A 137,597-nucleotide genomic window follows, 5' to 3' on the forward strand; every position below is an offset into this window, starting at 1 on the left:
TCATGATCTAACAAAATTTGCTCTTTAGTTTTTCTTAGATACTTTTCTCAGTCAAGCTTTATCAGAAGGATCTTATCACCAATATAAATCAAAATAAAACTCTAGACCAAAATAATCCTCAAAACATGTGTGTGTGTATTTATGTACATTTGTATATATGTATGTACATGTGTATGCATTTTGTTATATTTATATATATACAGGGAGAGAGAGAGAGAGAGAGAGAGAGAGAGAGAGTGGAGACAGAAACTTATAGCCAGACTCAGTCTAAGATCTCATGTTAACCTGTCCTGCATCACACCTTAAGGTTGACAAACTATTTTTCTGAGGATGCTGTTGTAGGATCTTGGACTTAGTGTCTACCCTTTATATGTATGAAGACGTTTCTGCAACAATGTTAATGTCGAAAAGAACCTGAAGTTTCATTCTTTGAGTTAAAGAACACATTCCTGTTCATTTGCATGTATGCATTTCTAAGAAGATTCTTGAGTATTTGAGAACTTCATTTTATGCTGTTAAGCTGAACATGTTTTTATGAACCTAGCAATGTGATGAAGTGGGGTGCTCTGCTTCAAAAATAAAGGTTGCCGACCCTCGGCATAATATCCATCTTCAAAATGCTGATCTTCAGAAGCAAGCAAATTCTTTCTTAGAGAAAATAGTTAGATGTTTGAGACAATATAAGTTTTCGCTGTATTTGACATGGACCCGAGGTGGATAGCAGGGAATAGGTTTAGCGAACCCAGTAAATAAGGCCCAATAGGTTTTGGCAGGCCAGCAAATCTGGTCAGATTTGGCTTGAGTCACTTGGTTTGATCAGATCTTTTAATGATTTGACCGAATCTAGGCTTGAGCTACTTTGGTTTGATCAAACCAAATAAAACAGTAAATCCTTGAGATGTCCCTGCATGTGCAACACCTTCACAGAAGACCTAATCTTCCTCTCTTGTTTCGTTGAAAGCGGTCGATGATCGACTCTTGTGCACAAGGTCAACCCCAATGCAATGGCGCCTGCACTCTCGTGAATGGCAGCAACAACAGGCTGTCACGACCTTAGCTGGAATTGCCTAAGGCGTGCGGCACCCTTGCGGCCAAAGACGCGAACTTAGCTTGCGTTACCTAAGTCGCGAGTCACCCTTGTGGCAAAGACGCGAACTTAGCTTGCGTTGCCTAAGTCGCGCTTCGCCCTTGCGATCTTGCTCCGCAAGGATCAGCCCACTTTGTAACCGCTCGCAGGTCCCGAAGGACCTGTAAAAGAGAAAGAAGTTAGTTCGAAAGAACGAGCAACGGACAAGTCCCGAAGTCTCGCGAAAAGGGAAGCTTTACAAGCAATTCGACGAACACCTTGTGTGCACAAGAGAAAAGAGGGAGAGGGAGAAAAACAAGGCTTTCAAGGATGAACGAACAGCTGCAAGCCCACAAACAGCCGCTCACCTGGTCCCGGGCGCAAAACCAAGTTCCCGTAAAGGTCACGTGCGAACTTGCGAAAGAGTGTTCAACGCCCGGTATATAACCGAAGCCCCATCCAGCCATGTGCCACCCGGGGGGTTCCTGGGGTCTGAGATGGCTGACATTTTGGTGAGCGGAGGCAGCTCTCCGCTCACCTCCCGCGGCACGCGAAAACGGAGCTGTTTTGGGCTGTTTTGGGGTTGTTTTGCTCGGTTCGGTGAGCGGTCGCTTTGCAACGCTGCAGCTTGTTCGAACTTACATATTTACAAGCAAAATGACCCAAAACCATGAGAAAACATGCTGTCAAGCAGCTGTACATGCGGGTGTGAGCGACGAACGGTTCGTTGAACGAAGTTGTTGCGGGTGCGCGACGACCGTTCGTGACAAGGCGGCAGTGCCTCGCCCCTTCCCTGGGCGCTACCTTCCTCTCTTTCCCCTTGACCCTCTTGTGTCTCTTTCCTAGCGGCTCTCGACAAGAGACTATCGACAATATAGTCCCCTGAACCTTAGACTGTCAATCGACAATATAGCCCCCTGAACCTTGGTGCCTTTTAGAGCCTGGCACCTTTGACAACGCTGCTATTAAATTATGCATTCATTTCAATAAAATGTAATTATTATTTAAGAATATATGAGAGTTACTAAATCTAATGTTATATATAAATACTATAAGTATATGTTATCTTAATTTTTTTTTATAAACTGTAGGATTTTAATATCTTAGGATCCGATCCTACCATCCAGGGTTGTGACCCACTTTATGACCTAGATAGGAAAGCGAGTATGACAATACTCTGCATGAATTTGTGTGATTTCATGGGTTTTATTCAAGGTTATTTTGCTCGGCATCTTTGCTTAAGCTTCTCGTTTCTTTTTCTGTTCTCTGAAAGCTTCATAAAGATTTCGGACTTGCTTTCTCTCCTTCAATCATCCTCTTTTGCAGCTCGTTGTAATCAGTTTCTGTATGTTCTTTTCTCACTGTCAGCATAGTTTTAAGCTTATTCATGTTTTGAATTCAAAGACTGCACTGATCTATGTTTCTTTTGGTATCAAGTTAGCTTGGTCTCGTGTTACTGCCATCCTTGAAATTTTTGTTGTCTTTCCCTGGTTCAGGAGCTAGATATGAAATTCATTAGCAAGTTCAGATTTAAATAATGGATGTTGATTTTACTTGTATGGAAAGGATATTAAAATAATGGATTTTGGTTTCATTTGGGGTCTCTTTCAGGAGCACAAACAATGTCTCTATCAACCTTATTCAGAAGAGTTGGTCTCAAAGATCTCGTTCAAATGTTACCGTCTATAGTGGTGCTAGTGGTAATATTATCACCTTTATTTGTCAAAGGTGCCAACCTGCTTTTAGATATATCTAATAGTATATGGATTTGATTCAGATGTATCTGGAGGACTGAGTTTGATCTTTCGACGTTGGGCCACAAAAAAGACTGCAGGGTCCACAAAGAATGGACGTGACTCACGGCCCAAGAACCTAGGTGTCAAGAAATTTGGTGGAGAGGTTACAAAGTTGAACTATACATGTTCAATCAATGAAACCTTTGTTTCTCATTCCCTTTACAATCTCGGTTGTCTCCTGATGCTATGTTTTTCGTTGGATGTTATTGCAGAAGGTGATTCCTGGCAACATCATAGTTCGTCAACGAGGTACACGGTTCCATCCCGGGGACTATGTCGGAATGGGAAAGGATCACACGCTATTTGCGCTAAAAGAAGGTCATGTTCGCTTTGAACGCCACAAGCTTAGTGGTCGGAAATGGGTGCATGTTGATCCAATTGATGGTCATGTTCTTCATCCCATCTATACAAATGCTGGCCTTAACGTTGATGCCGGAAGCCAGATGTGCTAGCGAAGCATTTAACCCGAGAGTAGGTAGTTGTTCGCTCTGGTCTTTAAGAGATTGCTGAAAGGGCAAAGTTAGAGAACTTTCTTTTAATCTGCCCCCTATTTGCTTTCAATACATTGACAGTGACTCGGAACGATCTAAGAAGGCAAATAAACAAACCCTATTGGACATACAGATTAATCAATACCTGTGTGTATGAAGAGTTTTGGACTCAATTCTCCATTCCTTTTTGGTTGGCAGAAGTCTCTCCTTGTTGGGATGTATAAAGTTTTCGGCCCATTTTTCCCCCTCCCCCCCTAACTGTTGGAGTTGGTTGGTGTGCTCAATTCATCTTCTTCGATTCAGCATTTTATTTCGTAGTCTAAAATGTTTCGGTTCCTCGGGTACTTTTAGATGATGTCCTCTTTTCTCGGAGTGTGCTTAGTTTACAGACTTTTAGTCGCGTTCGCTTGAAGCTTAGGTAAAACAACAGTTACCCGTATCAAATCTGAAATTAGTTTCTCAATTGTGGAAATGATATATGTGTACTGAGATCTTATTGCGCCAAAGCAGCAACAGTTCCAGAAACATGAAAGATGGCGGACAATGAGATGATGTTGGTCTCACTATCCATAGAGTGGAAAATTCAACATTAATCGTTCGAATGATTTTAAACGAATAAAAATTGTACAATAAAAGAGAAAAAAAAATCTTTTTTATTCGAATGATTTTAAAAAGAATAAAAATAACGGTTAATAAAAAACAATAAATATTTTTTTCACCTCGCGCCAGGTAGGGGTCGAACCTACGACTTTCTGCTTAGGAAACAGACGCTCTATCCACTGAGCTACAGGCGCTTTGTTGGCTACATCTTTATAAGATAAATAAAATGTACTCTAAATAGTACAGACTTTAGAATTTGGATCTCAAGTACGGTGCCGTCAATGACGGAACGCTTCCACACCTCTAATCCCTCTCACTTCCAGACTCTCTCTCTCCCCTTTCATACAGATATGTGGCTGGCAGGGTCGAAGACAGGCTTTAGAGCCACGGCATTTGAATTCCTATATATATATATATATATATAGAGAGAGAGAGAGAGAGAGATATGTACTTTGTTGTAATGCAAATTGGACTGATGTGTTGAACGTATCAACAGTGACTGTTTAGTTCTGCACCGAACATTACACTCGTGTGCTCATCTCACGTTCTTGTCCTCAAAACAGACAAAGCGAACGATGCATTATTAGCCTCGATAGGTGATGGTAGAAGAAGCAGAGTCCAGCAACCAAAGCAGAAGAAGCATCATCTCCACCCTGGAAAAACCATTCGCCAGTCACCCGATCCACTTGATACCAATCTGGGGCTGCCCCCTCCCACTTTACCTACTACCATCAATCCACAAAGCTAAGGTTGAATCATAATATACATGGCAAGCAACTTGGTAGAATGTAAAGGACGATCGCTTACCTCTGATGACGGACACCAGCGATTCACTCTCGTTTCATCGCATCTTCTTCATGTCATTGATGACGACCGAGGCAGCATTACGACCGGGCGCAGCCATCACACCACCTCCGGGGTGTGTTCCGCTCCCGCACAGGTACAGCCCTTTCACTGGTGTTCTGTAATCCGACCTGTGCGATGAAGATCGTGAGTTGACCCGAAACCAGTAGTAAGAAAAAGATTGCTTCCTGGTGATATAAATTCAAGTCTACTATCTTTGGCACAAAACTAGCATGTTAAAAGAGAGATTGAGCATACCATCCCTTGACAGGTCGCATCAGGAATATCGAGTCCAAACCCATGGCACCATGGAAAATGTTTCCACCTGTTAAACATGTCTCCATGTAAAAAATATCAAATATTGGTGATATATGGGAAGAGTACCGGCTTATCCAATCTTGGTACGTCTCCATGTAAAACAAATATAGATATTTCACTCCACCTGATTCACTCGCCAAAACATGCCAATTAATATGATCAACTGTAACTTACCGGTGAGTCCGAACTCCCTTTCAAGATCTGGAGGTGTCAACATGTCATAGCCGATAATGGATGAGCTGAACCCGGGTGCATATTCATCAATCAAGGAGAAACAACTTTGAGCAAATGCCTCCTGAAATTGGCAAAGAGTAATCACAATTCAAGTAAAAGCTGAGCACCGATATCAACATTCATGAAAGATGCAAAAGAAGCATGCATGAGAAATACTTTTGTTTTGCAATATAGTTAGGAGACAGATACAACTCACTCTGACATTAGGATCTTGCCAGCTTCCTTTGGTAAGTTCATATGGCGTATATTGGATGAATAGATTAATCACATGTTGACCTAAAACATAAAATGTGTCCTGTAGTCATCAAGCTCCCAAGGGAGTGGATAGATTATGCCAAAGAGACATTAAAAAATAATACAAATTCCAAATGCTTGATTCCTCAAAATCTGCTATATGATCCAAGAACAATTTCCTTTGACCAAACAGGATTTGTGGTATAATGGGACTGGTGCATATGTCTCCAATTACTCCATATATGGGATAATGGGACTGCTATATGATTCCTCAAAATGGAATTTCTATTCTTTTAAACTTTATCCAACTAAATCACCTATATAGAACCAAATCAGCAGAGATGTAGTGCTGAGAGTATAAAGCAAGATCAAGTCTTTTTTTTTTTTTCAATCAAATCTAATACCATTGCTAACATAGATGCTTCTTGAGCAATTCTGAAGCCAGTACCTAGAATAATCAGATAACACAACATATTAAACAAATTATAGCCACAATTTTGTCATACCAGGTGGCGAAATGGTCCGGTCTAAGGCAGAGGGGATCGTCATTTCAATTATTGGTCTTCTTGATGGTATACCATTCAAAGCATCCTTGCAAGCTATATCAATACTCTCCATGCTTGAAAAAAATGCAGAAAATAAAGATTAATACTTGAATCATGACACACTGCCTGATAATTAAATGAAAAAGCTGTTTGGGCAATCAGAGGAACCTCCTTAATATGTGTGTGCAATAATATAATGAAGCATATCAACCACATCAGAGCAGATTAATCAGTTCAAACATCACCTAAACAAACAGCCTGGTATGACCTCTTTGGGACACATACAAATGTTTGTCTTCCTTATCCTAAAAGATGACAAATGAGATATTTTTCCAAGGAAATAGTTCTCTGTTAAGGTTTTAATTCTTGGAAATGGACCACAATGTACCCAAATAAGCAACATGATACAGGTGGTGAAAAAATAATTGATTGTGTTCTTTGTTTGTAAGTTGATTGCTTACCTTCTTTGTGTGCTGACGCAGAACATGAAGTCATTATGCATTATATAGTCCTTAAGTTGCAGAGTAATCAATTATACTTATCAGTACTTTATGCAGTTCCTACAATCAACAATATCATCAATTAATCACAAATGTGAAACAAACACTAATAAAGTATAATTGATGATTTTAATGGTTGGTAACTTGCTGTAAAATAAACACATGGTTCTAGACATTAGACCTAAAGGACCAGATTTTGACCATCTTCAGTAACAAGATCAGATTCAATTTTCCAAAGGACATTAAATGTTTCTAGTGTAACAAGTCAAACTCCAGTTACTTGAATTCCTTTCATCCAATTCTTATCGAGAGTTCACCATCACAAATGCTGACCATATTACAATTTGGAAAGCCTTCGCCAAACATGCTCGTCTTACAAGATGTGGTTTAGCTCGATATTTCAGAAGAGAAATTTCCCTTTAAGTACAAGCTATAAGGTGCTTGACATAAATGATTCAATTCAAATGGAGATGTCCATCTTGATATGTTAAGAAAAAGCTAACTTAGTATGAGGCTAATGTGCGTGTTCTATCAATGTAGGAGACAAAAATAGGTCATCAACCAATTTGAATGGAAAAACAATTTTCTATTGTTAGCAACTCAGTGTACCTTTCACATCCAATGTGTATGGTACCCACATGTTGAGGACCTGGCTCAAGTACATGAGCATTGCAACACCCAAACTGTGGCAACCTAGAAACGGCAAGGTTTATTTTTGTTGTTCCCTGTCCATCAAAATAGAATATAAATGGAACTAAAATTTCAAGCAAGCTCAAGAGTTTTCCTAGATTTACCAAGTAATATTATTTAAAATCCAACAACATATTGGTTAACTAAACAACAGGCCAAGCAAAAATAGTAAAAGGTTTAGGAATCCCAATAGAAATTACTGAAATAAAAGAATAGAATATTACAATATGACTGCATTGAACACATCAAGTAAACCATAAGATAAAATTTTACTTTATCGTAACTCAACAGTAGAGACCAATAAACTTTTTGGTTCAAAATAAATCAAAAGCAAGGTTAATCATAGACTGATCACTGATGTGTACTGTGCTTTATTGCATGCAAACTGTTATTTGGCAATGCTGTAGTTTGAAAATATATAGTAGATGTGATTGTTGTATGCAAGCAACTGCATCATAAGCGAAGTTGATCTTAACTTTAGAAGACAGAATAAAATGGCATACCAATGCAGAATTTGGGAGGATCAATGTACACAACCTTACATTACATCTAAATATAAAGAGAGATGTTTCTGTAAAATCTCGAATTTTGATGATGAGATCAATTGATGAATTTTAAAAAGCTAATGTCAAATAAGTGATACAGAAAATACTTTGACTAACAATTCGAACCGCCATAAGGTCAAACATCAAGTTGGAGAATCAATCGATGTACTAGAAGATCAATGAACATCAAGCCGGAGGATTGATTAATGTGCCAAAAATAAAACATTATACCGGAATATCGACCATCATACCGGAGGATAAGATGTCGTGCTAATATATCAAAGGATAGGGCGATGCAACAAAAGATTATATGAAATGCCAGGAGATTCGACGACATGCCAAAAGTTTCAAGGATGTGCCAAAAGTCTTGGTTGAAGTCATCTTAGGCCGAATTTGGCTATCTTTGGGAGAGAATAAAGTCTACTTATTATGACAACTTGTGGCAACAAATGGGCTTGAATTTGGGTCAAACTTGGGCCTTTACTGGGCTAAACACATGGCCTAGCACTACTTAGGGGCAATGGTCCCACCAGCTTAGGCAATGGTACGACTTGAGTCAGCCAACAACATCGTTGGTACATTGTCAAAGTTGTTGACGGTTGTACTACCTTGGTTAATTTTTCTAACCCTAGGAAAAAATTATGATGGTGGCATCATCCAAAGTCATCATTAGTAACGCCAATACCTGAAATTACAGTAACTTAATCATTTTGGCCCCACTTTTGAGGCCTTTTGTGCTATAAGTATTTTATTCGAGCTTGGCTGGTGGAGAATCCATCCTTGAGTTTGCAAAGTATACTAACTCTCTCTTTGAGCCTTTTGAGTTTCCTTCACCTTTTTTAATTATCTAAGTGGTAGGAGGTAAGACTAATTTGTAAAAGATTGTACAAGGTTCTCTTGAGTCTCGAAAAGGAATATGCTGTAAAAGCATAGCGAATGCCTCAAGGATAGAGGAATCAAAAGTGAACATAGAGCGGAAATACCAAACCAATATAAATCGTGTCTCTCTATCTCTGGATTGTATTTCTCACTTGTGTTTACCTACTGTCTTAAGTATGTTTCTGATACTTGCTTTTCTCGATTGAAATTCCAAGTTTGCTAAGACTTGCACAATGCCTTGATTCCCTAAACCCCTCTTAGTGTCATTAAGATCCTAATAGTTTCCATGACTCAAACACACATCTCCCAGGTTGCAAAGGACACAAATGAGCAACACTAGCATTGTACCAAGGTCGTCCTCTTTAGAAGACAAAATCTAAAAAAATAGGTGAACTTGTCGACAAGATTTATGTAACAAATCTTGTTACATTTATGTAGAAGTTAGATTTCTAGAAGCATGTCACAAAATTTATGTAACCTGAAATGAAGCAACAGAAATTAGTACAACTGCATGTTCAATGAGCTATTGCTAATTGCTAATTTTTACAAAATTATTTGGCATTAAAGCTAGTAGAAACTTACCATAAACTTGAGTTCTAGGCTCGTGCTAAAGGTTTACTTCAATTGATAGTAGTACAGCAAGCAGAAACTCAGTCTTAAACTAATAATTACAAGCTATATCCTCTGAGCCTTCAAGAATAAAATTAAATTCTCAAGTATGAAAGTTTGGTGAATCAAATTTGAGTACAACAAAAATTGAAGCAAATCAATATTTCAAAGTCCATTGATCTTAGTTTGATTGATAGATAGGGCCTGGCGAATATATTGCATAGAACTGGCTGATCCAACAGTCTAGACAGGTAGAAATTTGGGCAAAAATATATGCTCTATTATAATTTATTTTTCTTTTTGTAATTTTCATTTATTTTCTCCTCATCCCCTGATACCCTGATTTAGGAATCCCAACTCTGATTCCTTTTTTTTTTTCCTTAATGACTAATATCAATGTTGCTCTTGATCTTTTCTAAACAAAATTGACCTGAAATGATGAATTACTTAGTTTATGATTTTCATTGAACAATGTAACGATCATTATGACTAATCATGTATGAGATAACATAACACTGACAGGAGAATCTTACCGAGCTGTAGTCAATATTCTTGATAAGACGGAGAAAGTCTTCGGTTAGTATATTTGGAGGCACTAGTTCCTGGGTAAGGAAAAACATGAAAATAATATCCGATATTCCAGCAATGTAATTGCATGACAGTTGATATAGAGAATCACAAGTCATACCATAAAAGTCTTATATGGAGTTGCATTTGATAGAACAGATGATGAGTGCACCTTTGTTCCATCAAGAAGTGCAACCTGCGTGATTGCTTCAAAAGTTCATTGATACTCAAGGTTCTAATCAGATTAAAAGCAATCAAATTAGACAGGACTTACCCCTGTGGCCACTCCAGTATTCTCATCAATTATAATTTGATCAACCTATTTAACGGAACTAAAGGCTTTAAAACCAGAAATTATAAGGTTGCCCAATGAACCAGGTAATCATAATTGAACTCAAAGCTAGCTAAATAACAAGGAAAAATCAACCGTTATGTCTATGGTACAGAGCACAAGTTACTTCAAACAAATAAATTAAAGGAGTTGATGGAATACTAACAAACCTGCATGAGTCACTAGTTATAGTGCTTAAACAAAGTAACACAATGATGATTGAACAAAGTATTTTCAGAATGCAATCGAAATGGCAAAGAACTGAAGGGGATTAATAAGAGTTACAAAAGTGGTTCAGGAGGAGTTACCTCTGCATTAGTCACAACATGCACACCTGCTTCACGAGCAGCATTACTTATAGCCAATGATACTGACCCCATTCCTCCTTCGACATACCTGAAACATTAACATTTATCTTAGAGAATAATACTTTTGGGAGACTGCAAGGTGCTTTAACTATATGGATTTGTTTGGTGAAGAAACAAAATGGAAGATGTTAATTTTCATACAAGTCCTGTGTTCCATTTGTTTGTAAGATATCAAGGTATAGCACTGTATCAATACACTTACATCAAAACTCAGATTGAAGGATTATACACAGTGAGACTTGCAAAATCAATTAAGCTTGACATGCCACAAATTAGTTTATGCATCTAAGAAAAACAAATCATAGAAAGGAGGAGGTAGATACATACGACCAAACACCACGTTCTCCATCAGTCTCGCCCATTACATGATGTAGTAAAACATATCCTGAGCCTGGTGTATGAACACTTGCCTGCAGCAAAATTTTCATAGGCTAACATACTCCATGAGCTTCAAGAGAAACAGACATGCAGTGAGAAAGTATTTGAAGACTAACAATTGCATCAAGCAGATTTAGTCAAAGAAAGACAACTCTGTCCTGTAACAAATAGTAGGATAGAAGCATCAATACTAATTAATACTGACAGTAATTAATCAAGTAAATTCCCAAATCTAACTATTGCATATCAACTAACATGTTGATTGTAGACCAAATCCTGCTATCAGCTGACAGAAGAAACAATATAATGGATAACACTTCATTCCTGTCCTATTCAAAGTGTGAATGTTATAGGTCAAATCGTTGAACCACTCAACCACATATCTTCTAATAGTTTAATTTGCAGCAATACATTATTGGCAGCTATCAGCCTAAATTTCTCTCAGCAATCCCACTAACCGTATTGTATTCCTTCCACAATGCACACACCCTCAATTTGTATTTATGGCCATAAAGCATCTAATACTGCATCAAGCCTTACATAAACAATACATAAAAATAGAAGGCAACAACTACATTCATAAAATTTAGAACTCCAAAACACTTCTTTCCTACAATTTAATGTATCCATCACAAACTAGAAAAACAATTTTAATTCCATCATATTATTTACTACAGATGAAACTAATGGTCCCTGATCTGAATTGGATTATGTACTTATGTTCTGCTTCTCCTTGACACATTATCTTTTAATTTCTTCATAACTGCGTACTAGCCTTAGAACAACAACACCAATATTTTCTTCTGCTGCACTGTCTTGAGCCTCAGATACCTAGTTTTATTTATTACCACTACAAGAGTTATCCCACTTGCAACTCTAGCACATGGAATTGTATTCTTCAGGAAAAAAGACAGTAATCTTTCTTGTCTCAAATTCCAAAGAATCATTTTGTGAAACAGAAAGAAAATTGTCAACATTAATCAACAAACATACTAAAAGATGTTCTTACCATAGATCCAATGACAGCATCCGTAGCCAGTGTTGCCTTCAATACCTCTGTCTGCAAGAAAGTTAAATGATAAGATCATCATTGTTACCTCAAAATACTCACTTGTAAACATGTGACAGCAATTTGTATAAGAAACAAACAAGTTGTATTACAATAAGTGATATTAGTTAAATTTTTTCTGAATTTTGTGTCCTGATAGAATTAATGAAAGCATAATTTTACATTAAAAAAACGTCAAGTCAACCTAAAATCATTCTTTCTTTAAGTAAATGCCTAGCAGCAGTAGAAGAGTTGATCATTCATTCTTACTTCCTGAAATCCAATGGTTGTTCTAAAACTCCTCTGGCAAAGTAATTTTAGAGAAATTACGATAGATAAGATCTCAAACCAGGGAATCTTCTTTGCTCATGCATTCCTGTCATTTGGTTAATTTAAGTAAATGCCTAGCAGCAGCAGAAGAGTTGATCTGTCATTCTTATTTCTCAAAATTCAATGGTTGTTCTAAAACTCCTCTGGAAAAATGACTTTGAAAAAATTATGCTATCTCAAACCAGGGAATCTTATATCTATTGTCAAGTAACTCTATTTTCAGATTTTATAACCCTCGGTGAGCCACAAGCTAAGAAACGTATTATGAAATGACTATATACTTATGTTCGTTTATAAAAGCTCAAAAAATGTCCGTAGGAATTCCACAAGTGAGCATTTTCAAGTAACTGTCTCAACCAAGGCTGACTTTCTTTGATTGCTTTGACTAAGTTCCAAATATGGCTGGTGGCCTAGTGCAATTTGTATCTGGCATTCCAGTTAATTTGCAGTAATATGAGTGCATCATAGCCAGATGCCAGTATGACTTCCTCACACTGGCACATGAACACAGAAAACTTTGGTAGTCTTGGGTTTCAAAGACCATCTAGCTCAGTGTATCAAAATCTGGTTATCAAAATGTTATAAAGATTCTTGGACATACTGAGTTGTGATCAAATTCTTGCAACCAATAGAAAGGGTTCCATAAAAAAACAAAAACCGAATTTCTAGACCAAAATCTACATGTTAAAATTCTCAAAAGGCATGTGGACAAATATTATGAAAAACACTGATTTGCTTGAAAAAGTTGTAAATACAAAAAAGCACACTATCTAATGCAGAAGCTTTTAAAAGTTGTTCATATTTCTAGTCATATGTAATTATACATAAGAAACACATGGGAACAGCTAATAAAATTCAACTTTTTTCTATTGATTCATTACCAAAGTATTGGTCCAGAGCTACCAATTTTGCAGAATAAAATATTACTCAAAATATCCTCACTTAAACTTATATATTAAGAGTGATGTATTTATAGCTTGACTCATGAGTTTAGACCTTGTAAGAGGGACAAATAATATTAATTGTTGAACTACATAACTGGTACAAAAGATGGGTAAAGAGAACAACCTCAAACCAATTATTCAAAACCTTTGATGCTGGAGAAAGCAAAAGATCCACGAAATCCCTATCACAAGCAATAAACAGCAGTTAACATCAGTACAGCACAACTACAGTAGCAAAAACAAACAGTATATCTGAAGTTATGTCTAAATTACATTCAGAAAATAGATCGATAATGCAAAGTAAAGACAAAAACTTACAACATGTCCTTCTGTCCTAATGTGACAGTTTGTTGGAGAATATGACCCCAGAATGTGGATTTTCGTAATTTATCCTTCACCTGAAATAGTAGGGATGCAACATCGTGCCTAACTTCTGGAGTTGATGATTCCAGAAGATAATCCATAAATTCACAGAATTTCTTTAGTTGCTCTTCATATCTGCAAAATAGGGCATCTTTATTGCTAAACTATTAGGTACTAACAGACATATTGTGATTAAATCCTAATCAAGTAAATAGTCCCACTACCAACAAGAAACTTCTGTGTTTTTTGTATTTTAACGAAGAGACTGATAATGCCTTGGCCATATGCAAGTAGTGGGAGCCTCACTTGAACTAAAAATTTATGACTCCAACACTTCACGATTGTTATATGGAATACAAAACTATGAAATTGAACAGATGGATCATAGGAAATATATGTCTTACATAGTGTTCACACTCAAAATCATGCACAACTAGTAAATGTTTTTGTTAATGACCACTCCAATTTGCTTCCACAGTGCATATGCTACACAGGATTCTTGGTCCATAAGGTTCTTAAATATTTGCATCATACTACTGTCGAATTCAAAATTTCAGGCAATCTATGTTTGCTTGAATATGTGAATTTACCATCACATCAGTTCACTGTATTTCAGGTTCTTGCTGCCATATGTGAGTTTATCATTGCATCAATTCACTGTATTTCCACTTGAATTATGTATTCCTACAAAGTACATGAGTGAACAGCATATAAAACCTTCAATGAAAAGTATACTCCCAGTGTATTAGGATGGAGAAAATAACAAAGAAAAATAGGTTAAAGTTCATATAATTTTCTATGTAAGTGTAGGTATAGTGATGTAATTTTCCATGTATGCATTGCTATAGTTTATGTAGGTTCATATGTCCTGATGTAAAATGTTGAGAGCTACAGGATACAAGATCTTTGTCGATACACAACATGTGATATTAGCACGGTCAACATATATTCTAACAGTTTCATCTCTTGTACACCTCTCATGAGTATCCCTTGGATTCCAACTTTTACTAAACGTTCTCTCCAGAGTCCGGACCTTTCGGTAGCTAAAAATGCACCAGTTATGCTGCTAATATTTGGGGTTCATGAGGTAGTTGTGTTTCAAAAGTGAAGAAAGAAACATATGTCGAGGGAATTTGATTGAGTATATGTTTTGCCGCCTCAAGCTACGTTCTTGAGACATTATATGGTAAAAGCCATTGCTGCCGTTTGGTTATAGATCTGCAAAAGGTTTTAACGGAGAGACGAAAGGAAGTCACCACCTTGGAAAAGCCAATGCGTCCTTCTTGGAGAACTTAGCAATCTCCGAATGGTTCAAACCGGCATCGGGGCCCAAAAGAAGGTACCGCCCATCGAGACAGGGGGTGAAGGACGAAGGGCTCCTCCGAAGAAGCTTCAGACCGTGCCTCGCCAACTCCAATTCCCTTCAGCGACATCAAGAAAGAGATCAAGAAATGAACGAGGGACTAGGAGTTGGGGGGATGCGTGGAGGATACCGGATGACGGAAGGGCGGAGAAGGCTCTGGAGGTAGCTACAGCGGGAGAAGCGGAATCCGGGGACGATCTCCTCGGTGACGGCTGCGCCACCGAGTACGTGGCGCCTCTCGAGGACGGCGACAGAGAGGCCGGCGCGAGCGAGGTAGGCGGCGGCGGTGAGGCCGTTGTGCCCGCCGCCGACCACGACGGCGTCCCACTTCTTGTTCAAAGAGGCGGCGGAGGAGGAGAACGTCCTGCCCTTACCCCATGAAGCGACCGCCCCTCTCATCGGCCCCATTTCTCCCCTTCTGATCTCGGCTCCCACTGGAAAGAGGCGAAAGCGACGGCACGGAGAACCATCATTTAAAGACTAAAATATATATCTGACATGCGAGCAAGGCATTTATAGTGCCGCCTCATTGTGTATTGTTTAGTGGATTGTACGATGAATCTAACAACCCGAGTTCGAATGTTGGTGGGACCTAATTTTTTTTATTTAAAGACTTTTTTATATTTGACTATGCAATCTCTCTTTCCTTGGTCGTTTAAATACTTTCTCTGCATTTAATGAGAGGTTCAGAAGTGGATCATTTATTTTATTTTATTTTATTTCCTTTTGGAGAAGGGTTTGTTTGTAATCTTTTATTGTTCCTAAAATCAAATAAAGAGTATCTTTTTTAAGAAAATAAATATATATTTTTTTTTTCAATTTATTCTTTTTATTAATAATGTTTCATATACTATATTATTTGGTTCTCCATTTGACTTTCATCATAATTTTTCTTTTAAAAAAGATACTTATAATTTAAATAATTCAGAACAATTGGTTACATAAAAAAAAAGGATTACCTATTAAAATTCAATCCATCAAAAAGAGTCATTTATTTCTATAATAAAATTAAATTTGGATTACCTAATAAGATTCAATGTTTGAGAATACATTTGAAATGTGTATTGAAGGCTCACATTTCATATGACAAATGTTCAATTAATCCACCTCCTTTGGATCTTCACCCGAGACTAAATTGTACAATATCCAAATTGAAACAGCAAACTTTTAGTGATTTGTATTATATTTTTATCTTAAGTGTTTTTAGAAATTATTAACCCATCTAGAGTTGATCTTAACTTAACACACATATCTAGCATGGCCCATCAGTGTGATCCAAATCCAATATTTATTAAGTCTGAGTTAATAAAGCTACAACTCTTAATAATTAATTTTTTACATTCAATATATTTATTTTCAAAATAATATTTCATTAAATTGTGTGATATATTATACCTGCTAATAAAAAGTCAACATACATTAAATTATGCACATAATGTTGTAGATATTCAGACAGTAGATTTGAAGATGTCAAGTTACACAAGAAATTATGCAATTCAGTCTATACATGATGCAATTTGAACAATATATAGACAAGCTTTACAAATATATACTCATTTCCATGTCAATATCTATTAACAATAGAACCAACAACAACCTGCTGTCAACCTGGTCATATGAAACATAGGCCAGTAAAATACAGCAACTATCCAGATACATTAATTTTTAGCCATTAACAGCTGTTTGAGAACCAGCAATGTGCTACTCTTACAGCCTATTTGTGGTGTGGGTAGTCCACTTGCAGGAGGCCTTACTCATGCCCATGATTCATTTATCTTCATTTGACTGCGCGCATTTCCCAGTGATAGAATCAGCAAAGTACTCAACTGAAACATTAGTGCCAAACATAGCATGTTAGTGCTTTCTTGAGCTTGAACGCAAATTTGCGATAATACATATTTTCATCCTAATTTATAGTCCTAAGATATCGTAATGACATGCAGCTTCCTCTTGTCTCATAAATCGGATCCTTTGTGATGTTAGATATAAATATTTAAGTGATCAAGTTCAAAAAGAATGAGACTGTTTGTTTACCTAAATCATCCTGGTCCGGGGAGTCGAGCAATATGTCTGAGTCAGATGGCAGGAATGGAGAGCCAGAGTAGCCACCCAAAGCTCCAAAATCTTCCATGAATCAAACAACACTAACATGTTAATATAAGGAGGAAAGGTAGCAGTGGTATGGGGTGAGCCTCAGTAATCAGTTAAAAAAGTCTAGTAAAAGTAGATTTAGGTTTTTTGGTTGTAAGTCTAGAGATGAATGTTTATTCTATAATTTAATTATATCAATGTCTCAGGATGTACCTTACACAATTTTTCTTGTCATTTCAGAATTTACAAAATACTTCAGTTTTAAAAATCTCACAGTTTTGGTGGTTTCAGTCATTCTGACCATTTTGGATAAGTTTCAATAGTTATAGCCAATCCAAATCTGGATTAACAGTTTAAATAACAAAGGACTCAGCAAAAAGTATATTTTAATGAAATTTTGATGAATCAAGATAGGTTTGGTGCTTTCGAGTTAGCAGCAGTTTCAGTCAATCCAGAAAACTCAAATTAATCTGAAATAGTTGATGTAAATTACAACAGCATAAGATGAGTTTACCATAAAAGAAAACACAAACATAGAGGTGCAGGTATGGATGTCTGAACACAAATGCATTACCAATAACGATCATCCAAAATATGAATGGATGCCAACCTAAAAGCCACATCAATCAGTTCTAATGCTTTTTCAACATCTACTATCTTAAATGAATACATCTGCTGTTAACCCCTGTGATAATGGCACAAATTTAAATGGCACATCATCGGACACGAGCTATGTTATAACTTTTTTGGATCGATAGCGGTTTAATTTATTTATGTGGCCAAAGGATTTTGAAGAAAAAGGAAAAAAATAGTAAGAGATCATACTTTGTACAACCAATAAGTATTTAGAAGTTAATCCAGTGCTAAACATGACTTTGAGGAAGGGAAAGGTGGAGATCATACTTTGTACAACCAATATGTGTTTAGAAGTTCATCCAGTGCAAAACATGACTTCGAGGAAGAGAAAGTGGAGAGAAAATTACATGTAGAATCATTTAATTCTGTATGCTAGCATTTAGTAACAAAGCACCCAATGAAAAATCAAATTCTAGTTCAGATCCTCTGTTTCAGTTTCAAGTACCTCTTGAACCAAGATCTTTCATTTCAATTTTCCCATATGAAAACCCATAGAACATTGACCAGAACTGCCATTGATTAAATACTTGATAACCTATATCAATGATAAATTCAAGTTCTTTAATCTAAATAATATGTAGATACGAAATAATTTAGCCATTTAATTTTTATCAATTAGGTTTTTCCTATGTGCTCTTTGTTCCTCCTCAATAGTCAGCAATACCTCATGCTTAGCAGTGTTTTTATATTGCATTTGAGTCTCGAAATATTATTATCAAAATACAAATTCTCCTGTAAGGACAGAAATTATAGCATTTTACACTCAAGGAACAAAAATGTTACCTCCTAAATTTGTCATGTCTGCCGTTAGATCTGAAAGACTGAAGTTCCAAAGCTGTCCTAAAGACCTGATGGAGTCTCTTGAGGACGTAACACCATCTGCACCTAGTTGCAATCCTCCGGTATTGAAAACATCAGGTGTGAAGGTTGTATCGATGGCTGATGCATCCATTCCCATAGTTATCTCAGACGGAGTGAATGAAAATTGATTGCTTTCTACTGATGCAGAAGTCACAGCCATCTCTGACATGGGTGACATTGTACTGCATTGAGGTGCTAAAGGAGCTGCTTCAGATGTGTCACTGTCCATCACAATGATTCAGAAGTGGAGAGATTTAAAATGGCTGTGATTTATTTTGACATGATCAAATTTGAAAGTGGCCTTATGTTGAAGGATCATGTGTTGGATATCAGTAACAGAGATGATAACAAGTCCTTGATGCTAAGAAAGGATGGCCATAAAGTCTGTAGACATTTTCTAGAATTATATATTAAACTTGTGATGCTACTTATGATTAAGCCAACTTTCAGATCAAATACCAATGTAATAGGTTTATGTTTAAGTCAGTGGTCAGCAACATGGATAGATGCATTTCTTGGCATCAATTTCTATTATAAATAACACACACTAGCATTGAAAAAGTATTTATTGTTTAATAAAATTTTCTTCTTTTTTATATAAAAGAGTGAGGGCAGACATACCATCATTTTATTATAAATGAATGGAAGAAAAGCATGACTTCACTGCTAGTGAAATCATAGAAGAATTAAAAAATTGTCTCCTTAAAATTTACCTCTTCATTAAAATATTACAATATTTCATCCATAAAAGTCCATGAGTTGAAGGGTAGATTTTATTGCATCCCAAGAGACAGAATCAAAAGCTTTCTCAATGTCAAACTTAATTAGAATAATTTGATGTTTGCTTTGGAAGTAGTCATAGTATGGACGAGTTCATTAGCAATCTTTCACTAGCTAAGATGAAAACATCCTGTAAGTAAAAATAATTCAATAAGCTCGATCAGTCTGAATCTTTCTTAAAGGTGCTAAAACTCATCACTTCTACTTTTCTCTTATGAGCACCATATACATGAACAAATTAACTTCAAATCTCATGCTATATCCATGGAAGGAAAGACAACTAAAGTTTTTCTTTTCTTTTCTTTTCTTCTTTTTCTTGTTCATGAGACTTAATTAAGTTTTAGGTTTAAATGCTTAATGCTGGACAAATTGGAATTTTCCTTGCCTACTCCCTGTTTCTTTAAAACCATAAGAATTATATAAAGTACTGATAAATCCTATAAAGCTAAAAAAAAGCCCTTGCTTACTCATTTCCAGTATTCATGCGGATGGGATGGGAACTGCCTGGAGCAGGAATTCCATTGACTACATGATAGTCGGACAATCCACAAGCCATAGGATCAACATGAAGCTGACCTGTAGTTAGAATCTGAGGCTGAAGAACTGGGTACCCCATAGGTAAATTGTTAACTGCACTGAGGAGAGGTGACATTGAATAAGATTGATAAGAGTGAGAAGAGACTCTGTGCTTATTTTTATTTTGGATTATTGCATAAAGACAAGATGGTTTCTCAAGAACAAGCATATCTGTATAATTTTGTCAACAAAAACATGAAGCTATGAAATTACAGAACTGTCCCATAAAAAGGTAGTTTGTTATAGTAAGAGCACATATCATCATAAACGAGTCAGATTGTTAGTGGACTTTACCAGACAATTGATTTCTTAACAAAAATTTGGACATGGAATTTTACAAATAGAAACATAAATTTTCATTGAGCTGATATGGAAGTAATTACGTTTTCATAAATTTTCATTGAGCTGATATGGAAGTAATTACGTTTTCACTGATAGAACAAGATTCAGCTTTAAACAAAGTAGTTGTCAAATATGTATATATCACTATTCACTAATTTATATACAAGATTATAGTGTGGTTTCACTAGTAGTTATACTTTCTTACTTCAATTGAAGATGGTCCTGCCCTAAAATTTTTAGCTTCTGATTTTATTCTACAGCTCCAGTTTGTCAATTATCCCTAGTCCGTTTATTTCACCAATTTATGATTGTCAGGAGTTATGGTTAGCATCTATAACATTTTGAACAGCTAGTAGCATTGAAAGTTCCAAGTTTTTTTATGCCCGATACTGTCAGCAAGATGAATAATAAGCCACTAAATTCATAGCTTCAAAAACCTAATTTATTTATTTTTTAATTGCTAATAACTTTTCAGGGTCTGTAGTGAAAGAAATCACCATGCACTGGATGAATTCCATTTTGCATCGGGACCAGTGGAACTTTAAAAGGGATAGGATACTTCATCAGATGGTATTGGTGCTCCAACAACTGATTAAACAAAATAATTTGTTTCTTCAGCTTTAGCCTTATGTAGTAAGCTCTAAAGAATTCAGGGTTCTCTTCTTCTAGTTTCTGCCACACTGCAAAAATTAAAATAGTACGTCAGACCAAATATATTTCCGATGAAAGCTAGGATGCATACCGATATAATTAGCTTTAATTGACAGAAGCATACATTGAGATGCAAGGGTTCACTAGAAATAATTGAGCAAGAGATATGTACATCTACAAAAATTAGGAACAGCCTTTATTGTGGATAAAATGAGGAATAAGTTGGTATGAACATTTCCAAAGGTGTATTACAGAAGCACTTATTGGACATAATTTATGAATAATAGTGCAATGAAAGGTATAAGAAGGTCTAAGAAAACTTTATTAGGAACAAAAATAGAGATATGATAGTATTGCTATCAACAGGGCTTTGTGACAGGAAAAAAAAAAGATTCACTAATTTCAACCTTTATATTTGAGGCTTGATGTTTTACAATTATGACTATCACATTTAATTGCAAACATAAGCTTGCAGAACAAGTCTGACCATTTTCAAATTCAACTAAAGTTATACAACCCATTGAATATATCATCAAGAACAAAATTGAAGGAAAAACACCTTCAATGAATGTTTTTTTTTGTAATCACTCTAAACACAAATGTATTTGTTCATATTTTGTCACTAGATAAAGAAATGTACAGAAAGGAAAAACAACATAGCAAGGTTCACCATACTACAGCGTACCACTCGATATAGGCAGTATGTACCGGTCCAACAGGAGACCTGTACAAGTGGCACATTGGCGCGCCTCCCATGTATCGTATGTTGATATGCTTGATATGACTCGATACAGCTCAGTACGTACCGTACCAATAGCTAGTCAGTACATCGGTATGGACCAATAAGACGAACCATGCAACATAGTATTGGAACATGATAATGCATACGATAAGTAGCAAATTTCCAAAATCAAAACTCACCAAGTGCAGTAAAACCAGGTTCTATCCTAGCTCGGTTAGACAAGGTCCTAACCACCTCCCCTTTGTTCATATACAGTTGCAGACAGCGTTCTATCAGATTTTGGACCTGCAAGTGAATGAATAGTTATAAGGAATGAGTAGGTAAAATAACATATTGAAAAAGACTTTGGCTTACTGTTTCAACTATCTGCATATATATATATATATATTGGCGAAAGTAATAGCCAGATGTCTTACAAGTTCAATGTCTGCATGAGAAACCTTTTTGCTTTTACTATCTGCAAAGGTTGATGAACCTGGATCTTGTCCTGACGCCGCCTCAGTAACTAAAGTATTTTGATGGTTATTTCGTATGTCATGTGAATCCTGTGACGATGGTTGCATTTCTGCTACCATCTGCGGGTCCTGCAGAATTTTAACTCCTTTTACATAGGTAAAAATTGTTTAGTGACTAGAGAAAGAACAAGTGATATGTTTGTCTATACTTAGATAATTCAGCCCAGATGCACAACAAAGAGATATTTCTCATGGTTTACATGAATTTTAACAACTGTAATTAGGAACAGTTTAACAAAAAAGTATACATGTTTAATTAATCACAGTAGCCACTTCTCAGTTGGTGGAGCAGCTAGATATAAAGGCTAGAAACATGACCACATGGTATACAAGGATAATAATAGACTCAACCATTGAGAAGCATGGCTACAGAGTGTACATGGATAAATAAGAAAGTTACACATGATAAATAATCAAGGTTGTGTCATACTGCGTGTATCACAAGTGACAAGATTCTCACCTGTGAGGTTGCCATCTCAGTTCATTGCATTCGTTCTACTCAGTCCATCTGATTCACTGGTACAGACATGATAAATATGTATGCCACTCTAACAAATTCTCCATAACTTGACATGTTCCAAATAGGTAATGCATTTCTCCTGAAAGGGCATTATGTCAGTACAGCTATGGTATTTTCACAAGCCAAAAGGCAAACAGTAAGCTTGGACCAAAATAAATCATACACATCATGTAAGCACACAAATTGTTTAGATATTGCAGTGGAATGGGACAGCAGATAACCATCTTTAGTTAGAGAATAATAACAAGGGGACTAACGAAGGCCATAACCGTAAAGCAAGACCAAATCACCAGAATAGCAATACACGGTGCCGAGAATTGGTATCTCAATTAAATTAATTTCACCCCTTACCAGAACATATTCCCACTTCTTGAGTAAATCCAATGCTAAAATTAATTTTTTTCTCAAATTTGACAGTGTTTTCAAGTGACCAACTGAGGTCTTCTCACGAGCAGTCTTTCTCTTGAAAGCTACAAATGTATGAGCTTGGTGACTCTTAGATTAAAGACTACAATTTCTTTGATAAGGAATCATACTAAACAGGTTGTAATTGATGACCAATGACCCACGAATGAGCTTGATGAAAATGATTACCGTACTATCGATGGGCGGAGTAGTGAAAATTTACCAGGCATTAGAGAAAGCAACTTCTCAACATCAAACCCAAGCTTGAAACGAGGAGGTTCCAATCAAAATTTCAACCACAATATACTGGATCTTTTTTTTTAGGATGGAAGACTGAAAGGGAAGTAAATCTCAGGCATGAGTAAAAGCTTATACTCCACAAGAAACAATGACCTGCTTATTCCACCGCACCGATGAAATCTTGCCAGACCAAAACCATTAAAGCTGAGCTGCAAAGAATTAAAAAGAGGGGGGAAAAGAAACTCCAGGGTGAAAAAATCTAAGCTTTGGAAGGGGGAACACTTCATGAATATCTCATCTACCGAAAACAACATTATTATTGATCAATTAAACGCAGAACAAAATATGATCAGACCACGGGCCAGCATAAGAACGGTACTGCAATTCGTTTCTTCGCCCAAAAAGCACGGCATAAAGACGCAAGATTTGAAAGAACACCACCAAATTCAAACGCATATTTCAAATGATTCCCACGAAACCAAGCTTACCATGGTTCGAGGACAGACGACCGATAGAAGAGACCGAAGGAGAAGCAGCAGCAGCAGAAAGGGAGAGAAGAAGAGGATAGAAGAGACCGAAGGAGAAGAAGCAGCGGCAGCAGAAAGGGAGAGGTGAAAACGAATCGACACCAAAACCGTCGACGCCGCTCTTTCTTCCCGTAAATATATAGCCATCGTCTAATGATTTTTACATATTAACCCTTACTAATATTAGTTTTCCACAACGTATCCCAAACGTCAATAACAAGCCGTTGTTTCAAACCCATATAAAGGGGGTCGAACAAAATTATAGTCTCAACAAGGGCGTAAGTGAAAGATGGCCAAGACGACGACCGATCAGAGGTCACGGGGATTTGGTGAGATGGGGGCATTGATGATAACGGCGGTCTCGGCGTGAGAAGTCGCCGCTTTTGTTCATGCGATCGGAAGTCCATTTATTGGATTTGGGGCTCCTACTTCGTCTTCCTTCTTATCGTTAATTAGTCAAACCTTACGTTGGCCTGAGAAGGACTAATTAATGCTCCCTCTATCCAGCAAGGATGGGGGAGGAGGAACGCAATCCGTCTCTCACAATCCTGATCACTATTCTTATCCGATTGAATGATCGATCCTTACAAGTTTAAGTTCCAAATTCTAGTTTTGTTTCTGTTTATATTGATCAGATATAGACCTTCTTTCTCGTCGAGAAGACAACCTTTGTTGGTCGTCAGAATCCAAACACGGATTTGTTGTGTGTCAGCTGTCACGTCCAACGGTGGGAGGAAAACTTCACCTCCCACATGAAAGTTACTTCTCCAAATTGAGGTGGACTAAGCATGTCGTCTCTCGTGGTCGACACAAGATCCGCGGTAGATCCTGGTTCTCCCATAAATATCTTTCCAGGATTCGATGTCTCCTTGTGAGCGCAGCGTGATTGATATGAAGCTTTGACGTTAAGTTCTGTTCCAAGACAAACTTAGGTGTGAGAACGACGTTGACCAAAAGAAGAAGAAGCTCACAGAAGAAAAGATCCCATTCGAGACAGGCCAAAAGAATTAGGCCAGCAATCTGCATCGAGACTAATCGATTTCACCACCTTAAAGTCCGGTGGATTTAGTCCAAATCCAGGCACAGAATCGGAGATGCTAACATAATCGACTGACTTCGTGTATGCTCCGTAGGATATCTCTGCTTGATCGGAAACTGGGGACTTTAGAACGAAGGAAGGCTTGTGGTGGTGCAAAGAGCGGTCTCATAGATGGAATCCGTGCCCACGTTGTACAATACACATTACACCGCAGCATCGACAAGCCCATCAATCACCACCTCGAAAGGTCTCCATCAGTTGTTGTTGTTGTTGTTGCTGTGCAGAGGCAATGATGGAGCTCTCCACATGATGCACAGGGAGAGGTCTCGCAGCGAACACCACAAGAGATGGGGGCTACAGTCCGTCCAGGATGTAGTGTGCAGTCGCAGGGAACTTTCCAAGGGGTGAGCTTTTAACACTTGCATGAACTGTGAGAGGAGACAGATGTGAATGCAGCGTAGCAGTCTGAAGTTGATGTTTGTGGAATGAACTCAGAGGTGTCAACTCTTTTGGCAATGGAAAGGGGAGCAGTGGGGTGAGGTGGCCAAGCAATTGTTGGAGACAGGAGAGGGGGACAGAGCGAGCATGTCCACAAACACATGGCCTTCACAGTGTGGTTTCATGGAGAACAGCCATGGCCACAAGGTTGTATGTATGTATGTATGTTTGTATGTATGTATGTTTGTAGGTGAATTGATCTGTTCAAGTGGTACATTGCCATTCCTATGGTTAAATTGCGAGAAGAGTAAGCTTTCATGGATTGACAGTTGCCATGAGAAAGAGTAGTAATAAACAATGTATCAAATCTTTTTCAATAGCCAAAGTTGAGGATCCATATAATAATATTATTATGGCTTGTTATTGTTATTATTAGTATTATTGATATTATTATTTTTACTTCTTGTTTAATTTTTATGACAAACACCGATAAAATTATAATAATGTATAGTTCAAAAGACCCATATACAAAGATAAAGACTCACACAGCTTAGCTTGACTCATTAAGAAATTTAGTTTTGATAGTCAAAATCTTAACTTGAATCTAATCTTAATTTGATCTTAAATATGAATTTATTATATTTATTTTAGTTCTTTAGATATAGATGCTAAATTTGTATCTGACAAATTGTTTATATGATGCAAAGAGTAAAAAGTGAAGACAATATTTGATTCGAAGAACTTATTATCAAGTAATCAAAATTTTTACTAACATATCCAACAAAGTATATATAATGATAAAACATGATAGAAGATCATGATAGAGACACACATGTAATATCTTTATTTTTTTTATATTCAAAATGATTTGGAGATTAATCACAAATTTGAAGAGCTAATTTGATTACGTTATTTTAGTGATTGATTAAGAAAATTTTCTCCCTAAGTATAAATACTCATCTCCTTAATGAATAGGTTTATTTCACAACCTATTTCTCAATTCTATGTATACATATATTAGATACTAAACTAAACTCCTATTCAGCTTGAATTAGGAAGCCTAATATCCACAAGAAGAATTTACAGAGCTAAAAGAATATAAGCTATAATCAATTAAACCCATATAGCTGGAATTATTTCTCTCTCTCTGTAATATATATATATATATATATATATATATATATATATATATATATATATATATATATATATATATATATATATATATATATTGAAGGCCTTTTTTTTTTTTTTGCATGCTCATCTCAATCCAGCTTAAATTATGTCTATCTATGATAGATAATGTTATCATTTAATATGTGCATGTGATTCCTGCACATATTCTATATCTCCTCACACATCATGCAGTCAGCCTTGCAGTCTTACCAACCATTTCCACCACTTTAAGAGCTTTGAACTGGTCATGGAAACTGCATCTCCCTTATTGTCTGCAGTACAAGGCTTGAAGTCAACTTTGATCCCTGTTGCTTCTTCTTCTTCTTCTTCTTCCTCCTCACCTCATGTTCAACGAAGAGAGTTATTGACTGCAACCTCCTTTTGTAGTGTTGAAGGTTGAAACTTGGAACAAAGACTTCATGGCACCAAACTCCCACTGTGTAAAAGGAATCAGACAGTCTCTGCTTAGTGACTGTTCAGTATCAGATATGATAAGAAACATGAGTTGTGTATCTGTGTACTTCTATTGACTGCCTCTGCAGTAGAATTTGATGGACAACTGTTCTATGTTTTGAAAATTGCTCGAGTTGGATTATTGTGCTGTAGTTGCTTAAATTGGTCTGTCAGAAACATTAAAATGAATCCCATCAAAAAGTCAAATCAATATTTAAGTTGTTGACTGGTCATGCAAGATATGTGGTGCAGATGCTTATCTGTTTTCTTTAAAGAAGTACTATACAGTGTGTGTGGAAGAGAGAAGCTTTTGATTCAGTGAAGACTACTAGAGGAGCTTAAGATACAATTTTCTCTGCACATGACAGAGAAGGAGCTTATTTGAATGACCATGATATTGGAGTCAAACCATGATTTAGGTCCAAAAATTCATCACAATTCTGAAGAACTGTGTTAAATGCTACCTGCTTCTTTGATGCAGATTCCAAGCCTACATAGCCTACTGATATGTGTTGCATGAATTCCTACCAAGAATTTTGGGAAAAGGTCTACAGCTGATCATGGAAAATATGATGAACATGGCAGAAGCAGCTTTTGTTGAAAGCAGAAGGGTATAAGTGTTGATGTTCTTCCAACCCAATAATTTCTAGTGGAAACTATCACAGAGACAAAATTTCTCCTAAAATGACTCCATGCATTTGGAGGTTTGTGAAGGAAATCCTCAATTCTGTGGAGTTTCCTGAGAACAATCATCACTGGTCCAATGTTTTCAGTGTTTCTCAAAGGAAAAAATAGTGGCTTTCTTCAGCTGTATCCATATAGACAACAAATTATGATTCCATCTTTTTTTTTTAATCCACCTTACAGTTGAAAAAGATGTTTTATGGGATCATGAGAACATGATTGATGGATGCACATGAGAATATAATTTTTATTTTTTTTAAAAAAATAAAAAATAATAATATTGGGATCGGTCAGTATAGTCAATTCGAATTACTTGAGAGTTTGGAATCATAAATTGAAGTAGAAAATTTTATGATCTAAGATTCATTTCTTTTATAAATACCTTATGCATGTTCAGATTTTAATCGAGATAATTCTATTTTTATTAAATAAAAATACAAAATTTAATAGAAAATCTAAGGATTATGAAATAATTATTTGATTTATTTCATAATTATTAATCTCTAAGATTTTTTTTTTAATATCTATATAATGGCTCAAATGATTATATCAAATAACAACAAATTATGGAAGCAAAAGACAATTTGTGTGGGTTGATTTTCCTGTGATTGCAGGAATATATACATACATACATACATACATATATATATATATATATACATATATATATATATATATACATGTATATATATATATGTATATATATATATATATAGGAAAAGCTGAGTTGTGTTTCGCGTGTGAAGCGAAGGGTTTGCTCCTTTCGTCACCGCAACGTAAGCTAAAATGCCACACTTGACGTCACTTTGCTACCACTTCTCTCTCTCTCTCTCTCTCTTCCAACTCTGTCCCGAACGCGGTAACGAAGATAGATTGAAGATTCTTAGCCATTTCTTCCCTTCTTCCCCATTTGACTCGTCTCTCTCTCTCTCGCTCTCTCTCTCTCTCTAAGATTTGAGCGTTGAATCGGTCAGCACAAAGCCTTCTCTCAGAATCCCTATTCTCCTTTGACCAACGACCGGTCTCTGGTTGACCAGCAAATGAAAGGAACGAAGAAGAATAAAAGAAAAAAGCACTTCCTGCTCTTAGTCAAAGTTCCATCTCCCGTCATCGGCACAAACCCTACCCTTCTCGTTATAATCCTTTCCCCCTCATCAGGTTTAGATCCCACTCACATCCTTTCTTTATCTGCGTCATCCTTCTTCTCCTTCCTTGGAATGGAGCGAGACGGAGAGCGGCACTACCTGTGAATCCATGTGGCCGTTGCTCTCGTGGAAGCATCAGACACAGCATTGGCTTCTTGTTCTAGCTGAGCTGGTTTAGGACGTGGGCGATGGACCTCAGCTCGCTCGTCGAGGTGCTAATGCACGGGGAGGAGCAATTGAGGCAGCTCGAAGCGTGCCTCGATGTGCATTCGCCTGTGGAGCACAAGAAGCAGCTCGTGCTGCAGGCGCAGTCTCACTTCAAGCGGGCTATTTCCATGGCCAAATCCATCGACCACGAGCGGTTCCGGCAGGGGCCCGGCGCCAGCGCCGCAGCGTTGGACTCGCCGCGTTCCAACAGCGGCGGGAGCGACAACTCCGACAAGGCCCTGAAGGAACAGGAGCGCAGGGAGATGTGCAAGAAGAGGTAGGTGGAGGGATCGATTCGTGGCGGGGAGCTTCTTCTACTTCAAAGCAGAGGAGGTTTCTTACTGGATCATGGATGTGCAGGAAGACTCTGCCGAAATGGACCAGCCAGATTCGAATCTCGTCGAGCGAAGGGGTGGATGGGCTCGACGACGGCCATAGCTGGAGAAAGTACGGGCAGAAGGAGATCCTTGGAGCCAAGTACCCAAGGTTACCATTCAAAGCTTCTTCTTCTTCTTCTTCTTCGACTCTTTCTTCCCTCGGTGCTCACAGTAGGCCACTATTTGCAGAGGCTACTTCAGATGCACTCACCGCAACACCGTCGGATGTTTCGCCATGAAGCAAGTGCAGAGATCCGACGACGACCCCTCCGTCTTCGACATCACGTACCGAGGAGAGCACACTTGCCCCCAGAAGCCGCGAACCGTCGCGACCTCGGCCCTGCACCGACCAGACATCCACCAAAGCCAGCAGCGTCCTCGTCAAGATCAGCAGCTGCTTTTGAGCTTCCAAACCAGCCTGAAGGTGAAGACAGAAGGCTCGAGCTTCGAAGACCCAGACCAGAATTCTCCCTTCTCCTTCTCTTCGACCCCGATGAGCACTTTGTGTACGCCCCCAACCCCAGAGAACAAGTTCATGGGCAGCTTCTCGCCATCACCATGCCGGGCGAGCAGCTTCGGAGAGGCTCCACCTCTGCATATAACAGAGTCCGACCTCAGTGACTTCATCTCTGCCACGACCTCAGCAGCCACCTCCTCCGCCATGGACATCGCCTTCATGCTTGACTCAGTGGGGTTCGACCCAGCTTTCCATTTCGATGCTTCGAGCTTCCTCCATAACCTGTGACCGACAGAGAAGCAGAGCAGTACGTGAAGCCCCTTCTCAATCATTTTGAGGAATTCTTCCCTTATAACATAAGTAGAATTTGCAATGGCATCTGCTGCTGCCTTTTTGCTATAGATTTTAACTTGAATTTGGTGTTTCAATTAGCAGTGTGTAGATGAGAGATGATGTACTCTGTAGTAGAACATAGTCGTAGTGTGACGCTTGTGATTGGAACTCCAGCATCTCAAGATAAATCTATTTCCTTGGAATGTCATCAGTATGTATGCTTGTCGTCGGGTCAAACGAATCAAGAACATGTATGAGCTCCATTGCAGTAGATGCAAAAACTGAGCCATGTACTTAGGAAAGAAACAAAGGTGCATGAGAAATCTAACATAGAAGAAAAGGATGATGATTTAGTGCAACAGGTCCCATCCATGTGGAATCTATTAAGGATCAATGTAGATAGAGAAGGATTCATGTACACAGAACAAGATTAGTGCAATAGGTCCCATCAATATGTAATTTAGGAAAGATCAACATCATCATAAACATTTCATTCTACTGCTCCAAAGAAGAAGAGACTGCACTGATGACAAAAATATTATGACCACAACAAAATAAAATTAGCCATCACATCATCTTCCAATCACCTTTTCTTTAATCTTTACTGTGTACATTTAATAGACATCACCTTTGTTTCGTCTACCTCAAGAAGAAGACAACCCACGAGAACACTGCACACATAACGTGACCTCTATCTATCGCCCACAGGTCAAATTCCCCATGTCCAAACTACCCCCCGGCTTCTTCCCTCTCACTGGAACAATAGTAGCTGCTCGGGATCATTAGTAGAAACCAGAAGCAGGCCCAAGGAACGAAATCTTCGTCATGAGATGGGTGCCAGTGGCTTCACAGTCGAGGCAGTGAACCGCTCCGACACGGTCTTCCTCACCGCTCTATCGGTCTCCGGCGAGGCCGTCTCCTTCTCACAGACCTCCGGGATGGACTCGAGTGGGCCAGACCGCAAGTATGCGGCGTGCAGCGCCTGCTCCTGGTGCCCGTGCGACTGCAGTTGCACCCCGAACATGGACTTCATGCGGAGCACGGAGCGGAGGAGCTTCTGCACCGATCTGGAGAACCTGGATCGCTTCTTTCTGGGGGGCGCCAGTGCCGGTGGAGGCGTCTCGGAGAGGTGCGGCATGGACATGCACCGGGCGGCGATGGCCGAGTCGAGTTGCCGCATGAAGGACTTGAGCTCGAACGAGTCGTAAAGGGAGCTGCCGCAGTCCCATGCGAGGCTTCTATCCGTACCCATCAGACAGGATGAGGTCGAGGAGGGAGAGAGAGAGAGAGGGTCTTATGAGAGGAGGAGAGATGGGAGAGAGGCTTTACAGGTGGACGAACGCGGGCCTAACGCGTCTCCGACGTAAAGGAAGAGTCACGACGGCTCCACTCCTGCCATTAAATTACTGGGCGCTTGGGGGTGGTGGTGGTCTTGAATGAGATGAGGTCCACGCAGACACAGTTATACTGAGTTGTACTCTCTCAAAGCTACATAACGATGATGATGCCAATTGAGTCCGAATGGAGTGGGATTAAATGGAGATATTACCATCTTTTTATATTTGATATGCCTAACATAGTCAACAATGAAATCTTATTATGGTACATATGGGTCAACTATGATGTGATCTCTCACCTATGATCATCATCATACTCTTTGATTCTATTCACGAATAATTTTATTTATTTATTTATTTTTATCATATATCAACTACAAAACCAATAATCATAATCCGATATGATGAGATAATTACTCGTCTCTCATATATTCATATAGCCTTCTTTTGTGAGAGTAAACTATGGTGTTACAGTATTAGCCTAAACTATGGGTAATACTTTACATTGAAGAGTTGCAACCAATGGTAGATAAAGAGGACCAGAAATATAAGAGATTGAACCTTCTTTTTAGCATTACCATCTAATTCTCTGTTTAAGTTGTTCTTCACTTCTCATCTGTTATAAAGTTTATCAGCCATGTATAAAAATTAGGCTTTAATTTAATTTCCCAGTGACTACTAATACTAATCAAACTCCTAATTTGAGATACTATTGGAACCCAAAACTTAATCTTCATTCCTTACAAAATTTCTTTTTTTTTTTTTTTGTTCTCAGACCAATTTCCCATTCAAAAACCTGAAAAAGACAATCATGCATAGCTTTTGTGCAAAGTGCAATGCAAGAAAATAAATACCAGAGCATAAAAAAAAGGGGGAATTAAACGAGTGAAAAAAAAAACAATGCAAAACAAAAGAAATTTGACATATACATGTTTCTGGTTAGCTCCAGACATGATCACTTGCTTTCAGATTGCTTAATATCTTTTGGAACCTAAACACCTTTGAGACAAACTAAAGCAATCAGTATAAACATATGATGTGTTACAAGAATTGGCATGGACATATTGAGACTGAAAAGGCTAAAGAACAGTAAAGAACGCAACGCGAAACCAACCATAACTAAGGCTGACAAGATTTTATAGGAGAGCAGCCATTTTTACACTAGTAGAAAGTGACCATTTAACAGGGATAACACAAGAGTCTAGGCCAGAAGAAATTGAGGTGCATAGGCCCAAACTGTAATTTCACATGCAAATATTCGAGCCTCGAGTGCATGATCTGCTTCATAAATATAACAAACGAGTGATAACAGACATAAACCATGTCAGATATATATATATATATATATATATATATATATATATATATATATATATATATATATATATATATATATATATATAGTTAAAGCACCACCTGATATAGAGCACAGGGAGAGAGGAAACAACCTCCACCTCCAGCCACCACGTCTAACCCATGGCATACTTCTGGGTCCAGCTCCGTGCAGTGGTCTCATACTTGTTACTATCAGTCTTGTAAATGTGTGCAATCTCTGGAACCAATGGATCATCAGGGTTTGGGTCCGTCAGAAGTGAACAGATTGAAAGCAATACCTGAAAAATAGCCAAAAGCAAACATCAAGGGCTTCATTACTTATCTTTAACATTATGTGGCCGACGGTGGTATATTGTAGTTTCATAGGTCTGAATAGGGAAAAACAGTCTTTCTGCATGAGGAAGTAACCTGCAGGCATCTAAACACTGTCGCTATCCCACAAGGGTGGAAGTCTCATGCAATGGGCTGCCCTTATTAAAAGCATTAATGGAGTGATGTAACTTATCTTAAATTGTTGCTCCACAAGTGAACCAACATATCTATCCAAAAGAATTCTCATCAGATACAAAAGTAGTCACAAACGTATAATAAGCTGCTTATTACAAAACCCGAAAACAACTCACTTATTTATCAACCAAGCAGAGGTTAAGCCTTGCCAATTGGCCTACCTCCCCTTTTATTGGATATTTAATACTAGATATAGTAACCACAACAAATACCTTGCACCAGCCTCAGACAAGATCAAACAGATTAGAGGTGGAACAGACCACTCCAGTCCATGTGCTTGGACGTCCAAAATGAGGATTCAATCAGACGAAAAAAGATTTGAACCCTCCCAGGTCCTTCTATTTAAGATCATATGAATTGAAGAACTCCCATTGTTTGGTCACAAAAATATAGAGTACTCTTCATTTTTTATACCAACTGACGTAGTCTGCCTGCAGGACTCGAAGACATACCTATGAGATTTGGCTTTCAATAATGGATGAGGAATATCAGATCTTAGCCTCATGTTAACTGATATACCATTGTCATTAAACCTTCAATGATTTATGTTGGACTAACTTATTGGTACCAGGAGTTTTCAAATGTTCTTTTTTTTTTCTGGAAAAGACGTAAAATAGATCCTTCAGAACAATGCATCCAATGTGGTAAAGATAGTAGTCTGCTCAATCAATTTTATTAGGTTATTAATTAAAACTGCAAACACATCCTCCAAAAAGGAATAGATTTTGACAAATCAGTTGTGACTAGTAACACTACATCTGTAGAATATACATTTGTGAAGGACTTTGATGAATTAATATTGCGATTGATGCTTTGATCATTTATCATGTGCATTACTTTATATAAGCATAGCTCATTTCATCTATAAAACCTACTAAACTGGAATGTCTCCATGAAGAAAATCAAAACAATTCTTTACCTGCTACACCATCCACAAACTGCCAACTTATGAAAATTAGCTTAATTATCTACCATAAAAACTGCATCAGCTGACAATCAAGTTACTGATTAAGAATAAGAGACCATCATTGATAAAGGAACAAAAAGTTAGCTGTGTGGTGTCATAAACCAATCCATTAAACTAAAACGGATGAACTTTAATAAATAGTTGTCAAGCATAAATGGCAGTTGATAGTTCAAATGTAAGCAAATACATTTACCATGACATCCTATGAAAATTTAATGGGTCAAAATTCCAGGAAAAATATTAAGTCTATAGCTTGGTTCTTCTATGAGGGAATGATGGCAATGAATAGTTAGATCTTAGATGTGTAACTAGTGAATGTTTATGGCTCAAGAAACCCAGGAAAAAACTGCTTAAAATTTCACTCGACCATTGTAGAATATAAATCAGTAACCTTGGAAATGGTTAATGCAGGGCTCCATTGCTCTTTTAAGATGTCAAGGCAAATGCTTCCATTGCTGTTGATATTTGGATGGTAGACTTTTGTCCTGAATGCTACCTGCAAGAATCAATCATCTATTAACTTAGCAAACACTTCACATCATGTGACAGTGTCAGTTAGACCATATTAATCCTATTTTTGATAGCAGCCAGGACCCAAATTATCTCTGTGGTGGGCCCAAATTACTTCACTTCATCTGTAAACTATCAAGTAAAATCAGTTAATGACATAGCTGTTCTGTATACAACCAGGAAAATTACTTGAATGACATCTTTAATCAAGAACCCACATGCAGCAATGGCAGAGATTTCAAGATAGCAATATCAATTTACAGAATAAATAAAAACCTGCCGAAGACCTGAATTACAAGAATGTAAAAGTCAAACAATTAGTTCAATGTCACCAAAGGGACAAAAAGAAACCAAACATCTAGCTTTGAGTTCCTGCTCTATGAAGGTTTTGTTTCAAAGAAGTTGAGACTTTTCTTAATTTTGTATCTCTAGAACCTTGCCCTGTAGTGAGACTGTGAGAGTGAATATGATACTTTTCTCATAAATAATCTTTTTTAAGGAAATTTTAAGAAGACAAAGACTCCTCATCAACATGTCTTTTCAACACTAAATTGTGTTTTTTCGCTCCTTTTCTTTTTTCCAGAAATTTTAGGTTTGCAATCCAAATTTCATTGTGAATAACCACCTTTTATTTTGGCATAGTAATGAAAAACACATCTTTCCAAATAGGTATTTAGTAAAAGTTCCGTTACGATCACTAAGACATTTCTCTAATCACCAAGAAAGGACCAAGACTAAGATCATCGAAAACCTTACTAAAATCTATTCTCGATGCTAATCTTCCGTGAACAAATTATATCATAATTAACTTGTAATTTTATCAAGATAGATTCGAACATGCAGCAAACTCCTTCACAAACAGAAGCCTATGCAGCAATCGAGCTGCATAGCCACTAATTTGGTCATCACTTAATTCTTGAAGCTGTCATAATCTTAATCTTAGGAAGGTTATTAGGGTAAGCAGTAGCATATCAAATTTATGCTTGATATGTCTGAACAGCTTTTGCATTTGTCTAGATCAATTATTGATGCATCATGCTGCACTTATAGCCACAGTGATAACTAGAACTGAGCTTATTCCTAAATTATGCATTACTAAAAGATAAAGGTAAATGAAAGCTAAGCAATCCAGATAAAAGAACAGTTTCTAAGTAACATCTTGAAGCAACACAAGGAAGTTCAAGCCAACAGGAAGCCTAACAAAAAATTTAAACATTCACTGGAGTTTATGGTACCTTGGGTGGTTTGAATGGATAGTCTGGAGGAAAGTGGATGGTTACTAGAAAGACGCCCCCAGCATAAGGACTATCAGGGGGACCCATTAGAGTAGCTTGCCAATGAAACATGTCTTCTGCCACAGGGCCTATTAAGGTGCAAAACCAGTCGAACTTACAAGGTAAATATAAAGTTTATGATCCTAGAAAGTCTTCAAATATCATAAAGTTACTGAAGAATTGATTACGGGAGAAACAAATTCAAGCTTTAAGCTCAAAAATACAAGTAAACTAGTAAGTGTTTTCTTGCATGACACTTTATGCTGGAAGTGTGTGGGAGTCACCTGAACAATATATAGCATATGAACACAAAACACGTGATTGCAAAGTCCATTTATTACAGAACATACAAATATTCAATCTTTAAATGATCGACACAATGCAATGACAAAAGTGAACATATGATTGAATTGAGTTATGAATGCTTCACCGGTTCAGTGTTTTCATATTTTTCATGTTTCTAAGAAACAAGAGACTTTTCGTTTCCATCTGCTGAAGTTGGCTTGCCTAATATGTAATTGAACGATTCACCTTGTATGTCTGACAATATCCTGATACAAGGATTGTTTTTTTGCAGCACTCTAGCAAATGCGTAGCAACAATAGCTGGCAGATTTTGTGTATTTAGTTTAGAGCACCAACATAAGAAATAAAAGCATATTTATACAACTAAAAAGATATGTTACTCGCCTTTTAAATGATGGATGAAACATTCAAACATTAGAGACTGTACCATATCATTTATACATGAACATGATTGCAAAATCCACAGTGCAAATACTAGAAACAATAGAATAAATTTTCCTGCTAAAACAAGTGACAATCAAAGGCTCGCTGTTACAAGCTTGGAATGCCCCTTTTAACTGGAAGATGAAATACAAAGTTCATCTCAAGAAAATTCTGGTTACAATAAAGATCTATGTCTGCAGAAAACTGTGAATCTGGAAATGACCTAACAGCAGCAATTGATTCTGTCCTTTCACCAGAGGAGAGAACTCATGTTTGTCCACCATTTTGATTCAACGACAGACTGGCACAAAAGTTAAGCCTCAAAAGCAAAAAGTTTATTTAAAAAAGGATCTGTGACAAGATCCTTCAGCTCCTTCATGATTCGCTTTAAAGACATTGCTGAAGACCTTATTTGGTTAAAATGGCAGATTGATCCAAACAGAATAGCAAAATAAAGAGGCAATGTAATGCTGAGATATGAGAAAGGAATGGCACCGGAAATTCTTCTGTCCTACACAATGTCGGTTACGAACAAAAGGAATAGTACCTAAGAAGCGTGAACCAATCTTTTTTTTCTCTCTTTTCTTGAGATGATAAAATATACTGAGTCAAATATATATATTCATATGTATATATTGAGTCAGAGCTTCACTGTTATTATTGCAATGGCACACAAAAATTTGTGTAAGTAGCATTGACAATTTGCATTGTCACAATCAAGGTCTTCAATTTCGAATAATACCGCCCGTACCGGGCAGTACGTACCGATCCGCCAACAAACTGATACACGAACCGTCCGCTATCGGGCGATATATATATATATATATATATATATATATATATATACCGAGCGGTATACCGCTCGATATACAATATCGTACCATACCGAGCGAACGTCGAAACTCTAGTACGGTACGAAATTACGAACCTTGATATATATATATATATATATATATATATATATATATAGGCGACGTCGCCCCGCGTGGGGAGAAGAGAGGCGACGTCGCATATTTTTATTTTTATTTTACTTATATATATATATATATATATATATATATATATATATATATACAATATCGTACCATACCGAGCGAACGTCGAAACTCCAATACGGTACGAAATTACGAACTTTAATATATATATATATATATATATATATAGGCGACATCGCATATTTTTATTTTTATTTTACTTATATATATATATATATATATATATATATATATATATATATATATATATATATATATATATATATATATATATATATACCGAACTATACCGGTCGGTATACAGCATCGAGCCGTGCCGAGCGAATCTGGTATGGTACGACATTTCAATATGTGTCTAGATTCCTGACTGTTAAACACTTTCTTACTGCATATTGGATATAAATGCATTAGACGATCTAAACCATCAGCAATTGAACCCAGCAGCCAATAAGACCTAGCGCAAGAGAGACGTTTAGGATGAGCATGATATCAAGAACAGATGATGTTAAGGAGTATGACACATTTATTTCAGAATACTTGATGTCTAGGATAAGTTTATGTACAGCTACTTCAAAAAAAGAATGGAGCATTAATAGGCTCTACTTATCTCTATCCTAAATGTAGCATCTGCAATAACATCACTCGTGAATGAACAACCGAACACCCTCAAAGAATCAAATAATCAGTTCTCGTGGCCATCAGCTAATATGTGCACACCAGTAGCATCATCCAAGAACCTAAACAGAATTCAACCTCTAAATTCAATATGAGCCCCTATAATAAAATACCATGAGGAGGTTCCAAGTTGCGGCACTAAAACTAGCTTTAAAGAGGGAAAAGGGAGGAAAAAGAAAGAACTCTTCGAGACGACTGGGGTCGCAGCTCCCGTCGTACAAGAAACTTAAGAGAAGAACAAAAGCATACATCTTTACCGCGAAAATCTCAGATCTTAACCATTCCACAACGATCTCAAGGGGGAACCCTTCTATGCCGCAAGCATGCGGACCTTAAAACCCAAGCAGCTCATCGTAATCAGAAGAAAAAGAAAGCAAACGAACCAAATTTGACGAAATCACAAATCTAATCTAGCTTTATTTAGATCGGCGGTACCTGCACTGCAAGAAGTAGGGGGGTCCTTCTGAAGATCCTTGAGCTCCTTCAAAATCCGCTTGGAGGCCATGGCAAGAACGCCCGACTGTTCCAACCAACCCCAGAATCGATCGGATCGCGAAGAGAATGACAATAATTCGAAAAAAAAAACACACACCAGGATCGAACCAAACACGTACCTATTCGAATCTTCGAACCCTCTCCTCTTCTCCCAAATACGAGTCGAGCGGAAGAGGAAGAGAGCAAGGAGAAAGGCGTTTGTTAGGCGGAGCCGAGACTTATTCCCCGACACGCTTATAATAATAATAATAATAATAATAATAATAATAACAACAACAACAATAACAATAATAGTAATAATAATAATGATGATGATGGCACAGTCTACTACTACTATTATTATTATTATTATTATTATTATATGAAAATGATAGGTGGAAAGCGTGCCATTTGTGAGGATTATATATTAATAAAAATAAGTACTTTATGTTCCTATTTTATTGCTTTTCATTCTTTGTGTTTATTTGAGTGGCTGTTGTTCGATGCTGAGACTATAGTGGAGGCCACCATTCAAGAATTCAAGAATATATATATATATATATATATATATATATATATATATATATATATATATATATATATATATATCTCACAATAATAGCCCATTATGTACAATCCTTACAACAAAGGGAATGGCTTTGTCAGGAGCATATTGGAGCTCCAATTTAGATTTAACGGGTTTGGCATAATGGGCCATAAAGTTTCCCTTGCTAAGCCCATAGACATTTCAAGATATAAAAGCCCAGTTGACCTACATCGGAGAGGAGACTCAATTGGCCCATGATATATATATATATATATATATAATTCATCTTGAACTGTAATTCTCAATGCATTCATCGATCGGCATCAAAGAACAGGAAAATTTGCTGAATTAGGGAGATCCCAGTGATGGGCTATGGAGTTGGATCTGTGTTGCATGCACCAAAAGCTCATATACTGTTCATAAAGGGAGGACAACATGTTGCATCGTTACAGTATAGATTTTTCTAGAAACGTACGAGGTTGATTGCATGCGGTAAGACTCTAATTTCGATCATTGGTTGATGAGGCAAATTAAGGTTTGAGTTATGGCAAAAGAGTTGATTCATCAGGTATCGTCGTCTAGGGTTTACATGGGCAATATCATCCGATGACAGCATCAACGAGGAAGAAGACAACAGGGTTAAAAGACAGTGTTCTCGTGTTAACGCAATCGTCGATGGCCACCGCAGGGAACAAAGACTTGACCCATCGGAGTCTTTTCACCGTTCCATCGGATGTGTCATCCCCTACAGCGAGCTTAGGGGAGGGAGGGGAGGGGGGGTGTATGTGATCCAAACGAGTGGTGTTTTCGTGGGGAGAGCGAAGGACAGCGAAGTCTACAGCCCGAGGAGGCGTGATCCATGAGTTGTGTTTTCCTGGGGAGAGCAAAGGACAGCAAACCCTACAGGTTCGAGGGCGTGGAACAGCGGCTAGTTTTCCTAGGGAAAAGGACGAGTTAGCGGTGTTGATGCGATCGATTCCGAACACTGATGCCAGGATGGTTAAACCCTGGAGAGAAAAGAGCAGTTCCTTGTTGCTTTTGTTCTCAGATTCTCCCTCTGCCGTCCTGCCAAGGGGTCATTTCAACCAAAAAGCCTGAGAGGAGAGAGACGCAGCACGTCCAATCGGAAACTGTTTAGTAGTAGTGATGATGATGTATGTAGCTACGAGCTCTGCGTCATCTCCTTCTTCGTTAGAGACAGGTTTTTCACCTCTACATAAATGACGACGACGATTACGCATCTTATTTCATGCATCACGGATGAGCATGCATGCCTAGCCAGCAAGAATCCTCGCACAGAAGATTCGAGGGTTCTAAATCACTGTTCTTGATCCATGTTGTGCGAGTCCATCTAGGTGATGGCAAGCTACACTGAGCTAGAGAATGAGCTACACAACGTTGCAATCTCGATGAACAAAGGCGAAGCACAGTGACAGACCTAGTTTTCTGCAACTCAATGTGGAGGCACATCTAGTTATCTGCACTCTATGTGAAGGGCGCACGCAGTCGCATTCATCTTTCGGAAACGCTGTCTCGTTCTTCAGTTCCAACCTCGTCCTTTTTGGATGGATGTCACATGCACAAGGCCACAACTGATGTGCTAAGTCGAGCATCGAGTCTTGTTGAGACACAGCAAACACTTGTAGTTTGTTGTGCAGTGTTCAAAGAATTCAACATAAAACGGAGTACACCCAATCGAAAATGCAAGGAACATCATTCATGCAAATGTCTGATGAGTGGTACTTGTCCGGTGCAAGCTTTGGGATCATGTGGTGTGATCACATCAGTTTGTAATATAGTAGTTTAATTGGGGTTTCTGACATCCAAACGTGGAAGAGAACATAAACAACTGATAAAACTGGGATAACAAGCACGGAGAGAATGGAGTTGTAAGCAACTGTGGCAGACAACCGGAATCAAATCGGGCTGCAAAGCTTTCGAGACGACTGATCCTTTCATGGTTATCCATGTTTAGACTTTTCAGTAAGACTGCGTTGCACCAAACAGCACCCTCAACGTGGAACAGTGTTGCCACTTCGCTCGATTCGTCTGTTCATGAGTCCTTTGGTCGACCTTCACAGTGCAGGCGAGATAAAAAATGAGACAGCGAGAGAGAGAGAGAGAGGGAGAGAGGGGTTTTGCTCCTGAAGTACGCACGCTAGATTCGAAGGACCAATACGTGGAAAAGCTTACAAGGGTGGCACTGGTTGTACACAGTCGTTCAGTCGATACGACGGTGGTGGAACAGCTTCTACCCTCACACAATGCTCCTGCAGCGATCACTGTACATGAGCTGCATTACACATGAGAGTAAAGTTGAGATATCACGTAAAGGCAAAAGGTCTATAGTGATAACAAGAAGAGAACATGAACGAGTATTATTTTATTGCTTGATGTGATGTCAAAGCAGGATTTTTAGCTATTTAAAGGAGATGTGGATGGAGTGAAACCATGGTCACCAGTTAGATCTCATCTTCCCCTGTCTCCCTCTTTAGATCCTTGGCTTCTCTTATTTTCTTCTTCCTTTGCTGTTGGTTCTGTGTGTTCCTCTGAACGGTCGTATTGACATGGGATCTGCAAAGAGAGCTTCCTCCAGTCCACTCATGGGTGACCATGGGATTTGATTAGCTGCCGACTCATTCATCCACATGCCTAGCAGCAGGTGAGCGATTTGCTTGGCAGATGAGTGAATGATGCGGGAGGTAAGTCGGATCCCATGCCATCGTTGCTTGGACTGAAGGGAGCTCCCTTATCTTCCGACCCCATTCAAATGGTTCTCCTGTTTGGTCTCCTTGCATGCTGTACTTAAACCACTGATGCTTCATGACCATACTAATTTGTCTGAGAGAAACTCTGAACTTGAAATGCATTCTTTGTCAGGCCATACTCCTCCTTACCAGACAATACAAGTTTCTGCAGAGAGAAACTCTTTGTTTCCACTTTGGTTGGGTGTACAAGTTTCTGCAATCTCTACAGTGAGCTCAACAAAATCTACATCTCAGACTAAATCATTTGAGCTAGAAAGAGCAGCTTGTGACATCAGATATGGATGTTTATGCTCATCTTGTGTCTGTACTGATCATGTTGTTTGGTGCTGAACATTATGTCAGTGTCATCACCTTTTTTTGTGCAGGATGTCAGCTTTTTCTCCTACTTTGGCCACCGACTTCGTAGGATCAAGTGGCCGAGAAAAGAGTTGCCGTTTCTCGGATCTCTCATTGACTCATCCACTTTATCATGCTCAGTCCAGTTCTTGTAAACCCTAATGAGGCTGGCATGAGGCAGTGATCAACATTAATTATCTGTGGCCATGCATGCTTTCGTGCTTAGGGTTTGTTTACATTCATGAAGCCTTTGTTCTTCGTTGCAGCCGGAGCCCATGATCTCACTTGGTATACCTGAATCTAATTGACCTCTTTGATCTTGATTCTAAGTTTAACTTCTGCTTTCTTGATGATCATGCTATGTTTCTTTGTAGAATTTCTTCCCCCTTGGAACAAGATAGATAGTCTTATTGTCATCCATGATTTTTGGTTGTCTAGTAGCAAATTTTAGACATAGATCCTTTGAAGTTCTATTGGTATCTTTGACTATCTGCAGCAGGGTCCTTGTATTTCTGCAAGAATAAATGGCTAAATCTTTCAATTATTTTCCTTTATCATCACCATAAAAATGAAGTGAGCATTGCAAGTAGTCACTGTATCTGTTTGATCAACTTTTTTCTTATGATATGGTTCCAAATGATTAAGAACACATTATACTTCTGCTATTTGATGAAATCTAACTATAAGCTTTATGATATGAATGTACTTGTTATGTTTGATTTGGTGACTGGAAATGCCATATAAATTGGATGTTTGGAGTTCCCTTCTTTGATTATTTTTTGGAGTTCTATGTTTAAATGAAGCCTAGCAAAATACATTTTTCTCTTCTTTACGTTTCCAGTAACTTTTTTGATCCTTTGTTTTTTTTGGTTAGATTACATCGACATGTTATTTACATTTCTTGTTCTCAATCTGAACTGTTTTGACTTCTTGATCTACTCTTTAAACTTTGTATTTTTGTTATTCCAAGACATTTTTTCCTTGTTAATGTGTAGTTATCTGTGCAGGTATAAACTGGTTATATTTTGTGCATTACATTTTGGCTTTTTTGGCTACAAGATCACATCTCTCTCAAATGAGAATGTGCTCTTTGCTTTTTCTGTGTTGCTAGCTTTAGATGAACTCTGTGCATCTTTAACTTGATTTCTTGGAGTCCTATTGACCCATTGGATGTATTATACATAGATCTCTTGTTAAGAGTAAGTGCACTTGCGATTGTGAAGGCTACAAAATTAGCCACATCCAGTACTGTACTTGAAACCACGAAGTAAATGTACAAAAGAGCAATTGTGGTGTTTCTGCAGCCATTCATCAATAGTGCATTATTTTGTCACAGCAAACACTTGTGCATGATCTCAGTGTGTCGTACAGATGGATACTATTCTACGAGCTTAGAGCCAAGCAGTGTACTGATCAACAGAAGAGACAGCACCAGGTGAAAACCCAGACCCTAAATGTGTGTGTTGGCACTGTCTTCCCAACACCTGCAAGAGTTCTTGATATTCAAATGAACTTGCAGCAGAAACTGAGCTTTAGCTTGCAAAGACTTTCTTTTCCTATGCAATCAGGGAAGCCACACTGCTGCATGTTCTATGCAAGAGAGCTCTGTTTCCAGATCTTCCCAATCTGGTCCTCAGTGGTGCACTCACAGGTCTAAGCAACATGGGGAGCATATATTAAAAGCCTTCTTGAAATCTAGCACTTAATGTAGGGTAAAAACTAGATTGACAGATCGTGAAATCCACAGTGCCATTGGCTCCTGTGTCATATACTTAAACAAGTGGCAATAGTACAACATGACAGAAAACCACAGGGTTCCTATTGGGTCTCACTGATACAAGATACAGGTCCCTAATGGGAAAAGTATGAAACGAGGCTTGAAGTCCCTTTTGGTTACGCATTGACGAAAAGAGGCCACAGTGATTAGGGTTCTGACGCATGAAAACTATTTTTTTGTCTGATCTCAAGTCCAACGCATTGGCAATGGTTGTACACATAAGCACATACCCTCAAAAGATGATATTGCCAAATCCCGTCTGAAGGAGGTTGATGATGATGATGATGACGATGTTTCACGTGTTCTTGATGACTCCATGGCCATCCCTGCCCTATATGAAGATATTAACTTTGGTTTTAGATGATCGCAAGAAGACAAGTCTTCTCAGCATGAACGTTGGCACACACTCTTTAGTTTACTAAGCAGACAGCATATGGTTACCTCATCAGCGATGGCACTGTGAAATCATCCATTTTGCCCTGCTCTTCATAAGAGAGCTGTTGATGCATTCTGAGGATGCAAATATTGCAACAGATATTTATTGCTTAATGCCATACCTTCAATGGGTCAGGAAATCTCGACCGAAGGCTTTGGGAGAAATGTAGGAGCCACTCACCTGAAAGATGCATTGCATGTAAGATACTGATCTGGTTTTGTAGTAAATGAGTAAAAAAGGAATCCATGGTATTAGTTGCTTACCGAGGCTGACATGGTGCGTCACCAAGGAGAATAGATGCAACATTTCTATTGGACACAGCTATAATTTCATGACATGTTTCTGCATCATGTAAGTGTGGTAGGGCAAACAACTAATTAAAGCATGAATTATACCATGTTGGTGCATCAAGCTACAAGTGCATGTTTCCACGTAACCTTGTCTGCTACTTCATGAAGGTTCAAGATGATAACTCTTATCTGAAAGACAAGCATCAGCACTTCCAACTCTAGGCTGCAGAGAAATTCTCGCATTTCTGAATCGTTTGATTGGCTAAAATGACAGGTTTGGACGTCACACTCTCTGCACTGCTTTGATTGATCTGGATAAGGGAACAATCCTTATCTTGCAATGCTACCCAAACGAGGAAGATTCCTGAGTGCTTCCAATATATTGAGAGAAAAGAACTTGATGCGGCGTACTGAATCAAGCATCTTGGTGCTGCTGAGAAGCTCTCCTCTTCAAACCTTCAACTAGCTTACATTGTGGTTGCAAACAAGAACCGGTACAAGTTCTCTTGCAGATTCAAAGAGACGCAACATATGCTCATCAAGGTATTGCAAGGCAGCTACCTGTAAAATCAAGTGACCAGATTAATGGTTGGAAGACATACCTCGCCAAGGACCATAATGGGATCACCAAGCTCAACTCCTCGTGTCATTAGTTTTATTACCGTGCTGTTTGTGTCAGCCACTTGTAAACGAGAAGTAATTAGTAATATATCAGCTGCTGATTAGCAAAATATATCAAAGGAAAAAAACTAATCCCTCTCTCTCTCTCTCTCTCTCTCTCTCTCTATTTTCCATCTTTATAAACTCATCCAATATGCAGTGCTACATAACATTTTGCTTGTTACCTTCTCAAAATGCAGTTACAATGTAGCAAATTGCACGTCAAAATGCATTTCTATTACCTTCTCAAAGTTAACATGCTAGAAACATCAGAAACAAGCTTGCTTCAATCAAACTGCACAATTGCCCATCTCAAGCTTTTAAGAAGACTACACACCCTTCTCACACGAGGCAAGATGAGGCATATAGTGCTTGTAAATACATTACTTGGGTTGGATGAGGTCTGATGCCCAGACTTCATCTCCAGGCGGTGATGGCTGCACTCAGTGTCTCAGTCACCCGGCTGCATCCAGAGGTAGCCACAGGAAGAAACTGGAATTCAAAACTTCCAAAACAATAAACATGCTGCAAGGTCGTTTTACTCGATTCACCCACATGAGATGATGAGATTAGAAACACCACCGAAGTCATGCTAATAAAGCATAAAACCAGTCAGTGCCATAACAAACACAAAATCGGCTGGCAATCAATGCAAGCCAATCTTGTCCTTCCAAGTTCTGACAAAATCAAACAGCAAAAGAACAATAATAACAAAATATTGAAATTCGTCATCTTCAGGAGATGGCAATAAGATGAAGACATTGCTTAACGTCTGCAACCTCTTGACTTCCTAATCAAAGGAGAATACTCCAGTGTTCCCCAATCAAATAATTATACAAAACATAGGAAGATAAATAAAATCCATGACCTTGTAAATCAAACACTATTAATTATTTAACGTTTTGCAAAAGCTTCAAAGTCCAACAAGGGAGAAACTCAGGTCATCAGGTGTCCGACAACTAAAATAATACTTCAGTTTAATTTAGCAAAAAAAAGTCAGAATGATGTGACACAGACAAGTATGATATTAATATTTCATAGGCCTTCCTCCAAGCCTATTATAAGCATCTCATGTTCTTCTAACCTGAGAAAAAGAAATGGAATTGGGTAACCCTAAAGCTACATATTGATAACAATTCAAATCACATCATAAAAGCACTAGAAAAAATTGCTAGGAGAATCATTGAAAGATCATGCAAAAAAGAGACAGTGAACTCTTGAAATAATAACTCCCTGGCTTGCTATGTCCTTCACAATCTCCCTGGCTTTCCATTCATCGGTATCCTGGCCAGCTCTATCATAATCTTCATGCAACTTCAGAAGATAATATCAGCCCAAGAATTAGATAACATGAACATGAAGCAGCTCTACAACTTGTTTAATATTGGCACCACAACGAATTAAATAACTTCAGGCTTATCAAGAAGCCCGCAGAACAGATAGAAATTATACTACTCTCACAAAATAGTTTTGAACAACCTTGGTACTAGTCCAGCAACATGTTTTCTCTTTCTTTTCTTCCACAGCTAGATGCCCTTGGACTAGCTTATTAGTAAATCTAATCTTGCCCCTTGGTATAGCTTGACTTGTGATGACATTAAGAGGGCCAAATTGACATTTTAGAGTCGAAAGTACTGACTTTGCTGCCTCCATCGAGAGACAATCTTGAGCAACCAGGTTAATTCTCTATGCTTCGATCAACCGAAAAGTTTGAATAACCAAGTTAGTCTCAAACAACAGTAGAAACGGAGACAATAGAAGATGGCAACAGTTCTCTTGCTGATAGGCAATCCAAAAATAAGGAAACTCCTTCAGAATCATGCTCCCTTGATCTTCTCACACTAGCTCTCTCTGCCAGCAAGAGGGAATTTACGCAATTGCATCGACTTGGAGAAGGAATCAAAGCCAAAAATTCCAATGAACTTTGAAGGTGAGAGAACGCATAACGCATTTGCAAGATCGATAGTTTTTCTCACCTTCCTCAGATGGTAACGCGGCATCTTCCGACTGCCAGAAGAATGCGGGAGCAGATCGAACAAGATTCCATGCCGGAATCTGAGGAGGCGCACCGGATAAGTATCGCGCCGTGGTCATAGACAATAGAAGGGGAACAAAAAGCAACTGAAAGGGAAGAGAACAACTGCATTGTGCCAGAAACAGAGCTAATACGGATCTGCTTTAGCAATTGCAACATACATGTCAGCCGATCTCAAAAGAAAGAGCAGACGTCATGCGAATGCTCGTCGTAAGCCATGAATCGATGAAATCCCAAGGTTCCCTAAACCCCTCCTCCCCGATGTCAATCAAGGTTACAATGACAAGCATCAAAACCACAGGAGACAAGGAACGTCTTCGACGAACCCATTATCATCACACAATCAGCAATGACCTGACATCTCACCTTGCGATCTCACGACCGCACCGCGGTATCTTGAGACTCAGAGGATGTTGGCGAGGATGACAATGAGTACTCTACCCGACTTCTCCTTCCTCTTCCAAGGGCCGATATAGATGTTCGTCTCTAGGGCTTTGCAGGAGAGAGAGGGGGCCGCTTCGGCGATGCGTCGACAATGCTCTTCGGCACCGACCCTGCGTTTCCAGTGGCAACGACCGCGGGCTCCAAAGAGGGGGTCACTGTGCGCGTCCAACCGGGGCATTGGGTCGGCCAGAGTGGGAATTAAGATAAAAGAAAATTATCAACGGGTTAATTATGTGATTAGATATTTTTAACGGATACCTATAATTTTTAAAGTTATATTAACATCCTATAATTAGGAAATTAAAATATATTGATTATTTACTCTAACAACATCAATTTTTATAGATAGAAACATGAAAAATCAAAGATACAAAGATAATTTTAGTGTTACTCCGTGGTGGCGAATGGTGACACTGCCCCCAACTCACATGCTCTAAATCCTTGATGCCAACCCCGTCTATCCACTATCGTAGCTGTCATCACAACTAGAGGAGTTTGTGCTAGCGCCCTTCAACTGATCGCCAAAACTCCTGCCATAGCTAGCAACTCCCTTGGGCATGCCATCGTGCTTGACCTCATAGCCAATGGTGAGGGCCTCATTGTCATGAAAGCCCTCGACCACGACGGGGGGGGGGGGGGGGGGGGTGGCGGGGCGGGGTGGGGTGGGGTGGGGGTGGGGGTGGGTTAAGCACGAAGAGCAACCGACGTTGAGGATTTAGAGCATGTGAGTTGGGTGCGACATCACTGTATGCCACCGAATGTTACGACGAAGTTGGTGGCTACCTTCGCCACTAATTTGTTGGGCAAATCCCAATCTTGACCCCTCCCCCTTTGCATATGTGTTAGTGTTGACACAGTTGCAAGCAGCGAAATGGCAACTTGACATCTGCATTAGCGTCGACGCAGATGCATAGCGATGCCACTAAGCATTTGCATCGATGTAAATGCAGATGTAGAACGACGAAAGAGTCATTTGACAAGAGGGGTAGCGATAGCAACTCCAGCACCCTAGCTTCAGGTCGAAGTTGGAATATGCCCAACGAGCTCACTAGCCTCCACGAGAGAGCATGCCATCGACCTCATCGTCACATGTTTCGTGTCACTCGACATATGCGACGACACTAATGCAGATATTGAGCGATCTTTTTGTCGCTCAACAATTGCATCGATGCCAATGCAAATGTAAAAGGGGAGAGGTCGAGATTGGGATCCGCATAATGGGTCATCGATAAGGCAGCCACCATCTTCTTTATAACGTTCAATGGTAGACTTGGTGATAACGGATGGCAGCACCGCCCCCAGCTCACGTGCCCCAAATCCGTGACGTCGATCGCTCTCCATATGACACTATAGCTGTCATCACAACTGGTGGAGTCCACGTCGGTGCCCATCAGTTGTCGACGCCTAGTACCCACGGATGTAGCCAATTTTGATAAGTTGGCCCTGCCGTGGTTGGTGGCTTTCACGACAATGAGATCCTCATCGTCGGCTATGAGGCTGAGTATGGTGACATACTCGAGAGTCGTCGGTCACAATAGGAGATTTGATGACTAGTTGACGAGCATTAGCACAAACTCTATCAACTATGATGACGACTGTGGTAGCGGATGAAGGGGACCGAGATGAGATATTTGGAAGGACGTTGTCTTCATTCGCCATCATCGAGTCCATCACCGAATATTAAAATTATTATTTTTTATTTTTTATTTTTTATTTTTATCGATAAAATTGATATCGTTAGGATAAATGAATTTAGATATTTTACTTTTCTAACATAATATTAATATTTTTTTAAAAAATAAAATATTTAAATATTAAATGACCCAGCGATTGCCGCTGGGTTCGAAGAGTCCCTTTCCATGCGTGATCAAAAAGTTGCGCCCGCCATCTGTTTGATCCATTCCCTCCACCCTCCACCCTCCACCCCCAACCCCACCCTTCCCCTTCATTAAATGCACTTTTTGCGCCCGCCATCTATTTGATCCATTCCTCCCTCCCTTCCCCACCCCCCTTCTTCTCATTAAATGCACACCCTGAGCGACTCCACCCGCCCCTAAAGGGACCGACGCCCTCCGCCGTTTCGACCTCCTCGCCACAATGTGGCCACCATTCTGGCCCCACTCCCTTCCCTCCGCAGGAATGTCCACTTACGCTTCCTCGGACGGCGCCGCCCCTTCCACCACCCCCTCCTCCTCCATCTTCACCTCTCTCGCCCTTCCCTTCGCCGTCGCCGTCGCCCTCGGCTTGCTCGTCCTCCTCTCCGCCTTCCTCCTCGCCTCCTACGTCTGCTGCCGCGGCCAACCCCAGAGCACTGCCCTCGACCCTAGCGCCGTTCCCGCCGATGGAATCGTGGCCCCCCCTCGTATAATCTTCGTCCCCGAGGATGACGATGGGGACGGCAGCGAGGGCGGGGGCGGCGGTCAAGCCTCGGGACTCGACCAGACTGCCATCAGCTCGTACCCTAAGTTTCCGTTCTCGGCAGCCAAGGGCGGGGATACCGTCTGCTCGATCTGCCTTTGCGAGTACCGGAAAGGGGAGATGCTCCGAATGATGCCAGATTGCCGCCACCACTTTCACCTCCTCTGTATCGATGTCTGGCTCCGGCTCAATGCATCCTGCCCGGTCTGCCGGACTTCGCCGTTGCCTACACCGGTGTCTACTCCAACCTCGACCCCACTGTCGGAGGTCGTCCCGCTTTCCCAGTTTGCAGCGGATCGCAGGCGGAGGGCATGAGCCTTGCAAATTAATCAGGTCCATTGATCTTTGCTTGCTCCCACCATCTATTATTTCCAGAGATGTAGGGCTACAAAATCACCTCTGATGAGATCCATATCATATAGACTGGACTTCAAAATCTTCAATATTTATCGGCTTATTAGCTATTAACTCTTTTTTTTTGGAGGTTAATGGCTATTTGATGTTTACATATTTGTCGTCTTATTAGCTATTTCCTTTTTCAATAGTTCATACAGATATTTCTTTGTAACAGTTTGATGTTTACATAATCGTTATATATTTTAGTAAGCTGATGTCGGTTCGTATTTAAAAAATGTAAAATATTTAAAATATGATGATGAGAAGTTTTAACAGAGTATTAATGTTCTTAAAGCTTTAATATATATTTTCTCTTGACAGCCAAACAACAGATCTGTTTTGTTCTCCATATAATATTCCCTTCTATCAGCATCATTCTGTGCTCTCCTTCTCTCACCACCACCAGTAACAATTCCCTCTCTCTCTCTCTCTCTCTCCCACACACACCTATTCCGCCGCCGCCACCACCATTGCTATGGCTGAACAACATTCATCACCTCCGCCACCATCACCACCACCACCACCACCACAAGAGATGAAGACGAAGACATATGAACTAGCCGCGCACTCCATATTCTATGCTAAGCCCACCGCCGTCCACCCCTTGAAGCTGCTCCTGCACCCGTGCCGGCCCTCCCCGCCGCCGCATTACATCCTCCGCGACGTGTCCCTCACCGCCCGCCCCGGTGAGATCCTTGCCATCGTTGGCCCCAGCGGTGCCGGCAAGTCCACTCTCCTCGACGTCCTCGCCGCCCGCACCGCCCCCACCGCCGGCTACGTCCGCCTCAACTCCTCTCCCCTACACCCCGCCTCCTTCCGCCGCCTGTCAGCCCACGTCCCCCAGCACGACGCCTCTCTCCCTCTCCTCACCGTCGCCGAGACCTTCGCCTTCGCCGCCCGCCTCCTCCTCCACCGTTGCCACGCCTCCGCCATCGTCGCCTCCCTACTCGCCGACCTCCGCCTCTCCCGCGTCGCCCACACCCGCCTCTCCGGCAACCTCTCTGGCGGCGAGCGTCGGCGGGTCTCCATCGGCCTCAGCCTCCTGCGCGACCCCTCCGTGCTCCTCCTCGACGAGCCCACCTCCGGTCTCGACAGCTTGTCGGCGCACCTCGTTCTGCAGTCCCTGCGCAGCGTCGCCGCGTCCCGCTGCACCACCGTGGTCCTCTCGATCCACCAGCCCAGCTCCCGCCTCCTCTCCTCCATCGACTCCCTCCTCCTCCTCTCCAACGGTTCCGTCATCCACCACGGGTCTCTCTCCTCCCTCGACCGCTTCCTCCTCTCCTCAGGCTTCTCTGCACCTTCCCAGATCAACCCCCTCGAGTTCGCCATGGAAGTGCTCCACCAACTCCCCCACCCAACCACCGCTACCGTTAAAGCACAACGAGCTTCCGCCGCTAAGCTAAAAGAATCAAAGATCGAAGGAGAAGAAGAACTCTCCGTCCACTATTCCAGCTCTCGAGTTCGAGAGATTGTTACGCTCTACGGTCGCTGCTGGAAGCTGGTGTACCGCACCAAGCAGCTCCTCCTCGCCAACACTCTCGAGGCCCTCATCGTCGGCTTCCTCCTCGGCACCATCTACATCAACGTGAGCTTCGACGACGAGGGCATGGCGAAGCGACTCGGCCTCTTCGCCTTCACCCTGACCTTCCTGCTCTCCACCACCACCGAGACGCTCCCAATCTTCGTCGGGGAGCGCCCCATCCTGCTCCGCGAGACCTCCTCCGGCCTCTACCGTCTCTCTTCCCACCTCATCGCCGGGACTCTCGTCTTCGTACCCTACCTCCTCGCCATATCCCTCCTCTACTCCGTCTCCGTCTACTTTCTCACCGGGCTGTGCGCCTCCTGGTCCGCGTTGGCCAACTTCGTCCTCATCGTGTGGGCGCTAGTCCTCACCGCCAACTCCTTCGTCCTGTTCATTAGCTCCCTCGCGCCGGACTACATCGCCGGGACGTCGCTGGTGACGGTCTCCCTGGCGGGGTTCTTCCTCTTCTCTGGCTACTTCATAGCCAAGGAGAACATGCCGGAGTACTGGGCCTTCGCGCACTACCTCTCCCCATTCAAGTACGGGTTGGACGCACTGCTCGCGAACGAGTACGGCTGCCATGCGAACCGGTGCTTCGCGTGGGCGGGGCAGGAGATGGGAGGGGCGTGTCTGGTGACAGGAAGAGACGTGTTAGAGCGGCGGGGCCTGAAGGAAGGAGAAGGGTGGGCGAACTTGCAGGTGCTGTGGGGGTTCTTCGTCTTCTACCGCCTGCTCTATTGGATTGTTCTTCGCAGGAGAGCCTCGGCCTCCAAGAAATGAAGGATACAGCTATGGAAAGCTCGGATTAGCACCAGTAGACGAGGTATATGTTGCATGAGAGAAGAGGAGCTCAAATACGCGCATGTGTCCAACGGATTACACTTCGTAACTTTCTTTCTCTTCTTTCAACTCAACTCATTTGTGTCACTGTTAACTGCATGCTGATAACTTGCATTCAAGAACAAGTTCTTCTCCTCATCATTCACCAAATGGTGGTGTTGGGTCCATTGGATTATACTACTAAAACTATGGTGGGGGTTGGTGTCTGTCCTTGGGGTGGTAGGATGTGCCCGGCCAGTGTTCACGGGTTTTGGGTGTATCCTTCTCCTCATGTGAACTCTGGCAGCGCCTTCACCATCGTTTATATATATATATATATATATATATATATATATATATATATATATATATATATATATATATATATATATATGGGCTAAGATTTGGGCCAATAGCCCACTACTTTGGTGTTCTAAGGATGATAGAAATGTAAGGGACCAATATGTAAATATAACATCTCTATTTATAAGCCTAACCTATCCACCGTCTCCCTCTTCGGTCGCGGCCACGGTTTTGCGGAGGGCGACTCCAATGGTAAGCGTTTCCCGCCGCCTCTTTTCGTGCTCCTTCCCTTTGTTGTCTTCGACTCATCTCAAACCCTTGCTGATCCGTAGGGTAATTGTTCCTCTTTTTGATTGCAGGGGAAGGGAACCGGGAGCTTCGGGAAACGGAGGAACAAGACCCACACCCTCTGCGTCCGCTGCGGTCGCCGCAGCTTCCACCTCCAGAAGAGCCGCTGCGGTGCCTGCGGCTACCCTTCTAGCCGGATCCGCAAATGTGTGCCCCGTACACTCACTCCTCGATCGACCGTTTTGGTTTAATTTTGTGGAGTTCGATCTCTTACAATGAGTTCTTGGTGCTCTTGGATTAGATAACTGGAGCGTCAAGGCGATCCGGAGGAAGACGACGGGAACCGGTAGGATGCGCGAAGGTCGTCATCTGGATCCTTTCGAAATCCCTAGCTTTTGTCGCGATAAATCTGTTGATTGCTTGAATTATTTTCTTCTTTCTTTGTTCTTGGTTGTGTTTAGGTACTCAAGCGGCTCCTAGGAAGAAGGCCGTGGCTGACGCTTAATTTTAATGTGCGGGGAAGAGTGAGCTTTTCGTTTATGATATTGTGCTTCTACTGCAATATCTAGATATCTGTTTTGGATGCTGGAAATGGGTTCTTTAGATCTCTTTTTATGAGAACTTCATTGGAAATATTGTGTTGTGAAATCAAAGTATTGTCTTTGGAATTTTATTTTCTTGATCTGGATGAGCGTTTGTATGCTGTTATTTGCTGTACATTTTTCATGTAGTTTAAAGCTCCAGTAGCTTACTCTCACTATACAATGTTATTTGCTGAATTCTTTACTTAGAAAAAGCTTCAGTAGCTTACTGGCACTATACAATGTTTGCTTAGACCTTTTGGTTCCAAAATCTTATGGGAACACTGGACTTTGCAATAAAATATTGTTATATATAACATAATCGGTTAAGTTGGTGACTGAGGATAAGTATTAGTTTATTCTTATGAGTAGGAAAGAGGGAGAAAGGGACGTTGTATCTCTAACCTTTTAGTTTATGGATATTGTTTCGCCAAGATGGCTATAGTGATTCAATTAGATCATTATACATTTGATATCTCCCCTGTTTCGCAAATGATCATTTCCTCACTTTCCCTTTTGCATTAGAATCAATCGGATCGATTTTGGCCTCCCCTGTTTTGCAAATGATCATTTCCCTCTTTGCTATCATTTCTCCTGTTTTGCAAATGAACTCCTTTTCCCTTTTTTTTATTTCTTTTTTTCAGGTCAACCTTCAGTGAGTCGCTTCGGACTTGGAGCTCAGGAGTTTTTTTCCAAGTAGAAACTGATGCAAATTGATCTCTCTTCTTAGTTGTTGGATCGAACTTTCAATCTCAGATTATTATTGAACTTTGAGTTGAAATATAAAAGATTACTATTTTCTGGGAAAAAAGTTGTGTATTCCGTTTTAGTTGGGTTTCTTCTATATATCTGAATGCATATATATTTGACGAATCCACAAATGTTTACATGGAATGGTTTTAGTTGGGCTTCTTCTATATATCTGAATGCATATATATTTGACGAATCAACAAATGTTGACATGGAATGGTTTTAGTCGGGCTTCTTTTATATATCTGAATGCATATATATTTGATGAATCCACAAATGTTGACATGGAATGGTTTTAGTTGGGCTTCTTGTATATATCCGAATGCATATATATTTGACAAATCAACAAATGTTGACATGGAATTGTTTTAGTTGGGCTTCTTCTATATATCTGAATGCATATATATTTGACGAATCCACAAATGTTGACGTGGAATGGTTTTAGTTGGGCTTCTTCTATATATCTGAATGCATATATATTTGACGAATCAACAAATGTTGACATGGAATGGTTTTAGTTGGGCTTCTTCTATATATCTGAATGCATATATATTTGACAAATCCACAAATGTTGACATGGAATGGTTTTAGTTGGGCTTCTTCTATATATCTGAATGCATATATATTAATTAGATGGAACCAAGTGAACAGTGATTTTTGTTGGGTAATGAATTGATTTCACTGCGTGTTGTATTGCGTGTTGTGTTGCCTTATGCAAGTGAACAATCTTGTAGGTAGTAGTAGAAATTCCTCTATATATGAGCTTAAAAGTGTTGTCTTTGGAATTTGATGTCATGATGTTGATCTGGATGAGCATCTGTATCATCTTATGTTTCTATCATTTGCTATGCAGTTTTTATGTAGTTTAATTTGTCTGTCACTATGAATTCTTTACTTAAGCTAGCACTATACAATGTTTTGGTGAAGGCTTTCAAATTCAACCTTCTATATATTTTCTCCTGCATGCTTTGGGATGATATGAACCAATTAATAGCATATGTTTCTGTCCAACAGGCAGATTACAGCTCTCTCAAGTCCCACCAAGTTTCTTACAATTATATATCCAGGATGTCTACATGCAACAAAAATGAATCCCAAGTCAAAAGTGTCATTTTCAAACTCCACAAAATATTATGTTCGAATTATAAAATAGGATTTATTGTTATTATTTTTAACTTGCATTGTGCTGATAATATATGGTAAAATTTTAATATAATGGAGGTTCTGCATGCGAATCTAATATATCTGCTTGCCCATGTTTAATATGTTATGTTCAAATGACCTTTTCCTCCTAAAGGCTAATTAATTAGACCTTTTAGCATTTCAATTTTTATATTTAAAAATTTTACATTGAAATTCTTAAAGTGAAACATATAATTTCATTTATCTTGATGTTATCGATTTTATCGATGGAAACACAACGATGATGAGCAAAAACATAATTTCAACGTCTTAGTTATGTTTTTTTTTTATGATGACGAACGATGATATTGCTACGGGATACGAGTGATTGTTGTGGATGAGGGAAAGTGATGGCAAGGAGAAAGAGGATGATGTAGATATTGACACAAATGGAGATGTTGAGTGGTGTCACTCTATGCATTTGCGTTAGCGCCAATGGAGATATTGAGCGGTGTCACCCTACTATGCATCATTGTTGTCGGTGTTGATGTAGATGCAGATGTAATATATCATCCTCTTCTTTTGTCTCATCTCTCATCATACAATGACGCTATCCATTATCGCAAAAACATAATTAAAATATTAAAAATATCTTTTTATTTATTATTTTTATGTTTTAATCAATAAAACCGATGATGATATAATAAACAAAATTAGATGTTACTTACATAACTATAATGATTTTAATGTAAATTTTTTAAATCTATGAATCAAAATAATAAACAAAAATAATTATTAAGAATAATATATAATTAACCTTCCATAGTCGTCATTTTCTAAATCAAGAAAGCAAAAACATGTTTCTAGAAAGAAAAAAAAAACAACATTGGCTCAAACTAATTTAATAATTCTCCACTGTAGGAAATATTTCAAGGCAATGGGGATAAAACAGAAATTTGAAGAAAGAAGTCTGAAAAAGATCTATTCATTATAGACCAAAAATTATATGGGAAAAATGTAACAAAAGACAAAATAAAAATAAATTATGATATAAGTTACAGCACATATTTGTAATAAGAAAAATAAATAATTGATGATGATACAACACCACGTACTTCCGCATCTTCTCTCTCTCTCTCTCTCTCTCTCTCTCTCTCTCTCTCTCTTTTCAGGGTTAAAGGCAGAGCATCAGTTTCATGTACAACCTCACAAAAAAGAACTACTCAACCTGTCAAGAATGTCTGACCCCGTAAGCTATACCTGAAGTCTCCTACTGCATTCATTCGTTTTTGGATAGCGTCTCTGTGTATGCGCAACCAGTAAAACAGAGATCCTCCAACACTACTAAACCGTGGCTACTACACCATGTTCATCAGCCGACCCGATGCTGACCCCTTCCTTCGTCTTCGTCGCTTCTGTCGCATTCGCCAGCTTAAGAATGATAGAAGGCCTGAGAAGGAAGTCATCAATCAGAGACCAAGAACTAGAATCGTTTCATGTTGAAGAATGGTATGTGTACTTACAAGCCAAAGCAACCAATAACGGAATAATCCATTGACCTGCCATCAGCATAGGTATGTCAACCTGAGAACTTTAAAAGGTCAGTTGCCCATTGATACATTCAGTAATGCGGCATAGGAGAGGAGACGACAAAACAGTATTCATCATGGTGCATCAACATAGTTGCTCAAGAATCTTAAATTGGCTTATTTAATGAATAGGGACTTGTAGAAAAATATGGTGCATCAACATTGCTAATACATACTCTCTGAGTTCTTAAGCAAGTTTAATCATGCTGAAGTATAAACACAGTTCCATATACTTGTGGTTCCTCACTAGTTAACACAGCTTTCCTGCCATCGCTAGTTAGATACATTAGCGAAGAACTATATTAGAATATGAATCTACATTAACAAGCCTAAACATGAACAAATATTGTAAGACAGATCTGGAATTTAAGAAAATATCAATTTATTATTTAGGAGGACATCTCTGATGTTTAAGTAGAAACTCAAAGAAGGAAATTCTTCATACCTCATCATGGTTGAGCAGCCCTAAGAAATCAATGCTGTTCCTGGATTTGTTTCGATCAACTAATCCAGAATAATTTCCTGAGCCCTTATGTGTTCTTGCTTCATCAACCTCCACATTGAATTCTATCACCGTATTGTTCGAATCATTAACCATATCAATAGTTGAATACCGTTTTCTATTCCTACCAGTGAGTTGGTGAATACCATATCCTTTTGTCCCCCAAACCTCAAACCTAGAGTCATGATGACAGATCAAATCTTTGCCCACTACTGAGGAATATGAAGAAAAATTTACATCTGTTCTGCGTAATGGTAGCCGGCTCTCTTCTTCATGCAATGGCTTGCTAGTTTTAGCAGAGTCTGAGAAAAGCACAGGATCTTTGACATTCCTGTTAGTGAAATCTAGTATCTTCCTCAGAAGCCAATAGCAGTTTGTTACCATATGACTGCCATCAAGACAATTTGAATCTCCATACACTGCAACCCTCCCCTTCCCGACTTCTGCAAGACCAAGAATTGGGGAAACCTGCAATATCAAAAATTACGTGAAACAAAAAAGAAAAAAAATACAGAATGCAAAAGTTAGAAATCGCGAAACATCTTTCTTCAGATTAATTCCAAATATCAACTAGATAGGCAAATTCAACCACAAACAATTACGTAAATGGCAAAAAGTTCAACAAATATTGACATGTCGATTGGTATCATAAAGACCCCTACGCAAAGCATCCATTGACATTTCAGACATTAATCATTGAAAAATGAAAAAGGTAAGGAGCCTAGGTATCCAACCTTAGTCATCCCAGAATTCAACCACAAACAATTATTTAAACAGCAAAAACTTAAACAAATATTGATATGTACATCGGTAACATAGAGAACCTTGCGCAAATCATCCATTGACATTTCAGACATTAATCATTGATAAGTGAAAAAGGTAAGGAATCTAGGTTTCTAACCTTAGTCATCCCAGAAGCCGAAAGAATGTTCTGTGTTGCACCACTTTCTGAATTGTCCTGGAATTCAAAACTATGCAAATAACCACCTTGTGGAAATTTTACAATATCAGTACCAGAGGCATAGTGGCTCTGTTCTCCATTGATGGAGAAATCACCATTCAAGATTTTGTCCCCAAAAGCAATACCAAGTGGAGCCAAAAGTTCATTAAGCGCTGGAATATTTGCACCACCAGTAACAGGTGTCCACCAACTCCGCGTGTTGTCATCAAAAAATCTCATTCTAACCATTGAATCTACATTATACCATTCAGCAAAGACAGCAATACCGAGCCCTCCATTTATAACATCATCCCTAAGTTTCTGAATTTCTTCTTTGAAGTATTCATCTTCAAGATCCACCATAAGCAGTGCTCCATAATGACTAGCATCAAAACATGTCAGAGGTGACCCAAGTGTTTCAACATAGTATCCTGCATCCCTTAGCATATTGTACATGATATGAAAATTTGTATGCAGGTGGTCACCATGCCAGTCAAGGATGTCATTTCGGACATCTAAGGAGTCTCTCGGAATGTATCCAGGTGGATACTTTATATTGTGATACTGGTCCCACAAAATTCTTTTTGACCTAGGTGGTGTTGGAACAACTTTTAGTTTCAGATATAGCACACACATACTACTTCGTGGCCCTTTTTCTCTGGGAGGTGATGGGCTGTACACATTAAGTGTCACATTACCTTCAATTAGCCCAGAGAACTGAGCACCTTCATCCTTAATCTGCATGTGAAGTGCAAGGTATCCGGTCCAAGGCCAGATTACATCAGAATAGGTGAAATGAATGCTAAGCAGGTTGCCCACTTCATCATAAGGATGCCATGTTGGTGGCGTCTCAACATAACCAATCACACCCATGCCGTTAAGTATAGTTGCATTGAAAATAACAGGCATAGCCCCAGCATAAAGAGGCTGCCGACAGAAAGGCCAGGAGTAAGGACAATCTGTGTAGTCAAGGACACTGGGAAAAATGCTAGCTCGTGGTTGGTAATTTTCCAGGATCTGATATGACTCCCAACTAAAACAAGGATAATGGCACAACATTATTATAATCTGCAGTGCAAGTAAATAGAAAAACTACTGAAATATAAAACTTACAGGTTAATTCTGCCTGCGCCTTGCTCATACATGTTAGGACCAGAAAGTTTGGTTGCACCCTCAACTAGTGCTTGCTTCATGCTTGCAGGATTCAAATAATCTTTTCGCATGCTCTCGGGTATGACACTCACAAGCAAGCAGACAATACCTGCAACAACTGGACTTGCAACACTAGTACCTGACAGGCTTTTGCAACCAGTGCTGATCTTAGATCCCATAATTTCACGACCATAGGCAACAACATCTGGTTTGACGCGACCATAACTGTTCAAACATCCAACAGATTGGTAAAAGCCATTGCTAATTAAAATCCATAAACACAGGACCATGCATAAGTTTGCTTGTCCAAACTTTCTGCTTTTGGCAAGTAAGATGACTTTGGTGGTATAGATTTCTTGTAATGGATAAAAACAAAAGGTGGTATAGATATTAAATAAAAAGGATTAACCAGGGTCAGAAAAGCAACAGGATGCCACTTCAATGTAGGATGTCCATTTAAACCTAGACAAGAAACTAGCAAACATCCAAGACAATGGAAGATATACTTTTGTTCCTACAGGTTCATAAAATGCAGAGGATGCCAAAAGACACCTTTCCAAGATGAAAACACTGGAAGGTAAATGAATCACCTACCCATGAGGAATCTCCCAAGTACTCATGCCACGTGAGGAGAAAGAAGCAATATGATCATTGTAATCAATACCACCGACTCCAATAACATCACTTTGATCAGCAGGATTATTAAGGGTTCCATACAGAGGTCCATCATTTCCAATAGCTGACACCATGATAATATTATTTGCTGTGAGCTCCCACACCTGAATAACCATTTCAATTAAATATACAACTACAGTCTTAGTTTAGTACTTGAAGAATAGAAGTGCCAAGATATAACTCATACTGGTTGCTTCACTCATTCTGGAACTAAATTATTGGGATCAGTTTTCTTGGAATATACAAGCACTAGAAGTGATTGTCCAGTTGGTGATGACAAGTGAAATGCTAACAATAATTTAAGAAGTTATTTGTTGTCTTAAAATCAATTAAATGAATTATTGCACAATCTATGAAAAGTAGGCAAACTGTGTCCACTCGTAAAACATAAACCCTTACTAAGTTACAGATATCATAGATAACCTTCAAAAGTTAACTAACTTCTATGAATATCCTTCCAACAAAGAGATGTTTATAAGTGCGGTATTTGCAACATTAAAATGACATACACAACATTATACACATCTGGGACGAACATATAAAATTACCCTTTCTTTCTGGTTAATGGAAGTACCAACCACAGAACAACAAAAAAAATTCTACTGTTCAAGAGTTGCAGATGAGTTGCAGATTTGATTTAGATGTATCTTGTGGTCAACTAATGCGTTACTGCATTTATCAGTCAACTTTCTGGATGAGATCTATTTCATTATCAACAACGTGAAGGGGTTAAAAGCAATGAATGTATACACTTAAGAGAAAGAATATGAACTCTTGAAACCATATTTGTTATTGACTTCAAATATATAAAAAAGAAATTCTGGCATTTCCATATTATTCTTGGAAAGAAAAAGGATACAAAATGCTCAAAGCTGCATTGAGTAAAATTCCACATAAGTCACATATCATAATAATTAAACAATAAGTAGAAAATACCTTCTCTACAAATGGGAGATCAAGATAATCAGGTCCACCAATACTCAGATTTAGCACATCCATGTTGGTGGCTATAGCATAATTAAATGCATCAAGAAACCAAGATGTATAAGAAACCTGCAATGAGGCTGAATGAAAAATTATCATGATCTTGCCAACACTTGTTGGGAGCAGATGGAGTGTTGAAGCAACAGTAGTTATTCAACAATGTTTTGAAAAAAAATGTATTCAACAATGAAAAAATAGAAAAGAAGTATGTTACCTAAAATCAAGTAAAGTTGCCATCAAAGTTATTCTTAAACTTTCATTAATAAAATGGTGATTTTTTATATGATGAATATATCCTGTGGCAAATCTTAATTTCCCGTCTTTGGTTACTTTCCCAGCTTTTAGGACTATGGAAGGTTTCTATATTAATGCCTCACTTTAAATGGCATGACCAACTGCAGAAGTCTTAAAACATATCTAAATCTCTAAGTCTACCAGTAAACCCTTCATTTACTTGGGCAGAAATTTGCTACTATATCAGCAAGAGAGACAGGGATTTTCTATTAGTTAGGAGGGGCAGGTATTGGGGGAACATAATACTCAATTTTGGTGACAGGATGCAGTAGCTAATGTATTAGTACAAAAACAACAAATATTAACATGCTCTAAAAGAGAACCAAATTCATATTGCAGTTATATTTGTGTCAATATATCTAAACTAGAAACTTATGGTGCAGAAAGTACAAAGATAAATTGAGCAAAATAAAAGTCATCATGTTGTAAGAAAAAACATGACATTTGAGTATGCAAAGATGAAATAGTTGGAAGAGTGGGTTCGGTTCCTTTATTTTGGGAACCAAAACCGAACCATATAGGGGTCGATACCAGTTCGAACCGTCAGTTTTTAATTTTTAAATTTAAATTAAAAAAATCATATTTTAAAATAAAAAAAAACATATATTTTTTAAATTGTGAACCACTGATTCGAGCCAGAACCGGAACCGCCGGTTCCGGTTCCCAAAAACCAAGAACCGCAATCGAACTGCCCAGGTCCGATTCCGGTTCAGTTTGGAACAGGCAAACTGTCAGGTCGATTCGGTTCCAGTTCGAACCGAACTGTGGTCAGGGCTAGTATTAATCATTACGCATTAATAATTTAACAACTTGTGCACAAGACTTGCATCAGATAATGCATATATGTTCTGGTGAGAAGCATATAATGCAGGACACAAGGTTTCTAGTTTAGCTTTGTTTCAGCCCCTGGATGAATTGGCTGAATCAGCACTTCTAACAGTCTGTTAGCAATTATGGGTACAGTTTCAACCATTTCAGCAATTACAGCAGTAAAAAATGTCTCAAGAAGAATTTTCTGATTCCCCGTATCTGTTCTCAATCAACTGACATCAACAAGATCATCCAATCCCCAACGAAAAGTGTCTTCTTGAACCAATATTCTACATGGCCATTACAACCAAGGAACATAATCGTTAGTTTGTCTTCAGGAGAGCATAATGTGAAAGTTCACAACCACAAAGCTACAGGTAAACAAAGAAAATCATGCTTATTAAATTGGCAGCACTTTCAAATTTCTATATTTATTTACTAGAACAGCCATAATAATATTATATTAATAACTTGGTGATTTTCATGTCAAATGGGAAATGGGCCATGAAAGGCAATCTGCTAGAACTGATAATCACTTTCATCCAGAATATTATGCATCACCTGAGCATCTGTAAATACACGAAAAGCATATATCTCAGTGTCTGGAGCAAAACCCAAGCACTCTGCATCTTCACCAGCAACAACTCCGGCTACGAAGGTGCCATGCCCAAGGTTGTCGTTTAGTGTATCTTCATTTGTCCAATTTGTGCGTTCCTAGAAAGTCAAAATGAAAATTTTTCTAACCACTGAAAGTTTAAAATAATATATCTTCAAAGGAGGAGAAAAATATTTTTAGCAGAAGATGATCCATGACTGTTACAGTTCACAATATTTAAGCTAAAGGAATATGTCATTTCAGTTTTTTTTTCTTTGTGACTGCCGGAAGGACTGCAAATTTACAACAATATCATAGGCAATAAAGGAGGGTGATTGAAAAAGGCCACAGATCTTACGATTCTTATCTGGCTTTTTAGAAGAAAAATTTTCCTAAGAATGTAAAATAATGGACACATTGGTCAATTTAAAAAAACAGGGCTGTCGGACGCAAGAAGATCCCACCAATACAGATCTATGGAGGGTCAATGGACAAAGTTTTACCTTTTTTTCCAGTAAAGAGACTATTTTCGTGACTTAAACTTTAGCCACCCGGTTAAAAATGGAACCTTACATGGTAGCAAGGCTCGCCCTCTGGGTCAATCTAAAGAAAGAATCATGTGATGCATTTAATTTTTCAGTAAAGTCATATAAACCAAAGCCCATAAAATAACCTGATCCAATGAACACATAAAACATAGTCCCAAATTTCTATTCAAAAAATGCCGTCTTTAACTTTGACATTAAAGAACTCCTACCTTTAGTACTCATGGAACATGAAAGTACAAGGAGTTTGCTCCAACATATTATAGGCTAGAAAAGGACAAATTTATCATCTTAAAATAAATAAGTTCAGGTAACATGATACTTAATCAGTCACTAGTATATAACAAAGTTAAGTTGGATCTATCACATAAGGTACTATATCAACATCCAGGAACTTGACAAGCGATATTCAGAACCTGATCCAACAGACCACAATCATCTTCAAGTCATTTGATTTCAGTTTTATCACTTAGATGTGAGCCTTAAGATCATGTTGATATTGTTTTTTGATGCATCAAAATATTACCCACGACAACAATTTATAAAAATGCTTACTGCAATTGATTACTTGACCTTAGCAAAGGAAGAAAAATATACCTTAATATTACGAAAATGTGGGTGATCTGCTCGAATACCAGTATCAAAAATTGCCATTTTGACCCTTCTCCCAGTGAAACCCTTAGTCCAAAGTCTGTCAGCTCCAAAAAGAGAAGTAACTTGAGATCTCTGCCACAAGATAACTAATGTCACATAAGCCTAGCAAATAATTAATGTAAAACTCAATGCAGTCTAAGAGATATGTATTTAAGCCTCCCGAGCCACTAAAAGATTTAAACATAAATAATTAAAGGGAAAAGTAGCACTCAAGGAATGCTCATTCCTTCAGCATACGGAATATTTCAGTCACCTTCGTATTAAGTGGAAGAAAATTCACTAAGACTGCCACTTCAATGACCCTTTATTAATTGGAAAATTATGGTTTTTTGACCGTCTTAAAAATGGATTGTCATAGAATTATTTATTCTAGTAAACTAAGCAAATGTAGTTACTATTTCCTGTAAAATATTAATTGATAAATCAACATACAGAAAAAATAAATATTGTTTCATTGGATATTCACAATAAGAGAATAAAAGATCGATTATTCTATCAAAAAAACAGTCACCATTATCTAGTTGCTTCAAACACTAATTTTGAGGGAAAAAAAAGAAAAAGGTAGAAAGTTTATCTGCTTTGTCCTCTCATAGCTGTCTAGGCAAGAAGAATATGACACACAGACATGCATGTAATCGTGTGTGTGTGTGTGTGTGCGTGCGTGCGTGCGCACGTGCAATACTGAAAGAAACAAGATTTGCCATGTGCCTTACCATGGTGTGCTGTTCACATGCCTAGGCACATGATATAACCAGGCAAGACCTTCACGAAAACCTTCACGAAAATCATTGACAAGAAAACTAGCACAGCCGTCATGCATATTTTGCTGCATTTAATTTCCCATGTACCAAAAACTATTTGTTGGGATACAATTGCAGTAGAAGAATTGCTATATTCCATGAAGCCATATATCCATTTTGGTACAGCACCTCCATGAAAAAAGGACAATTTGTTCATAGAAACTAAAATAGCTAGAATTAGAACTAGATTTTGTTGTCTTATATTTTCATGCATATATTATAGGATGTACAAGATAGTGGTTGCTTATATGCAATTATTAAGCTATCAAAGGATATTTATAGCTGCTTTTTGTCTGGAAGATGATACTGTTCAAAAGAATACTTGTTTAATGCATAAAAAGGACTCAGATCAGCATTTCATAATTTGTCTATCTATAAGATTATGGACTTGCTAGGAGTTTAACACCTGCATAGGATTTCTCGTTAGAAAGCCAAGGTTGCTTTTATAATTAAATAAATAGTTGATGTACCTATGATTTCTCAAACATAGTTTAGTATTGATCTTCGTATTATGCTCTCATTTGGTGACACAGGTGATCAGATTCTAATAGCAGTGTCCACTGGGGTCCACTGAAAGAAATTTCAAATTATGGGGCCAGACTATCATCAAGCTAAATCTAACAGGTTTGTTTCCATAAAGGTTAATGTTTCTAAGTAGCTAGACACTTAAAACACCAGAGATTCACACTGTTAGAATGTAGATCAGCTAGTTTATTTGATTGTTGAAAATATAAATTGGGGAACTTGCAACTTCTCTTTTCATCCATCATAGAATTAGAGGGATAATCTTACTGATCATGTTCTTTATGGGTGAACGACTCAATGGTTCATGATTATGGCTTCTAGCTCACAAGTATCTCCCGCCACTTAACAGTAGGACCAGTGAATATCTGAACAAGCTTACTAAAGCATGAGGACGTAGAATCTAATACTTAGTCTAAAAGAGGACAACCTGAGGTTAAACAAATAAATAATTAATCATATCTGGACAGTAAAAGTGTGTGGTCTGAGATTCATGGCAGAGAATATTAAGACACTGCTCTCTGCAATTGTACAATAGTTACCAAGCACAGATGCCAAAGAAAAAGTAGAGCGGACGATTAGAAAAATGGAAAAAGGGAGTGAGAGGAATGAAAAACAGGTTTGTTAGCAGTGAAGAATCAGTTCCTTTTAATCAAAATTTATTTAACTTTCTCCTATTGACTTACATGCTCCCCTTTAGAAACGTAGCAGGCCCATATCACCAATCATAAATAATTTTTCTAGATACGGTCAAACCCTGCATCTGTTTCTTCAGTTTCCGACCAACTTGAGCTCCTATTTGATGAAAATCTCGGTTCTTATAGAATTCAAAGAAATTTACACCTAAAAAATTGTGGCTGCGTACAAATTAGAGGGAAAAGTTCATCTAAATGATTAAATTCTTCAAAAATATCAAACAAATTATGACACAAGTAGACAGATCGATTTCTAGGTTAGGCCCCAGCTCAAACATATAAACATATTCAAATTAGCTAGACCCTGGATACAGCAAATTAATCTGAATTAAGCTCGTTGTGTTGACTTAAACTACTCATTTAATTGACTGAAAATATAAAAAAAATCTACAGCTGACTGAAACAGTAAGTTAGCAATACTCTCAGACATCTTTATTTCCTTTTTTCACTCATTGTTATAATTAACAAAAATTACTGTACAGCTTTACGTATGATTTTCTTCTTTATGACTGTATTAACACATTCCAAGTTCCAGCATGTGTCTGATTAAATAACTTTCATCATCCCCTAATATCGTGCATCAGCCTGCAAGCTATAAAGCTCAACAGAGTTTTCTAAGCTCAATTTACAAGCCGTAAAAGAAAATTGAGAAGTTACAAGGCTAAAGATCATAGACAGACCAGTTGGGCGACAGTTAGACTATGAATTTTCTGGTAATTCATACAATAACCCCTATCCATGATTTTAATTTCACTTTTTTTCCTGGCCTTTGTCAGCAATATGAAAAAATATATCCAATTAAAGAATGATCAAAATAATATTAGAGTTTCAGGCTCCTCCATGGAAATATCATCATAATGTTGCATTTTCAACTGATGCGTTCAACAAACCAACAGCACCATTTAATAAGACAGTTACCTGCATCATGAGCTTTCTTCTCCAGCTAATGGAATCATTGCTAACCGGACTATAAACCACCTCCTCTCCTTCTTCAAAAGACATCGATGTGAAAATCTTCCCAGGCCGCTTCTCCAAATCATAGAAGTTACCGCCTTTGGGACTCTCCTCCACGAACAAACTCCTCGAATAACTCGTATCGACGTATACATCCTTCACCCGCCCCAACCTTCGGAGCTCTTCGATCAGCGAAGCCCGATACAGATCCCCAATCTCCAAAACTCCGAAATCCGTAGGAAACGAAGCCGCCGGGTTCCTTCGCTCGACCCACCTCCACCCGTTCCGGGATCCAAGATTCTCAGCAAGGTAGGCCCGGTGATCCTCTGCCATCCGGTACTCCAGAAACCTGACGACGTGGTTCCGGGCGGGAGCGAGGGCTCCGTTATTCGATCCGGTGACGATCGCCGACGGATCGGAAGCAGGGCGAACCAGGGAGAAGGGGATCAAGGCGAGGAACAGCGGCGCGAGGAGGGCGGAGGAGCCGTGGGAGGCGCGGCTTCGATCGGCCATCGCGGCCAGCGAGGGGGGCGGCTCAGGGAGCGGTTTCCCGGAGGAGTCGTGTGGGTTTCGCCGGCGGCCGCCCCATTAACGCTACTACCGCGATCGCCTCCTAGTGATGCAACAGAGAGGACCAACAGATCGAACGGCCGACATAAAAAGTAGGACGAATTTGCTTGTCCGTGGTTGCCTCTTATGTTGTGCGAAAGAGCAACGCGACGAACAAGGAGCGGACACGACCGCTGATGGATCCGACGGTCAGAACAATGTGGTTTTGATGGATCGACGGCTGTAAATGGATCTACTGTGACTGCACTTTTGTTGGGTAAGTTTTGGGTAACTTGTAGGAAGTGACAGATGACAATTCAAAATTAGGTGTGGCTTATTATAAATTTCGACAATTTTGGTTGATTGCATAAGAAATTTTTGCTATTTGGACAGCAACATATAGTGGAAATTCAAAGTTAATTCCTTAACCTAAAATTAAGTAGTTCAAATTTTCAAAAATATAATAATTTGTTATTTTTTTATGTAGTAAGTGCTAAAAGAAAGCAAGAAAATTAATTTATTTCCAAAATAAATAAATATGATAAAAAAAAGTAAGCATGAAAGAGAGACATCATGAAATATTATGAAAGTTATAATTATTTTTTTTTATTTTTGATTTTTTAAGAATCATCTAAATCAATGAAGTCATCATCTAACTTCATTCGATCACCTAAGAAAAATCTGTATTTATGTGATTGGATTGTCTGAACTTTGCTACCAGAGTTGAAATCTATTAGACTAAGATTGATGCAAATTATATGGTTTGGCTGCCCAATAGTTGTGTATTGCTCTTGATTGAGTGTAGCTAAGGAAGCCCAATGTTGTGGCAGAAGCATGGTGAGATCAGTTCAAATGAGAATTATATTGGAAGGTGATCAAGATCATGTTTACTTGAAAACAAGTGCAGAACAACAGAAAGATGAAACACACCAATCTCACTCAGTTGTCAGCACAAAGAGCTTTGCCTGTTTAGCACCATATATTTACTACTTTGTATCAAAGAAATTAAGTTCATGAACATATCATTTCTAAGCCATATCAGATATATTAGCAGCATGTAATCCTTCATATTCTTTCAGACTCTCTCTCTCTCCCCCCCAAAGCATTTGCTTCAGACTGTCTTGCCTAACAATTTATATGCTTGAGAACTGATGACATCCTTTGTTGGAGGCCAAAGATGGTCAGCTACATCTGTTTAATGTATGTTTGGAATAGAGTGGAAATGCTATGTGACAAGATGCAGAGGAAGCTTTTAGTGGACTTCAATCACATGGTCCAAAGTTCCAAACACACTAGCCATTATTATCCTTTTCAATTCAAATGGACAAAGAGAACAGTTGGGCCTTTAGATGATGGTTAATGCATGCAAAAAAATGGAAAGATGATCACATCTAAAGACAATTTCCTGGACACAAAAACATATGTTTTCTTAATCTGGTGATGCCTCTCAAAGTGACAAAAGGCCACCAAAAATTGTTTAGATGATTAATAGCCACAGATAAATCCTTTTTGTTTTTTTTCTCTGATGATATGGAGAAATGACCTGGCACTGTGACACACACAAACAGTAAAGAGAAAAAGGACATGCAGAGACATGTGCTGCCAATGAGAACTTATGTTGAATAAGTTTCCTTGATGAATCCTGGAGGAGAAGGAACTGCTTGAGACTTGAAGGAAAAAGCTGAGGACTTGGCAAGGAAGTCTATAGATATTGATTAGGATGTCATGAGGTTTCCTGATAACTGCAGTGAGCTGTTGCTGTGCTTATCTGTGGATTGAAGACCTGGTAACATCTGAATGAGGAACTGTGAAGATCTCCAGAGCTGTTAGAGCAGAGCAATATACTCTGGAAGTGAAGATCAAGAAAAAGAGATAAAAATTAAAATAAAATAAAGAAAAAAAATCTCCTCCATCCTTTGTTTCTTATCAAAATAATTAAATTGAAGCTTTTGTAGTAAGAAATGATTAACTCAGATCAACAGATTATTCAGAGATAGTGACAAGAACTAAAAATAGAGCATTATATTAAACAACCATCAATTCAAATATATAATAGAGATGATTAAGCTAATGCACACCATATAATCATTAATATGAATGAAAATTCAAAGCCAACACCATGCTAATGCAAATTAAACCAAAGAGCTGCAAGTGCTTATTGTGGAATTCTGATAATATATCCACTGAAGCCTATTTTACAATACCAGAAGTTCTAAACAACTCATACTGACTCTCATGGAATCAGAAGTATCAGTAACAGTGAGACTTCAGAAGTAGGGAGGGAAAAAACAGGTGGTGAAAACATGGAAACAGAAGCAGTATTGGATCTTAGGCACTCAGAAAACATGGTTTCACATAAAGCTAAACAAACTTAAAGAACAAAGCAGGTATTTAACACTGCATTCAATAATTTGCAATGATGGTTTCATCTTTCTTTATCTAACACAATCATCTGTTAAATCTCCTCTGCAAATATGAGTTCTGCTGATAGTACCATAAAAATAGTCCTGGTAGAACTTCAAACGGAAACTGAAAGTTTAAAATATGTTCTGAATTTTTCTCTCTTTTTTTCAAGTTATTTTCTGTATTGGAGCACAATAATAGATGTATATAGTCTCTTGTCTTTGGCAATTATTTGAGGGACACCATCTTAACAAAGTGGTATTCATTTTGTTGGTTTATGTAAGGCTTCAATCAAAGTTTGTCCCCACTAAATGGAATTGTCTTTAGGTCTCATCTTTATCTACAGCCTCATTGATGGGATTGCTCATGCCAATTTGGATTTATACTCAAACTACATATAAAGAGGAGTAGCAGCTTTCACAAGGTTATCTTAGATTATGTAACAGAATTTAATGTGTTGGATGATGAACTTCCATGATTTAAACCTGTCCTAGTAGTATTATTTCAACATATTCATATTTTTTCTCTCATTGTCCTTCTTTCCAATTCAAGGCAGCACCTTTCATCAAATATAGCATCTCTGCTAATTATAATTTTCTTGCTTGTTATTTAAACTATAAAACTGTAGCCTTTAGACTGTGATGCATAATAAAAAAAGATACACTTCTCACTTGCTTCATCTAACTTTTGTCTTGTCTCTTTTAGATCTTGAGCATTTAACAAGCTCTGATACTAGATGATAAATAATATTGGATTTGTGAGACTAATATATTAGGTTTGATTTCTAAGAGGAGAGGAGAAAAGAGACACATAATATGTAATTATTCTCATTGAATCTAAAATTACAACAACCTTCTGAATGTTTTCTTCCATAATCCTACTACTTTAAAACCCTAACTAATACTTAGTTTATGTGACTGATTGAACTGATCAATGATAAGCGACCAGATACATTTCCATGTGAACAAAAGAATACAGCTGCTCAATCCAATTAATTTTCACTCACATCACTTAATTAGAATCATCAAGGGGGTTTTATCAGGAGCATAAGATGGTTGACAGTGGCATGGTCCTCCCCTTTTAGTTAATGCTAATGAGTGTTGACTGTTGAACCTTTATGTCCTTCCAATTGTCATTGTCATGTACTCTTATATACCTTACTGATTGCAGTGCTCCAATAAAGTATGTTTTGAGAAGTTTAAGTGAATGACAATAATTGTGGACACAATCAAGTGCAAGTTATCAATTAGTTTCTTCTATTACATGTATCCTTCTATAGGATAAACAAAAGAATTATGTCAAAGACAGAATCTTTAACCCAATTAATCATTTCCAAGTATTGACTTGATTTCCTGTTTCTCTCTTTTCTGAAAGAAGGATTTTGCTATGCTAAATATTGCACATGAAGTAAAGACTAAACATTATTTCTATCCAAATTTTGGAATAGATAAAGAGGCAGCAAAAAGTTTTCCCATCAGGTAAATGCTGCAGAACTAATATGATAGGCTCCCTGCTCAAAGAGATCCACCATGGTCCAATCTTTTGATGGCATTACCATCTGAGCCACATATAGTGTGGTCTTGTTCTTTTCACCCCCAATCACTTGGCTCTTATATCATGATCAGTGTTGTCACAATCAGATCACCATACCATCACATCAGATGCAACAATAATGTTGCAGTTTCCTATTAAGTGCAAACTGATCTGTCTTAGATTCATATTGTTACTTAATTACTGGGATATATGGGATTAACTCTGTGATGGAAATGGTCATTAAGCCTCAGAGTTGTGGTTTGGTGGTCCCTTTAGACAACTGAGGATTCTGAAGGATTCTGTTGTCTGAAGATTGTAGGGCACTGCCACACTTGTTGTTGTGCAAGTTGCAGGATAAGCTCCATTGTTGATAAGCTATCTGAGGTCAGATTCATCTCTTGTTGGTACTCATCTGATGGATCTCATTGTCTGAGGAATCCATGGCCTCCCACACTTGCTGTTGGAGAGGCTGTGGAAGTGGCTCCTATCTGAGTTGTGCTCAAAAGTTCTTGGATCTGAAGACCACAAGTTCTTCAATTAAATGATCAAACTTGATGTTTGATACATAAGAGTCTCACTACCTTTAGCTTTTCTCCACACATAAAATAAAATAAAGCCAATATTTTTCTCACAAATAAAGGGGGATTTTCTAGTTATTTCATATATTATTATTATTTCTCACATATTATTATTTCTTGGATGTTCAATGGAGAAGATTGCAGCAGCAATAATAACAAAAAGCCAAACATAAAAAATGATACGAATCAAAGCAAGGTTGAAGCGGGTCCCATTTCCTCTTGTGACTCAATGATAACATATCAACAGGACTACCCGCTTTTAATTTCTCTCACGTGGCATGGGCTCCACCCACAACAAGATATCTCAAACTATTTCAATAACTTGATTGAGGATCTATATTTTCTAAATAAAAAGAAGTGTGCCAATTATTTTGCTTATGTACTCTTTTTCTTTTTCCTAAAATGTGATTTTTCATGACAATACCATATTTGCACTCCCAATAGTAATATTATTTTTATATTCTCTTTATAAAAGAATTTTGACTTATATACCTCTCAACGTATTGATCAATGTATTAATATAATGTATGATTACGTCAACTCGACACTTTGATTGACCTTTAATAAAAAAATCATGATAATATTTTTTATTAACTTAATATCAAAAATGATTTTATTGGATAATCAAAATATGTTTTAACATAATCGTAATGAAGATCCTGTAGCATTGTCCCAAACTCGATCCAAAAACCTTTTGTTCAGCCATCTTGCATTACTTCGACATTGAAACTTCTTTAATAACTACGGGTCAAATAACTTATGATAAGCTTCTCTTCATCACCTTACCAACAAAAGTCATTACTATTATTGAGAGAAGAAATTATTGATGTCTTAGTCAACCCGATATAGTTTAGACCTATATGCGTAGAGTTGTTCAAGGTGTCTTTGAGGTAGAAACATTGAGCTCCTAAGATATCATATACACGAAGACTGAGGTTGAGAGAGATTTCTCGATCTGATCCCTCTAACACTCAAGTTAGTAATATAAAGTATGTAGGCATGGATGTGAGTAGTCAAAAAGGTAATCCCCCTCTTTTATTGTGTTGAAGATGAGCCTTTATATATAGTCGTAAAGGGATAAAATATTTCATAAAATATACAATCGAGAGACAACCTCTAACTCTCCAATAACCTCCCCTTGGCCTCTTATCCACACAGATAATAAGAGGGGGATAGCCCATAACTACCTACCTTAGAGCCTTATGTGGACAGATGGATGAAGAATGACTTCCACCTTCTCCTTCCACTATAGACACCTAAGTGATGGTCATGTATCAGATGACGATTGACTAACAGTGTACTCTATATCATTTGCCCCTCTTTCATGGCGTGATTTAAGATTCTCACGAGAGGGATTCAAAGTGCAACATTTGATTCATTTGATATATTAAGCTTATGTCTTTTCGACTAATGCTCTAACTTCATGCATTAGGCGAAGGCCGATAGGGTCGAGGGGTACCTATATCTTGAATTGATGACCTTTGTCCATCGACAAGAGGTCACTCCTTGTCAACAAGCCCTCCTCGATAGAGGAAAGATCCTTGTCGATGTGAGCCTAACCCTCCTTTAAGTGTGGAGGGTCGTGAGTGTTACTAGTGATGTTCAATCATTGATCTACGTCTCGTATTGTTGAGGGATGCATCTTGATTGAATGGGGTTAGGTTTTCCAACCTCCACGTCTCTTTCTGACATGGTCGGGTTTATCAACTACCATAACTCAAGTAGTGAAGGGGCCAGGTTTTTGGACCTCTACTCCTCAACAATAACCATAGGCAAGGAGAGGATCAGATTTCCCAACCTCCATGCCTCAGGGTCGTCCTTGGGTTCTTTAATGCCCTCTTTCTAGTAAAAAAAAATATTAAGGAAAGAAGTCCGAGACCGGTAAAGGTTTCCCTTCAAACTAAAGTGGTTTGAACCTATATGCATAGGATTGTTCGAGGTGCCACTTACATAAAGATCGAGGTCGATAAAGGTTTCCCGACTCGATCCATTCTATACCCGAGTTAGTAACCCAAAGTATATGGGTATGAACGTGAGTAGTAAAAAAGGTGATCCCCCCTCTTTTATTATGTTGAAGATGAGCTTTTATATATAGTCCTAAGAGGTAGAATATTTTATATAATATTCTATGGGAAGGTAGCCTCTAATCGCCTCCCCTTTGCATCTTTTCAACATAAGCGACAATATGTGGATAACCTATAATCACCTATCTTTGAGCTTTGCTCATATGAGTAAATAGGTAGAGGGTAGCCTCTTTCTTCTCCTTCCATCTTGGACATCATATAATGATCATATTGAATGATGATTGGCTGATAGTATACTCCCTGTCAACTATCATAACCTAATAGGTCCAAATATTGGCTAGATTAGTATTCCTCTCCTACCCGGTTCACTTAACTCAATTAATAGAGAGAAATTATCCCTTATGTCATTGGCTAGTATTGCTAGGAAACCACCAATTATCTATCTAAAACTACTATAAAATGTCAATGAATATATTATAATTAAATTTTGATAGTAAAAAAAAATAATAATAAGGTAGATAAAATATTCCAATTAAGAAGGTCCAACGTTCACCAATTGATTGATTAAAGAGTGAAGGTTCCTATTGAGAGGCTCGATCACCTATATAGAAATATTTCATACTCTATAATATCTAATACACTAATATATTACTTGAGATTATAGAAAAAAGAGTTCTTTAGACTCTCAAACGATAAGGTAATCGAGAATACATAGAAGATAAAACGAAGTAATATTGATTCCATTATACCAATTTAAAAATATAAATTAAATAACTTATCAATGATCTAATAATAATTAATTGATCAAGATAACTATCTTTATAACCCCAATGTCCAATTGAATAATAAATTAATATGATAATAAATAGACTTATTTCATAATGAGGATAATATTACCACTCAAAAGTCCTACTTTAAAAATAATTTAGCCAAAAAGATATATAAAAATTTAAAAATAATGTTCTAATAAAAAGAGATCGAATATCTAAACCTTCATTGTGATAATGTTTTAGTGATCTTGATTTGGATTCTCAATATCTTAATTATCATACATTTGAAAATATCGATGAATATCGTTCATGCTTATTAGTTGAATATATAAAATATATATTTAAATTTAATAATTATATAATAAATCTGAAATTAAAATTTGAGTACATAATATTTACTTTTTAACAATTAAGTGACCCTCTTATTTATTAATATCAAAGAGGTATTAATTTTATTTTTAATTTCACTTATGAAATAATATATCGATGGTAGGAATATATATATATATATATATATATATATAACTTAAAGAGGTATATATATATATATATAACTTAAATTTAAAGAGGCAAATGCAAAATTCACTGAATTGGAGGATTATACAAGATATGAAACGACGCATCCAACCCACCGAACCCAACTTGCAGGTGGCCTTCATGGACCCTGAACATTCCGGATCCAATGTTTATCCCAATTACGATTCAGGTTCTTCTACATGCCAAGCCGCTGGTCTAAATGCGGGTAACGCGCGTCCATCTACGTCGTCAGTAGAGAATCTTGGATCCTGTCTGGTCCCGGACAAGAAATCTCCCATCCAATGAGGGGAAAGCCTTACAGAGTCCTTTATCGCCTCACGACCTGCATGGAAGTCATTTATTAGACTCAGACTCACGTGCATGTCAGGTGCGAGCAATCATCCCGAGCTAGCCCCCACCACCTTTCTCCATCCCGCCAATAACAAGTTTGCCTTAGAATCCGAAGCTACCCTTACGTTCATGCCATAATTACGGCCACGCCGCACCAGGGTAAGGGATCCTCTGCAATTATGACTGTTTCCGTCCTCTTCCAATTCCGACAGCGTCCTTACCATTAACGCCATTGACCGATGATTGATACTTGGACGTACCGATGAGATGAATTGTAGAGGATCCCAAGACTCTTGCCGCACACGATCCGTGCGCCATAAGTTTTTGTCATGGCTGTCAACCCAAAATATGATCGCTAAGCTAATTCCAGCTAACCCTTTCTTGATAGCCAATGAGAATTCCCACTGGATTGTTTGAGCTAAATTACTAAATCAAAGTGACTTAAATTATTTCCACATAAACTTAGTCAAAGTTCCATTGACCTGATTTAGTTGCATTCCCCAGTATATTTTATTTTACTGATATGTCATGTGTGGAAGGCAAATATGGCATTTAATTATTTCCTGAAATTACTATATGAAACAATGCTCTAAAATAAAAATGCCAATTAATAATATACCAAAAAATAATTATCACAGAGAACTCCATGAAGCTTCGTGGGGTGAACGTACACCGTAGATCACAATAACATGATCACAATCTTCACATGTAGGGTTGTTGATGAAGATCCGAGGCTTAATTATATACACTGGTGAATAGTATCCAAAGGTTCATGGACAGTATGGCCTTGGTCGTAAATATCGGCAACGAGAGGGGCATTTTGTTATTGAGAAATATTAAAAGCCGCGCTGCCGCCTCAACGATGGCTGCCGTTATCGTGTTCGGATCCGTGAGTCTCCGCACGATCCGATATCGGCCGCGTCGCTCTTCCTCCGGCTCCGGTCGAGGGAACGGGGGATTGGAACTCCGGAGCGCTGACCTCGTAGTGGTCCTTGGTTTTGGTTGCTACTGGGGATTTGAACCCCGGAGTTTTGATTTCTCCGGCGGAGGTCCGAGGAAGTGAGCGAAGGTTGGACTTTTTGGGGGGGAGGAAGACGGGGATATGGGGCTCCAGTGGCGCACCGGACGGTTGTGGACGGCGGTTCTGGTCGCGTTGGTGGCGGCCGCAGTGGTGGTGGCGGACCGCGGACTGAAGCCCGAGGAGGCGGCTGCTGACGTCGTCGCCGTGGAAGAGGTTGGGCTGTCGGATTACGTGCTGAAGGTGGTGGACTTCTTGTGGCAGCCGGATAAATCTTCCTACCAACACGTTTGGCCGGTAAAGATGACATTTTAAGCCTTGAACTTTCCATTCTTTCCGATCTCTTTGGGTCACCTTTCTGTCTATTGCCAATGCATTTACTTAAAATTTCCCCCTTTTTTGTGAAGCCCATGAAATTAGGGTGGCAAATCGTCGTCGGAACAATCATCGGGTTCTTGGGATCCGCGTTTGGTAGCGTCGGAGGTGTCGGTGGGGGTGGGATTTACGTCCCCATGCTCACGCTTATCATTGGATTCGATGCGAAGTCTTCGACTGCTATGTCAAAATGTGAGACCCTGTACAATGCATATACTGGTAGATTCTGCTAATTTTGTGCAAACATCCACGTCAATGAAGCTAAGGGAGATGCAGAAAACAAAAGAGGGCCTTTTTGGTACTTGGTGTATATAGTCTGTTCTGCAGTAGATCACACATTTCTATTAGTATCGTTTATTGCTGTTTCTTTCTAGTTATTTTAATCTGTAGCACATCTATCTTGTGTTTCTCACAGTTTGGATCCAGTTCTTGTTCTTTAGATTTTTCTTCGTAACTTTTATATATGTTCATATGCTGAAGTCGAAGTGTAAACCTCGGACAGGTATGATCATGGGCGCAGCTGGATCAACTGTTTGGTACAATCTGAAGCTCAGGCATCCGACTCTGGATATGCCCATCATTGACTATGATCTGGCTTTGCTTTTCCAACCAATGCTAATGCTGGGGATTAGCATTGGGGTCGCATTCAATGTCATCTTTGCTGATTGGATGGTCACTGTCCTTCTGATTATTCTCTTCATTGGTAATTAAGTCATTTTTTTTAATGTGACTCTTCTTTTTCTCACAAGTGGTGTAAGGTTTGGATGCTTATTGTATGTGGCTGCTGTTGTTAGGTACATCAAGTAAAGCATTTTTGAAGGGTGTAGAGACATGGAAGAAAGAGACAATAATGAAGAAGGTGCTGATTGTTTCTAGCTCATCTTAAAGCTAAATTGATGATCCTAATTCAGTTGTATACTAAATTGCCTGATCTATGTTTTTGAATTTTAGGAGGCAGCGATGCTTAAAGAGTCCAATGGTAAGTAAGCTGATCAATTTGTTTTACAGTCCATGAAAGTGTTGAAAAAAAGATATAAGATCCAATTGCTCATCTATTTCAAGCAGGAAGAGAAGAAATAGAATACAACGCTCTACCTTCTGGTCCTGGAAATTCAAGTACAAAGGCTCGACGCAAAGAGGTATATATGCAGCAGGCAGCACTCTTTTTGGTTGTACCATGACCTACGGAGAACTAAGATAATTAGACAAACATTGCAGGTCCCTGTCATGGAGAATGTCTGCTGGAAGGAGCTTGGTCTTCTTTCCTTTGTATGGATAACTTTCCTTATCCTGCAGGTTTTAAAGGTGATAAATCTGATCCTAGGCATGTAAAATCAATGCTGTTACGACATATATGAGATTGATGAGTGGCACGCCTTGTTTTCATCTCTCTTCAGCAAAATTACACATCGACCTGTTCTCTGTGGTACTGGATTCTGAACTTGCTTCAGGTTAGTCTCATGCTTTTGCTTACAACGAATGAGTAAAGTTTAGTGGTGATCTAAAAACGACTTCTGTTGTTACACCTATATTGCTAAAATGCTTTGCAGGTTCCTGTATCTTTGGGAGTATCAGGCTATGAAGCTGTTAGCTTATATAAAGGAAAGAGAATAATTTCATCAAAGGGGGAGGAAGGAACAAGCTTTACAGTTCTTCATCTTGTTTTTTACTGCTGCATTGGTATCCTTGCTGGTGTAGTTGGAGGGCTGCTTGGCCTCGGAGGAGGGTTTATTTTGGGCCCTGTTTTCTTGGAGCTTGGTGTTCCTCCACAGGTGCTTGCATCTTTATTCCTTTTATGACTGCTATCCAATTTCTGAAATTTCTTGTAGTTGTTTATTGCACTTGTGATTATAAAGAGAGCACACTATTCTGAAAGTCTTGCTTATGAAGTGTGATGCTATGTCTATGTTAGATCAACATAATTTTGGATCATCAAGAATCATGTGACAACGGTTCTAACATGAGTCATAGAATATTGTTCTTGTTCTCTTTTGATCTTGTGGCTTAACTCAAAATGATATAGCAATTGATAATCGGTTCCACTGGATTCATTGTCCTCACAACCATGGTCACCTCAATGATTTAAGTATGATTTAGTGATTTAATGGATAGTTCGGTTAGTTTTTAAACATCTTATGGTTTAAAATGTTATGCCTATGTTGAATTGGACGTGCAACATATGCATGGCTCATTGATATTGATATGATAACATTTGTTAAATAGGTTGGTGTTTGGAGGTCTGTTGGATTAGAAGGTTCATACATTTTTCAGATTGGGCATGTACAAACAGGCTCATGATTTATTGATATCGATATGATTTTGTGAAACTACTGTTTCTGGATAAACAGGCTCATGAACTCATTGAAAGTTAGGTTAGCATCTGGAGGTCTCTGGTCTTAAAAAGGTTATACATGTTGAATTGGGCATGCAAAAAATGTATGTCTCGCCGATATAAATTTGACAATGCTTGTTGATTTGTGAAGTGGGCAGTGAACAACTCATGGTTCATCAATATTGATATAATAACGTGAATCTACGTTTTCTGGATTGACATGCTCTCATCTCATTCAACATCAACTCAGCTTCAAAGTGTTTCTCCAGGTCTCAAGTGCCACAGCAACTTTTGCAATGACATTTTCTTCATCCATGTCTGTTGTGGAGTATTATCTTTTGAAGCGTTTCCCCATCCCTTATGGTAATCTTGTTCGCCTGTCATTTGCTTCCCCCATTTGCACTGAAGTGTACTTGACTAATATTCTTTTGTATCTGGGCAGCATTGTATTTTGTGGCAGTGGCATTAGTTGCTGCCCTTGTGGGGCAGCATATTGTCAAGAGGCTGATTGAAATACTTGGGAGAGCTTCGCTCATCATCTTCATCCTTGCTTTCACCATTTTTGTTAGTGCGATCTCGTTGGGTAAGCAGACATCTGCACTGCTTCATCTAATTCATTTCCGATATGAAAAAGATGAAACAAAAAAATGCCTGGTGGTCACCGAATTGTGTTGTTCTAAACTCTGCACTCTCTTCTTATCATCAATCACTAAAAGCATGTCTTCTAATATTCTCAAACAGGTGGAGTTGGCATTTCAAACATGGTTCAGAAGATCCAGCATCACGAGTACATGGGGTTTGATAATCTCTGCAAGTATGAAGCATAGCTTCAAAACCGAGCATGGAGATGTTTCACAGGCAATCAGGGAAACTTTCCCTAGCTTCTTTAAGGTGTTAAATCCTCGACGACCACAGACTGCCTTGTCTTGCTCTTGCACCGATTAATATCAGAATTTGCATTCAATAAAGCTCTTGAGAATAAGTCTTGTAGTATATTTTCAAGAATCCTCTTGATCTGCTTCAAAAAAGAGTTCTAAATCAGACTCTCTTTACAGTAATCTCAGTAAGAACTTAAGCCACAAGTCTTTTACTCTCAAATTGTCTTTCATGCTGTAATCTGAATGCTATAGGGTTATAATCTGTAAAATTACATTTGTAATGGTGTTGCATGTTGTTGGAGTCTTCATTGTCTCTTGTTGTGGCTTTATTTGAACTCTGATCATGAATTATGATTCACATTTTTTGCTTGCTTTATTCCAATTTGATACTGTTTTAGGTTAAAGAGAAGATAAAACACACTACTGATACTTGGATCGACTACTCTTTGCCTTTTGGATACTCATTCTGCACACTAATTTGACATGCATGACTAAAGATGGAGAAGATAAAGCAACAAAGACTCATGCCATGCTTAGCATAAGGTCTTCTGCACATTTATCAGTCATTCTATCATCAACATCACTAACAGATTTGATGAACACCATTTCAAACAATGAACACAGAATATTCTTCCTTTCATTCTTGGCCCACTAAGGTCTCCAAGACATCATTGGTATATGTTAGGCAATCTACAGCCACCAAAAGGCCTTGAAATGATCCTCCACTACCAATCATTGACCCAAGCTAGAGAGGTTTATATCATGAACTGTGACAGGACAACATCAAGATTCATTCTCAATTTGGCAAATTAGGAAGCTCAAAAGACTTGAACTTGATATTAAACATGAAAGTCACAGCGTTGCTATCACTTCACATACATATCACATCATCATCTTTAAGATTCATATTACTCGAATCTACAACTGAAAGACCTAATGATGACTTGACAGCATCATCCCAAAGCAAAACAAATGGATGACATATAGATGAACAAGAACTGAAATAATCACACAACTCCTACCACACAGTACCACTACCAGAACACATTCGAGTTCTCAAAAAATACCGAGCAAACGTGTATTACTGCCCCGTCACGAAGCACATTAGCAAGCAAAAAATAAATATTTATAAACCCTAAACAAAAGTAAATGACTACTGTCCGCCGTCTTGGCGGCGGCGACGCCGCGTTGGCTCGTCCACGTCCGACGGGTGGGGGTGCGGACAATGGGTTCTGAAATCCGCCCACTTGACAATAATAACCCCACGTGTACATTAAAATCACCATATAGCCAGCCATTGATCGATCCTAGGATTCGTGGGGATGGCATTGGTGGTAATTAAATTCAATTGATAAGGGTTTCCTTTTGTACTTCTGTGCTCCTAAGCAATTCGACTCGCCTCACGCACCTCTCATGTGCTAAAGTTGTTGATATGGGTCCCATTTATTTAATTCTGAGATAAGTGGGATAAGTGGATCCATCCATTTAATTCTGAGATACCTTTTAATGTCTCAAATGAAGGATGACATTTAGGTGAATACGAAACTATAATTTAAGGTGTTATATTACATTGGTCAAAACAAAAGTGTTAATTTTTATTAGGTCTGATAAAATGCAAGAAACAATTTCTCTCACCATGCAAATGAAAGATTACGGATGATGGTGCTGTTGCAGATGATTGTTGTGGATGAGGAGAATAGCAACAAGATGTGAGGATTTTTCTACATCTACGTCAACGTCAACGTCAGCACAATTAAGCAATCCTTTTGTCGCTCTGCATATGTGTTAGTGTCGATGTAATTGCCGAGCAACAAAAAGGCCATCGATGTATATGTAAAACGATACCGTTCGACAATTATGTCAACATCAACATATATGCAGAGCGATGCCATTCGACATTTATATTGATGACTTTTTCATCGTTCGATAACTACATTGATGTCGACGTAGATTCAGAATAGTCCACATCTCTCATCGCCACTCTTTTTATCTGCAACAGTCTCTCGTGAGCCCCAGTGGTACCATCGTCCGTCATCACCTATTAAAATATTAAAATTATTTTTTTTATTTTTTATTTTCATTAGTAAAATTAATGATGTCATAGTAAATAAATCTAGATGTTTCATTTTCGTAATTATATGATCTCAATATAATTTTTTAAAATATAAAAATTAAAATACTAAAGATAACTAATTATAAGGAATAACATATAATTAACCTAAAATCTTATTTTATCGATCATATTTTGAGAGAGCATGCAAGTGAATGTACATTATATACATTTGGGATTAAATGACATTTTACGACCGAAGACAATATATTATTAGTAAAGAGGCTTTTAGATTTGATTTTGTGTAGTGAAGAATACATATATGTCGGGTTGTTTCATCGCAGCCGCGGATACGGCGAGCGTTGAGGCGGCGGCGCGGTCTCGTCGTCATCTAATCTGCATCCTACGGTTGGGTCAAAAGGCTGGTTTTGGCGCTCGCTCTATTTGTTATGGTTCTGGGATCGTGGAATCTGTCAATTGGAATTAATAATTCCCTGCTATTTCTTGGACACTTCTTGTGTAGCCATTAACCTGAAGCGTTTCAAGTGCGTGTTACATGAATCAGAGGTAATTCCTCTTAGATTCTTCTTCTTCTAGTGAAATTTGATCCTTTTTCTTTTTCTTTTTTTACTTTTGCATGCATGCTTTCTGTTTCTGAAATTGATACTGGAAGTGTTTTTCCTTCATTGTATACAACCTGCTTGACGAAATGTCATGGAGAATCAGGTCGTCTTTGAACTTCTTGCAGTGTTATTTTACTTGTGACATGCGTTGTTTGGGTAAGGTGAATTCCCTTCCTTGTGCACGACTCGTTTGACGATATGTCAAGGAGAACCAGGTTTTTGAATCTTCTTGCAGCGTTATTTTATTTGGTTGTCTCTTGATTGGTTATGTGATTTGGTGCGTGTTGGTGAAATTTGACGAAACGTCCCTTGGTTGGTTTTGTTATTTTACTTGTTGCATATGTGCTTTCTGTTGCTGAAATTGATTCACTGGGACTGTGTAAGGTGTTTTCCTTCCTTGCACACAAACCTGTTTGACGAAATGTCGAGGAGAACCAGGTTTGTGTTTGAACTTCTTGCAGCTGCATCCATGCTTTTTGTAAGGTGTTTTTTCTTCCTTGCACGCGGCTTGTTTGGCGAAATATCAAGGAGAACCAGGTTGCATATGTGCTTTCTCTTTCTGAAATTGGCATTGGGTAGTGTAAGGCGTTTTTCCTTTCTTGCACACCACATGTTTGACGAAATGTCGAGGAGAATCAGCTTCTGTTTCTTGATTGGTTACATGATTTGGTGTGTGCCAGCGAAATTTGTAATGGCTTGGGGATCTTGCAATCTCAGGTTGTGTGATTTTCTCAGTGATGGCGAGTGATGAGGAATTGAAGAAGGCTCGAACTGTGGAGGCTCGTGCGAGGAATATCAGCCACAATGTCAGATGTACTGAATGTGGCAGCCAATCCATTGAAGATTCACAAGCAGATGTTGCTATTTTGCTCAGAAAGGTAAACTACTTGTCTTAATTTCCTGCTTCTCTCTGTGATTTATCTAACAATATATGAGGTAGATGTATCATCCATGACTTTGGATTAGAGAAAGCAAGTGAATGTTTTTTGCTAGTTCAACCTATAAGAAAATGCTGACTATAAAAAAATAAAGCCTTAAAAACCAAGGCATAACGACTCTAGTGAGTTCCACCTATAAGAAATGCAAATAACCTAAGAAGAGCAAGTTTGTATCCTATAGTATTTATGGGTTGGAATTTGAGGCTGTATTGTGCTTTCGCATGGAATGTTGAAGAGGATTCCAGGTCACAGAAAGCCACAAGTTGGACTCATTCTGACTTATGCATTTGTTATAATTATGTTGAGACTATGAGACTAATTGTTCTCACCCTAATAATTTTCATCATTTAAAGATCTTCATGGTACTACTGTACCTTCTCGGTAGCAAACATTTTCTCATGTAGAATTCTCATTAATATAAATATTTTAACAAACAAGTAATGGATACTCTAGGATGTGTAAATCTGTTCATTTAAGTGAGGCACTAATCTCAGCAGTATATTATTCTTTGTCTGTGAATAAATTAACTCTTTCTTGTGAAAATGTGTTAAATGCGGCTAGACTTCATCATCTTCCACAAATCTTTGTCGTTCTTTTCCATTACGTGCAGAGGAACTACTGTATTTCTCTCCTTTGACTCTCTAGTTTTCATTTGAATGAGCCACATCAACTGCAGCAACATTGCAGTTTCTACCCAACTGTCACCATGTTGTTCTATCTAGAACATCCATGTCTTTAGTTTTGTATTACTGGTTAGGTACTGTGCTGGCTTATTTGATCTGACATTTAGCTTTCTAAAATCTTGTTCACTGTTCTCATTCGTTGGAACGGTACCACGACCAACTTTCTATTAATTTTTATTTCTCATGTGATGAACTTACAATTGTAGTGTTTTATTTAATCTTAATACTGAAGTATTGATGAATAGATATTTGATGTTGTCTACATTCTTTGTATTATGTAAACAAGACCAAAACAGTACTTTGCATTTGTAAGGAATTTTCTTGTGATATTTAACAGCTGATTCGAGATGAGGTCCGGGCTGGCAAAACTGACAAGGAGATATATAAAAAGCTAGGAGAGGACTTTGGCGAGGCCGTACTCTATGTCCCTCGTTTTGATCTACAAACTGCTGCTTTATGGTTGTCACCGGTGAGTTGATTACAATATCTTTTTGTTGACCTTAACTCATCCTGACTTGGAAACCTATTTTTTTACATTAATATCGAGGCATATCAGGTCATATTAACACTACAAATGCCCTTGTGAAACATCTGTTGTTATCATTTTATACTTGATACTGAAACTGACCAAGCCATTGATGAACTCGGGTTTCATGACTCATGAAAATCTTCTTCTTTGTTCTAATCTCTTGTTCCGCTTCTGAAGTTGCCAGCCTTGCTATAAGCTTTTTATGTCGCATTCTCAAACCTAAAGATATCTTCTATCACGGTTGCACTAAATTCATCTCCTGCTTATAAGCCAAGTTTACACGATTGCATAGGAAATTGATGACTCTGTTATGCCTCTGCAAATTCTAGAGGTGCTCTCTAGCTTTAGTTAATGAAAGGTTGTCAAGAACCACTTGATCTTGGAACATGCATTGTGAGAAAAATTTTGTCAACACTAACCCTGATGTAATCAAGCACAGTTCGTCATCGCTGGGACTGCAGCCGGAGCATGGGCGTATCGGAGGTACAGACAGAAGACCAATGTGCACATAATGGCACTGAACCTTGTTAGAGGTGTTCCCTTGACCCCCACGGAGAAGGAGACGATGCTTGACCTCCTCAAACCACCTCCATCTCCAAGAAGAAGATGGTGGAATTGATGTAAGCTAGCAGATCTGCACATTTTTTATCTACAAGTGTGTATTTTGCTACCAGAGAAATCCTGTCTGAAATAATCATACGATTAATGCAAAAGTTTGGTCGTTAAAATAGAAGAGCCACTCCATGAGTTTGGGAAGAGCCACTCCACTCGCCACATCTGAAAGCTGTGAAAGGAACTTTTGTTCTTGAATGCATATATCAAAAACTTGGATCTAAGATCTAAGGAACTGTTTATGAGCTGCATTATATCAACAGCTGTGGTAGTAACTTCATGCAACTTCACAGAAGTTGTCAAGGGAAGTGCAGAACTACGATCTCAAGATGCATCAAATGACCAAAATGAATCATGCTCTTCCACATATTATAGAAATAAAAAGTGTCAATGAAATCTTTTTATTAACCTTATAAAGGAAAAGAAAACAAAGGATGCCACTTGATTCTAACAAACGCTAGTTCCTTCCTGTAACTCGATAGAATTCAACAACATAATATGTTACTTGGCTTCACACTAATATCTCATATGCATCCCGACAGAATTCAACAACATAGTATGGTATCTGGTTCCACACTAATATCTCAGACGCAAAACCTTCCTACTTGGATCTCCCTGACAATATTTCTTTAATCTGCCATGCTAACACCAGAGTTCTCCAGATCCAACTCGCCCATTCCTGTGTCTTCCTCCTCTTCGCTGCCTTCATCGCCATCAACCTCATTATTAGCAGACTGCAGTTTCGCCATATGCTCAGCAAGCAGCTTATCATCTCGTTCACTCACCTATAGAAAAAGCATTCAAAATTCAAAATTCAAAATTCAGGATGAGTATTAGACGTCTATCGAGTAAATAATTACAAGGAAATGTAACTTACAGCTCTTGGTGCCTCCTTCAGTGTAAGTTTTCCCTTGTGCAGTTCAATCTCCTCAGTGCAAGCTTTAACTGCATTATTGAGAACCGAAATCCCTTGTTCCTGTAAACAGCCACAAGGCACACTAAGAGATGCAAACAAGGGAATAAATAGAAATTATAGTAATACCTAGTGAATTAACACAAACATACATGCACAATAAAACATAATATAATCACCACTAAACCTCTATAGCTCAGAACCCCTTTTCAAGGAATCACATGAGAATAATAACAGGATAGAAGAGAACAGTTGAATAAATAAACTTTTTAGCAACTGACATATTTAAGACAGAAAGGACATCTCCCAATCTGATATCTCATTGTCAAAATATGGTAAGACGAGTTGAAGTCAAAAGTACAAGTAACAACAATTCTTTCTCCAATATTAGTTACCAAGAAGAGAATGTAGATACTACGTGCCAGAGAATCATCTGCCTCATATAGCATTCATGTTGACTTTATTAGTTAAATCTGGGATAGCACTCCTCTAAAGTTCAGATAGGCATATAAATCGAATAATTTCTGAAGCTACACATACTCCTATTCCAGGAACAGTCACGGAGAGAGAGAGAGAGATACTGGGTCAATAACGGTGATCTACAAATAGTACGAAGCAGTAGTTGCCCATGAATAGAGGTCCACTCACATACTCAAACATATTTTAGTGGAAGAATAATTTTATAAGTTAGAGAGATTTGAATAAAGCATATATCAAATTCATATGATCCATGCCAATATAAGATTCAATTTAATGGTTTTGAACACATAAGTGCACTATCATGATGCCATCAAAATCTAGTTATAGGTATTCAATTATACCATGATTGCCAGCTCTATTATTATTTATAACTCGCCTGCAAAGATCGACCTTATAAATTCCTGAACACATGCTGGTGGGAGACTACAAAAATTTGATGATAAAAGGTGAATTAGGCACTGATATGGTAGTGGCAAGCATGAAACTATACCTTTCAGAACAAACAAAATATTTTGCCATCGATAGAACTCAATCTCAATGGAGAGTAAAGATCCTTATAGCCAACTCCAAATTGTTGTTGTTATGTCAATTTTCAAAAATATACAAATTTTAATTCATAGAAAAATAAGAGATTTAAATCCTTTATTTTTTTCAGATTATTTTCAAAGTGGCAGTTATTTTTTTGTCAAAAATCTAATATAATTTAGAGTTAATGTGATACAAAACACCATTGCAGGAAAAGATCCATATAGCCAATCTCAAATACATTATGGCCTGTTGTCATTGTGTTGTTGTATAGTCTTTTGGTGTAATGTCTAAATTAATTTGTTTTAGTATGCTTATACATAATAAATGGAATATTTTGCATGAAATTGGACTTAATTTCAACAATTCATGATGCAGAACCCAAGTATAGGACCTCCAAGAGTAAGGTAGGATCTATAGACTTCCACATAAATGAGATCCTCTAGCATAGAGACTAAATTCACGGAGGCTCTATAAAGTGGAATGTCAAAGTTGCAATCCCAGACAGAGAAAAAGCAAGGTTAATATGTTCTGCATGAGAGAAGGTACAAAAGATCCCTTTGGTTCCTTCACCCTACTGATAAGTGACCTTCTAAGGAAAAGGGGTGTCAGCCTAGGATGATAATTAGATTTTGATTCTGCTTGTTTACAAAATATAGGAGTTCTACACTAGCACATATCTCAATTAAGCCTGAACTATGTTCAAAATTAACAAGACAACCACGATAAGAACTGAAAATCAACTAGTAAAGTGCTTGGAAGCCACACGTGCACATAGAAGACTGGAACACTATACAAATTATCGCACTCGGTGAGGATGTCATGTGGTAGCGACCATCACATAGTAGAAGGCATGGAGAGTAAAGAAATTAGTCCCAGACAAAAATGTCATATGGCTACTTGGCATGTGCATTCTCTGAGTAAACGCAACAATCAATAGAAGTACAATAACAATTTATTTACAACAAAATTATATGGCTACTTGGCATGTACATATTCTCATTAAACACAACAATTTATTTACAACATAACAAAGTAAATCTAAGAATAAGCCAGCGAAATTAAAGATACTCAATCTAAACTGTTGCACACAAATAAGGTAGGCAACATAATTCATAAGTGTCTTAGTAAAAGATGTCATAGAGTATAGAAAAATCATAGCTCAAATCAAAAACCACACTATTACTCCACCCTTTACATTATTTAAAAAAAGAAATATAACAAAGAAGCAAACAAAAAACAACCAAGTAAAACATAAGCTATCAGATTACACCATCAAGAAAAGTTCTTTCATTCAATTGGCCCCTCTTTAACTAGTAAAACCTCTTCATAAAAAAAGAAATAGAGGAAAAGAAAACTTAAAACACATCTTCTTACAGGAATGCCATCTTGATGAGTTGAGAAAGCATTTCAGGCAACGCTTGCAAGAAGAAATTTACTTGTGCTCGATAAGTTATGGAGAACCCTATACAAGTTATGTTAGAAAGAGCAATGGGCTGTCAAGCACCTTATCGAGAGTCTGTGTGGTGAGAACGTAGAGTGGAGGGGCAACCAACTTGATCTTCACAGGACAATCATCATTTCCTGCAGCTTCAGCTTTCCTCATAGCTTCCTGCACCACAAATGGTTCCAAATTACTTCAAGTTAAATGCCTCCATCATTTTTTACATCACAAAGCTTATTTGGCATCAAAGTAGCACTTCAAATAAGTAATGTCTATGTAAGAACAAGAAAAAATAAGAAAATGAACAAAATTTAGGACTCAATACCTTGATGTGAAGTACTCCATCAAACTGGAAGCACTTCATTTCAATATCAGCTCGTATCTTCAGCGGCTGTGGCGTCATCCTTCTCCTAATGTTTTTTACCAGCGCATCCTTCACCTCGGGTGTCACCGCAGGCACCACCTTAGTCACCTGCAGCCAACCTGATTAATAACCTCAACAAGTCATCATAGAAAGTTCAATAACTAGGAAACCAGAAGATGACCTCTTGCCCATCAGCCCCAACTTCTTTCACCACCCGAGTCAGCGAATCGAGAACCGAGTCTGGATCGGTCACAACTACCTTGAAAGCCTAAAGAAGATCACCAAGAAACCGATCTTTATTCAACGGAAATGCACAACCAAGAACCAAGCAGAGAAATTAACGAAGAACTAGAATCGAATGGTCTGTTCCGCTGAATGACACCTCGAAGGCGTGGCCGTACTTGCGGTAGAGGGGCCAAGCGATGTGGACGTAGAGCTCCTCGAGGTCGATGTCCAGTGTCTCCGCGACGTGGCGCATGATGGAGTGTACGAGCTTGCTCTTGTTGTAGCGCTCCTCGCAGGCCTGGATGTCCTCCTCGGAGACGCGGCGCTTGGAGAGGTCGATGTAGCCCTTGTCGCGGTCGACGCGGAGGACCATGACCGGCTCCTGGCGGCCGACCTTGATGAGCGAGGAGATGGAGCGAATACGGCGGCGGGACAGCTCGGAGAAGAGGATCATGCCCTCGATGTTGTTGTACTCCAAAAGAGAGACGTAGGCTCCCATGTCGGCGATGTTCTTCACCTGGATCATCACCGCCATGTCCACCTCCGGGTACTTGGCCTCGTACATCCGGCACTCCAAGTTCGGCATCTTCGGTGACTACACAGATCCACAATTAGGGTTCTTCCTGGGATACGGTTTCGTGGAGGCAGCGCTCTATCACATTTATAGGTCACAAAATTACATTATATTTATTTAATATATAGTTAAATTCAAACCTAGTTTTAAAAAAATTTCATAAAATATTTTTTTTTTATAGAGCTCCACTCCTTAAAATTATTTTTTCTCTATCTCCGTTTCATTTACCCATTATCGCCTCTACCGCTCACCCTACTTATATTGACCCTCGTTAGTCAAAAATTTCGATTCCTCCTGCTAACTTATAATCGTATGACTAGCCTCTCATCATCCTCGCCATGACATAGATTGACAACGATGAAGATACGGGTGACCAACGATACATTATCCTTATCGTTCTCACCCATAATATAAACGATCGACGATGGAAACAGTTAAGGGTCAACAAAAGTATAGACATAGATGTCTCATGAGCATAGACATTTAAAGATAAAATCATTATTTATGAAAAAAGGGATGTCATCGATTTTTTTTTTAAATAGAGTGTTTTATGATAATTTTTCAAAAACTATGATGTTATTTTTCAGAATTTATCCTATATATATCATTTAAAAGAGCTTTTTAAGTAGTTTGTCTTTTATATATTTTGTAAAATATGTAAATCACGCCTAAAAATGATTAACTTTATTTTATGGGAGAGAAATTAAAAGAGGAGATAATATAAATTCATAAAGAAATATTATAACTCATGTTTTTATTATAGATATTGCTGGAATATGACAAAACAAGTTCGAATGGCTATTAATTCAAATACTTAAATTATCAATTTTGGAAGAAAAAAATTAAGGACTAACTTAAAATAACACTCATGTTTGAAAAATTATCTAGTTAATTTAGCATTGACTTTAAATTATAAAATTCGATATTAAATTTTGGAATGCTATGATTTCCACGTACATGTATGATTTTGATATATATATAAAATTTATGTGCATTCTCATTGAAATCGATGCATGGAATTCTAAATGGAGACAAAGTTCCGTCCTTTTTTTGGGGGATATTTTTGGGATACGAATGATGTTAACCATGTAAATTTATTGATGTTGATATGGTAAGGTTGTGTATTTTGATCTCAATGAGCAATATAAGATTTCTGTAATAAGGTGATTGACTCACATTGGATTTCATATATCATTTCATGCCTCACTAGATTAAATGACAGTTTCTCTTTCTGTCATCTTCATCTAATTCAGCTGGGATGTTTAGGGAAGCACAAGAAAAGAATTCATGGATTTGTCATCACTAGCAAATACAAATGATGAAGCTCTGGGTAGTACAGCATCACCAAGAGAACCAGATAAAGAGGAAGATGCAGAACCTTTCATAAAGATAAATGTGGAGTTCTTAGTTTCCTCCACATGCAACTCAGTACTTGAAAATAGAACAAACAACACAAAGTTCCTCTACCAACAAACTTAAAAAGAAACTCTAATTTCAAAAGCAATGCTTCTCTTGATGAGCAAAACAACAGAAGTTTAACTATTTTCTGCATCCAAATTAGATGGCAAGATAATGCAAAAAAGAAATATTATAAAAAAGATTCTGACAAATGCTAGAGAAGCTGATACGAAAAATATAGTACTTGTATAAGCAAAAATGTCAATGCCGAAAAATGTAAACAGGATTGATTTGATATTACTTCAAAACAAATTTTAAAAAATATTAAAACTACACCAGTGTGGAGGACATATGTCACATACTTCCACTAAAATGGCAGGCAAAACTGGCCTATGTACAAACTGAGATCTGATCAGGCATCTTATAAGATTAGTCAGGCAAAGGCCACTTTGAGCAGAAGGTAACTTATGCTTGATTACTCCAGCTCTTTAGCAAAATCTATATTGTCAACAAATACCTGCAAAAAGTGCATGGCGTAGCATGATGAAAATTAATAAGCATAGCATGATGTGACTTTTTTAGGCAGAGTGGAAATTTCCATAGTTTAGCAAATGTCCACTCTGCGTAGATCAGTAGCATTATGATGCCTGTAGCTTTCAGTAGATTTGGAGCATATAACTTCTACAGAATGTAATTTATCATCGTCCTACAAGAATGATGAGCTTATGGAAGGATTGAGGATTGTAAACATGTCGTTCATCAAAGATATGCACATCATAATTAAAGTCTGCAAGAATCTTGAAGCAAATTCAAGACATTATCAAAGGTCAGATGCAGATACATACAGTTTTCCAACCATCTGGATCCAAGCATGCAGTGATCTTGGTATTAATGCCAGGTAAGGGGCCTGGTTCACGAGTAATTTTTCCTCCATGCAGTTTTATAGCCTCTGCTGTCTTATAAACATCATCCGTGCCAATGGCAATCTATAATAATAGAAAGTGGTAATTCCTATCAACTCCAAATGATCTTAATAGGAAAAGCACATTAATGCATAGATCATCCATGACAAGTATAATCACTGATATACTAAATAGAATAATAGATAGACTAATAAAAACTACCTGTGCATAGGCATTCCCTTTGTCATATTCTGTGACTCCATAATTGTAGGTTAACTCCAATACAGTGTTCTTATCTTCAGGGCCATATCCCATCATTGCCACAGTGTACTAAAAATGAACTTACACATTAGTAACAGTATGCATGACAGGCATGTGATGTCAAAATATTCACACACAAATAAGGACAAGAAGAAGCGTAGTCCTCGAACAAAGCCTTTACAACAAGAATTTACAAAGTTATGTATTCTGTTGAACTACGCCCCTCCTAAGTATCAATCACATAAGAACAGGAAAATTGGAGATACACTGCATTCTAGGAGATACCAATTGTATCATAGCAGCAGAGGTTCGATAAGGCATGCATCTTGGCCTTCTACAAATAGAAGTTTCCAAGATGGCTTTGTTCATAATTTGCAAGCATGATGCCAAGAAAATAGAACTCAAAGATTTATGAAACTACACAATTCCTTATCAAGGATGGCCATTTTCCCACCAATGGGAGAGTAAACAACAGAAATGTTTTTACAGCTGAAAGAAAGTGAAACTGGAATGTATATCTGCATTAAACAACTTTAAAAATATGTATTCAGATGTGACAAGTACCTTGTATTCAGGATTATCTCGTTTGCGGAGAAGTTCCATACCAAATGCCTTATTACAAGCAATTAAATTAAATTTAGAACACAAAGAATGACGGAAAACCATTTTCATTAAATGAAAGTAGAAAAACGATATAAAATAATCTATCGTTTCAACGAGAACTACCTTTTCATGGAAATTTATAGAACGGTCGAGATCTCCTACACGAAGCATCACTTGACACAAGGGCTCTGGTGTCGGGCCCCTTTCCAGAAGTTCAAACTTATAACCATCAGGATCTTCGATAAAGGCAATTACAGTTTTGCCACCTTTTACAGGACCAGGTTCCCTGGTCACTTTTCCTCCTTTGGCTTTTATAAGATCCACTGTCTTGGCAACCTTTTTCCAACAAATTAAGAAATTATCATTCAAGCAACACGTCTTATAAGTATGATAATATTTAGATGAAAGCTGGCGGCATGCTACTCGAATCACAGCAATTTTTACAAATTGAAGATTTTATCAAAAGCCTATTCATTCAGGAAAGAGGGTGACCTCACTGGACCATTGTAGAATTATTTCTGATTCTTGCATACTGTAAGAAAGCAAGCATTTGAAAATTGAAATAGTATCTGTCCATTAACACAGTAAATTGCATAGTTAATACACAATAAATTATGTTCCAGTTTATTTATGTGAGAGGAAACATCAAATAATGACACACAATGTTTATCCATTTTTCAGACACTAGATTTTATTCATGCAGTATGAAGAGAATGATCTCAAGGCGGCATAATCTCAGGCTAAGCAAACAAATAAAATGACTACGGATTGTTTCAAGAAATTAACATCCAGATTCAACAAAAATCTAGTAATGTGTGAGGAGACTTAGTCTATATGTCACCAAAAACAAGTCTCAATCACCACAAGTACCACATACACATACACACATGGAAGAATGTGTGCAACTGATGCTCCCGCTCAGCAGAAGATTGCATAAACTGATGATACATGAAAAGAGATCTTACGTCTTCAACTGCTATACCGAAGTGTCCAAAACCAGCTCCAATGTCGTACTGGTCAACTCCATAGTCTGGCAACAATTGCAAAATACAGAGCTAGATTCAGATAAGTAGGAGAAAAAAACTTTGCCCTACCAAACAAACAAAACTATAGTGAATTTTTAAATCCCCAACTAGCAAGAGATGTAGTATTAGAACATGTGCAAAAAAGTCTAGGATAAATGCTTCACTGACATCGTGAAGAAATTATCCATGTAACTTACTATAAGTAAGTTCAACGACAAAATGTGAGTCTTCGGGTCCATATCCAAGGAAAGCATTTGTATATTTTTCCTCAGGAATGTCACGCTTCCGCAGCAACTTCATTCCCAAGCACTCCGTGTAAAATCTTCACCAATCATGTAAACAAACTCAGAGAAAGGCATGTGTTATAATGCCTAAAACAGATCTTCCAACTAAAGCTGAAATATAAATAAAGAGGACATAATACTTGATCGTCCTTTCCAAGTCACCAACACGATAAACAACATGAAGCATTCTCCGATTATCCTTTTTCACCCACTCAAACGCCTCTTCTTTACTAATAGTTGTGCTAGCTTGTGCCATGTTGCCGGAAGCACTGGCCTTTATACAATTTGCTTTTCTCATCAATCTAGAAGTTTTTATTCCAAATAACTGCTCATGATGTATAGCTGAGGAATAACAGACAAAAAAGAGCCAGGAGAGTTAGAGTCTATAAAATAAGGTTATACAAAGACTTGAGTTGTTCACATTTTACCATGGACATAGTCAGGAAGTAGCATGAGAAAATGAGAAAAAGTAAGCTTCCAGTATCAACAACATATCAGATTATATTTAAAATAATAATAATAAATAATTAGTTGTGACGCCACAAGTGGTGTATAAGCTTAAAAAAAGACTTCTCAGTCACTTAAACAAGCCCGCAACCTCTATTAAACTGAGTGAGCAGGTCCATTAGAATCAAATTAAAAGATAGACGCAGTAAATTAAATATGTCAAATTTAACAAAAATCACTTCAGAGGAATTATCATTCAGTTAATGAACATCAAAAAGAAAAAAAAAAACAGGGCCGAGCTATCTCCACCTGATAGTGATGCTTTCCACTAAAAGAATAACATGAATCCCCAAACCAAATAAAAAAGATATGCTTCGCAAAAAGATGTAATCTTGAACAGAAATCGGTAACTGCAATTAAGTCATTCAGAAGGAAAGGAACATATAAACACACCATGTACAACATTAAGTGCTAAAAATAAGTGAAATACCTAATTTAATAAATAAATGTATAGCTCCAAAGAAACTGTAACAGTCCGTTGGCCGCAAAGCAAAAAGAGAAAGCACGACATAATTAACTCCATCTACCAGGCTACCATGCTGGCTACTAATATATGTTTTTTCTTAGCAAAAAGACGTAATCTTGGAGCGAATATAATGCGTGTCATGAAGTAGTTGACCAGATAGTAGCACTCCATCACTATTCCCAAATCTTGCACTTCAACCAGAACTCTGATTACAGCAGTTTGCGATGAACAGTAATAGATTAAATCTCAGCAAAGACAAAAGAAAGGACATCGGGATTTACGATAATATCAATAAAAACGTAATAAAGACATAAATCGAAAGCTCGACGCAGCTGGCACCCAAGGGAGATAGCATACCGCGAGGGGCGGAGCAGAGGCCGGACCGAGGGCTGGGGGCGAACCGGCCAGCGGGAGCGACGGCGGAGGAGGAGAGCGGCGCGTGGAGGGCCGCAAGTCGGACGGAATTGGAGGAGAAGGAGGTGGCGTTGAACATGGGAACGATCCTCGCCATCGGCCGGCGGACGAAATCCCCCTCTCGCTCTCGTGGACGTTTCGCCCTTAGCTCGAATCCGCTTCTATCTGAGCACCTGACAACAACCGGTTAGTCACGTGCTGGAGTGCGGGTCGGATCCTCTACAACTGGTGCGAATCCGGCTCCGCTGAAACTCTTCATTTAGACCGCCCATTCATCGGAGAGACTGGGCCGCACAGGTGGACGGTTCATAACCTACACGAGTTCAAGTGGACGGTTGAGATGGGACCGCTGGAGATGAGAATTTGATCCGCACGAGTCGGAGAGGATCCCGACTCCGATCTCGTGTCCGCTGCAGATTAACGGTAGAGATTCTTCCTCGTTGCTTGACTCACACATTTCAAAGCAGTTCTCCTCTGATACACGCACGTGAAGTCAATGACACGTTCGTACACACAACGAACACGCGTACGGCCGCATAAATACGTGCATACACTACTGCAGAAATAATGCACAATATATGACGTGATATATATATATATATATATATATATAGTTTTTGATTGAAAGCTTCACTTTATAAACTACTGCAGTATCTAACATTACTAATTGTCCCACTCAGATACAACCACAAATTTCAGTGTTGGCGAGAAGAATGAAAGAAAAGAACATGTCTAGCAAACTGTTTCAGAAATGATTGCATCGTTTCTGAACTTGGAATCAACAGCTTCCTGTTCTAAGAATGGATTCAAATGCTTGAAGAGATCAGCTTCCCTGGTGCATGCATAAATCTAGTACTCTTGCTTCCAGATCACCAGCCTTATCTTCTTTCCTAAAATATGAAAGGGAAACAATATATATTTTTAGAGAAGCAGCAAAACCATGCAGAAACATGTCAGAACTCATCCAGAGTAATCAAGATTATCTTCACCTTATGTTCATGTTCATGTCAGCGGCAAACCCACTCATTGCTGAGTGGTTGGCATGTTACAATCCTCTACATTTCTTTCTCACCATGTGAGTGCCAGGCATGCATCACTGTTTTAATTCTGAGCTCAGCACCAGTGGAATGGATCATTTCCAGCTCCTTCAAGGTTGTGTTCTTGAGAACAGTATTTGGTCGTGTTCTTTTGGCATCTCAAATCCCAAAAAAACAAGTCATTACAGGGAGGAGATACTTTTAATTCAAGAAACTGTGTAGGAAAAATAGACATGTATTGTTGAGTGGAGATGATCGACTCCTTTGGCCTCTCAGCTGCTGCCCCACCCTCAGAAGAGACGATTCCCTCTCATCCTCTACCTGTCCCTTGTGGTCGACAATATCATGTGGCAATGGCGTTCTTTCCAGATCGTTTCAGTCACTGTTTCCTTCATCCGATCAACATGGATCCAAATGAAACTTGTGGTCTTCATCATGTAAGAAGGTTTTTGAGAGAGTAACCTAATCCCACAGTCCAAAATGTAAATGAACAACCACAATACCATGCACAGTCACAATTTTTGTCACACACTTCTGTTCTCTTCCTCCTCCTAGACAAGGTTGTGCCCCACCATGCAGAAGCACCAAAGGTTGGTCGGCCACAGGGTCCCCTCAAATCATTGATGAGCTTCTCGACATTTCCTCATTGCATGTTGATTACAGTTGGCATGTTGGCATTGGATAAGCTATAGTCCTCGTTCCTCATCCTCCTCTCTCTTTCACCACAGGCAACCCTGATCGTGTGTGTGTGTGTGTCTGTATATATACATGCATACCAACCTTCATCTTGTGTAGTTAATCCTCTCTCCATCCCCATTTCTCGACCATGGCTGGAATCGCCTTCGGCCGCTTCGATGACTCTTTCAGTGTCGGCTCACTGAAGGCCTACCTCGCCGAGTTCATCTCCACTCTCCTCTTCGTCTTCGCTGGCGTCGGATCAGCTATAGCTTACAGTTAACATCCTCGTTCATCAATCTTCTATGTCGATTCTTATGTCTCGATCTATAAGTATATATGTGTCTTTTGCAGACAAGTTGACGTCGAGCGCAGCTCTGGATCCTGCGGGGCTCGTCGCTATCGCCGTCTGCCATGGGTTTGCGCTCTTCGTGGCGGTATCGGTGGGCTTCAACATCTCCGGCGGCCACGTGAATCCGGCGGTCACCTTCGGGTTGGCTCTTGGAGGGCAGATCACCATCCTCACTGGCATCTTATACTGGATCGCCCAGCTGCTTGGAGCTGTTGTCGGAGCTTTCCTCCTCAAGTTCTCAACCGGACTGGTAAAGGCTGACGCACACAGCCATCAAACACGAGACAGAAGCTAAATCCTCTTCTTATCTTGCAGGACACCCCCACCCATGGACTGGGAGCAGGAGTGGGAGCAGGAGAAGGGGTGGTGATGGAGATCATCATCACCTTCGCCCTGGTGTACACGGTGTACGCGACGGCAGCCGACCCGAAGAAGGGCTCCCTCGGCACCATCGCCCCGATCGCCATCGGCTTCATCGTCGGCGCCAACATCCTCGCAGCCGGCCCCTTCTCCGGCGGGTCGATGAACCCGGCTCGCTCCTTCGGGCCCGCCGTCGCTAGCGGGGACTTCTCCGACCTCTGGATCTACTTTGTCGGCCCCCTGATAGGCGGCGGCCTCGCAGGGTTGGTGTACACCTACGCCTACTTGTTACACGACCACCAGCCACTTCCGCAGTGACTCGTAAGCCCTGCAGAATAAGAGTGAACAGTGTCGTCTTGTTGCGATGGTGTGACTTGCTTTGTATCTTTGAAGTTTGATGCTCATTTCCTTGTGTATTGCATCGAGTCTTTTTAGTATCTCCACTGTTTTCTTCTTTGAAGTCAATGTTTTATCAAGTAGGTTTGCATGTTCTTCATGAAGGAAGTGTCCACTTTAGATGAACATAGCAGATCTAAACCAGACCAGTTTCGCCCGATCCAATCGGGTCAGAGTCGATCCGATTGAACCTAACTCACGCACGAATCTGCAATTCCTGTCGGGTTTCTTATCGTGTAGGTCGGGTTTTTGGGTGGGGTTGGATCAGATCAAGAAACGTGTGCGTCGGGTTATCGGTAGGATTGGACCAGATCAAATATTATGCGGTCAAAGTTCACGTTGGGTTCAATGTAGGTCGAGCTTGGAGCCCATGTCGTAGTCCTGAATCCAAATCCGCCGTTCTCCAGCTTCCCCTAGTCTTTCCTTCTTCCTCCTCTCAACTCATAGTGATAGATATGATAGTACAATCAACAATGAGAAGACATACTTATCGATAATTTGGGTTTAAGAAATATTTTATCCATGAATATTTCATAGAATATTCTCTTTTATTAACCCACTATAAAAAGATACCTAAATATGATAATCAAGATTAAATTTTTTTTATTAAATTTATTTTATTCTTCTCGAGATTGAGTTGAGTATTAGAGAGATCAAGTCGAAAAATCTATCTAACCTCAATCTTTGTCGAGATCAATCATGGTCGCTCCTTGACCACTTTAACGATCAACTCAAATCGTGTCAAACAATTTATTTTTTTTAAAAATCTTTATCTCACTGTCATGTATTATGAACATGATTTTTAAGTTGTGAGCAGATAATAATGTGTTCTTTTATATGATGGAAGAAACAACGTAGATACATGACAAAACAACGCTATGGATAAAGAGAATTAAGAGAGTGGCCTTCCCCATTTTTCTCATACTTATCTCATCGTTCTTCAACCTAAAGACTATTTTAGAGAAGCCTCATATTAACTATGATTTGTACTGATCTGTCACTTCAGAACTGCATGAGAGAGAGAACGAGTTGTTTGGAAGTCCATCAACCGGTGGTCTTCCAAATGTCACTCTCAACCCACTGATTGCTGAAGAAGATTTCTGAGGGACATTCTTCTAGACACCTCTCCGTCAAATTTGATCTCTTATGTTTGATGCTTTCTCTGAAGAACTTACATTTGCTTACAAATACAATGAAACACAATGTGTTTTGACTCACTTGAGATGAGCTCGGATTGACCAACTACATCTGGGATAATTGAAGAACAGTTTTAGATGCATGCAAGCAATAAAATGGACTCCTATATCACCAGTAACAGGCAGTTCAGTCCTTGTAAATGGAGAAGAAGAAGAAGAAGAAGAAGAAGAAGAAACTTCCATTTTGAGTACTGGACACTGCATCAGCCGAACTGTGGATCTCAAAGCCACACTGTCGTCTTATGAAGCAGAGCACCGCGGTTGACTCCCCATATCGGCCGATGTGGTGACCATGGGGTGCTTTCCCAGCTTGGTGGAGTAACGTAGGAGACGACGTGCAAGCGAGGGATTTCCTGTCCTCATATGCCCAAAGTTCAGGGTTGGACCGCTGACAATGCGACTAATATTCTGACACGTATAACATCAAATAAGTATTTTATTTTCCTCGTTGCGAAGGACCCTGTTCCCTGTCTGCGCGTGACAGAGAACAATTTAACTGGACCAATGTAAACGCTGTATGACGAGCGCCACGTGGATTTTTCTAAATTAACCAATAAAACTTTTTAAAGAGAAAAAAATAAGACAAAAAAGGTGGCTATAAATGTCTCTCCGTCGATGAGGACAACAGAAACGTGAAGTTGGAGGGAGTTAGGGAGAGAGAGAGAGGGGGGGGCGAAAAGAACTCTTGCCAGATCATTGCTCCTCTCCCTCGAGAACCAACTCGAATGGCAGCGATCGCCGCTCCTCCGTCGAGCGTTGCCGCCGTCGTCCCAGCATCCTGCGCCTGGCCCGCCCCTGCCTCCGTCTCCGTCTTGCCGGCCATCCGCCTGCCCTTCCGCCGCCACCGCTCCGTCTCCTCCCGCCTCTACTCCTCCAAGTCTTCCTCCGGCGCCGACGAGTCACTCGATGGCTCGTCCTCTTGCCCCGGAATTGGCGGCACGCTCCACCCCGCCGTCCCCCCGCCGACGCGATCCGGCAGAGGGGTGCCGGTGTTCGTCACGCTCCCCGCGGACGCCGTAACGCCGTCGGGGCGGATGACGCGGAGGAAGACGATGGGGGCGTCCTTCATGGCGCTCGCTACGGCCGGTGTGGAGGGGATCACGGTGGAGTGCTGGTGGGGGATCGTCGAGAGGGAGGCACCGGGGGTGTACGACTGGGGCGGGTACATGGATTTGGTGATGATGGCGCGGAGATGCGGGCTCAAGGTGCGCGCGATCATTGCGTTCCATGAGTGGGGGACGGGCCCTGGAGACCCCTGCTGGTATATCTCCTTCAATCCTATTTTCTTGGAATCATGGTCTCGCCTCCCAATTGTTTGCTTCTTTACATGGTATTTAGAAACATCAATTAGACGCGGAGGTGTGATGACATATATACAAGTAAAATTGAATCCATTGAACTGATCAAATTAGTTGCTATTAGAAACCTAGTGGTCTTTGTTGTGCAATCGAGCAGTAGTGGTATGTGTTTATTGCATTTAATATATTTGGTGTTTATTTTCATGTATTTAATGCTAGTTGATATGCTTAATCTACTCCGATGCCTCAATACTATAGCTCATAGTTTGGCCAAGAGGGCCAGAGAGGATAGATCTCCTGTTTTTTGGTCTGGAGAAGTAGCTCCTAACTTTTTGTGTGAACCTGCTTTAACGTAATTCAAGTGTTCCTTTTCTTCAAAAGGTAGAAAAAAGCTTAAGCCGGTGGTGAAAGCTTATTTTGTACTTTATAGAAAAGGTGTAATATATTTGTCTCATTTTTAGGGGCTAATTATAGATTATTCCCGTAGTTTGACCTCTTTAGCATCCCAGTATCTAGAGTTAAAAAATTTATATTGGAATTTCTATAGTTATGAAAGTGAAACATCTAGCTCCATTTATCCTAACACCATTGGTTTTATCGACGAAAGCATGAAACCAATAGGCAAAAAGGTAATTTCAATATCTCAGTTATGTTTTCAATGATGGTGGATGACGACGCCATTAGGAGCTGTGGGTGACTGTTGTGGAAGGGGAAGGAGAGCGGTGACGAGATGTGAGTCAAAGAGAGAGGAGGAAGAGGACGATGCAGAGCGGCGTTGCTCTACATTTGTGTCGACACTGCTTAGATGCAAAGTGGCACCGCTTTACATCTACATCTGTGTCGGCGCTAATGCAGATGCCGAGCGACCCTTTCGCTACTCTACATTTGTGTCGGCACCGATGCAGATGTAGAACGTTGGCATCTATGTCGTCCTCTTTCTCTTCTCCCTTTACCTCACCCCTCGTTGTCACTCTCCCTCCTCATCCACAATAATCACTAACGGCCCCCAACGGCATCGTCATCTGCCACCACAAAAAACATAACTGAGATATTGAAATTACCTTTTTGCCTATTGTTTTTGTGCTTCTGTCGGTACAACTGATGGCGTTAGGGTAAATGAAGTTAAATATTTTACTTTCATAACTATTGAGATTCTAATATAAATTTTTTAAGTCTAGGGACTGGGATGCTAAAGAGGTTTAACTATAAGGGTAATATGTAATTAATCTCATTTTTAAGTATGGTGAACCTCTATAAGTATGCACATCTGTGTGTGCATTTATGATATAATAATAATGTTAGACTTCTTAATGGTGAGGCGGGACAAATTGCAATTCTTTTGTTGAGAATTTACTTATAATTAGTCTTCTTCAATACTTAGGTCATTCATCATATACATGCATGTAGACTATGATCTAATAATTAAAAAAAGACCCTTAAGTTTCCTTTATCTCCCTTCTTAGCTATTGAAAACCTCACTTACATGGTTTCTCTCTTAAGATCTAAAGCAGATGATCAATAATTTCAATTGTATGCTATTGTAATGGCAAACAATGGGAAGATGTTCAAAGTTATTGATCAAGCATCACTTAGTGGATTTTGTTTCACATGAGTTGAAACCAAGCAGTATAACTACATTGTACGTGGGGAAAATAATTTAAAATGCAACAATAAACGTGTGATGCAAATGTAAAAAATAAATTTACTGTTCCAGAAAATTGATTTCAACAGTTCTTTAACTTTAGGCTGTCATTTTGGTTCATCCCAGTCCTAGTTTCTAGAAATTTCAATTCTCAAGAATTTATTTTAGTACAATTGGCAAAGCAAATACAAGGTGAATTTTACGTTTACTTGAGAAAAACTTCTAGTAATGCTACCTAGTAAATGAAAAGCTTTCAAGATTATGTCTGAGGTTCTCATTAGTAACGGGTTTCAATGATATCGGAAAACTTGTGATTTGAATGTATTAAAAAATTGGATATTTTATCAGCAACAATTATCATCATATCCGATGGGATGCTAGACTGAATAAATGTTGAAGGGTCTTTGGTGTTTAACAAGGCAATTTAGGAGCCGAGTGAGAATAGGCTAATATAGGTTAAAAATGGGTTGTCATGGAGATGGGACCCTGTGCATTGTTGTGCATGATACATGATTATGAACAACTCTTGAATGACTTTTCTTGCTGTATTCTGGGAGTCAGATATCATACCTTCTGTTGATGTACGTTTCTATAGAGAAATTGCAAAGTTCCAGGCATGAGGTTCCTAGAGGTTTTGAATGTAATTTGGATATGGCCTATTTAGTGACATGGATACAAAAGACATTTTCTCTTTACTTTTCATTAATTTAGTAATTTTTGACATGTAACCACTCTAGTCTTGTTAATTATGCTTTAGCAAGCTCTGATTGTAGATTGAACTTCTCTCTTGGAGGAAAGAAAACCCTGTTGATGCCTGAAATTTTGCACTAAAGTTAGAGGGGGTAGTGTTAAGATTGGAAAATGTACAAGGGGCTATATATCCATATATAAGTACTGTAATATCTTGTGGAAGTTGTCAATGGTATAAGTATATTTCAATATAAGGAGTCTAGGACTTGTACTTCTCTTTGATTCTATTGTATATGCCTCTAAAATCAGATACTGACTAGTTATTTATGCACCTGATGTAATTTCTTTTCTATAATATGCTTGTCATACTTATGTAATAGAGACAAATTTCAGTTGAAGTCATTAATAGAATTGCTTATGTAATACCGCTTTGTTGTTGTTGAATAGAATTACTCATGAAAGTGATACTTGAAAAGCCTTGAATATGGCCAAGACTACCCTATAGTAATGTGACATGGGAATCATGGTTACCCAATAGTTTTCCATAACTTTTGCTATCAATAGAGTAAACTTTTTAACGAGGATGTCTTTTCGCCCTTCTCCATAGCACATGATTTTAATAGGTTATGTTTGTGCCTCACTGTTGTATTCATCATGACAATTGGGTACATGATTCAGCTTGTGTTTGAGACGGCCAATTCCTGTTCTGCACTCGACCGGCCAACTCTATCCCTTTGACTGAAACTATGTCTTGATAAAGAAGATTAGATAACTTTTAAGTACAGGTGAGACTTCATTTTTTTGTGTAGATATTTTTCCATTTTAAATCTAAAGAAAATCAAAAAAGAAAGTTAGATATGTTTGATGGCTGATTTTATATTTGCAGATGTTGTTTCATTACATTCAAGTGTTTTGAGCTTAAATCATCCTTACGCAAGTGAGCTGTGCATGTTTGACTTGTGGCGTTTCTACTAAGTTAAACTTGGGAGGTCTATCAAGCTATCTGTCATACACAATTAAACCTGCTCATGGCAGTCTAAGAACTTATTATTGAATAAAATATATAGAAATATGTTACTGAGTCATGCTTCCACCTATAAAATATAGCTTGGCCAGACAAAAAGAATTAGACTGAAAATTAATACGCATGTGTTAGATTCTTTGGAGCCAAGTCTTCTTATCTCATTGGACAATGATCTGATTATTATTATTATATAAAATGCAGTTTTAGCAACATGTTTTGGAGCTGTGCCCCTAGTTGGGGGAGTTTTTGCTCAGAGTTGCCTGTCTCTGTCTTGGAGAAGTTTTTGCTTAAATTGGGCAATGTCAAATGAATTGTTTTCAAGGTCTTGTATAACTCTTTGCTGAACTACCATAATTTTAAATGGGATGGTAATAGGTTATATATATTATATAAGGTGGAGGAGAGTAAAAAAAACAGATGAGATATATAACATTTGTTTCATTTGAAGTTGCACGAATGGTGAAAGACTATATACGAAGTGAAACTGACGTGTGACTGTATTTTCTTCAAAGATTCTGATGAATCTGTTGTTAATTAGCATTTTTACATATTTTCTAATCAAAATCAACCTTATTTTCTGTTAAATTACTAAAACTTGTTTTTTTATAAAGGATACCTCTCCCACAATGGGTGCTTAAAGAAATGGACAAAGAGCCAGATTTGGCTTTCTCTGACAGGTTTGGTAGAAGGAATAAGGAATATATTTCTTTGGGATGTGATGTTCTTCCTGTTCTAAGGGGACGATCTCCAATCCAGGCTTATTCAGATTTTATGAGGAGTTTCAGGGATACTTTCAAGGACTTCCTAGGAGTTGTAGTAACGGTAAGGTTCCAACATTGAATTGTATGTGCTTACTTCTAGACATTTTCTCAATAGATTTATAGTTCAGTTCATCTTATTTCTGTGCTTCGCAGGAAATTCAAGTTGGAATGGGTCCTGCAGGTGAACTTACGTATCCTTTTTGCCCCACTGAGAAGCTGATACGAACAAGCACTGCAGCTGAACTTGGAGAATTTCAGTGTTATGATAAGGTCAGAGAGCAGATTCAGTTTTCATTAAGGCTAGTATTCAATATTTGTCGCATATGTACATCAATGTTTTTCATACTGATGTCGGGGATATGGTTTTGTGATGACTTATCTTTTCTATTAACAGTACATGCTGGCATCACTCAGTGCTTGTGCACGAAATATTGGCATGCGTGTGTGGGGATATGGTGCCCCTCTTGACGCTAGTGACTTTCTGAAGAACCCTGTGGGAACAGGTTTCTTCAGAAGTGATGGATCTTGGAACACACCTTATGGCCCATTTTTCCTCGAGTGGTACTCGGGTTTGCTTCTTCATCATGGAGAGAGGTTATGCATCACGACTGGTGCAATTTTCTTGGGTACTGGTGTTAAGATTTCTGCAAAAGTTGGTGGTATGCACTGGCACTATGGCACAAACTCACATCCCACTGAAGCAACCACCACTGGTTACTACAATACTGTCATTAGAGATGGTTATCTTCCAATACTCCGCATGTTCGCTCGGCATAGAATGACGCTGTGCTGCACATGTTTCGATTTGTTAGATTCTGAGGAAAAGAATAATTCAAGGAGCAGTCCAGAAACATTTCTCAGACAGCTTCTTTGTGCTGCTAGGATGTGCAACCTGCCACTTACCGGTGAAAACTCTTTTGCTAGGCTGGATGAAGCATCTCTGAACCAGGTTATTTATAACTCCAGGCTTTACTATGGCGGTGCTTATGAGACTTCATTGTCTTTTAACTATGTCAGAATGAACAGAAACCTATTCGAGTCTCATAACTGGAATCGCTTTACTAGATTCATGAGGCGGATGTCGAATAACCAAACATTTCAGGCCAGATTAGATTCTAGAGGAAGTGAATCATTTCTTTCTTCTATCTCTGCTCTCTGAGAGGGATTTTCTTATAGTACCTATTCATTTAAACTGTTCTGAGCAGCGAGCAGCATCAAATATCAATGGAGCACAGATATTTGAACACTCATGGCGCCTTTTTATGCCAAAGGAAAAAAAAAAAGTGTATGCTTTCCCACATATTCATCTATGTAGGTTTTATGTTTATATCACTGCTTCTTCTTATGGTTTCTGTATTTTTCTTTTCCTTCAAAACCTGTATTTTATCTGATTCAACTGCTTTGTAAAAATTTAGAATATAGTATTCTGATACTCCCGTCATTCAAAATTATTTGGGATTTGCCGTCTATGCGAATCTTTCAGTATGCATGAAATTTATATTATAGTCTTGGCTTCCAAACAGTTCCTTCTGAATTATAGAAATATTGAAAATTATTGTTTTTATTAAGTAGCTATGTGTGCGCATACAATAGCAACGACAAATGGTACTTCTTGATGGGTCATAATTCATAAATACTTTATACCATGGAGAAATAATTGAAAAATGATATATATTTCTTTATAGAGGATAAAGGATAAAGTATTTAACAAATTCCAAGTTTATAATAAGACTGAAAACAAAGACCAACCAGATAGGTGTTTTACGGCGAGATATTTTGTGTTGATCAGATAAATTCTCTTTTCATCCAGCATGATATGCTCTCATGTATAGGAAAATTTAAGAATGAAAGGTTGATCCTTTCACGAGGGAAATTATCAATTTATATCATATAGGGAGGATTCCTGAAATAAATTGTTTCTGGTCTCAAAATTAACATTCTAGTAACAAGAAAAATTATAATTAAATTTGAAATAGTTCTTAAGGGCCCTATTAATACTTGTAACATTTTACGTTTCCTAGCCCAATTGGTAGAGAAATGACATGCGTAGAAGTTCCCTTGATCCATTCTTAAACTTTTATTATTCAAATCCCTAAAAATAAAGAACAAAAAGATAATTTTAATATCTTAGTTGATGGTAGCAGGTGGCGTTGGTATTAGCAAACGATGACACCATTAGGGGTTGTAGCTATTATGGATGAGGAGAGTGGCAACAATAGGTGAGGGTCGCTCGACAACTACATCGACAACTGGTACGATGACGTACTTGACGTCAAATTTCGGGACCCACATTTTTCTATCATCACCGAATACGTCTACCGAGAGCTCGACAATTGCTTGCGTATCAACCTTTTAGAGCTTCATTTCTCGGTTAAAACTAACGTGGCAGTGGGTGGAGCAGTAGGAGCTCTAGTAACCCCAGTATTTCGGGACCCACATTTTTCTATCATCACCGAATACGTCTACCGAGAGCTCGACAATTGCTTGCGTATCAACCTTTTAGAGCTTCATTTCTCGGTTAAAACTAACGTGGCAGTGGGTGGAGCAGTAGGAGCTCTAGCAACCCCAGTTTCGGGTCGAGCGATCTACCTAATGGGTCAACGGTAAAGCAACTACCATCTTCATCGTAGACCCCGCAGCGGCCACCACCATCTACGTCGACACCAACACACTTACTAAGCGACAAAAGGGCGTTAATGCAAATGTCGAGCGACCCTTTCGTCGCTTGACAACTGCATCAACATTGATGCATATGGTGGTTGCCTCACTACTGATCCATTCGGTAGATCGCTGGACCCGAAGTTGGGGTTGTCGGAGCTCCTATCGCTCCCCTCGTTGCCATATCAGTTCTAGCATGGGCATGAAGATAAGGGGATGGAGGGCTCGTTAAAGGAGGGGTTTTATTCGTCATGGTTGTCATCGACTAGAAAAGAAGCTTTGGAAGGCTAACACGTGAGTGGTTGTTGAGCTCTCGATGAATGTATCCGGTGACGATAGAAAAATATGGGCCCTAGAATACAACATCGAGTATATTGTCATACCCATCGTCGGCGCAGTTGCTAAGTGGCCTTCACATTTCGTTATCATTTTCCTCATCCACAATAGCCACCTGTAACTCTTAGTAGTGTCATTGTCCATCATTGAAACATTCAAATTTTTTTTTACTATTTGGTTTCATATTCTATTAGTAAAATTGATAGTGTTCGGATAAATGAACCTAGATATTTCATTTTCATAATAATTATATTGATGTAATTTTTAAAGTATAGAAATCAAATAATTAAAAATAATTAACTACATAGGAATAATTTATAATTAGCTCGCTAATTTTGAAGTACGAAGACTCGTGGATTCTAATTAGATATTTTAATTAACATTTCACCAGCATTCATTCTTAAAATTTGAAAGAAAATAATTAACTTACATTAATTATCTGTCATACTATTGGCAAATCAAGAAAAATTAAATTTTATGTATTATGTGTTTATAAAATAAATTGGATGATATGTTCATATCATTTATATGTTTAATTAAAATTCAAAAAATTCATCGGCACAAATTAAACTTTAGATATCCAATTGGAATTTGCCCAAACTTAAGAATTAGTGGTGAATTGCCGCCTCGTTCCCAAAGGCTGCAGTCTTGCCCTGCTACGCTCCAATGGACTCGTCACCGCTTTCCGCTCCTCCGCCGTCGACATCGCCCCGACGGAGGACGAGGAGGAGACCAGTCGTCGTCGAAGAGATCGTCGAAGCGCGCCCGGATGAGGCGCCGCCTAGGAAAGCGAGGAGTAGAGCCGTTGCGGCGGCCTCGAGGAATACTCGGAGGACTCGTCGAAAACCGGAGGAGGCGCAGGAGGAGATCGGTCCTCCCGACGATGATCTTGATAGGATAAAGAAGAGGAAGCGGGTCAATCATAGGGGCGCTTCCGCCGAGAAGCAGACATCGGCGTCTCTCGTGCTCTCGTCCAACCCTCCGCCGCCTTCAGGTGTGCCGCGTCGTTCCACCTTCTCGTCCTTATGTTCTTGAAATCTGATCGCGTGCGCTTTGACGTGTCGATTCTTGAGATAGTAATCCATTTTCTGCGTGTTCCGATGCTAATCAAATCGTTTTGGAATCTTGAGGTGCAGAAATCGCCGTGAACGATCGACGTGCTTCGTTGGAGCAGATCATCGATTTGATTATGTGGAAAAATGTAGCAAAATCAACCTTCTTGTTTGGGTTTGGTTCGACGTTCTTCTTATCCTCTTGTTTTTCAAGGAAATCGAACTTCAGGTACGTCTAATCCTCATAATTATCTCATTGAGAAGGCATATTCCATCATACTGTGGATCATGTATTGTCTCTTTGTGGATTTGATCTTTGCAGCATCATTTCGGCCATGTCTCACATGGGTCTGTTGGTTTTGGGCACAGCCTTCGTCAAGAATACGGTCACTCGAAGGTGATTGTTTTTGTCTATTCAGCCTATGTTTGAGAAATTGAATGAATGATTTGGAATATTGGTAGGAAGCAACACAACTCGAGATGGAAATTGCAATTGACAGAAGACGACATCCTTCATGCCGCACGGATTGTTTTGCCTGTTGTCAATGAAGCTCTAACGAATATCCAGGATGTATTCTCTGGCGATGCATCGATAACTCTTAAGGCAAATTTCGGACTTGGTTCATCTATTCCTGTTCAACAGTGAGGCTTTGGAGACTTCTCAACTCATGTATTTTCACTTACTATGTCAGGTGGCACCAATTCTCTTGTTTGGGGCCAACTACGGCCACCTAATAACCTTGTGGAGGCTCCTGGTAACTGGTATAGATTAATAAGATATTGTTCTCCCTTTCACATTTGGTAAAATGCTACTAGTCATTCTGTGACTCTATGTAAGACTGATTTTGTGCATCTGTGCAGGCTTTTTTGTGAGCTTCACTGTACCCAAACTCTACCTTTCCTACTCACAGCAGATACATAGAACGGGTACTGACATTATAGTATAAACCATAATACTGGGACCATATTTCAATAGTAATTATTATCATATTAATTATGACGATTGTCAAAGATGGGTTCTCAAGCTTTCTTCTTGGATCGTATGTCTGGGATGCTTCATTTCTCAGCTGAGAATGCAATGCACTGGGTTCAAGAATCATGGATATCTTGCCGTTTCAAGAGATTAGTTGCCGCATCAGCAGCCACAATTTTCTGGAACGTGTTTAGCTTAAGGACACGCATCTTTACAGGTAATTTGAATGAAACTGCAGCTAAAAAGATTTTTTTTGCTGTATAAGCATATATTGATTGCATCCTAGCATCGATACTGATTTCAATAAATGCATCATGCCTTTTTATTACTGAAGAATAGTTTGGCAACTATTTTGGAAGTTTTTAGCAAAGGTATATTTACAAGTTGGTGACATCTAATGTTGATGTGCTCATCCTAGAGTCCAAAAGAAAAAGTTTCCCTTGTAGGTTTCATTATGCAATATCTACACTAGTAAGAATTTATTTTGAATTTTGCTGATCTTAATATTTCCATCTGTTATGTCTTGGCTTTAAACATATATATCATCTTCCGAATCTTCCTTTTGATGGTAGTAACAGAAAAGTAGGATAGCAAACCTATGTGCAGTAATCTTCCAGAGAGAAGAAAAGAAAATTATCATTATGGTAGTATTTCTAATTGCATGATTTAATCAAATTCCAGTGGGCATAGGCTATTCTTGGTTTATCTAACAAATATTTTTTAGAATTTTAAATAAGCAAGAGGGTATTATATGAAGTTGATAAGCTTTGAGAAGATTTTCCTTTACTGACACAAAGTCAATTCTTTATGCAGCATTTATCTTTTTAGTGATGCTTTGCTATCGCCATGAACGACGTGTAGGGGAAGACAAAAGTGGTAAAGAGAGCAAGGAAGAAGAGAAGCAGAAAGGAACAGTGGTATCTGAAAAAAGCCGTATATGATGCAGCTCGATTAAGTAGATCCTGCAAGACAAAGTAATCCACTTATGCTCAGTATGTACGATAACTTACTTTCTTGCTAAAATCATTCAAGAAACTTGTTGTGAAATTCCTTTGTACACGTAGAGTTGAACTAGGATACATAAGAGTCATGGAATCGTCTTTCTACTTGAACAAGGGTTAGGTTAAGTACACTAAACTTCCGACTCCATATTGTGTTATAAGGTCTTTACTTGGTCCATAAGTTTAGAACCTCCCAGTCAGCTTGGATTTCTTTTCTTATACATGTGGTTTAAGATATATAGATGAAGATAAACAGCTCTGAAATTGCTCTGAAACAGCTCTGAAGATCAACAATTTGTGTACTAGTTTTATTGACACCGTCAATTTTTTGAATTTGATGCATTGGCCAATGGATATGGAAGGTTACTTTTTTATTCCTCTGCACTGACCCATGAGGCCATGCTCAACAGTACCCAAGTGATGAAATTGGGAAGTAAGAAAGTCTTGAAGTTTAGAATCTCAGTGCGGTACAAGTCTCAATATCTTGTTTGACTGGTGTGATATCGGTACTCCAGATGGCATGTTGAAGTCTGAGATAACTGAAAAGTAATGAAGAAACAATGTCAAGCTATGTGGTCCGGTATCGATCCTTGTGGGATCAGTAAATTTCTATGAAGATGGTATCAATCGGTATGGTATTTGAAACCTTAATTTTGATATACATGCATGCATATATGAATGAATATATATTGTAGAAATTATACTAGAATTAAATCTTGAAACTTCTTGTGAGTGACAGATGGTTAATGCAAAATACATTTGGCATTCCTTGCAGGTATAGTGTAAGAGGCTGGCCATAAATCATACTTTGATTCTCCTAGAACAGATTTGGTCGTCAATATACAAGGACTGGTTTCGAGCTAGGTGTGTGAATACACTCAATTCTGGTGATGAAGGTGCTGCAGCTTTTGTACCTCTGTTGATTGAAACACCAGGACAAAACACAAGTTTTCATACCAACGAAGTGCTTGATGCTAGATTTGCAATCAATGCTTCAAATACTGAAAAAGGAACTATTCTATGATATGGTTTGTTTGTTTCAACTTTGAACTCTCGTGTTGGTGCAAAGGTTCCGTTGGGTCTGCATCTCATGCAGCAGAAGCTGCTTCTCAATTCGTGTGGCGATTGGGTAAAGGAATCCATCAACCAAAATCAACCAAAAAACTATTTTTGGTTTCTCTTCCTGTTCTGATGGTGCAAAGGAGTCGTGTCGTTCAAGTTACCAATGGTTTGCTACACTCAACCCAATCTTATTTTTAGATATCAGTTCTCTGTCTGGTATATGCATGATCTGACTTCTTTTCCTTCCTCATATGTACTTCCTTTTTCTTTGATCATGAAATAGTTAATTAACACACTTATTTTCTGTGTCCAATTCTAGCAGTTTCACTTTCAACTCAATTTGTAGATGTCAGTTCTCTGTTTCAGGTGCAGCTGATCAACATTTTTTTTTGTGGCTGTGACGAACATACCACGGCAGGTTTATTACCTTTCTTTTCCTTTCTTTTTGCTCAGTGCACTACCATCATCTACAAAAGAAATTTTCTCTCTTCATAATAAGCTAATATCTAATAATCAAATCAATAAGTTTTAAAAGATACAACATAGCATATGCAATTGCTGTGGTAATTTGATTTCAAAGGAAGAAGAAAAGAATTAGTCTGTAAGAATGCAAACTAGAATGAGGTGTCGACAGATGACTTCTCTTCTTCTTTAGTGTTGTGGCGAGATCAACCAGAAGCAGGTGGCACTTTTGATACCCCTTGCTTCTGTAGCTCTGCCAACACACTGTCCAGTGAAGGAGGCTTCAGTCTGAGTGGCAATGGTAGCCATGGCTTGGCCAAAACATCTCCGATAGCTGCATCAATGCATTCTTTTGTCTGAAGCAGTGAACAGATAGAGAAAACTTTTTGTCAGAAATACTAGAGACAAATAAGAACAATATCTAAAATTGAAGTCAGCAGATGAGCTCTGAAAGTTTGTGCATAGAAAAATACTGCAGTAGAAATCATTTCTTACGGAAAAACCTACGACAGAATTAAGTTTTAAGAGAGAGGATGGAGAGGGACTCACTGGATGAACAGCATCAAGCTGAAGCTGTGAGGTGGATTCCTGCTGCTTCGACATGGGAGGAGGAGGAACTGGTCTGTACATGGGATGTGGAACAATGCCGGCGAGATGTGGAGCCGCAAACCCCTGCAACATTAATACTTTTGTCATCACACTTATTATATCAGGTGAACGTCATCATCGGACTGCCGCAAAGCCAAGTGTGGATTACCGCTGCCGCTATTGGCTGAGGCAAGCAAGGAGTTCCCTGCGTCATGGCGACCCATCCTTCTCTACTTCCCTGCATGGAGAAAGCTGAAACAGTACTTAAAGACTCGCCAAGAGAGAGAAAGAGAGAGAGAGAGAGAGAGATGTGTGTACCCTTTGGAAATGGTGGTGCCAATAAGGGGGGTCAGGCGGTGGCGGAAAAGGCCACATGTGGACTAACGGTGGTTCCGCCGCGGCAGGGTGGCCCCAGACATGCAGAGGCTTAAAAGCCTGGGCTGGAGGAGGAGGGAGGACGACGGTAGGGGCGAGCCACGGGTTGGCGCCCCTCTTCGCGCCCGTGCCTGCCGCGTACATCTGCCAGCTCGCTGCCTCCGCCTGCCTCGCAAGCAAACTCTTCCGGTGCGATCGATACTTCTGCACCCAAGTAAAAGTCTCCTTGTAAGTGGTACTCTATTCACGCTTGCCAATGGATGACGCCATGGCTGCACTGCAAAGAATAGTATAGGAGTAGATCTATCTGCCATGAATGGGTTACTCAATCCATCAAAAAGAAGAGAATGATGCAAAGCTAGATGAGTTGCATGGGAAAGAATATTGAAAGCATGTGTTTGTTCTTCCCAGCGTTTCAGGAGAGAGCAAAAGTACATGACATGATTGCATTATTGATTCCACTGGGAAGACAAGGACAAGAAGGAACACAGACAAGCATACGTAGCATTCTCAGATGGATGCCACAGGCTTAATCTTCCTTTTCCCTGAACAAGAAAGAAGAGAGAATTAGGTGGGAAGCAGAAGTAGTAGTACTTGCAGATGGCTGGCAATGTTGTGCCGAGTGAGGCAGTCGATTCCCATCAGCTCTAAAATCCTTGAGGGCACTGCTTTGTCGATCCCCAGCTGCTCCACCGCCTGAACAAATCGCCGGTGCAGCTCCGGCGTCCATTCCACCTACCCCACCACACACACACACACCCACCCTTGAGTGACATGGAAAGCAGATAAAGCTGCAACTTTTTGTGAGCAACCATACAAAGAAAGTACGGCTAAAAGATAAGATCCAACTTCTCTCTCTCTCTCTGTTTTTAGCCCGTGATTCCTTTCCTTTTTACATAGATCTGTTTCAAGCTTTCTTGTCCGCAAGTTTAATAAGGCTCTTTCTAGTGTTCTTTCCACTTTTATAGCAGGACTCAATGAGGAAGCCTATGAAGACTTTGATTCATATCTTTCAGATAAACCTTAGAACGAATCATTATTTTCTACTCTCTAAATCTTCCTCTGCAGTCGTGACTCTTCTGATGCCTTTACAGAAACTTATGTGAAGTGTGTGTATGTGTATATATATATATATATATATATATATATATATATATATATATATATATATATATATATATATATATATAGAAGAGAGAGAGAGAGAGAGAGAGAGAGAGAGAGAGCAAGAGAGAGATGAGGATGACCTAAGATTGCTGTTAGGGTTACTAAAGCTATACTTACTTTTGCTTTGCGCTTCCCCTGTGAGCCCTTCATGGACGCCGCGGCGGCTGAGGACTTCCGACCTTTGTCTCCCTCCGGTGAAACAGACCACACTTCAGTCGCCGTGACCAATATCGGATCCTCCTCCGCCATGCCACTCGCGACCGCCACGCCATGACTTGCGTTCCTCTCCTCCGCCTCCTCTACCACATCCTGCGTTGCGCCATCTACGCGAAACAGGCCTTCCGCCGCGCCCGAGAACTCCACAAGAATCTCAGCCGGATCCAGCTCGAGGTCCGGCAGGACGTCGCCGTCATCCATTCCCACGAACAGGTCGCCGAAGCTGATGTCCTCGAACAAGCTCCCATCGACGAAGTCATCGACGACAGCGAGGCTCCCCATCGCCCCTTCTCGTTCATCTCCATTGGAGCCTCTCAAGGGTTCGACCGCCAGCATATCCAAGCTCCAATACGTGGACAAAGCTCGACGTTCTGTAGCAAAAAGCTAGCTACGGCTGCATGAGATTAGTAGCAGATCGACAAGGGAATGGTCTCAGCTCGACCCTTGGGAGCATTAAACCTGGGAGAGGTTGCACGTCCACCACAAACTCTTCCGCGAGATTTCTCTTTAGGGGATTCGGCAGACTTGTCAGTCGCTTTCTAAATAATTCAGAAAGCATTGGTGAAGAGTAAAACTGATGTGCTTTGGAAATCAAACATGTGATTGAGAGGAAGAGGGGACAGAAGAAGGTTAGAAGAAGAGCAAAGGGGAGCGACAGAGACAACAGTGGCCGCATGCAAATGGGGTACTTGTGGCAGCAGCAGTGTCTCTTTCCGATATCGTGGCCATTTGTTTTGGCGAGAGATGGATTATGCATCGCAGGGAGGATGAGAGCAAAGGGTTCTCAAAAATACCCGTTGTGGATAGAGACGCGAATATTAAAGCATTAAGTATGTATATGATTTATGTAAGACCATATTAAAAGTCGAAGAACTGAAGTAAGGGCAAATTCCCTTAAGAAAAAAAAAATATCCTTAGTTTTAGCTTCCAAATATTCCCTATGCTCTCATTTCAAAAAAAATATTGTTGAGTACCCTACTCTTCTTTATGTAAAAAGATTACTTTACTCCTACATTCATTAGATTGATCATCGTCTTCGTCCTCGATTGCCTTTGTGCTCGTTTGTCACACCTTCGCACATTATGATTATAGTGGTCGAAGAAGACGAAAAATGATCATCGAGAATTGATCACTAGCTAATGACCTCTTCAATCGAGAACCCATGTCGACTGAGGACCTCAATCGTTGCTAGAGACGAACCTGGGCAATGGGCCACGACCAAGGGCTCATGTATAGAGGTGTAGGCGACCAATAGTGAAGACACAAGAGTAAAATTATCTTTTCCGAAAAAAAAGCTATCTAGGAATTTATCAAAACTAGAATGTTTTTTTTTTTAATTTATCCGTGAACTAATCTATAGTTACTTATGAATGTATCAATGTTAATATTCCCATTAAATTTACTTATATATGTATATATTCTATGAATACACATTTTTTATTATTCTCGTACAGTAATTTTTTTCTTATCCATTTAAATAGATAATGAGAAATTCATATTAATTATTTTGAAATTTATACCCTTATTATTAATTGTTTGCATTGTTGTATCGGTAAAGTGATTTTTTTGCCCCCCACAAAATGGAGTCAATAATCATGATCGATCAACAGCGATGTTTACCGATGTGTGCTTCGTCTATCGCAAGCATCGATGTTGTGCCATTTCTCATCCACATACAGATGTTTCTATCTTTCTACAAAGCTTTTATGGCTGTTAAATTTGTATTTGTCTCAGCCAATGTAGGTCTTCATTGTCTCATCACCCATCTTTCTCTCTCTGTTTGTCCTTTGTCCGGTGCAGAAAGGAAGAAGAGAGAGACAGAGAGAGAAAGGCTCATTTGGAAGAGAGATGCCACGAGACAGAAGACATCATCCCTCCATTTTCCTCTCTCTCTCACAGAACAATACAAATGATTCCCAGCCATAGGCGGACAGAGAATCCGGGGATTATCTCGACTCACTGTAGCCGCTCCATTAATTGTGTGGCTCTCATCCACAAGCCAATGACAAAGAGCCACAGGGAAACAGCAGGACGCATAGCGGTACGACTCACCCACTGGCGTTGTGTCATCTCAAATCCATCGTCACAACACCGGTACGGAGGAGGGTACTCAGTCGACTGTTGGAATGAGACAACGTCGGGGAGCTGATGTTCTGAGTCCGACAGGGTTCAGGGTCTTCCCACGCTTGCGGCCATTGACCGATGGAGTCAACTCTCTTTTCGTTGGTGGAAAAGTCCGAACCCCGTGTGGACCGAAACAGGGGAGCTGTCGATGGGTTTGGTTGGACCAATTGTTTGTCTGTTGGTGGCTGGTCAACTCTTGACACACAAGAAATGGAGGGGGAGATGAAGTGAGCATTTTCAAGAGGGTTATGCATGAACTTGAGATCATTGAATCCAAGCTGTTGTTTTCTTCTTGATTTAAGTTGTATAATCATCACTCAGGAACAGAGAGCTTCCTGAGATAAGAGGTACGCTCATGTCCTTATCCGCTATCAATCCACTGATCAAAAATACTTAAACGTAAACTCAATAAATTTTAACTCGTCCAAAGTCGACGGATAGCGAGCGAAGCGAGATGCAGCACCGTCCCTACTATACGAAAGCCTCATCCAGTCCTGTGTCACCCGGGGGGTTCCAGGTGCTGAGATGGCTAACGTTTTGCTCTGCTCACAACGGTTGCCGCGGCACTCAAGAACAACCCAAAAACAAGCTAAAACAGTAAAAAAAAAAGGACAAAACTGACCATTTTTTACTGCGCGAGTGAGCGGCGAGCGACGGATAGCGAGCGAAGCAAGGGGCAGCACCTTTCCTCCTTGGCAAATGCTTTTGCAGTGGTTCGTCTTTCATAAATCCAAGAATTTCATCTCTGACTATGAAATACGAATGCCCCCGACTATCCCTCTTAATCATTACTCCGATCCCGAAGGCCAATACAATAGGATCAAAATCCTGTGATGTTATCCCATGCTAATGTATCCAGAGCGTGGGCTTAGAGCACTCTAATTTCTTCAAAGTAACAACGCCGGAGGCACAATATTTTCCTACTTGAGTTGTTAGACCGACTCTAATATCATTTATCACGACTCGTCCATCAATGAGGTAACTAATATATTAAATTAATGAACAAAAATATTAGTAGTAAAAGATTCAACTCGCGCTCATCAATTCATTCAAGTTTTAACCCGTATCAAAGTATTACAAGGACAGGATTAGTAGCTCTTATCCATCCCCATTATTGTTCTTTCATGACAACAAGATATAAAGGATCTTCTCATGAGGATGGAAACTAGTCAGGAATATGATATTTATGTTAATATCATCAAAAACATCTTAAAGATATACTTGAGAAAGAATCTAAACCAATGGCCTCCAATAAAAAACTATATAGTTGCCGAATACAGATTAATCACTTTCTTTAGCATCAGGGTTTCCTTAACCAATATTTATGCTACATTATTCATCCCTAGATTATTGCCAGTTTATGCTACAAGAGGATGACTGCAATCTTATTCCTCGTTGAGGGAAGACCAAGAATTGGCTTGAATCCAGTCGAAAGCAATGGGGCTCAGGAAGGCGTCAGGGATCCCGAAGGAGCTAACCACAGAAAGTGCATGCGGCCTCAACTCATAACACAGCTTCATGACTTCTTTCCTTGCAACAGCAGCATTGTCAAGCGATAAGTACCCATAACGAAGAAAAGATGCATCTTCTTCCGTACAGATCAAGGCATACATCGATCTCAACAACCCTAATATATCCTGCAAAGAGATTTATATTATACAATGATGATGCATAAATTTACCCAAGAAACTCGGTAGAAAAGGTATATATATTGCATGTATACACCTTTAGTGGTCCAGCAGGCTGGGCCATCTCATTATCAATGAAAATTTGCAATATTGAGCGTTCAGCAAAGGCCCTTGCCAAATCACCGGCGAGTTGATAGCTCTGATACATTCAACAAGTTCAATAGTATCAACAAAAGGAACGCGATGAAAGAAACAAAACAATTCAGGCGCCGAGTGTCTACCAGGAGAACTGCTTTTTCTTTGGTTTCTCCCTGAGCTTGATATTGAGACACTTCATTAGCATATCGACCAAACAAATCTCTTTCCCTCAAGCAGAACAGGTCGAGCTGAACGATTGAAACGATCATATATCTTCAGGTTAAAAGTTGATAAAGTGAGGTAGAATAAATGAAGCTAACTTGCTACCTGGAACTTGCTGCTTCTAAGGGTACAGCTGTTTAGATTAGATGGAATGATCGGGCAAGGATCATTCATGTGTTCCAATCCCAAGCCTTTGAATGGACTCTTCCTCTTATGTGCTGCTATATATTCTGCAAGAAGTGCTTTGCTCACCTGGTTCATGTGTAGTTAATCTTATCTCAATGTGCTCGCGTCTAATAAAAGATCCCATCAAAGAAACAATTGCACAGTACCTGTTGCATCAATACGTTGTTATCTCCCTCAAAGGTAGACTGAACATCATATTCACCTTTTAAGATACCAACACGGTTCTCTGTTTTCAAGCCTTGGCCACCGCAGGCTTCACGACACTCCTGGAAAACGTATCAACATCCTAACTCGAGCAAAAGGAATCCTTGACAACAAAAAATGAAACATTTCAGCGAAGATGCATGAACCTGAAGTACTCTCATGGTATGCCATGAGAGTGTAGCTTTGAAAGCACTGCAGTATATGTGAATACTCTTGTTGCTTTCTGGAGTCCTCTTAGTGAATAATCTTTTCAAAAAGTTGGTCGTGGAACTCATAGCGCAACTGCATACAGGGAGGAAAGAGCAAAACAAAACATAAGAGAATCATTTTTCCTCAGGTAGTTGATATGAAAATCTGAAAATACTAGGCATGATTAATCAAATTAAAATTTATGATCGAGATAATTAGCGCAATTACGTCTTTGCAATCAGCGGTAAGAGGCGCCGTTGATGAGAAGGATAATCCAGCAACAGAACTTCAGGAACACTAGCTGATATGGAAAAAGCCCGCCTTGTCAAAGCATATCTCACAGCAATTGATAGACCCACCTGATAACAATCAAAAAATGAATTACCAAACAAATTTGCTCAATTTCCATGACACATTATAATTATTAACAAGCTGAAAAGCATATTAAGCATCGAAAGCAAGTGCAAGATACCTTTGATATATAAACAGCAAGTGCTGCAATATTCACACGCCCAGATGATAGCGGCGCAAGAAGAGCTGCGAACCTCTGCAATACAAATGTATATTATTCAGGCAGACAACAGGAAATGTCAAGAAGATTGTTCGATTGAAATCATCATATACTATCTTTACAGAATTTAAACAAACTGTGATAAACAAATATGCTGATCTTAGCGGCTTTAGGAACCTGCTCTGGGTCTTTTATTGGGCTCACATATCGCCCATCAGGCAATACATCAGCAACTGCGTTTAGCAAGTTCTCCCGAGGGACTCTGAAATTATCAAACCTGCACAAGTAATAACAAATGCATCAAATGGCAATTCTGAAGCATAATAACAAACTCTAGCATCGAAAACCAATGCCCTCACCAGATCCTGCCATTATCAACACCATTCAAGCCAATTTTATGACCACAATCAGCGACGCGAACATTGGGACAAACATTTCCTTCTGCATCTCTGATTTGTGCTATAAATACATGCACCCCTTGGTTGGTCCCATTTATAAGGAGCTGAGAGAAGATTACTGCATGTGTTGCATCCTGAGACACAGAAAGAGTTACAAGTTCAGTGCAAGATGGAGCTACATATAGCTATGTGCATGTACAATGAGTACAATATAACTAATATGGAAGTCGTATACAACATGTGCAATAGAAGTTTCTTGTGACCATAGGCCACGTCGTGATCTACCATCAACATATATAATTATAAGAAAATTCTTCTTACATTAGCAGCTCCTCCTATCCAATACTTCTGTGCTGATTCACAGGGAGTGTTTATCACAAACTCTCCTGTGTTTGCATCATAAGTCGTGATAGTCTCAAGTCCTCTGACCTTGAAATATTTAAGAGATTTCAAGTGTGAAGATGTAATAACAGAAACAACATAAATAAATGTTCCAATAAACAAGTTCAACTAAGATGCGGAAACATACATTACTTCCATGCCCCAACTCGGTCATCACAAAACAGCCCTTAACCTGAAAATTCTCAGCAGCCTTCAGCCATTTGTCATGATGATGCTTTGTGCCAAAAATTTGGACTGCCCCCCCCCTGTGATCCAACAAAATTTGAGAACATTAACTACTTATTTAAGACTTTTAAGTATGATAGATCTTATGGCACCAGTGACACAGGTTCTTGCTGGCAAAAGGCCCATCAAGCTTTCATGCAAAAGCAGCTACACAAATACAACATAGATAAGGTAATAGGGACTAACAACATGCATAAATTATGGAAAGACCCAACATTGTACAAGAAGAGCCTACAATAAAATCAAACTAATACAGGTCTCATCAACTAGTAAAAAAAGCAAATAATATTCATCTTGAGTAGAAGTAAATTATCTTTTGGCTTGTCTGGTCTATCTCCCCCACTCCCCACCCTCCCCCTTTCCCCCTTGCCTCTCCTCTTTGAACTATTAAGCTTTACTTTCCAGGTTAATCCCAAGTCTAACCAATCATAAGTTGGTCAGACTAATCCCTCAATTTCTAGCATGACCATCAATGATGATGAGACTGGGGGAATTGCTCCAATTTGAGGACTTTTCAATTAAAAATGGTGATTGATTTGTTGATTTAGAAACATATCTAATAAATCATGAAAACCAAGTCTTCTTGAAGAACAAAAAGGAGATGTCAAAATTTTGGTTCAAGGGAAGAAGGTGCCTGCAATTGGCTTGGAAGGACAAAAAAAAAAGAAAGAATATGATGACCGTCATGCATGCCTGAAGAAGCATGTTTTAAGGACAAAAGATAGATACATCAACTTATGCTTCTTCCTCTTGGAAGGTCATGAAGCCAAAACCATAAGAAAAAAACAGTCATCCAAGATGCACATGATTTGCCATTATCTCAGACAAAAAAAAAGAAGTTGATGTGTCCACATTAGAATGCCAATTGACTGTACCTAAGAACCCTCAGCAGATCAAATTTACAGTTAACAATTCATTCTATCAGAAAATTTGACAAATAAGGCATATGGAATTGGAATTCTATCACTAATTTGATTGCCTTGGGTTAACTTATAAGCGAGGGATGACATCTAGCGTACCATGAACCATAAATGTAGTCCAAGTTTTAGTCTGTGTCCGGCAAACTTCATTTCAACTTGAACTGAGAGTCCTAAGGGTTCCAATACTTGGTTTGAGAAGAACCATCTTTTACTGGAACGCTCTATATTATCCTCGTATTTCTCCGTAATTTCCTCAATTTATCAACTTGTACATTCCTCATTGTCTACCCTTTCTAACTGTCGAGCTCTTACATAAACTCCATTTCTACTTACTTTACAGCTTAAGTCAATCCTAAATTTGTTCAGATTAAATCCTATCGTTCGAATCATCAACCCCCCAAATTTGCAGTCAAAATTACACCTTCTCCAACATCCTCGAATAACCTCCAAAATTTCAATCAAAATCACATCTTCTCCAACGTTCCGTGGCATTTACTCAAGAAATGGAAATAAAGAAGGGGGAAAAAAGGGGGTCAAAGGCTCACCAGAGAAAGAAATGAACACCTAATTTGATCGCGAGGGAGTGATCGAATATTCCAATGCACTCGAAGAAGGCGAACTTCCTCATCAACGCCTCCGGGCCGCTCCCCGTGAGCCAGCCCTCGAACACGCCGTGAGCGAGCAGGTACTCAATCCGCCGCATCGTGACCGCCCGCTGCTGCTCCATGGTCTGGTTGTAGTCCGGCGCGACGAAGGTCCTGTTGCCGCGGCGGCGGGGGCAGAAGAGCGAGCTCTCCTCCATTAGCCGGAACAGCCAGTCCCGCCCCTCGGTGTCGTGGCCATCGAGGACGCGACGCAGCGATGCAGTGTCGAAGGCCGGGGGCTGCTCGGAGAGCTCGGGAGGGGAGTAGTGGAGGCAGGCGGCGGGCTCGATCAAGGCGGAGGAGAGGCCGTCGGCGGGGGTGGAGCCACGGAGGAGGTGGCCGGCGAGAACGGCGGTGCGGCGCGCGGCGGAGGAGTGGGGATCCATCGGCTCGCCGATGAGGAATAAGGTTCAGGAACTCAACGTGCAGAAAAGGGACGAGAGAAGGCGGAGAAGACAAAGGGTTTATATAGTTTGCGACGACGGAGGCAGCGTGTAAGATAGATATGGAGCCAAGCATACGTTGAACGGGTCTGCTTGATGCATGAACCTGTAAGAAAACAGCTTCATTTTAGAGGGTTAATTAACCCATGTAGTAGTAGTTAACTACTACTTAATATTTCGATCTTTACATATTAAATAAATATATTAATATTATTATATTAGTATAATTATAAGTATACAAGTTAAACATTTAGATCTATTTATTTTAATATCATCAATTTTTATCAAAAAAAAAATTAATATTTGAGTTGACGATGATAGACGATATCGATGGTGACGAACAACGACGATATTGAAAGTCATCGATAACTGTTGTGGATGAGGAGAGCGACAATAAGAGGTGAGGGTTATTTTGCATCTATATAGATGTTTACGAGTAACTATTTCATCGGTCGACAACTACATCGACGTCGATGTAGGTGTCCAGCGACGTCGTTCGACAATTGTATTAGTATCGGTGCCACCATTCGTTATCATCGATTGAAACGTTAAAATTATTTTTTTATTTTTTTATTTTCTGATGAATGGATCTAGATATTTTATTTTAATAATTATAAAGATACCGATGTAACATTTTAAAGTATAAGGATAATTAGTCTCGTTTTAGATTACTTTATGATTAAAAGGGTAATTTAACCAAGAAATATTGTAAAGGATAATTTATAGAAAAACTCTTAATTATTTTAAATTAAGTTTTTAATTATATCCTTCTAATTTAATCTTTGATGCATGAATCTTTTCTAATGGATGTAATTTATCTAAGGAAAACTTTAATGGGTAATTTATAGAGAAAAACTCATAATCACTTTTTTATGAGAAAGCATTGCTCTATTGAAAAATTATCTGATGATATATTTTTAAAATTTTAAATATATCCTTCTAGTCTAAACAATAATTTTTATTTCAAATAATTTTTATTTCAAACAATAATCTAAACAATAAATATATCCGTTAGAGACGAATGAATCCGTTAAGAATTCTTCAAACCCTAATCCTCCATCTCGTCCAACCTCTCTACTTTTTTATTCTCTTCTTCTTCGGCCTCTTATTCTCAAACAATACTTCTAAAAGCTAATAAATAATAGTTTTATTTTTAAAAAAAATTAAAAAAAATGAACGAGTGTTACGATCATATAAATATAGATTAAAACCTAATGTGTTTGAGATAGAGTTCACTAAGACTCATAATTCTTATTGAAATATATCAATTTAAAAAAATAAATATTTTTAAGATCCTCTTAAACAAAGTTCATCAAAGTACATTCGATTTATACTCAAATATATTTGACAATATAATACACACATAAACCTATCAAATTCAATGAATATAAATATAAAATCCTTAAAAAAAAAAATCAGAAAATGTCTTAATATCATGTCTTAATAGAGATGTTTTAGACAAACTTCCAAACAAAAAAGAAAAACTCCATTTTGAACTAAAATACACACTTCACTACATAATTAATAGTTGTTAACTAAAATGACAACCAAAAGAATAAGGATATACTTGTTTATTCATTTTAAAAAAATATTCTCAATAATTGCTCAAAAATCAATGTGAAATTTTCTAAATAAATTATCCCAAATCAAATTCAAATCCCAAGCAATCACATCATCATTTTTTATGAATTCGATTGGGCTCGATGGGTGGGTCAAAAAATTCTCGTGAATCACATGGCACTTTCGTATTGTGTTCGCATTGTCGTGCGATTAAAACGTGCCAAGGCCGATCGATGATGCACTCATGGGAAGTTCTAGTCCTCGAATAAGATTGTAACGAAGTATTTATTATTAATATTTTTAATATACATTTGAATGAATGTACCATTATGAAATATTTAATATTTAATAAATAATAAAATAAAGACTATATTTTAAATATGAATTAGTTTAAATATTATTTGATAAAATTATATTTCAAAAGTCTATTGAATATTTTATGATAAATTTATCCTTCTAATATTTTAATATTTATTTAAAAAAATATATAGTTTTTTTTATTTTAAATGAATAAGTATAAAAATAAAATAAATAAATGAATGTATGCATGTAATCTTATAAAAATTTCATATGACCCATATATATAATAAATAAAAATATAATCATATATATATATATATTATTTAAAAATAAATAAATAAAATTTTACCTTCATAGAAAATAGAAATATTTTGGTTTCTCACTAAATCATTTAATAATTTTATAATTTTCGATAAAATTATAGATATTTTTAAAAGTTTTAAAATATATTAACATCCTACAAATATTAAAATATTAATGATAGAGTGTTTTTAATATATATACAATGAATTGGATATTACTTGACGTTGACTTTGCAATTGATGACCGAACGATGACTCCTTCGTCGGACATAAATGCTGGTCGATCGAATATACAGTGGTTTGTGACGGCAAGTTAGTCGATCGGAGTTATCGTTGACCGATCACCGATGAATCGACGATCGAATAATTATGGATTATCGAACGGCCACGAAGTCAACGGGCCAATAACCAATCAACTACATATATGACAAATCCAATTTAGATTTATGTTTTAAACATGTAATAAATATAAAAATTAAGACAAAAATCGTTCCTCGATCCTTTGCTAGTGTTGGTCTAAGGAAGACACCCAAGTTATAATCGATCTTTTGACACATCTACGTGGAAGATATTCAAGTATCAATACAGTAAACAAATAGGAAAATGAATTATCCAAAAGATGAAGATCATAAATAAAATAAATAAAATTAGACCTATTTATCAAATATTGACTATTCAAATTCAACATATTTTGAATTGTACTAATTTAGCTAGTTTATAAAAACATCGAAACAACATCGTAAGATTCTAAACTCTGTATCTCATATTCATTACTTAAATAATAAAAAAATCTTTTCGATAAATCAAAACTTTTTTACGTGACAATTTGCATGCAACCCATACGCCCTGAAAAGTTCCAACAATAGTTATAGGATTTTAGCGACTAGTGATGTGCTGATCCCAACTCGTTTTTAGAACGAGAACTCAATTACAAATAAATGTACGCGAATCCGATTTATTTAGGTGAGCGAAACTTGGATAGAAACATATTCTACTCGGACTCATCTTTATCTCACGTTAGAAATTACAACATGTAGTGAGCCTCGATCCGATTGATGGTTTTGATATCTACGATGTTTTTTTAAATCCATAACATATGTGATTGACGGGACCCGAACCTTTTTTTTTTCATATAATTAACCTTTTTTTTTTATGGCTTCTAATTTTCATACTCTCGAAAACATTAAAAACATTAGGGGTTCAAAATAATATACTATATCTACTCACCAACACCAACAGGGTTTGGGGTGCTCGACTTACACGTTGAATCGATGATCTCGATAACGGGTTGTTCCTCGCTAACAATTCTTTCTTGGTAGCAAATCAATTTTTTAGGCCTTGAATCAGACTGTCATCAATTAGCACTAGTGTGACTCCCTTGAGTTGCTTCTCAACTCTCTAATGTCGATCCTCATCGGGAACTTCATCACTATGTGATATGTCGACACCATCACTCTTAGTTTATTCGATGTGGGTCGGTCTATGATCGTAGTTGTTTATCGAAGGATATCCACCACCATGAACTTAGCGAGTATTATTTTGAAGCAAGCTTATCTCTGAATGTGATATATAGGTTTACGATCCTAATGTAGGTCCACCAATGATAATACCAATCTATTTCTCCGTCGGCCCCTAAGGTGAGGATGTGAGTTTTTGGTGCTTGTGAATAAACTACCTAAGGTGTCTCTGATATATTAGCTTCTCAATTTACTCTTTCAAGTTATGATAATTTTTCATGTTGTAATTATAATCTTGGTAGAACTAATAATACTTTGGCCTATCTCTTTCCACCAGTAAGATCTTTATCAAGTAAGGGTGTTTTAAAAGCTCGTATCTTTTATCTAAAGAAAAACTTTAGTTTTTAGAGGAGTCAGCTTAGACCTTAGATAAGGTAACTCGAGTTATTTATTTCTCCTCCATCATGATGAGTACAGAGTTGGGGATGATTTTGGTCACTCCCACCTTAGCCTTTTGTGTGACTTCTCATGCTTGTCCGAGACCAATGTTTCAAGTTTATATTATGAGTGATAGATAAGTATCTATCGTACCTAAGATCTCATTTGTGAATTGAATAATAAAGTTTGCAAACGAGTCTTCCTCGTCTTTCTTGAGTTTATGGAGTGTTATCATTGAAGGCTACGAGCGTATATTCCTAATTGAAATTCAAACTCTCTCGCAAGCTAGGCAAAAGAACTGATCGAAAACAACTTCAGGTAGGTGTACCATTCTTATATTGAGCTCCTTAATATGGTCAAGAAGGTGATATCCGAAGTATCATATAATGACATTTGAGCATTAAAAGCTATAATGTATTCCATCAAATCGACACTATCATTGAATGCCTCTAGCGACAAGAGGCAAAAGTTTGCTATGATTGATTCCTCTTGAATTTTCTAGGTGAACTGTGATTGACCGGAGGTGAGATTGACCAACGCTTCCCCCCTTTAACTGTTGGAGCTCTCGTTACATCTTCTCCAAATGTCAGTTTATCTATCCCAATTAGATTTGTAGGGAATCCTTAATCAAGTATGCTGATTAGGCCTTCGAGTCAAGCAAGGCAAAGTGGTGATGTGGTCCGCTGAATACCATGGTTGGGGATCAAAGTACATTCTCGGCTTGCAATTTAACATGTCTCAGGCGCTCCTAGGATTTCGACACCATGTTGGGTAAGGAAACCTCGATGGGTGCCATGACGGTTGAGTTGAGGACCACGACTAAGTTAGTGGCACCACCTGTTGGATTAATTAAGGCAAAAGTGAAGTGACGACTTCTATCATGCCTATTAGCATGTGTCATCCCTGATGTGGATTAGTTAGTTGCTAAGGGTCATCCCTGGGGGTGAGACATCTAGGTCGTTGATGTCGTTGTTAGCTCGACGTGGTTTGGACCATTATGTACATGGTTTGCCCAAGGTGCCTCTCCAAGATAAAAACACTAAACTTTTGAGGTACCACCTAATTGATGTCAGAAGAGGGTTCCCAACTTGATCCCTCTAATACCCAAATTAGTAACCTGTGACAGGAAAGTGTAAACGTGAGTGGCTAAAGTGATCTCTTTCAATTGTGTTTAAGATGAGGTTTCATATTTAATGATAAAGAGATAGAACATTATATGAAATATTATGTAAATAGACAATCCTTAATCGTCTCTAACAATTCTCCGTATGCGCAATAAGACAAAGAGAGCTTATAACCCCTGCCTTGGACCTTTCTCCATGTGGGCAAAGAAATGAAAGGTAAAATTTGTCTTCTTTTTCCGGTTTAGACATCACAGAAACGTCACATGTATTGATTTACAATATTCTATCATTACTCAAATAATTAAAGTTTTAATATTATATTTTTTTTCTCATTTTGTTTCTTTTGATTTCACATACATTGAAAAATAATATTTCTACAACTTTCTACACGAAGTCATTGTAAGTCATTAGAGCGCATAAATTTATACAATTAGACATGATATATAAACGTTCCCCCATCTTTTATATCCCCCGATCTACCTGTCTTCTAATTGGAGGTGGAAACAAGACTTCAAGCGGGACTCATCCGAGCACCCCCAATCGATTATAAAGCAGGTAGATTGATTCAGTTAAAATCTAAAGCGAATAAAATAGAAACTGATTTTAATCTATTTTCTTAATTTTTATTAGGAATATTTATATTACGTGTAATTTAATTATGACTTACTGTTGTCGTCGTTGAAAAGTATTTTTATTTTTCTAAAACATCTCCAAATCGTATGAAATACAAAAACATTTATCGTATTTAGCCTAATCCGAACCCGCTCGCGCTCGCGTCACCTCCTTATCCGACTCGGTTTACTCACCGCCACCCTGTCAAGCGGCTTAAAACCATCATCGCTTGCTTGGGTCGGAGCGCAAACTCCGCCGCCGCCTGTCTCTAAACCCCAGAAGAACGAGTGAACCCCTTTCTTCCGGCCACCCCCCGCAGCTCCTCATCCTCCTCCGCCTCCGAGATCCAATATTCCACCCATCCACGCCGAAGAAAGAATCGCCTCTCTCCTCTCCGGGCGCCATGGCCTCCGATTCCGCTGCCGATGCCGCCGAGGTCGAGAAGCTGTACGAGTTCGGCGAGCGGCTGAACGAGGCGAAGGACAAGTCTAAGGTGCCTGCCCTTCCTCTCCATCTTTTCCTCTGCCCTTCGATCAGGAGTCCTCTACTTTAGGGTTTGCGTGGGAGTGGCTTTGATTGTGTTATTTTCTTTTCTGCACCTTGGGTCTTTGCAGCATGTGAGTGACTACGAGGGGATCATAGCGGCGGTGAAGGGGCAGAGCGTGAAGGCGAAGCAGCTGGCGGCCCAGCTCATCCCGCGGTTCTTCAAGTCCTTCCCCACCCTCGCTAGCAAGGCCATGACGGCGCAGTTCGATTTGGTCGAGGAAGATGAGCTCGGGGTCAGTTTCCATTGTAATATTTTTCCCTTTTAATTTCACTTCATTAGCAAAAGTAAGATTCTCTGTGAGGTTTCTCCATTTAAGCACAAAGCAAAAGTAAGCCATTGATAAAACTAGCCGGAAAACATATATCTTGGTTTTACTAGTTGCCGCGAAGAAAGTGACACATCTTTAAGGTAACAGAAACCACATTGCATGAAAGTTTTGGTTAAACCTATTGTATGCCTGCTGCATGCTATGGCAATAGAATTTTGGGACATTGGAGCAAATACTGGGTGGTTCTTGGAAGTGGCACTTTGACAAAATGATGCCCTTTTCCTGCCATTGATTTCTAGTTTGCAATATAATGTCTGGTAGTTAAGAGTTAATTTTTGTTCCAAAGAAACCAAATTTATGGAATCAGATCTTTGTGTGTCATTTATAAAGAAAACGGTACCAAGCAACACCTTATGTTAATTTGGCCATGAACTAACTACAATTCACGTGTTTCTGCCTCCAATCTTAAAGTTTGGCTTCTCTACAACCTCCAGGTATACCATGTTTTTGTAGTTGCCTTGATCTATGATCACCTTACAAGTTTTCACTTAATATGCTGTATTTTTCTTGAAGACATTACTTGCTTTTACCTTCTAATTTCAAGTTTGAGAGTTTGGATTAATATAAAAATGTTCCTCTTCATCTTCATGGTCCTCTATTTCTATTTTATAGTGTTGTTTTTATACCGCTGTTAGCTTTAGAACTTCCTCTGTCTGCATAATATGCCTGTTGGGTCAACTCTATTCATCTATGTTCTATCTCTATCAGAGAATATTGCTTTTCTCCATCTACCAGCTTTACAATCTTTATTTATAGTTTTTATTAAAGTCCTTTTAGGAGAGATAGAGGAAGATTTAAAAAAACTTTAATAGAAACTATAAGTAAAAGTTTAAATACTCTAAACTTAATTAAATATATGATTTTTTTATATCTTAATGACAGCAAAAGATCCATGTAACCGATCCAAAATAGTTGAGACTTATAGTCTATGACTTTGTTGTTATTATACTAGCTTTGCAACCTCCTCTATAGGCACAAGTTGCCTGTTGTGGCAATTTTGTATAATGAGTTTGACTATCAAAAAACTCCTACAATAGAAAACTTGCTTTCTCTGATTTCTTGGTTTGGAGATTCTTATTTTGCATTATCGGCAGCTTAGACGGGGGCTTTCCATGATTGTCCAATTTGTAGGTGCAGCTTGCTAGCTCTTCTGAATGATCAAATTCCCTGTTTTAGTAACTTTCCTTGAATCTCAAGCCTTATACTAGCTTTATACCCGATTGTCATGATCTCTTCTGGTTATAGATGTTTACGTTAAATTTAAATTATAAACTCCCTACTAATGATTAACACTTTCTAATTTCTCTACCTCAGATTAGCTTCATACCTTGTTATCATGACCTTGTCTGATTCATAAAGTTTTGCTCTCAAAATATAGATCATTAGACTCCTTACTTGCTACCTACACTTTTTTAAATGATTGAATTTGATCAGCAGGATTGTTTATTGTCCATATGTGGGAGCAAATTCTTCAAAGGGTGTTTATTGTCCATATGTGAGGATAAATTGTCAAGGAGCTTTTTACCTTTTCCGTTATGACAATCTTATCTGGGTCCCTGACCATTGCATGTGAAGCACTGATCAACCTTTTTTTGACTTATTGCCTCTTTCAACCGTCTGAGAGGTTTCTAAGGCAAGAGTGATTTTATGCATGTGAACAAGTCAATGGGAACAGATGTGTCCATCTTCCAACCGAATTTGACCACTTCTAGGTTGACATTTTTTCAGCTAGTGACAATTTTCATGAACCACCCATTTGATTTTATCATGCAGTCCATGAATTTAAAAATTGTTTCTCTACTATTACATTACTGCAAGGAGCACCAAGTCCATGAATTGGCTGCTTGCAAGTGGGATTTCAGAAAGTTAGGATTCACTAAACAGAAAACCAAGATTTTCTAATGCATTAGTTTGTGGGACAACAAATTTTTTTTTTTTTTGCGTGTGATTTTAACTCAGCTATATGGGTTCCAATTGTTGGAGACTAAGGAGCCCTGTCTCTTGCTTTCTTTGGCTGATTATACACATATTATTGCTTTATGGTTTGTGGGTCTATTGTTGTTGAAGAGAGATCCACAAACCTATTTTTAATATTAGTTAGAGGTTTCGTTGGTGAATTACAAATATAATACTCTCAATGCATCCAGATTCTTTTTAAAGGCTGAAACTTCACTTAAATCCATTTCTCAACAATCTTGGTTGTCCACCATCTTGGAAACAAATCCGGATCATTTAAACAGTATATATAGACCATGGATGTTGCCTAATGCTGCCCTATACTATGGTGTTAGGGATGATACAGGTGTAACTACAATGCAGGTATCTGGTTTGGCATTAAGACAGAATTCCCAGGCATGTGTTTGTTTTGTGGCTTGCCATCAAAGGTGACTCTTGATCCCAGACAACCTAGTTAGGAGAGGCATTTTTGTCCATCTCTCTGTATCTTCTGCCAGAATGGTTTTGTGAATATAAATCATATTATTCTTCAACTTTCAAGAAACAAACATGATTTGATAAAAGCTGGTTTAGTAGGATTAATCCAACTGGATAGATCATTGAACAGGAGATTAAATAGTTTCAAACTCATAGCAAGTCATGTCATCGGGTTTGATTTCACCAATGCTTTCTTGCTGCTTCTGTCTAGTTTTTGTGGATGAAATGCAACTGTAGGTTTTTTCAAGATACATAATTTATTGATTCTATCATTGTTATAAGGAGTATAGAGGTATGGGAGATGAAATATTTTTGACCCCTGGTGCTACCAAGGACTTGCTACAAATACTAGATTTCATGTTTCTGTGCTGTTTGTTTTGGTGGTGGTATTATTGTACTTTGAGATTTCATAGATTTCATGGAGTTCTCTTTTGTTTTATCTTTATGATATTAAGAGAATCCATTTTGTACTGGGAGCTATGTGGAGGTTGTTATTAGTTGGTTTTTCTGTCTCGGCCTATCGACAAAGACTAATTTATATGTTTGTATCTCACTTTTGATAAGTGAATAAAGTTTCTCACCCTTAGACCCCCTATTGCACAAAAGAGGAACTTATATTCGGAAAATAAAAGGAGATTTGATGACTTAGATCAACTAGTGATGTTTCCCTTGATAGAACTCAATGGCAGAGGAAGTGCCAATCCATGTAGCTGACTCCAAAATAGATGGGACCCTAAAGCTTGTTGTAGTAGCATCCTCATTTTTTGACATAGAGAGAAACCCTTTCCTTCGATTATATTTTGCGATGATCGATCATGATGAAACTTACACTTGTGCATATCTTGCTACTAGTTGTTGGCTGTAACATTTACATTTCCGTATTCCTGTTGTTTCTCATTCAATTTCATGGTGAAGATGATTTTTTCCTGCGTTTTCTACAGTAAATGCTTACTTTTGTCTTTATATGCCAACAGATCAGAGTACAAGCTATTCGTGGCCTTCCTCTTCTCTGCAAAGATACACCAGAATATGTATCTAAAATTGTTGATGTTCTTGGACAACTCTTAACATATGGTACATATTAATATTTGAAAACCGGAGTATGGTTTTAAATGTTTAAGCATTATTCTTCTCTTCATTCTAATCGCTCACTATATTTCTTAGAGGAAAATGTGGAGCGTGATGCGGTGCATAAAGCCCTAATGTCTCTTCTAAGACAGGATATAAAAGGTAATCTAAAATGATCAATATTAGTGGTAATCCCCATACGAAGCTGATCTCTTCTTTCTATGTGTGTTTAACAGCTTTGTGGTAACATGTAGTTCAGTAGCACATAACTCAATGCTACTCTTTTTGTTAATACTTGTTTAATTTTTTTTGGTAATGGTGGTTATCTTTGCAATACCCTAGATGGATTCATTCGTCTTCAGATGTTTAACATACTATGCATTTGACATCTTCTTATATAGTTAGCTTTTTCCTCTTTTTTTTATCGGAATTTAACTCAAAATTGTTTCGGCATGCAGATTTATGCTCTGCAAGTCGGTGCAGACTGGTAGATGGTTGGAAAAATGTTCACTTAGGTCTCTTGAACTTACTGATAAACCAAGCAACACGAAACTTGACATTTAAAAAGAAAAAGAACAATGAATTTTGGTATTAAGAAACTTGAAAACAAACTTTTTAAGTTTTCAAAATAAGAACTGGAAATTAATAATTGTTGTTTGGAATCTTTTCCGAAACTAGATGGTTTTTGTAACTCATAATCGCAAAGTGTTTGGTCTCCTCTCTTGAATTGCACTTATAGACACCAGTAGGCCGTGTTTGACCCGAGGCTTAAGTACTAGAACGATACCAGTTTCGATGATTGGTAAGACCAGCATGGTAATAGTATACCTGGTGGTATATTTATCTTTATCATTTGATATTTCTACAAGAAAACTGCTTTTGTTAAATAGACCTGGTGGTATATTTATCTTTGTCATTTAATATCTCTATGAGTAAACCGCTTTTGTTAAGTTAATTTTTTTGGTTTGTGTGTGATAGGAATGCAGCCAATGGTAGCTAAAAGGAGGTCATTCATGTTCTTGTTTTTATGAAAAATTAGGAACTGTTGTAGAAAGTTGTACTTGTTTGCCGTTGGCAGCTGCACAGATATACCTATTTGATACTGTAGGTTGTCAAGTAGCGCTTGCCCGATTTTGCACAAGCATCTTGCAGCACTGATTTAGTTAGAGGAAATGCATTTTACTGTACTAGTTATTTATTTATTTATTTCCTGAAAGTAATGAACTTGTCATCTATGTACTTTAACAAAAATAGGGCTTCTTGAGAAGGAATTTTTGTGTGGTTGGTCCTTTAATGTTATGCTTCATGTGCCTGATTGATGGTTCTGGTTTTTCAGCTTCTTTGACAGCTTTGTTTAAGCATGTTGAGATAGGAATGGAGAATGTTCGTGAAAAGGTCATTTGTTTTCTTAAGGATAAGGTAATCTTGCATTAATCTTCTTATTTTTCTATTGAAGATTTTTTTTACTCTGAATCTAAAAGGTGCCTTATCAGGTGTTTCCTCTCAAAGCTGAACTATTAAAGCCACAAGAGGAAATGGAAAGACATGTAACCGACTTGGTGAAAAAGGTAGGTATTTTATCTTATTTTGTTGGATAGTATTTGATTTTTCTTTGGCCTAGAAGTTATGGTATATTTTGGATGTCTGGTAGGCAATTTGTCATTTCATGATTTTTTGTATTTGGTATCCAGAGTTTACAAGATGTGACTGGGGCTGAATTCAAGTTATTCATGGACTTCCTAAGGAGTTTTAGCATATTTGGTGATGGTGTACCTCCAGAACGTATTCAGGAACTAATTGAAATTGTAGAAGGACAGGCTGACCTGGATGCACAATTTAATGTGAGTAAAACTATAGGCATCAAGGGTGTGCATGTGATATAACTCAAATATTTTCCTTCTTGATGCACAGTAGAACAAGTTATACAAATTTTCCCTTCTGAAATAGTAGGATACGTGTCCCTCCATTTCAGTGGAGGCTTATGAAGACAAATTCTTGCTGTAATGCATTTCATATCTTTTTGTTGTAGTAACATCTTGTCAGGTTGCCTATCATGTATTGTAGTTCACCAAACTCCTTATTCCTTTTATGATTTTGCATATGAAGTAGCACTTAAATACTTGGTATGTGTTTGTAACTTAAAATTTCAATAGTTCCATGCCTTCAGCTATATAAATATCTCTTGTCACTCCTTATTCTTTATGCATTCTTAATTTAAAACTTTATTATCTACTTTTGCTCCATGTCATGTACTGCCCTGTGATGCATATGACTACATGCCTGGCCTGAATGAAAAATATGTTATTAATAAAAAAGGTAGATTAATGACCATGGCACTTTACTCCATTTCACCTTTAAGTTCATCGCATATTTACCTCAGAAATTTATTTGGAAAATATTCAAATTTACATTTTTCTTTGTTGTGCATATGGCACAAACAAGCCCCATACAGGCTAGTCATTCATCACCTAGGAGAGGAGGGAA

The 137,597-nt window shown here is 38.6% G+C and overlaps 19 protein-coding genes, 3 long non-coding RNA genes, 1 other non-coding gene and 1 pseudogene across 34 annotated transcripts in view; 11 read left to right on the forward strand and 13 right to left on the reverse strand.

Moving 5' to 3' along the window:
* Positions 1-2,688: 2,688 nt before the first annotated feature.
* LOC135675844 (uncharacterized) lies at positions 2,689-3,526 on the forward strand (annotated as a pseudogene).
* Positions 3,527-4,074: 548 nt separating this feature from the next.
* TRNAR-CCU (transfer RNA arginine (anticodon CCU)) lies at positions 4,075-4,147 on the reverse strand. The gene has a single exon. It is a non-coding gene; the product is annotated as a tRNA-Arg (tRNA).
* A 257-nt stretch (positions 4,148-4,404) lies between these two features.
* LOC135675845 (uncharacterized) lies at positions 4,405-15,509 on the reverse strand. 3 transcript variants are annotated; one of them, XM_065186425.1, is made up of 17 exons: positions 15,173-15,509; positions 14,939-15,100; positions 13,635-13,814; positions 13,441-13,498; positions 12,004-12,054; positions 10,944-11,026; positions 10,557-10,644; positions 10,192-10,236; positions 10,039-10,113; positions 9,884-9,952; positions 7,237-7,352; positions 6,089-6,201; positions 5,545-5,624; positions 5,289-5,409; positions 5,055-5,121; positions 4,761-4,927; positions 4,405-4,675 (listed from the first exon to the last, which is right to left on the reverse strand). In XM_065186425.1, exons 1-16 carry the CDS (start codon positions 15,448-15,450, stop codon positions 4,795-4,797), a joined length of 1,719 nt encoding a protein of 572 aa, XP_065042497.1. In that variant the 5' UTR covers positions 15,451-15,509; the 3' UTR covers positions 4,405-4,675; positions 4,761-4,794. The 3 variants fall into 3 exon arrangements, with proteins under 3 accessions (XP_065042497.1, XP_065042498.1, XP_065042499.1); XM_065186426.1 differs by having other exon boundaries at positions 4,405-4,678; XM_065186427.1 differs by lacking the exon at positions 10,192-10,236.
* A 1,062-nt stretch (positions 15,510-16,571) lies between these two features.
* LOC135586588 (uncharacterized) lies at positions 16,572-24,030 on the reverse strand. 3 transcript variants are annotated; one of them, XM_065186428.1, is made up of 10 exons: positions 23,890-24,030; positions 22,697-22,835; positions 22,138-22,305; positions 21,901-22,006; positions 21,665-21,796; positions 20,826-21,008; positions 19,878-20,040; positions 18,553-18,851; positions 17,077-17,166; positions 16,572-16,868 (listed from the first exon to the last, which is right to left on the reverse strand). In XM_065186428.1, exons 2-10 carry the CDS (start codon positions 22,709-22,711, stop codon positions 16,810-16,812), a joined length of 1,215 nt encoding a protein of 404 aa, XP_065042500.1. In that variant the 5' UTR covers positions 22,712-22,835; positions 23,890-24,030; the 3' UTR covers positions 16,572-16,809. The 3 variants fall into 3 exon arrangements, with proteins under 3 accessions (XP_065042500.1, XP_065042503.1, XP_065042501.1); XM_065186431.1 differs by lacking the exon at positions 21,665-21,796; XM_065186429.1 differs by lacking the exon at positions 23,890-24,030 and having other exon boundaries at positions 22,138-22,322; positions 22,697-22,830.
* Positions 24,031-28,879: 4,849 nt separating this feature from the next.
* LOC135675846 (probable WRKY transcription factor 41) lies at positions 28,880-30,445 on the forward strand. Its single transcript, XM_065186432.1, has 3 exons — positions 28,880-29,347; positions 29,431-29,556; positions 29,637-30,445. The coding sequence occupies exons 1-3, from the start codon at positions 29,052-29,054 to the stop codon at positions 30,190-30,192; spliced, it is 978 nt and encodes a 325-aa protein (XP_065042504.1). The 5' UTR covers positions 28,880-29,051; the 3' UTR covers positions 30,193-30,445.
* A 246-nt stretch (positions 30,446-30,691) lies between these two features.
* LOC103987057 (uncharacterized) lies at positions 30,692-31,587 on the reverse strand. The gene has a single exon (XM_009405244.3). The coding sequence runs from the start codon at positions 31,487-31,489 to the stop codon at positions 31,061-31,063; it is 429 nt and encodes a 142-aa protein (XP_009403519.2). The 5' UTR covers positions 31,490-31,587; the 3' UTR covers positions 30,692-31,060.
* A 1,103-nt stretch (positions 31,588-32,690) lies between these two features.
* LOC135675847 (ubiquitin-conjugating enzyme E2 10-like) lies at positions 32,691-39,304 on the reverse strand. The gene is made up of 5 exons (XM_065186433.1): positions 39,180-39,304; positions 39,001-39,085; positions 36,129-36,256; positions 34,775-34,879; positions 32,691-33,187 (listed from the first exon to the last, which is right to left on the reverse strand). The coding sequence occupies exons 2-5, from the start codon at positions 39,068-39,070 to the stop codon at positions 33,044-33,046; spliced, it is 447 nt and encodes a 148-aa protein (XP_065042505.1). The 5' UTR covers positions 39,071-39,085; positions 39,180-39,304; the 3' UTR covers positions 32,691-33,043.
* A 5,355-nt stretch (positions 39,305-44,659) lies between these two features.
* Positions 44,660-48,490, reverse strand: LOC135675848 (uncharacterized). Its single transcript, XR_010514036.1, has 4 exons — positions 47,830-48,490; positions 45,167-47,704; positions 44,909-45,083; positions 44,660-44,798 (listed from the first exon to the last, which is right to left on the reverse strand). It is a non-coding gene; the product is annotated as an uncharacterized LOC135675848 (long non-coding RNA).
* Positions 48,491-50,345: 1,855 nt separating this feature from the next.
* Positions 50,346-51,299, forward strand: LOC103987059 (RING-H2 finger protein ATL67-like). The gene has a single exon (XM_009405247.3). The coding sequence runs from the start codon at positions 50,430-50,432 to the stop codon at positions 51,063-51,065; it is 636 nt and encodes a 211-aa protein (XP_009403522.3). The 5' UTR covers positions 50,346-50,429; the 3' UTR covers positions 51,066-51,299.
* Positions 51,300-51,490: 191 nt separating this feature from the next.
* LOC135675849 (ABC transporter G family member 4-like) lies at positions 51,491-53,582 on the forward strand. Its single transcript, XM_065186434.1, has one exon. The coding sequence runs from the start codon at positions 51,622-51,624 to the stop codon at positions 53,446-53,448; it is 1,827 nt and encodes a 608-aa protein (XP_065042506.1). The 5' UTR covers positions 51,491-51,621; the 3' UTR covers positions 53,449-53,582.
* A 306-nt stretch (positions 53,583-53,888) lies between these two features.
* On the forward strand, positions 53,889-54,751 carry LOC135675850 (large ribosomal subunit protein eL37z-like). The gene is made up of 4 exons (XM_065186435.1): positions 53,889-54,042; positions 54,150-54,285; positions 54,380-54,424; positions 54,540-54,751. The coding sequence occupies exons 1-4, from the start codon at positions 54,040-54,042 to the stop codon at positions 54,581-54,583; spliced, it is 228 nt and encodes a 75-aa protein (XP_065042507.1). The 5' UTR covers positions 53,889-54,039; the 3' UTR covers positions 54,584-54,751.
* A 2,751-nt stretch (positions 54,752-57,502) lies between these two features.
* On the reverse strand, positions 57,503-68,909 carry LOC135675851 (subtilisin-like protease SBT6.1). 2 transcript variants are annotated; one of them, XM_065186436.1, is made up of 10 exons: positions 68,207-68,909; positions 65,215-65,343; positions 64,039-64,191; positions 62,326-62,442; positions 61,309-61,493; positions 60,676-60,939; positions 59,524-60,595; positions 58,566-59,090; positions 58,055-58,115; positions 57,503-57,981 (listed from the first exon to the last, which is right to left on the reverse strand). In XM_065186436.1, the coding sequence occupies exons 1-10, from the start codon at positions 68,753-68,755 to the stop codon at positions 57,890-57,892; spliced, it is 3,147 nt and encodes a 1,048-aa protein (XP_065042508.1). In that variant the 5' UTR covers positions 68,756-68,909; the 3' UTR covers positions 57,503-57,889. The 2 variants fall into 2 exon arrangements, with proteins under 2 accessions (XP_065042508.1, XP_065042509.1); XM_065186437.1 differs by having other exon boundaries at positions 65,215-65,308; positions 68,207-68,347.
* An 8,936-nt stretch (positions 68,910-77,845) lies between these two features.
* Positions 77,846-81,898, forward strand: LOC135675852 (sulfite exporter TauE/SafE family protein 3-like). Of its 2 annotated transcripts, none has more exons than XM_065186438.1 (12): positions 77,846-78,281; positions 78,392-78,551; positions 78,862-79,062; positions 79,154-79,218; positions 79,311-79,338; positions 79,422-79,498; positions 79,578-79,664; positions 79,757-79,810; positions 79,910-80,131; positions 80,961-81,054; positions 81,134-81,274; positions 81,433-81,898. In XM_065186438.1, the coding sequence occupies exons 1-12, from the start codon at positions 78,069-78,071 to the stop codon at positions 81,516-81,518; spliced, it is 1,428 nt and encodes a 475-aa protein (XP_065042510.1). In that variant the 5' UTR covers positions 77,846-78,068; the 3' UTR covers positions 81,519-81,898. The 2 variants fall into 2 exon arrangements, with proteins under 2 accessions (XP_065042510.1, XP_065042511.1); XM_065186439.1 differs by having other exon boundaries at positions 79,425-79,498.
* A 2,008-nt stretch (positions 81,899-83,906) lies between these two features.
* LOC103987065 (cytochrome c-type biogenesis CcmH-like mitochondrial protein) lies at positions 83,907-87,154 on the forward strand. Of its 4 annotated transcripts, none has more exons than XM_065186441.1 (5): positions 83,961-84,027; positions 84,143-84,186; positions 84,978-85,120; positions 86,201-86,332; positions 86,832-87,154. In XM_065186441.1, exons 3-5 carry the CDS (start codon positions 84,980-84,982, stop codon positions 87,009-87,011), a joined length of 453 nt encoding a protein of 150 aa, XP_065042513.1. In that variant the 5' UTR covers positions 83,961-84,027; positions 84,143-84,186; positions 84,978-84,979; the 3' UTR covers positions 87,012-87,154. The 4 variants fall into 4 exon arrangements, with proteins under 4 accessions (XP_009403530.2, XP_065042513.1, XP_065042512.1 ...); XM_065186440.1 differs by having other exon boundaries at positions 83,965-84,027; positions 84,960-85,120; XM_009405255.3 differs by having other exon boundaries at positions 83,907-84,186.
* Positions 87,155-87,373: 219 nt separating this feature from the next.
* On the reverse strand, positions 87,374-91,596 carry LOC103987066 (eukaryotic translation initiation factor 2 subunit alpha homolog). The gene is made up of 6 exons (XM_009405256.3): positions 91,113-91,596; positions 90,912-90,998; positions 90,692-90,838; positions 90,430-90,534; positions 87,882-87,980; positions 87,374-87,789 (listed from the first exon to the last, which is right to left on the reverse strand). Exons 1-6 carry the CDS (start codon positions 91,539-91,541, stop codon positions 87,634-87,636), a joined length of 1,023 nt encoding a protein of 340 aa, XP_009403531.1. The 5' UTR covers positions 91,542-91,596; the 3' UTR covers positions 87,374-87,633.
* Positions 91,597-93,151: 1,555 nt separating this feature from the next.
* LOC103987067 (probable lactoylglutathione lyase, chloroplastic) lies at positions 93,152-97,548 on the reverse strand. Its single transcript, XM_009405258.3, has 9 exons — positions 97,333-97,548; positions 96,143-96,344; positions 95,916-96,040; positions 95,659-95,723; positions 94,817-95,029; positions 94,655-94,702; positions 94,052-94,159; positions 93,773-93,913; positions 93,152-93,444 (listed from the first exon to the last, which is right to left on the reverse strand). Exons 1-9 carry the CDS (start codon positions 97,484-97,486, stop codon positions 93,403-93,405), a joined length of 1,098 nt encoding a protein of 365 aa, XP_009403533.2. The 5' UTR covers positions 97,487-97,548; the 3' UTR covers positions 93,152-93,402.
* Positions 97,549-99,129: 1,581 nt separating this feature from the next.
* LOC103987068 (probable aquaporin TIP2-2) lies at positions 99,130-100,309 on the forward strand. The gene is made up of 3 exons (XM_009405259.3): positions 99,130-99,379; positions 99,456-99,703; positions 99,769-100,309. Exons 1-3 carry the CDS (start codon positions 99,253-99,255, stop codon positions 100,129-100,131), a joined length of 738 nt encoding a protein of 245 aa, XP_009403534.2. The 5' UTR covers positions 99,130-99,252; the 3' UTR covers positions 100,132-100,309.
* Positions 100,310-102,038: 1,729 nt separating this feature from the next.
* Positions 102,039-108,289, forward strand: LOC135675853 (beta-amylase 3, chloroplastic-like). The gene is made up of 4 exons (XM_065186443.1): positions 102,039-102,666; positions 106,671-106,881; positions 106,974-107,090; positions 107,215-108,289. The coding sequence occupies exons 1-4, from the start codon at positions 102,131-102,133 to the stop codon at positions 107,977-107,979; spliced, it is 1,629 nt and encodes a 542-aa protein (XP_065042515.1). The 5' UTR covers positions 102,039-102,130; the 3' UTR covers positions 107,980-108,289.
* Positions 108,290-110,443: 2,154 nt separating this feature from the next.
* LOC103988250 (reticulon-like protein B17) lies at positions 110,444-114,243 on the forward strand. 2 transcript variants are annotated; one of them, XM_009406804.3, is made up of 9 exons: positions 110,444-110,808; positions 110,951-111,095; positions 111,189-111,263; positions 111,329-111,470; positions 111,559-111,628; positions 111,728-111,793; positions 111,934-112,056; positions 112,653-112,813; positions 113,616-114,243. In XM_009406804.3, exons 1-8 carry the CDS (start codon positions 110,481-110,483, stop codon positions 112,778-112,780), a joined length of 1,077 nt encoding a protein of 358 aa, XP_009405079.2. In that variant the 5' UTR covers positions 110,444-110,480; the 3' UTR covers positions 112,781-112,813; positions 113,616-114,243. The 2 variants fall into 2 exon arrangements, with proteins under 2 accessions (XP_009405079.2, XP_065042519.1); XM_065186447.1 differs by lacking the exon at positions 113,616-114,243 and having other exon boundaries at positions 112,653-113,164.
* A 147-nt stretch (positions 114,244-114,390) lies between these two features.
* On the reverse strand, positions 114,391-117,402 carry LOC135675855 (probable transcription factor GLK1). 2 transcript variants are annotated; one of them, XM_065186445.1, is made up of 6 exons: positions 116,612-117,390; positions 115,922-116,062; positions 115,271-115,531; positions 115,122-115,190; positions 114,914-115,036; positions 114,391-114,720 (listed from the first exon to the last, which is right to left on the reverse strand). In XM_065186445.1, the coding sequence occupies exons 1-6, from the start codon at positions 117,044-117,046 to the stop codon at positions 114,571-114,573; spliced, it is 1,179 nt and encodes a 392-aa protein (XP_065042517.1). In that variant the 5' UTR covers positions 117,047-117,390; the 3' UTR covers positions 114,391-114,570. The 2 variants fall into 2 exon arrangements, with proteins under 2 accessions (XP_065042517.1, XP_065042518.1); XM_065186446.1 differs by lacking the exon at positions 115,922-116,062 and having other exon boundaries at positions 116,612-117,402.
* A 3,678-nt stretch (positions 117,403-121,080) lies between these two features.
* On the reverse strand, positions 121,081-121,762 carry LOC135677661 (uncharacterized). Its single transcript, XR_010514724.1, has 3 exons — positions 121,630-121,762; positions 121,359-121,494; positions 121,081-121,274 (listed from the first exon to the last, which is right to left on the reverse strand). It is a non-coding gene; the product is annotated as an uncharacterized LOC135677661 (long non-coding RNA).
* A 515-nt stretch (positions 121,763-122,277) lies between these two features.
* LOC135677662 (uncharacterized) lies at positions 122,278-122,963 on the reverse strand. Its single transcript, XR_010514725.1, has 3 exons — positions 122,840-122,963; positions 122,632-122,739; positions 122,278-122,444 (listed from the first exon to the last, which is right to left on the reverse strand). It is a non-coding gene; the product is annotated as an uncharacterized LOC135677662 (long non-coding RNA).
* Positions 122,964-124,398: 1,435 nt separating this feature from the next.
* On the reverse strand, positions 124,399-124,887 carry LOC135675397 (putative acyl-coenzyme A oxidase 3.2, peroxisomal). The gene has a single exon (XM_065185550.1). It carries the CDS (start codon positions 124,885-124,887, stop codon positions 124,399-124,401), a length of 489 nt encoding a protein of 162 aa, XP_065041622.1.
* A 6,055-nt stretch (positions 124,888-130,942) lies between these two features.
* Positions 130,943-137,597, forward strand: part of LOC135675856 (apoptosis inhibitor 5-like protein API5) — an 11,757-nt gene continuing 5,102 nt past the window's right edge. The window contains exons 1-7 of the mRNA XM_065186449.1: positions 130,943-131,230; positions 131,352-131,516; positions 135,020-135,119; positions 135,210-135,275; positions 136,450-136,532; positions 136,607-136,681; positions 136,805-136,954. Of these exons, the coding sequence (XP_065042521.1) occupies positions 131,141-131,230; positions 131,352-131,516; positions 135,020-135,119; positions 135,210-135,275; positions 136,450-136,532; positions 136,607-136,681; positions 136,805-136,954 (729 nt within the window). The 5' untranslated portion in view covers positions 130,943-131,140. The remainder of the gene's footprint in view (positions 131,231-131,351; positions 131,517-135,019; positions 135,120-135,209; positions 135,276-136,449; positions 136,533-136,606; positions 136,682-136,804; positions 136,955-137,597) is intronic.

This window comes from Musa acuminata, chromosome BXJ1-6 (genome assembly GCF_036884655.1).
Source record: "Musa acuminata AAA Group cultivar baxijiao chromosome BXJ1-6, Cavendish_Baxijiao_AAA, whole genome shotgun sequence".
Taxonomy (NCBI): Eukaryota; Viridiplantae; Streptophyta; class Magnoliopsida; order Zingiberales; family Musaceae; genus Musa; species Musa acuminata.

What these genes read in the sequence shown, in the direction of transcription:
- LOC135675851 (XM_065186436.1), bottom strand. Translation starts at nt 68,755, where the DNA reads ATGGCCGATCGAAGCCGCGCCTCCCACGGCTCCTCCGCCCTCCTCGCG. An exon ending in ATCTCCCATTTGTAGAGAAG is followed by an intron (nt 61,494 to 62,325) that starts GTATTTTCTACT and finishes ATGGTTATTCAG; the next exon opens with GTGTGGGAGCTCACAGCAAA. An exon ending in ACTTGGGAGATTCCTCATGG is followed by an intron (nt 60,940 to 61,308) that starts GTAGGTGATTCA and finishes ATGTTTGAACAG; the next exon opens with TTATGGTCGCGTCAAACCAG.
- LOC103987057 (XM_009405244.3), bottom strand. Translation starts at nt 31,489, where the DNA reads ATGGGTACGGATAGAAGCCTCGCATGGGACTGCGGCAGCTCCCTTTAC.
- LOC135675852 (XM_065186438.1), top strand. Translation starts at nt 78,069, where the DNA reads ATGGGGCTCCAGTGGCGCACCGGACGGTTGTGGACGGCGGTTCTGGTC. An exon ending in TTATCCTGCAGGTTTTAAAG is followed by an intron (nt 79,665 to 79,756) that starts GTGATAAATCTG and finishes ATCTCTCTTCAG; the next exon opens with CAAAATTACACATCGACCTG. An exon ending in GCGTTTCCCCATCCCTTATG is followed by an intron (nt 81,055 to 81,133) that starts GTAATCTTGTTC and finishes GTATCTGGGCAG; the next exon opens with CATTGTATTTTGTGGCAGTG.
- LOC135675849 (XM_065186434.1), top strand. Translation starts at nt 51,622, where the DNA reads ATGGCTGAACAACATTCATCACCTCCGCCACCATCACCACCACCACCA.
- LOC103987065 (XM_009405255.3), top strand. Translation starts at nt 84,980, where the DNA reads ATGGCGAGTGATGAGGAATTGAAGAAGGCTCGAACTGTGGAGGCTCGT. An exon ending in TTGCTATTTTGCTCAGAAAG is followed by an intron (nt 85,121 to 86,200) that starts GTAAACTACTTG and finishes GATATTTAACAG; the next exon opens with CTGATTCGAGATGAGGTCCG. An exon ending in CTGCTTTATGGTTGTCACCG is followed by an intron (nt 86,333 to 86,831) that starts GTGAGTTGATTA and finishes AATCAAGCACAG; the next exon opens with TTCGTCATCGCTGGGACTGC.
- LOC135586588 (XM_065186428.1), bottom strand. An exon ending in ACCTGGTTTTACTGCACTTG is followed by an intron (nt 21,797 to 21,900) that starts GTGAGTTTTGAT and finishes TGTACTGACTAG; the next exon opens with CTATTGGTACGGTACGTACT. An exon ending in CCCGGACCAGGATGATTTAG is followed by an intron (nt 16,869 to 17,076) that starts GTAAACAAACAG and finishes CTAATGTTTCAG; the next exon opens with TTGAGTACTTTGCTGATTCT.
- LOC103988250 (XM_009406804.3), top strand. Translation starts at nt 110,481, where the DNA reads ATGGACTCGTCACCGCTTTCCGCTCCTCCGCCGTCGACATCGCCCCGA. An exon ending in AAGAATACGGTCACTCGAAG is followed by an intron (nt 111,264 to 111,328) that starts GTGATTGTTTTT and finishes GAATATTGGTAG; the next exon opens with GAAGCAACACAACTCGAGAT. An exon ending in AAGGACACGCATCTTTACAG is followed by an intron (nt 112,057 to 112,652) that starts GTAATTTGAATG and finishes TTCTTTATGCAG; the next exon opens with CATTTATCTTTTTAGTGATG.
- LOC135675850 (XM_065186435.1), top strand. An exon ending in TTCTAGCCGGATCCGCAAAT is followed by an intron (nt 54,286 to 54,379) that starts GTGTGCCCCGTA and finishes CTCTTGGATTAG; the next exon opens with ATAACTGGAGCGTCAAGGCG. An exon ending in GAGGAAGACGACGGGAACCG is followed by an intron (nt 54,425 to 54,539) that starts GTAGGATGCGCG and finishes GGTTGTGTTTAG; the next exon opens with GTACTCAAGCGGCTCCTAGG.
- LOC135675397 (XM_065185550.1), bottom strand. Translation starts at nt 124,887, where the DNA reads ATGGATCCCCACTCCTCCGCCGCGCGCCGCACCGCCGTTCTCGCCGGC.
- LOC135675845 (XM_065186425.1), bottom strand. Translation starts at nt 15,450, where the DNA reads ATGGGGCCGATGAGAGGGGCGGTCGCTTCATGGGGTAAGGGCAGGACG. An exon ending in ATACTGGAGTGGCCACAGGG is followed by an intron (nt 10,114 to 10,191) that starts GTAAGTCCTGTC and finishes GCAATCACGCAG; the next exon opens with GTTGCACTTCTTGATGGAAC. An exon ending in CCGGACCATTTCGCCACCTG is followed by an intron (nt 5,625 to 6,088) that starts GTATGACAAAAT and finishes TTTATGTTTTAG; the next exon opens with GTCAACATGTGATTAATCTA.
- LOC135675853 (XM_065186443.1), top strand. Translation starts at nt 102,131, where the DNA reads ATGGCAGCGATCGCCGCTCCTCCGTCGAGCGTTGCCGCCGTCGTCCCA. An exon ending in GGCCCTGGAGACCCCTGCTG is followed by an intron (nt 102,667 to 106,670) that starts GTATATCTCCTT and finishes TTTTTTATAAAG; the next exon opens with GATACCTCTCCCACAATGGG. An exon ending in TCCTAGGAGTTGTAGTAACG is followed by an intron (nt 106,882 to 106,973) that starts GTAAGGTTCCAA and finishes TGTGCTTCGCAG; the next exon opens with GAAATTCAAGTTGGAATGGG.
- LOC103987059 (XM_009405247.3), top strand. Translation starts at nt 50,430, where the DNA reads ATGTGGCCACCATTCTGGCCCCACTCCCTTCCCTCCGCAGGAATGTCC.
- LOC135675847 (XM_065186433.1), bottom strand. Translation starts at nt 39,070, where the DNA reads ATGGCCTCCAAGCGGATTTTGAAGGAGCTCAAGGATCTTCAGAAGGAC. An exon ending in ATCCATTCAAACCACCCAAG is followed by an intron (nt 34,880 to 36,128) that starts GTACCATAAACT and finishes TGATTCTTGCAG; the next exon opens with GTAGCATTCAGGACAAAAGT. An exon ending in CTGCATTAACCATTTCCAAG is followed by an intron (nt 33,188 to 34,774) that starts GTTACTGATTTA and finishes GCTATTTTTCAG; the next exon opens with GTATTGCTTTCAATCTGTTC.
- LOC103987066 (XM_009405256.3), bottom strand. Translation starts at nt 91,541, where the DNA reads ATGCCGAACTTGGAGTGCCGGATGTACGAGGCCAAGTACCCGGAGGTG. An exon ending in CCACACAGACTCTCGATAAG is followed by an intron (nt 87,981 to 90,429) that starts GTGCTTGACAGC and finishes GGCTGTTTACAG; the next exon opens with GAACAAGGGATTTCGGTTCT. An exon ending in TGAAGGAGGCACCAAGAGCT is followed by an intron (nt 87,790 to 87,881) that starts GTAAGTTACATT and finishes CTTTTTCTATAG; the next exon opens with GTGAGTGAACGAGATGATAA.
- LOC135675855 (XM_065186445.1), bottom strand. Translation starts at nt 117,046, where the DNA reads ATGCTGGCGGTCGAACCCTTGAGAGGCTCCAATGGAGATGAACGAGAA. An exon ending in ACATTGCCAGCCATCTGCAA is followed by an intron (nt 115,532 to 115,921) that starts GTACTACTACTT and finishes ACTTGGGTGCAG; the next exon opens with AAGTATCGATCGCACCGGAA. An exon ending in GGCACCACCATTTCCAAAGG is followed by an intron (nt 115,191 to 115,270) that starts GTACACACATCT and finishes TTCTCCATGCAG; the next exon opens with GGAAGTAGAGAAGGATGGGT.
- LOC103987068 (XM_009405259.3), top strand. Translation starts at nt 99,253, where the DNA reads ATGGCTGGAATCGCCTTCGGCCGCTTCGATGACTCTTTCAGTGTCGGC. An exon ending in CGGATCAGCTATAGCTTACA is followed by an intron (nt 99,380 to 99,455) that starts GTTAACATCCTC and finishes TGTCTTTTGCAG; the next exon opens with ACAAGTTGACGTCGAGCGCA. An exon ending in TCAAGTTCTCAACCGGACTG is followed by an intron (nt 99,704 to 99,768) that starts GTAAAGGCTGAC and finishes CTTATCTTGCAG; the next exon opens with GACACCCCCACCCATGGACT.
- LOC135675846 (XM_065186432.1), top strand. Translation starts at nt 29,052, where the DNA reads ATGGACCTCAGCTCGCTCGTCGAGGTGCTAATGCACGGGGAGGAGCAA. An exon ending in AGGGAGATGTGCAAGAAGAG is followed by an intron (nt 29,348 to 29,430) that starts GTAGGTGGAGGG and finishes ATGGATGTGCAG; the next exon opens with GAAGACTCTGCCGAAATGGA. An exon ending in CTTGGAGCCAAGTACCCAAG is followed by an intron (nt 29,557 to 29,636) that starts GTTACCATTCAA and finishes CACTATTTGCAG; the next exon opens with AGGCTACTTCAGATGCACTC.
- LOC103987067 (XM_009405258.3), bottom strand. Translation starts at nt 97,486, where the DNA reads ATGGCGAGGATCGTTCCCATGTTCAACGCCACCTCCTTCTCCTCCAAT. An exon ending in GACTTGGAAAGGACGATCAA is followed by an intron (nt 96,041 to 96,142) that starts GTATTATGTCCT and finishes TGATTGGTGAAG; the next exon opens with ATTTTACACGGAGTGCTTGG. An exon ending in AAGGGAATGCCTATGCACAG is followed by an intron (nt 93,914 to 94,051) that starts GTAGTTTTTATT and finishes CTATTATTATAG; the next exon opens with ATTGCCATTGGCACGGATGA.